Here is a 122004-nt window from a genome sequence, read left to right on the forward strand (position 1 = left end):
CGCTAACGCTTTCCGAAGTGGTAGTAATGTTAGCTGTATTAATAATAGCAATCAGATAATAGCAACCGATCAAGCCGAGGTTCGGCCTTCTCGGGCACTCTTGAATCGGAATGCTAAACGCGTAATGAGTGACAGCCCAAGCCGAGGTCCCCTCTCGGGGGCCTTTGCGCCCAGTCACTCCATGGAGCGTCCACCGAAGCGACCTAAGAGCTCGGTGGCCTCCCAATCCGGTAATGATAACGAAGTAACAGCCCGAGCCGAGGCTCCTGAGGGAGCCCTCGAGCCTAGTTACTCTTAAACGAGGTTTTGGCTAAGCGCCATCTGCGCCCGGCCACCTCAAGCCCGGTGAAACTGTAAATGCCTCCTCAAGGCAAACAGTGACTACTCAGTCACAAAAAAAATATTTGAAAGACAGTCTTGGCTCTGGCGTGGCTCGGTGCACTAGTTGTACTTCGCTTGCTTAACCTAGACGCTTTGGATAGTTAATTTGTGGAAACGAATTAATTATTATTCCGGTGCTATAATTTGGTCCCTAGACTTATTATACCCGGTTATTATTGAAGGCTAATTTATTGAACTGTTACTTAGGAACATAGTTTAGTTTAATGGTTAATTAACTGTCATTAGTCCTGTGATTTTGCTAAAAATTATTATACAGTTTAAAGTAGCTTCATTCTTTTTAACTATGGCCGATCGTCTTCCTACATGTATATGTATAAATTATGTAATTAATGTATGTTTGTGTTAATTATAAATTTTCGCGCGTATTGTTCTGTACTTAATTAAAAAGTAGTTTTATTGAACTTAGAATACATAGACAAAACTGAATTAGAAATCGATAGCTTCTATGTATATTGTCATACGACTGAAACGCAAATTTTTAAGAACAGAACTTTTTACTTTATTATGAATATTTCTATAATATTTTATATATATCCCACCTTTTAAAATTAAACGTATTGAACTAAATTTTGATTCGTTTGGTAGTTAATGAGTTTAGAAGGAGAAGAAAAAAAATAATATTCTTATTTTCGGGATACAAGAGGAAGAGAAATCTACTTTGGAATTATTGGAAGTAGTGCAAAATACGATTAAATCAGATTTAGATATTAATTTGGAATCAAATGATATATCAAAGGTTCATCGCATTGGTGCCGTCAAGGAAAATAAAATACGACCAGTTCTTATGACTTTTACGAACATCTGGAAAAGAAGTGAAATATTAAAGAAAAAAAGAAACTTAAAACAGAAATACATCACCGAAGATTTTCCGAAAGAAATATTAGAAAAGCGAAGAGAATTACAAATAAAGGTTAAAGAGGAGCGTGCAAAAGGAAATTTTGCTTATATAAAATACGATAAGATTATAGTTAAGGAAGGTAATGTAAACAATGAGAAAAGGAAGAGAGATCAGTCGTCATCACCCGAAAATCAAAATTACGCGAAGAAACTAGTAAGCAATAACTCGTCTATAAAAGAAAATAGAAAGAATGCGTTTGACATGATGAGACCAAGATCTAGCTCATTATCATTAACAAGATCTAACCAAAGTAAATAGCAACTACAAATCAGCAACCAGAAGCGGAACAACCCCAACCCGGCTGGTCACCGTGGGGTTGACAGACCACTACCCCCTAAAAATGTATACACAAATACTTCCCTAAAAAGACGCATAAAACGAAAAAAAATTGTATACCTTGCAACTTTAAATGTACGAACACTAATGGAAGAATATAGATTAGTAGAGTTAGAACACGCTATAAAAGACATAAAATGGGACATAATTGGACTTTCCGAGGTTAGAAGATCCGGAGAAGAAATAAGAGAATACGACGACTTTATATTCTATCATAAAGGCGAAAAGCAAGGAATGTACGGAGTAGGTTTCCTTGTAAAAAAATACCTAAAAGACAAAATAGTTAGTTTCGAAGGTATATCCGACAGAATTGCAGTTCTCAATATAAGACTAAGTGATTCAAAAACACCTTTAACAATTATTCAAGCCTACGCACCAAGTGAACTAGACACGAAAATAGAAAAGGACAAATTCTACAACAAATTGATTGAAATAGTGCAAAGAAAGAGCAAAAATATAGTTGTCGTTGGTGACTTCAATGCAAAGATAGGCGGCAAATCAAATGAAGACGAGTTCATATTGGGTGTACACAGTAGTGGTCAACGCAACGACAATGGACAACGGTTAGTAGACTTTTCCTTTGCACACAACTTAAAAATTATGAATAGCTTTTTCAAAAAAGGGAAGTCAAGGAAGTGGACATGGATATCCCCAAATGGCAGAGACAAAAACGAAATTGACTTCATCTTGGCAATAGAGAAAGGAATGTTTTGCGATGTTAACGTTATAAATAAACTAAATTTCAATACGGATCACAGGATGGTAAGAGGTGCTATGATCATCGACACGAAGAGTTCAAGAAAACATATTATACCTAACAAAACTGTCAAATCACAGCCTATACCACAAAATATTCTGAACGAATTAGAAAACTCCTTAAAGAACTTACAAGTACACCAAACGTTACAAAGTAAATATGACTTCCTTGAAAACTCTCTGAAAGCTGTAAATAAACTACGGACGAAAAAGGATAAAAAAGACAAATTAGGCAACGAAGCAATAAAATTAATGGAAGAGAGAAACAAAATGTTGGACAATCGAAAAGGAAACCGTAATGACATAGCAAGTATTAGTAAAAAAATCCAAACATCAATAAGAAGGCATAGAAAAGAAGACAGACTAAACATACTAAAAGAACAAATTGAAAAAACGGGAGGCACCAAAAAAGGTCTTAAGCAACTAAAGGAGTATACACTATGGATACCTAACATACAAACTCAAACTAAGAAGGGAAAAAGTAGGCTAACCGTAAGAAGGACATCAATAGCAAAAACAGCGACAGAGTTCTATAAACAATTATACACAGAAACGAATAAAACGCCTATTACGGAAGAAAAGGAGGATGTTAGTGAAGAAGAAATACCACGAATACTAGAAGCAGAAGTTATCAGAGCAATTCAAACTCAAAAAAGTGGCAAAGCACCAGGAGACGACAAAATTTCGAATGAATTACTGAAAGAAACAATAACTTCAATTACCAAACCCTTAACCAACTTATTCAACGAAATACTCTCTAGTGAACAAATCCCAACTCAGTGGACAAAGTCTACCATAACCCTCCTGTATAAAAAAGGTGACAAAAGAGATATTAACAACTACAGACCTATATCGCTTATGTCAAACATATATAAAATCTTCTCAAAAGTCTTATTAGGAAGAATAAGTAAAAAATTAGAAGCTAACCAACCAAGGGAACAGGCAGGTTTTCGCTCGGATTATTCGACCATCGATCACATTCAAGTAGTGAAACAAATTATAGAAAAGTGCAATGAGTATTCTCAGAATTACTACTTGGCGTTTGTAGATTATAGCAAGGCCTTTGACTCCCTGCGTCATAATTATATCTGGGAAACGTTAAAAATTCAAGGTATAGAGGCTAAATATATAGAACTTATAAAGAAAATATACAAAAGCTCTTCAGCAAAAATTCAGCTCGAAAAAGCGGGAGATGAGTTTACCATCGAAAAAGGAGTCAAACAAGGAGATCCACTGTCTCCTAAAATCTTTACAGCAGTGCTCGAAAATATATTCCGAAATATGGATTGGGAGAAATTCGGAATAAATATAAATGGAACGAACCTAAACCACCTGAGATTTGCGGATGATATCGTGTTATTTGCTAAGACACCGGAAACGCTCAAAACTATGTTACAGCAACTAGACCAAGAAAGTAAGAAAGCAGGCTTAGCGATGAACCCAACAAAAACCAAACTAATGACAAATGGAACAAAGGAAAACATAGAACTAAATCAGGAAGTCATAGAATACGTCGACGAATATGTATATCTGGGTCAAATAATATCTACAAAAGATCAGTATTCAAAAGAGGTTGACAGAAGAATAAGCAATGCTTGGAAACGCTACTGGTCCTTAAAAGAGATAGTAAAAAACGAAATTATCCCTATGTCGATCAAAACTAAACTATACAATACATGTATTCTACCTTGCCTTACTTACGGGTGCCAAACTTGGCCTGCTACGTACAAAAACAATCAAAAACTGATACATTGCCAACGTCACATGGAGAGAAGCATGCTAAACATAAAACTACGAGATCGATGGACTATTTCAAAAATCAGGAAGAAAACAAAAGTAAGCGACGTCTCTAAAAAAATCAAAAAACTGAAATGGAATTGGACAGGACACATAATGAGGACAAATAAAGATAAATGGACCAGAGAAGTAATGGAATGGTACCCCAGAAATGGGAAAAGACAAAGAGGACGTCAAGTAAAGAGATGGGAAGATGATCTACCGAAGGGGTGGAGAAGATTAGCCCGGGACAGGGAAGTGTGGAAGAATCTAGGGGAGGCCTATGTCGAAGGACAACCTGACAAGGAAACTGGATGCTGAAAATTTTGTTATGTACTTATAATTGTTTTGTTTTAGTTTTATATAAGATAATAATTTAAGTTCAAAAAAAAAAAAACTGGTCAGTGAATAAAGGCTTATCTATCTATCTATCTATCTAATTACTTTAGGAAGCGTTTATTAAGTTGTACTGATATCAAACTTTTAAATTGAGTTTCTTATTAAAGGATTAACCAGAAGGTAAGCAAAACTTTAATTGGAAAATATGTTAATTCCGTAAATACTATTTTGGTTTTTAGGATACCAGACACTTTCGTTTTTTCGTATTGCTTTTAACACTGTTCTAAATAATAAACATTGGTTTTAAATTATCTTTGTAGTCAAAGGATTCCTCGAAGCTGAAATTCATTTGATATCAATGTATTATATCACTTTATCACACAATTTCTATATAAATTACAACATTTCTGATGAAAAATTAACATAATGGAGTTTCCATTGGGCCGTTCGGCTTACCGATGAATCGGCTCAGTGGGAATGTTTTTCTGATTCTATGAACTCAATCGGTCCAAAGGTAAATAAAAATCCCATTGGACTGATGATTGGTAGGCTAGGAACATGCTTATGTTATCTTCGGTCTACATTTGATAAAGTGTTATGTGTAAAATTTGGTGAGTCGAAAATTTTGTTTAAAAAGCATAATAGACCACCAATTTATTACTATTCTTCATAAATAACGACGTCTGTGTGCCGCAAACCTTAAACAGCGATACTGGTATACATTACTATCATAAAATACAGCCATCTGAACGTCACGCCATGTTTTATAGCACAGTAAACTATCCACAATAGCCGCACACCCATACGCGTAATAAAGTGGGACAAACACAAAAAAGAATAACGGAAATTATCTTTTAGTAGGTTTTATCTTCACAATTTCCCGTAATTCAGGGTTGAACAAATTAAAACAGATTTTTTTCTGTAGTTTATTAAATATCTATAGTTATAATTTGATGTTATAAAAAGGAATGATTTGATTATTTGCACTGAATAGGCTCCGAAACTACTGAACCGATTTGAAAAATTATTTCACTGTTTGGAAGCTATACTACCCCCGGTTGACATAGGCTATATTTATTAATAGGTTTTTGTATAATTCCGTGCAGAAGAAGCAACTGTTAGTTTAAAGTGATAAACATTCAAACATTCATTGGGTAATATCGTTGCAGACACTACGACAAAGTAGTAAAAGGTTCTTTGTGTAAAAATCAAAGTGTAGACCATTAGATGAAATGTAGAGCAACCCTGATTTAGTCTTTAACATCGTTATTTAGTACTTCCTTGGAAGATTATTTTAATAGACTGATATAAATCTTTTAACAGCTATCTGCCATATATTTGGGTTATACCATTTTATGTCAAACATTTAACTAACAAGTGTCAGACAGACACAATAAATACAAACATATAGTTATATTCCTACAATTAAATTTATATATTTAATATATCTGTTGTCTTATATTTAAATTAAACTGAAGTTGAAGAAAACATATATGTATATGTCCGGACATCAGTATCCGGAGATATACGATCGAAAATGTGCTAGTTATTAATCGCAATACCCGGGCATTTTGATAAATGACGAATTTTATACTTTAACCGTTAAATATTCAAGATGCGTATTCCTTAAACCATACCTCGTTGCTCCATCTTGTAGGTACTGTTACAAGCTTAGTTCTCTGTAGAATTACTTTAACCCCATCTACTTAGCAATTTCTACAACTAATAGTAAAGTGCCATCTATATTGTAAATAAAAATGATATGAACACAGAGTGCCCCCATTTACACCTTTCTTTAGTCAACAATATATCATAAACTTATATTTTACCCCTATTTTAACTTTACTGTAAGCTTTAAAACAATGAATAAAATATACAAAAAGGTTTAATTTTAACTCTTAATAAAACCCAAAACTTCATCAACCCTTTGTTCGTAAGCAGTGTTGATACAATAAGTACTACTCTTCCATATATCTCTATCAACCATATCTGGATACACTGCTATCTTATGCATTACTTCTTTCACACAATTCTGCTTTCTGCCGTCTTCTACCTTTGTACCCATTGTTAGATCGAATAACAAAAACGCATTTAGACTTATACTTTTATTGATCACCATGCAGTATTTGATCATTTGATCATCAGTATGCAGTAATTAAAAAATTCACTGGCATTGGGTACTTGCTTATTGAGCCTACAAATCTCCCCGTCACAATGCTAATGTTAATATATTCCCACAGCTCTTCGAAGTTCTAGTTTTGTTATTCGATCCAACACCCATCCACATTCAATCTCATTACTTTCTTATTGATGTGATTATCATCTCTCCACATATGTCCATACAAAACATGTTCCAATAAAAGCCAACACTTATTATCAAAATATTTATTACTACATTAAAGTATCTTCAGAACGTATATATTCTCCTATGTCAGCTTGATGGAATGCTATATTAGCTAATGGATCCGCATGCCGGCACTCAGCTGTCGACCTGGATGTAATACCAAAACCGATCGGTATATCGGACATTGTGTATATGACTACACCTTGATGTTTCGGTGTGTTCTCTGTTATTCTACCTAGACCTGGAAATAAAATATTGTATGGTTATTATTTAAGACCCATTGTTAAATTTTTTTTTTTCAATAGAATAATGGGGCAAAGGAGCAGTGGATCATCTAACATTATTTGACCGACGCCCATGGACATCTGCAACATTAGAGGAACCATAGTATGTAATAAAGGAGATTTTCTTTAAGTTTAACACCATACATACATTATAAGGATACTCAAGAAATTTCATACATGGGACTCCATATGAGGAAATTAAAAATGTAATTTTGTAAGTTATTTAAAATGAAATGTCCAAAACTTTTTTCAAACTTACAGTTCAATTTGCAGTAAATTTACATATCAAATCATTTAAAAGCTCAAAATATATCACACATAAACACACATTTTTTAGCATTGAATACTATTATTAATTTTCTTTCAAGAAAAGGATAGATAGTGACTTTTTAAGTAGTATAGATGTTACCCGCGAATTCGTCTGAACGGATTTAAAGAAAACCTATTGAGTAGTCTATGTATTCTTCCAGACTATGTTCTACAATTAATCAAATTAATCAAGATCCATTGGCCGTTCCAGAGATACCTACAAAGATCCATCCATCTAAACTTTCGCATTTATAATATTAGTAAGATTACAAATACTTACCACTTTTTAAAACATGATGCCCATATAAGAATTGTTGTTCCGCAGATGGCTTAACCCAAATTTTGTAAGAAGCGTACGGTGCTATATAAGTCAATGCGGTTATATGTAATCTAAACTTGTTTGTTTTTGTGAATTTTCCGAAACATGTGCCTGCTGATACTAAATGGTCTGGGTTGACAGTCTGTGCAAGCTGCAATAGACGTTCCGATATGTAATACACACGATCTTTTTTCTCTCTAAAACAATAAGTCCCATCTGGCCTGTCTATTAACAATTTTACATTCACGCCGATACTGAAATCAAACGTAAAAACATGATTAAACTAATTTACGACAAAAAATTAATCTTACGTATTATGTTTCATATTATTTAAACAACTTACTATTTACTTAATTTTTCAAATAATATTCGAGTTCTATCTTCTGATAATACTTTCATTTTAAATGGTTATGATCCGTATAAATAAAAACACGTGCGAACACAATTTGTGTTGATCAAATTTGACGTTTAACGTTTTATATTCAGATGACACAAATTCTTCGTTCAAAAATATAACTTCCAATGAAAATGGAACCAATGGAAATCCATTTAAGCGGTCTCTAAGTTTTCACTGCCGTTGTCCAATTACATATTGTATTACGAACTTAATTATTGTTACTTGTTTCAAAGATTTTTCTTAATTTTTCAGAAATTTCTGAACGGTAACTGCAGCAGTACGTCAACAGGTGATTGAACTAATCTCTGCCAATTCACTCTCCGTTCATTCAACTCATTCATTTCATTAGTAATTCAACTTTGTGAGTGTGTACCATTGGTAAGTTTTATTCTTAAACTTTTCACCTGTATTTTCGTATTTACATAGTTTTGTGTATTATATCGAAGTTAGATATGATCGCATTGAAATTAATAAAGTTCAATACATAATATAGAGCAGAATATTAACTTTGATCGAGTGTTCTATAAAATCCAATTAGTTTTTCACATCTGTTTATTTCACGGCCCTGAAACACTGAGGGTGATCACGTGACAATAACAAAACACAATTTTCGTGCAAAATTCTATTAATTTATTTATTCAACATGATTATACAGATTTTATCACAATTATTTGTTTTTAAATTCGTATTAAAAATAGTCTTGTCTAATTTAGATATTAAATAAAATTTTAAGTTCCTCAATCATTTCCTTGAGGTTTTTACTTAAAAGAATTTGTTTATTGAGTCACAAGAGGAAGTTTTTTTTTTTGCTTTAACTGTGGCTAATTCATTCGAGTATTCTAAGAAATGTGTTCATTGAAGTACTTGTTTTCATTCTCATTATAGTATTTGTTTATTTAAATATTTATAGAGTTAAAAATGAAAAGAATCACAAAATTAAACCATAGAGTCTTCGTGAAATGTAAACATAATGGTTTTCTGAATCATCCAAACATGAATAAATTTCTTTGTTAGTATATTAATTCAGATGATATTGACATGATATACTAAAGATGCTAATAACGTTGTATTTTATAACACTTTTAGTTATATTTATGTAAAAAAAATACTTTTAAAGACTGGCCGTGATATAAGTAACTTCACTGTAAACACAGGTTACGATAATAAGTGCTTCGTATTTCTTGGCAACACATAGTTTTATTTTTAGTTTGTTTCCAAACAGTTTGTTATAATCTAAACTAGAAATTGATAGCTCACATATTTAAAGTTAGACTACTAAATTTTAGATTTCGTCTCAACATAATAAATCTTTGTCTAATATCAATAAACTAAGATTCATGAACTAAAAAGAAGAAATATGCTTGAATCATCATCATCAGCCCACTATACGTCCCCACTGAGGGGCTCGGAGCCTACCCCAAGTTAGGGGTGATTAGGCCATAGTCAACCACAGCCAAGTGCGAGTTGATTTCACAAATATCATTGAATTTCTTCTCAGATATGTGCAGCATCACGATGTTTTCCTTCACCGTAAGAACGTCGGATAAATCATCATCATCAGCTCACTATACGTCCCCACCGAGGGGCTCGGAGCCTACCCCAAGTTAGGGGTGATTAGGCCATAGTCAACCACAGCCAAGTGCGGGTTGACTTCACACATATCATTGAATTTCTTCTCAGATATGTGCAGGTTGCATCACGATGTTTTCCTTCACCGTAAGAACGTCGGATAAATGTACATATGTAAATCTAGAATCGAATAAAACATTGACACATGGTGGGATTCGAACCCAGGAACTGCAGATTGCGGGTCAAGTTCTTCACCCCTGAGCCACCAACGCTCTCATTTGAATTGCTTGAATAACAACAAACTATTTTTGTCGCAATTTGCACCTATTATTCAATTTCGATACTGAACTAAGAGCATCTAATTAATTAGCCAAAATTCACGTAGCGGCGCTCCCTGATCGCAACAGTATTGTTAATTAAAGGACGAAACGAGGTCAGAAAGTTAGAATTGTGTCATTGGAACATAGGTGTGGTTAGGGATGGCTATTTTTTATTCACAAAATCAGCAAACTTTGATCTTTACAATGTTTGCGATGGGCAATAAAATATTTTTTTATTTATTTAATTATAATTAGTTGTTAACCTTGGGATTACAACTAATTGCCCCAAAAATATTTAAAACAATTTAACTGCAGGATCAAAAATTATTTTTAATTTTAATATATGTTTGTTCGTCACTTCGTCTTGTGATTATACGAATTATTTCGAATACAAAATATACTTTTGTAATGAAACGTGGCAATTTAACAAGTCGCAAAACCTGTTCGCCGATTCTGCTATCACTGCGACAACTATCGTTCAATGGTCTCGAATTGATACTATATTTTGTATTCTTCAATAGATGTAAAACAGTCGAAAATTAATAATATAAAAATAAAATAGTATCTTCAATTCATACCTGCCCTGCACATAATTATACTTTCCTCTCATATACCGGATGACTGGTAGAGAATGCCTTTAGGCATTAAGTCCTCCTTGTACTTATAAAAGTGGTAAAGAATAAATAAATAAATAGATAAAATTAATTGTTTGCTTACAAGGCATGCCTTTTAAGTTCTGTCGTTTCAATATTTCCCGGCAATTTTGGATTTTGAACTGTTTTATATTCGAGTGTGTTTACATTTTGAATCTTAAAACAGTTGAAAGTATTAAGATTAATGATATTGTTTAGTCACAGCGTCGATTTGAATCTGCCAGGTAACGTACGAAAATGAATCTTTCTAAGGAAACTGTTCGTGCAATAATTTTCTACAACTTAAAAAGACGCCTGACACGGCTTCAGTGTTTTGAAGAGCTAACATCTGAGTTCAGTGATGAAGCCCCATGTCTGCGGACTGTCGAACGCTGGTATTTAGAATTCCAGCGTGGACATACTAGTCTTAGTGAAAAATCTCGCGAAGGACGTCCAAAATCCGCCTTCACCGAAGATAACATCATTGCTGTGAGACAACTAATTCTCGAATATCGTCATGTGACGTATCGAGAGATAGAGGTTCTATTAGGCATCTCAGGGACAACCATTCAGAAGATCTTGCATCAAGCGCTTGGTGTGAGAAAGCTAGTTTGCCGTTGGATACCGCATCTGCTTTCAGACGATCACAAGGCGGCCCGCGTCAGATGGTGTAAGAAAACTCTGCAAAGGTTGGACCGAAGAGAGTCAAACCACGTCTACGACATCATCAGTGGTGACGAATCTTGGATCTATGCCTACGATCCTGATTCCAAACAACAATCTACAATCTGGGTCTTTCAAGACAAGCCAAAGCCGACTAAAGTTGTTCGTTCGCGAAGCACTTTAAAGAAGATGGTGGCCACCTTCGTTGGAAAAAAAGGCCATGTTGCGACTATTGCACTTGATGATCGTAGAACGGTGAATGCAGAGTGGTATACCATAGTTTGTTTACCACCAGTCATCGCCGAAATGCGAAAATCTAACTCAAAGCGACGCATTATCCTGCACCACGACAACGCAAGCTTACACAGCGCTCGTCAAACGATTGAGTATTTGAAGCAGGAAAAAGTAGAAATTCTTGACCATCCTCCATACAGTCCTGACCTAAGCCCTAACGATTTCTTTACATTTCCTAAAATTAAGAAAAGTCTTCCTGGTCAAAGGTTCCAGCCCGGTGAAGAAGCAGTCGACGCTTTCAAGTGAGCCATTTTCAACACCCCTACTTTAGAGTGGAATAAATGTTATAATAACTGGTTTGAGCGAATGGAAAAGTGTATTTAGCTACGTGGTGAATACCTTTAAAAACAATAAAAAGTACTATAAGATTCTATTTGTGTTTTTTTCTTCAAACGACAAAACTTAAAAGGCATGCCTCGTATACTGGAATTTTTTGAAATTAGACAACCCTATTTGTATTCCCAAATTGAACAATTTATTCTGTATACGTGGTAGCCACTCCTTTGAAGAAATACCATTTCGAGGAAATTATTTTATAGCAATAACGTTAAAGTATCATATCAAAAACTAGGTATTTATTTAGTGACCGTGACCGATCCTTTTAAATAAATCATATAATTGTTTTGTTTTTTTTTAAATTAAATTGTTATAGATGGCGCTAGTTGTCATACAAATCATTAATAGAAAAATAAACCAAATGTAATCCAACATTTTTGTTACAGGTTTCGCGCATACAATTAACGCATTTTAACTATTTATTCGCAAAATGTCTTGGAACTACTACTATCCGAAGAATTTCAAAGCGAACGGTTGGGGCTGGCATAGGGGTGGGTCAGCTGCCACCGCTGTACGTGGTTTCTTGAAGAGGGAAAGAGATGGAGAAGGGAGTTCTGAGCCGTTGATCGACAACGGGGGACTTTACCCCAGTCTGCCGACGGAAGATGATACCATGTTTCGCACTGGAGGTAGATTATACCCGTCTTTACCTGCCGAGGAGTACGAGAGTGGTGCTGTTGAAGAGGTTGTGGAAGAAGCCTGTGCAGCTGTCAACGTCAATATGGTGGTGAGTCCTTACTCGTCAAAATTTCTTTAGGATACAACTACTTAATACTTTTCCTTACGACATGGGTGTCGGCAAGGGGGAGTGAAAGTGGGCATCTGCCCACCTCCCTCTAGAGAATCGAAAAATGTAAAATAAACATACTACTTTTTTAAAATAAAGTTCCTACAATCCTACATACAGGTAATTCAAAAACGGCTTGTCAATGTTTTTATTAAAAAGTATTCTTTTTGAAAAAAAAAATGAATTTTACAAGTAGCCTACCCTTGGATTATCGGCTGGCGACGCTCTTGACTTAGGATTTACATACAAAAAAATAATGTGTATTTGCGTAAGTAAGACCGTTACAAATATTAAAGACTTCAGAAACCGGTCATTAGCCAAGTGTCGTTATACTGCCAAACGACATTGTGTTTTTTTAAACATTTTCCACAAGTCATATACTCGTAATATTATTTTCCTTGACTTTTACCTTAAGGAAAAATGTACAAGATCTGAATGGAACAGGAATAATTGATGCCAAGAAATATTTCTTTGATGTTGCGCCAAGTTTACGTTTGTCGTATTGATCGCTTAGACTTGTATAGTCATAGATTGGTCCTAGATTCGATTTCGAGTCTAGAAACTATGTGTATAAAAATTACAGAAATTTATCTCTGGATTTTAAATTGGATAGGGATGTGTTTTTCTATATATTATTCGGCAATGATAATTCACAATTAGGATTTTCCTTCTTGAAATTCTTATAATATTGAAATTATTAAATTAAATTTTACAACAGTTAAATTTAAAAAATATAATTTTATATTAATTGTCTCACAAAAAAATAAACAATCACGCTCATCAAGTATTGAGATAAACAGAGACTATATGGATTTCAATTTCAAAGAAACCTGGCACGTCTTTCTTATTTTGCAAATTGTTTTTGTGTATACTATATGCCTTAAGTTACGAATAGATTACGAGAAAAATTACGACATTAATATATACACTATTTACAAGTATACGGATGTTTCAAGAGACACTTCGATGTTTGCACTGAGTGTACCGTGTATAGTGTTTTGGTCTAATTCTGCTATAACTTCCCTTTAGTTCGTGGAAAACGTCCATAACACTAAAGATACGAAATCAGTGGTAATATAAACAAACTTAAATTTTCACGACTTTCTTCCAATGTTGTGTTTTGTTTTTATAATGTTATAAAACATATCTGAAGTTATATTTCCGTTGAAAGTGATTTCGAAAAGCTTCATTTGCTAGACACATTTTATTACTCTTAAATGACGTCATCAATAAAATTTATCTGCAGTACAAACATGTTTTACCTTTTATACCAAAACAAGAGTCTACGTCACACTGAGTCAGGAAATAAGTAGTGTGTCGTTCCTGAGTCATAAGGAATTCTTGATATCACGAACTAATCATCGGTTGGGCTTAATTTTAATGATATGTAAAGCATACAGTCACTGCAAACTGTATAAATGCATAATTATACAAAATGTCTTACTCAGTGACGTATCTAAATATATAGTCATACAAGTTTATCTGGCGTGATGAAGGAGGCGCTGATATTGCAGTTAGTTCTAACAGAAAATATATTTAACCTACATGGCCTTAGAAAAAACAAACATTCGATTATCTCTAAAATTCTGTTTTATATCTTAAAAGGTTTCAAAGTGTGGGCATTGTTATGGTTTCCCACGTTCAATCGTATTTTGAATTTCAAGAACAAGGTCATACAAAACTGGTTATCAATGTATTATGTACTTGTTTCTTTTTATTTAACTCTTACGTTAGTAAATTAAAATTTATTATAAGTAAGCAACTTATGGTATCAATGGGCCTATCATGAATCATCATCAGCTTACTATACGTCCCCACTGAGGACCTCGGAGCCTACCCTAACTTAGGGGTGATGAGGCCATAGTCAACCACGCGGGTACAGTGCGGGTTGATTGACTTCATACATATCATTGAACTTCTTCTCAGATATGTGCAGGTTGCATCAAATCGAAGCATTAAATCGAAAACACATTGATACATAGCGGGATTCGAACCCAGGACCTGCAGATTGCTAGTCAAGTGCTTAACCTCTAAGCCACCGACTATCGTGAATATTTGTGTTAATCGCCATCGTGTCGTAATCGACAAAATTGATACAGCGTATTTGTATCGAGTGTAAAGTATTCCAAAAATGTCATACTAATTTTGACATTTTTGACTATGACAATACGAAGATGATTGTCAAATATTTGTGCTAGTCACACTAAAGAAGATACCTTTAAGAAGGGATGATTTTAAAAAGCATTCTTAAATTTCATCATATAGCTCTACTTCTCAATACAGTTTTAATTCATTTAATAAATCTGACAGACACATCGTTTCGAGTTGTGAACGTGATATAAAAGGGCGACGTAGTTTCAGATATTTTTAAACGGTTATTTATAAATTTACTCCACTCAACGATTCCGTGAAGAATCTGTGGTGAAACTCAGTTTTACGTTGTTAACACAGAGAATAATATGTTCGTTGATTGACGAGCAGAGAATACACGGAAAAAAAATCCTCTTTCTACCGCATTTTCATCGTTTTTTTCTCTTCCCTCTTACCTCTTTTATTATAAATATTATAATGCGGCAAACGAGTTAGCGGCCAACTGGTTTCGCTGAAATAAGGAAGCTACAGCTACCAATATAGGCACATCCGCAATTGCAGATGTGTTGCCCACCTTTAATCGGCGGATGAGGGGACGCACAGAAATAGGATATTTTCCCTTCCCATTCGTCCCCTCCTCCACCAATTCCTTTCTGTAATGCATCAAATAAGAAAACAGTGGGAAGGAAAGAGGCCTTTAATAAGGCCTCTGGCATTCACACTCGTCAGACGAAATGCGAAACTGTTTCCACTTCACGGCTGTCTTCTGTGTAGTTGGTACTTTAGTCATCAAATGTAGTCTTCCAAACAGGACTATTTGAGAGAGATATTGTAGCTCTAAACTTTATACTTTGTAGTTGGTTCTGAAGTTGTACTTGGTGACTATCTGGGCTATTTCACATTTATATTGTAAAACAAATCAGGAAGCCATTATGCACTTTAAAGTTAACTTTACCACTGTTAAAAAATGTATTTAAATATTCATAAACGATATTTATTACTATAATCTATAACATATTTTTCTTAACGCATGTCGTAATATAGCGACGGGCACCTATCTTGTACTCAACCTTCATAGTGATCCATTAATCTGTAATTATTTCGAATGATGTCACCATAGCCGCTAACCAAAATATCGCATTACCTTCACGCTTGCTATATTTGGCAATACTTTAACTCAATGTTGGGTATATGTTACTTAAAACAAGAAAAATGTCTGACGGTTATAATAATTATATGAACAATTTTAAAGGTTTCTTGAAAACCTCGTACAAGTTTTAATATTGTGTAAAGACACACATTTTATTAATCTTACTTCTTACTAATATTATAAATGAAAATGTTTGGATGGATGGATGGATGTTTGTTAGAAGGTATCCAGATACCAAATTTCATCGAGATGCATGCAGCCGTACAATGTAGAACACAGCCTGTAACAACACATAAGCTACCTATGTTCATGGAAATGTGTACGGTTCTGGAAGGATACTTTTTAGTTACATATTTACTCAACAATTCCGCAATGCTGTTAGGAAAAACATCTTATTGAAATTTGGCACATTTATAGAACATTATCTGGAGTGACACGTGATATACTTTTCCCCCTTTTTTAATTCTGTGTAAACGAAGTCGCGCGCAAAAATTAGTTGTTTTTTAAATTATGTTTTTTCCTAAATTTTTACCACATGAATGGTTACCGTATCAAGTTCAATGTGTTATCATCTTATTCTTATTAATATTTTAAATGCGAATGTTTCAATGGATGTTTGTTACGTATCTTTAGAACCGCTCAACGGATGTCGCTGTAATTTGATAATAGATATAGAACATGGTTTGGAAGAACACTGGCTATTAATTAGTTTTTTTTTTTTTAATTTCGAGCGGGAAGACTCTCTGGTCTAGTTCCTTCAGAAATATAATCTAAAGTAATAAAATAATCATTTTATTTTTTGTTTCAATTGCAGAAGCAAACTTAGTATACAAAATAACATGACTTATAGCACAAATAACTACTATAAATGTGCAGGATTAAATATATTAACATCAACTATATACGTGTAAAAAAGATTACAAACTTTATACCGTACAAATGCTACCGACATAATAGTGCATATAATAGACAAACATATCAGTAACAATTATTCAAGGTTAGGTTCAATATTGCTAAATAACTTAGAATCCATAATTTTCTTAATTACTACGTACTTATCTGGACAATGTTGCGTTTATATTTTTCAATTATGGAAGTATTAGTCACGCCTTATTTTAATACGGCAAAAATAAAATCATACATTTTAGTAAATTACGTCATGGTTTGCACTGGCAATGTTCTGTTATAATACAACCACATTGAATAGTCCTCCGCCGAGTTTCAAAGCGAACTGAATGTATGAGTCTTTAGTTTAGCCGCATAAAATTTAGAAATCTGTCAAAATTCGTGATACTTTTTTTGGGTACGGTGGTGTTTTGTGAAAATTTTGTTTTTAACTATCAATTATAGTGTCTCTTCATGATTTTCCATATTTATTTTCTTCTTGTGCTGTGTTTTACCTAATCATTGTGTGTATTCCTTAAATTCCATGTTCTTAGTATTGGTAAAATTATTTAGCACTTGTCGGATGAGATGACCTCATAGTTCAAATCTAATAATTATTTTGTCTGTTATTCTATATTACATTTGTTATACATTGAATCAATTCATCCATTTAAGCTTCCAGTCTAACATTGACCTACTTTCAAAGTGTTACACATAATACTGTCTTAAGTTTCCACTGTCCTACTCCACCTACTTTTACTTCTAACATCACACCCGGTTTTAAAATTAGTGTAAAGTATTTTACCAATAAATTACATTTTACTTATGTATTGCTGCAGAAAATAACATTTTTACCTTAGTTTCTTTATAATTTACTATAAAATTTACTTATATACTACTGAAAGTGGACTAAAGTTAAGCAATTTATGTCTTAGTGTAGTGCATGAATGCATTTTTCTTCAAAAAAATAAATAACCATTTGGCAAATTCTAATTAGAATACAGTGAGACCATTTATTTCACCATATTACAATTTAGAGCACATTTTATAAATATTTATTCTTCAAACAGCAAACTTCCATGATAAAATTCAATAACGTTTTTTTTAACAGCAGTTCATTGTAATGACCAAGGAGGTCAATTAGCACACCTACTTGGTGATGTCATAGTACAATAGTTATCTAACATACCTCTAATGTTCTCAGTCAGTGCTATGATCATATTCAGTGTTCACACAGCTTTATGTTTGAAAATACAGTGTGTTTATAATGTATTTTAATTAATCAAAGTATTATATTAATATTTTGTGTCTTAGATTCATCAGTTAATAAAATCAGTGTCAATTATATATCTAACTGTAAATTTGATGTTTGAAGTCAATAATTAAGTATAATTCCGCTAATTGTTCATATTCTGAAAATTAACAACATAAACTTGTTTCTAGATGACATAAGCATAATGTTATAGAGTGGTAAATCTTAATTATTTATTTGAAATTGACTATATTTTTAAATCCATTAAAAATTATTATTTACCTTCTTCGCTTTTCTCCTCCCTGTACAGATAAAAAATAAGTAATAGACAGACAGATTATAAACAAACAGCATAAAGTTGCCAATACATTTTTAACTAATTATTATGCCACAAACACAGCACAATAAGATGTTAATAAAAATAGATTAAAAATATATTTATTTCCCATAGAAATATGTGATAGTGAAATGAGAAAATAATTTAGTGTGACCTCGTAATGGCGGGGCAAAATGGTGGTAATTTTGGTGCATTAATACAAGGTGCGGGGAGACAGATATTTAACCAAGGAGGTCAAGTATTACTGCAATATGGGGCTCAAGCATTGGGGAATATCATTAATGAAGTCTTCCAGAAAAAGGAGGTGGAACAAAAGAGGTTCCTACCGAGCATTAAGAATTATAAAGTGGTGAGTTTTTATCAAACTTCATACTAATATTATAAATGTGAATGTTTAGATGGGTCAACGGATCTTGACGAAATTTGGCATAGATGTAGAACATAATCTGAAAGAACATATAGGCTACCTAATTAAGTTTTTTTTAATTCTCACGGACGCAGTCATATGTACATAATTAAAAAGTATAGGACACAGTTGTGATTAAGACAGATAAAAGTTATTTTCTGTAGTAAGAATTATCACATTTTGGTGGTTTTTTTTGTGAAAATATCAATTTGTCTCTAAACCTATGTATGTATTAATTAAATAAATAGGTTTATTCTGAAATAGGAATTCAACTAACTAATTAAATATTGTGTCACTAAAGTTAATTAACAGGACATGTCTATGCCACAGATAATAATATTTATTTTAATACAAAAACAAATGGTACAGTCACAAACAGTCAGATGCTGAATTAATAATGATTCATCAACAATTTGGCATGGATAAAAAAAACACCTACACTTTTACTTTTTTTACTATTCTTATAGAGATTTTTATTAAAATCATGTTAAAGATTTTCTTATTTTTTACCCTTCTGACGTAGGTTTCATATTCAGGTTACCATTATGTTGTATCAAGCACTAATAAAACGGGACGAAAGTCTTAAATGTAGTTTATATCAGTGTAATATAAAAATATCGACGCTGTTAGATGTTAATTAATTACACGCTTTTGAAATGTACGCGACTGTACCTAGCAATATATAAATAGTTTGTGCGTAACCCACACTGTTATATGAGACGTTAACGAATGAAATTCCTAGAGACGGTGTGTGTGTGTGTGTGTATTCATTTATCAAGGACAACGTTTATATAGATTGGTATGAACAGCATATGTACATGTTTAAAGCGCCATTAACCAATTGGTTAAGGGTACGGAAATCCGATCACATGGTTGAGGCTTCGAAACTCTAAACTCGTCGTAAACCATAGTTTAGAACAAATAGTTCCAAAGCATCATATGTTAGTTTCAAACGATTGTCTAATATTTTTAATACAAAAAAAAAAACAGAATGGTATATTATGGTCGAATCTGTTCTTTGCAGAGAATATTCCAGAATGTCAGTATTATTATATTTTAGTCTTGGACTCCGTGTTTTATTAGAAGTGGAATAAATATAACGAACTAGTTTCTTCGGTTGCAAACTAGTTGTGGAAAACAAATGAAGAATTTTAATGCACATAAATTGAAAGTGGTCTATTTTTATAGTCACTGTTTGTAACGTTCAGTTCCCCTGGCGTAATATCAAGAGAAAGAGGAAAAATGACTTAGAAATGACAATATGTATTGTACATAGACAGGCTATAAACCATGGTTTTTTGTGCCTATTTGAATTTCGCCATTGGCCCTGACGGTTGCGAATTGCGGATGCAAACTATTTGGGATTACCTGTCAGGAATTTCATCAGACGCGTTTAAATTCGAATAAAGCAAAAGCTGTCATTTTCAAGCAATGACCAATCCATTTATAGTAATCAGTGGTATTTTAAGATTGCTAACTTGTTTTATTTAATTTAAATGTCCAATAAATCAATATGGCGGACAAGGTTTGGCGCCGCTTTATCGATGTCTTTATGCTTAGAAAAATAATAAGTCGTCATGAAGTTGTATTTCCCTTTTCAACAATATTTTAAAAATGTTAATTGAACTCGCACTTTCATACTTCGTAGATTACTTTGTTCATTTAAAAAATGATAAATATTTTTTGGAACGAAGTTCCTTATCGCGCGTTGTGAAAGGGGGCAAAAAAATATTACGAAAAGTTGTCACGACACTTTTTGCTATAGTAAGCTATTGTAAGCTGTGCGGCGTCGCATGTTTCTATGTCTGTCTCTCTCTCTCTTATAGAAAGCAAGCCAGATATTTTCAATTCTATTTCGCATTGAACAGTGTGGTGTCGCGACGATTATTTTTGTTGAGTGTATACAGGTTTTTTGTAAATAATAAATAATAAAAAAAAATATTATAACTTAAAAAAAAAATTATTACAATTCCTTCACTAATTAATCGAAAGGAACTTCGTTCCATCCGGGTGTCCCTTGACACCTCTCAAGTTTTTTTTATATCATAAGGTGGCAAACGAGCAAGCGGTCACCTGAGTCCGCCTGAACAGCGAAGCGACCGCTGCCCATAGGCACCCGCAATTGCAGATGCGATACCTTTAATTGACAGAGGAGGACAGACTCACAGAAATAGGGTATATCCTCTTCCTATGCGTCACCTCCTCCGTCAAATACACTTACCCTTCCCATTAAAAAAAAGGGTGGGAAGGGAACGTAGACTAAAATTACAACCATCTGACGAAATGCGGAATTACTTACACTTCACGTCTGTCTTCTGTGTCACATTTGTGCACTCAACAAATATTGTTTTTGCGGGATCTACCACTGTATAATATTGCACTTTGCTCCTTCTTGCTTACATCACACAAATAATTTGAATAACTAATTATCAATCAATACATAGTATAAAACAAAGTCGCTTTCGCTGTATGTCCGTATGTATGCTTAGATCTTTAAAACTACGCAACGGATTTTGACGCGGTTTTTTTTAATAGATAGAGTGATTCTTAAGGAAGGTTTGTATGTATAATAAATGCATAATATAGTAGAGAAACACTGATAAATTTAAAGTTTTCTAATGTGATGTCGTAAATAAGCACGTTTTTTTGCGCTTATATTGCAAACGCTGGCTGAACCCTACGAGATAGACCAAAATAATGTACTACAGTATTGTTCACCTTAAAAAGTTCAACAAAAAAGTCCGCGATGGTATATGTCTATCTCTTAGGGATAACCCAGCATAACCATTTTTATTCTTTTACGAAGTGATTTTAAACAATACAGCATTAATCCTTATCCATTTAAGTACCTTAAATAAATTGTGCATTTATTCTGTAGTAGGTATATTTTGCATTGCACCCGTGCGAAGCCGGGGCGGGTCGCTAGTTGCTTATATTTTCAAAACTTAAATATTGAATACCTTTTAAAGTATGAGCTTGAAAAACTTACAATAAAAAATATAAGTATGCAAATTATGCACAAGACTTAAAGAGATTTGATACAATGGAATCAAACATCGCCCACGTAGTTTATTGACCGAGAAATTCCAAATTAAAGACTAATGTACCAATGCAAGGGTTTCCGAGAACGTATACATATTGTACACTGTCCTCTATATATGGACAGGCTGTAAACCAAGGTTTGTGCCTATTCGATTTTTGTCATTTTTGGCGCCGACGGTTGCAGTTGGTAGCGGTGATGAGGTTTAGAACTAATGATTTCAACAGGCGCTCGTCAGGTTTAAGTCGGAAGGAAGCAAAAGCTGTTATTTCCAGCTTCAGATTCATTATTTAATATAACGATATGAGGGTTTCCCAGAACTGATGAAAAATGCGGATTTTTTAAAGCATTCTTCATTGACAAGCTTAAAGTACCGTTTGCAAATAAACGGTCATGTGTTCAAATCTTCAATTCGATTGTTGCAAGGAACCAAAACTTTAATAAAAAACTTAATTAGTAGATTATGTGTTCTTCCAGACTATGTTCTACATGTGTCGAATTTCATCAAGATCAGTTGAGCCGTTTTAGAAATACCTTCTAGCAAACATCCATCCATCTAAACTTTCGCATCTGTCTATATATATAAAAGAAAGTCGTGTTAGTTACACTATTTATAACTCAAGATCGGTCGAACTGATTTAGCTGAAAATTGATGGGGAGGTAGCTTAGAACCAGGAAATGGACATAATATAATTTTTACCCAGTTTTCTATTTTATATTCCGCGCGGACGGAGTCGCGGGTAAAAGCTAGTTTACAATATTAGTAAGATTAACGTTTGTTAAAATCGAAGAATTTCTCATCGTAAGTGTATATATATTTTTAAAACGATTACAAGAAAATGTGCGACATATAATTGTTTTTAAATTCAAAACCGTTTAAATTACAAATAATTAAGTACAAAGTTTGAAAAATTGTACATCACTGACTACCACATTACAAATACAATGTTCGTATACTTTATTATTTCCTTTGCTTTACTGTTCACTGGCTCACTTCCAAAACATACGGGCGCGGTCTCTATTGATTGTAACATAATAACATCAATATACTTTAATTATTTATATACTAGTTCGTACTAAATCGACAGAGCATTTAATTTCATCACCACCTTGATGTATTTCACAATGACGAGGTTTTCGCGTAACAACCTCGTACAGCCGATTTGTGGAATACTCTGTCCACAGTAATCTCAAACAGTTATAATATAGGGTCCTTCAAGAAAGGAGTATACTCCCTTAAAGTCCTCTATAGTGCTTGTACTCTGGTGCTGCAGATGTTCGTTGAATATCCGTGGGATTACTTAACATTAAGTAACCCGCTTCTGGTTTTCCCCTTTTCCTATAAAAATAGTAATATACTGTTCTTATCCGGATTCGAATCCCGACGACATTAATGTGTGATTTCAAAAACACGACATTTGAACTCTTTTGACATCACCGACCTTCCTGCGTATCTGGAATCTTCAGATGAGCCAGTAGACACACAGGAAAAGATCATGGTGACGTTTTAGGAGAGATGCATTACTAAAATTAACAATACCTAGAATTCTGTGGCTTGCAATTTACATCTTACGATCTTACTAATATTATAAATGCGAATGTTTAGATGGGTGGATGTTTGTTTTAAAGTATCTCCGGCTCAAAAGATCTTGATGAAATTTGGCACATAGATAAAACATAGTCTGGAAGAAGACTTCGGCTTCTTATTAAGTTTTTTTTAAATGCCGCGCAGACAGAGTCTCGTGCGACAGCTAGTAGGTAATATAAGTAATAAACAAAGCAATAACATGTACACTTGTTTAGTTTTCCACTGAACTATGATTATGTAAACTAACGAATGTGTCATCGGGCAATTAAGGTTTCCTTACAATAATTACCATGCCTAATGAACGAATCATACATGCTTCATTTTGCACATACTACTGTCAGTTTTCACTACTCAAACAAATACACAAAAACATATAGTTATCTCCATTTTTTCTATAAGAATGAAAGAGATCACAAGTGTTTCTCTAGAACCACAAAGTTTTGTTTCCATCCATCCATTCAGCTTCGTTACGCCCACTGCTGTGCATAGGCCTCCCCCAAAGATCGCCACGATGATCAGTCCTGTGCAACCCGCATCCAGGATACTCCCGCAACCTTGACCAGATCATCGGTCCATCTTGCGGGAGGAGTACTTTGCGGCCAAGTATTGTTTACGCTTTGCATTCTTATGTTCACAGCTATAACACCTATATGAAAACATACTGCTATCCTTCTTATTCATACTAAACAAAAAGAGATCACAATATGTCTTTTGTACGTGTCTTGGGTAGTGGAAACTCACTATTGTGTTTACGCGTTACATTTTGTAATACTAGCCATTATCATTAGGCTAGTCTTTCAGTCTTGTCAATTGAACAATTGTCTTTTACAAGCCGAGGTCAATCCGGATTAAAGGAGGTTAAACTATTAGTTTGATAGTGTATCTTGTAAAATGTAGTTTGACGATATGTTTTTACAATTAACTGTTCATACGGAAAAAAAAGAGAGCGTCGCGTCGGTGGCTCAGGGGTTAAGCACTTGACTTGCAATCTGCAAGTCCTGGGTTCGAATCCCGCAATGTACCAATGTGTTTTTCGGATTTCGATTTCAATATGTACATTTATCCGACGTTCTTAAGGTGGAGGAAAACATCGTGATGCAACCTGCACATATCTGAGAAGAAATTCAAAAATATGTATGAAGTCAACCAACCCGCACTTGGCCAGCGTGTTTGACTACGGCCTAATCACCACTAAGTTTAGGGTAGGCTCCGAGCCCCTCGGTAGTAGTTAATAATAAAAATAATTACTTACAGAAGTTTTAAGATTATTAATATTTTTAATCGAAGATTCCAACTAAGAGGTACTGGATTTAGTAAAACCACGGAATAGCTTATATATATAGTCTTAGCTGGTACGGTTTATTGGTTTCAGTATAAACATCTGGTACATTTTGTGGTACAAATTCAGTACAGCTTCAGATTTGATCGTAAATAACAAATGGAATGGTTGTGAACAGATGTTCATTGCTTTTACACTATTTATATTTACATCCTACGATACTAAACGTGTGTTTCCACTGCTGAAATACACTTACAAAAACATATATTTATCCCGCTCATTCTCCTATATTAAATAAAGATAACATGTTTCGATAAAGCAGTAAAAATTCATAACAGTTTGGTTTAATTTCTTCTCTTTAAAGTGATAAAGTGAGGAATCGGATCGATAGCGTTTCAAATTGGACATCTTTAAAAGATTAGTTTTGTAAACTTAATTATTAAGTATTTCTCTAATTAAAATATAGATTAAAAATATTAATTTTACCTTTGAATTTATTTAAACTGGTGTATTTCTTTGTAAGTTCGTCGACCCGTTTAGACAAGACAGACGAAGGGCGTTGTGTCCGTCTAGACAAGGGTGAATTGAAAAGCTATTTAATGTCTATACACTTGCCGTGTACTTATCTGTAATTAATTATATCAAGGGCCTGTTTCTAAGTACTGAATAAAAAGTAGTCGTTGGCTTATCACAATCTCTAAATTAGCTGCGAAACGCAAACTATTTTGACAGAAAGTATCATATTTAATTTATTTATTATTTAGTTATTCAGCGGTTTACTTGAAATAGACCTTTATATTGTTAATTCTAGAAAGTTCTATTTGTATAAATGCAAAAAGTATGCTTACATCACTAATTTTCACTCAGAATCATTAATTGGTCATTAGGGCAATTCCATAGTGTGGTATTCTCATCTTCTATATATATAAAAGAAAGTGGTGTTAGTTACACTATTTATAACTCAAGAACGGCTGAATCGATTTGACTGAAAATTGGTGGGCAGGTAGCTTAGAACCAGGAAACGGACATAGGATAATTTTTACCCCGTTTTCTATTTTTTATACCGCGCGGGCGGAGTCGCGGGTAAAAGCTAGTAATTAATAAACTTCACTTCCTTAAATTCCTGGTAGTAAGTTAAGAATGTTGTAATTTTATTTTTCTTTTAAACACTATTTTTTCTGATGCCCTATAACGCCTTTGTTCTATGTAATCTCCATTGCTTATTGATTGAATACGGTTGCCGGCCATCACATGCTTGAAACTCTAAAAATAAACCACACTTGACATACGTGTTCTTTCTCTACATTTTTTTTGTTATTACATTAGTTTGTTTTACACTATTTTTTAACGAAATTTCGAAGATTGCATCAATCGAACGATTTGACAAATAATACCTTTTCCAAATTTTAGTTTGTTTTTCCAACTTCTCGAATTTAGTTTCGCAAATTTTTACCTGCTCTAAATGTTCGGGTATAATAAAGATACTCAGAACTGTTTTAACAACTTTAATTATTTTTAGCTTCTGCCTGCGACTTCATCCGCGCGAAATTAAAAAACTTGCATCTAAACAAATTTCATTCAAATCCATGCATTTGTTCTTCTAACAATATAATATGTTGTTATTTAGATCATCATCTGCCCTTTTCCCTAAGGAGAGTCTACATCAGGGATTCCCAAAGGGATCGATATCAAACTTAAAGCATTGTTAATTTTCACTATGTCTTCTATTGACCTAAGTCAGAATGAAAAATAATAATAATTGATCTTAAAAGTAGATCATTTGTCCATGGGAGGTCGGTGGTAACGGTTCATTTTGGAAAAGGGGGTCACTTGTCCAAAATAGTTTGGGGATCCCTGGTCTACATAGTACTACACTTCCATAAATATCTATCAGTTGTCATATCTGAATTCATTCCCTTCTTACGAATATCTTTAACACAATAACTTTTAACATAATACTTCCTTCGGTATTCCTCTACTTTTGTAGAGTACAGTCAGCTGCAAAAATATGTATGTATGTATTTGTCAATAGCATGTATCCTTGTTCGGTAACATATATGGATACATATTTTTGAAACCGTATACGAGTTTTTGAAGGTTTGTAAATGTATACATATTTTTGCTGTTGACTGTACAAAATCGATTCACAAAGCTTTGCATTTAATAGTTTTTTTTTTTCATATCTTATCGCGTTACATTTGTTTGAATAATAAAAGTCAACAAGGGGTAATCTAATCCAATGTCATTACGAATTGCATTTTAACCTTGGCTTACAGGAAAGCAGAAATAACACAGTTATCAACAACGGAACTTTTGATAAAAACTCTGTTTTATAATGTAACAAAAATTCAAAGTAATGATAAGTTATTTTAACTGATTTAGTTGAATGTTTATAAAATGCCACCTTAGACGAAAGATTTTAAATATTTTTTAGCTCTTAGTGAATGTTCAGTATGTTTTTTCACTCACCGTGATTTTTAAAATTTTGATTCGGTTGGTGTACGCACAAAATTTTGCGTACACAACATTTTATGTCAGAACTAAATAGAAACTCTTTGTGTCAAAACATTACCATAAAATTGCATTTTTCATTATAAAAGTCCCTTAAGACTTTAACAAATTAAACACAATATGAATTAATTCATTAACTAATAGCATTGTTACCTGATAATGCATATAATAGTGTCATTAAATTGATAGACATGCCACTCCTAAAATGACGAGTCCCTCAAGGTTCCACCTTAGGTCCACTCTGTTTCAGTATATGCAAGTTATCATATTTTATGCTTGAGTAACAGTTGTTTATAGATATATCCTGCTATAAACAGCTTAGTAGCTTCTAGAAAGCTTGACTTGAAAGTCATAGTTTAGTGAAATCTTTGTTTTTATGAGATATGTCTGATTCAAGAAGTACTTTGTCTCCATTTTTCTAAATTATAAAGGTAATTGATACGTATTCATTTCAATTGAGGTCGCATTTATGTCATGGATACTTCTTGTTCTGTTAAAATATTCATGCTTTCCTTTAATAAATAAAAAATCAAATACAATAATGCCTACCAAAGGACCTAATGAACAATAATCACTATAATAACGTAAAAAAAATATCAATTCTCATAGAAGTCATTAATAATAATAGCATTGTGTAGGACAAGCTTTATGTTAGTCTCTATGGGGTTTCGATGTGTTATCAACACATAAAACATATTAAATACTGGCCGTTATCAACCACCATGCCAGTGCCAGTCAATAATTCCATTTCATAGTGGAATGGTCACACAACGGACGTTCGTTACAGAATTATAAGTTTGAGTGATTGTGTGTGCCTTTCTTAATTAGGAAACATTCGTTTCAAATTACGGTTATTCGTATCGGTAAATTCCAATAAAAATCCGATTAATTTATTTATAACAAAGGAAACTACGGAACTAAGTACAGTCCTTGAGCTAAAATTTCAAGGGCGACCTAATTTAATAATTTATAATTATTAATGAATGTGAGACTATGCTCAGTAAATGTCTATCCGCGATAGAAGAATGATGGAAATAAAAGAGGATATAGTCAAGTTGAGAAAAGAAGAAGTTCGTAATTTGACTACTACATTCCATTCTTCTACAGTAACTAATGCTGCTGCAACATGGAAGGGGAAATCAGTGTCTATTGTATCTCCAAAAACTGGACACATCTCACGACAAAAGGAAATGAAAACCAATTCTTCTGGATTATTTTCTAAACTTATAAAAGATTTTAAGAAGACTAAAGTATCAGATTTCGAATATCAACAGCCTAAAATGAGACAGAATAGTTCTTATAAACCGTTCTGGGCCACAAAAGTTAAAGAACAAAGCATAGAAGATTTGGCAATAAAGAAGAAAGCAGATGTGGCAGAACGAAGTAATTCTGTTTACAACAAAGGTTTTGTGTTCCGAAAAGAAACTGACGGTTCTCCTACGGTTATTTTAGGGAACGATGTTAAAAATGTACAATCACCTAAGAGGCATTCTATTGTTGAATATAGTAAGGATTATAACTTTAAACCTTTGCCTAATGATAGAGGTAGTAAAATGTTTATGCCAACAGGAGAACGTTTATATTGGGTGCGTTCATTTTAATTGACATCTTTCAAATAAACTGTCATAATATCTATGAATTTTATCTTCGATTTGAGTTAATTTCAAATAAATGGTGTAATGCTGAAACTAGGTTCGAAACTCGCATCTAAAATTTTCTAAGCATTATAATTTTTTAGGGTAAAAGGTATTCCTTCTTTTTTTATAAAACGGCCAATGTGCGTAAAATTGTATGAATATATGTTAAAAAACATTGGAATTATTTGGTTTATATTTAACGTTATTTAAACACAGAATTTCTTTGAAAATTCTGTAGGTTTTATGTATTCCGGTTCCAAACACTAGTGCAAAAAGGTTTTAAAGTTAATATATCAATTCTTAATTATATTTTTGTCTCCAGCTCGGCGAAACCCGTCCATCATCATTCGGACCGGCCACCTACCAGGACTTCAAGGACATTCGCTCGCGCTGCCTAGCTGAAGGTAGACTATTTGAAGACCCAGAGTTTCCACCTATAGACCGCAGTCTGTACTACAAGGAGCGGCTCGACCGACCTATAACATGGCTCAGACCAAGCGTAAGTACAGCAAACTGTCACCATAAGAACGTCGTCTTTGCGAACACGAATATATTTAGCTAAATATTTTAATAAGGTTTTCCTCAACCAAATTAATCTTCCATTCATAATTTCAGATGTCCCTTCTTAATCTCAATTCATCCATCTCTTCTTATATATATTTTAATTTCCAGGAGATATGCGAAGACCCGCAACTCTTCGTCGAAGGGTACAGTCGTTTCGACGTGCGACAAGGAGAGTTGGGTGACTGCTGGCTGTTGGCCGCGGTGGCCAACCTCACGTTACATAGGAAGTAAGATTTATAAACATTTCTCATTTCTATTGAATTCGTCGATACATTATAAATGATATTTGTCGCCTTTTTATAGATAAAAATATGTACCACTGAAAATATTAAAGTACGTAAAGTAGAAAGTTTAATTTTTTTCAATAATTTGTGAATATTTCTAGTTGAAATAACAAATTATATCAAGGATAAAAAATATCTATGCACATTAATCTTAATCTTATATATAAAATTCTCGTGTCACGGAGTTCGAACTTGAACTCCTCCGAAACCGATTGAACCGGCTTGACCGATTCTCATGAAATTTTGTGAGCATATTCAGTAGGTCTGAGAATCAGCCAACATCTATTTTTCATACGCCTATTAAGTTTTTTTTAAATGCGCGCGGACGGAGTCGCGTGTGACAGCTAGTAATGTTATAAATGAACGTTTAAAGGTATTTCTGGAACGGTTGAACGGATATTGATGAAATTTGGCATATATCTATGCCAGAGAACATAATCAGGAAGAACACATAGGCTACTTATTACGTTTTTTTTATAAATACCACGCGTACGAAATCGCGGGTGACAGCTAGTTATTATATAAGGCAGGTATACAACGAATACTGATAACCCAAATTCTATTAATTACATATAATTGGTTGTCAATCAAACCTGAACATTGTAAACGCAAATTTTACTCTAATTTTCGATAGTCTTAAAATATTTACAGAAACCAACTTTTTTATCAGATTTTCAACAAAATAATAACACAACTGATGGAAATTAGTGATTAGTGTCTTCGCTTTCTGTTTAGAAGTTTTTTTGCAACGTTTAGGTCTCTATTTGAACTACATTTTAAATTTTTGTTTGCAGATTGTTCTTCCAAGTAGTGCCTGACGATCAGAGCTTCGATGAAGATTACGCGGGTGTTTTCCATTTCCGGTAAATATGTATAATATTATTTAATCCCATGATATATTAAAAAATAAAAAAAGATAAACAGTTGTACTTGGATAAGCGAGAGTTATTGGTCTGACGAACGACCTTTATAAGCGAGAAACAAGTTAGAGATAAAACTCTTTAAGTGAGAGTCATTGTCCGATCCCGATGAACAACCTTCATAAGCGAGAAACGAGAAAAACCTGCTATAGCGAGTTCTTGAATTTTTGCATAAACCAATATTTTTTTTTGCTGCTGTTGATATATGTTATATATTTGATAATAAGTAAATTTATTGAATCTGTATGTTATAATTACAGCGCCATCTATATCTATATATATAACATTATGAATGTGTTTCAGTTTCTGGCAGTACGGGAGGTGGGTGGATGTGGTGATCGATGATCGGCTTCCGACGTACCGAGGGAAGCTCGTCTTCCTTCACTCCTCTGAGAGGAACGAGTTCTGGAGCGCGCTGTTGGAAAAAGCATATGCTAAGTATGTTGAACACTAAGATCATCATCATTTTGTCCTTGTCCCACCTACGGAGGGTCGGTGCCATCATCTCCATTGTCACCCCCTTCTTGATCATGTCACCTTTCACGCAATCCATACATCTCTTCCTAGGCCTCCCTCTACAGGTGTAACTACACACTCATACTTAACGTTCTCTTTGCCACATGCGATTCTTCCCTCCTCATAACATGTCCATACCACGCTAACCTTTTACTTCTCAATTTTTCTTTTTTGATGTGAAACATCTATAGGATCACTTGTAAACCGAATTGTTGGCGTGGCGACGCTTGCTGTGGCGACGGATCGCCACGCTATACTAAAGTATATATATTTTATATGTAGTACGTTGAGGTATACATTATTATTATTATTTTTTTATATTCATTTATTCACTTATTATCTATATAATACATTTTATAAAAAAAATTAACAAAATATATTATATAAAAAATAGTATACCACCGGCTTATTATTATTATTTTATTTTTTATATTTTTATGAACACTTGGATGTCATTCGGAAATTGTATCAGACAAAGTTCAAGATTTTTTGTCTCACCTGTATAATCTATACTATGATAACATATTAAAAAAAATTGGAGTGTCTGTATGTAATTTCATGAGAGAAAAAAAAACATGTTTTTTACACGCGATGTAACGAAAAACTTTTTTTTTAATTAAATTCAAGTAAAAAAGAAATAATGTAAAATTTCTAATGTAATTTTCATCGTGGTTATTTTTTTGGACCATAAATTTAAAATTAAACATAGAAATTAAAGTAACTACATTATTCTATAGATTGCATGGGTCATATGAGGCGTTAAAGGGCGGTTCCACTTGCGAGGCGATGGAGGACTTCACCGGCGGAGTCACTGAAATGTACGACGTAGCGGAATTGCCCCCTAACTTCTACACAATACTCTTAAAAGCGTATGAAAGAAACTCTCTTATGGGATGCAGTATTGAGGTAACTATAATATTCATATTTTTCCAAAAAATCACAATAAAAGATAATGCGTATTTCCACTGACCTTCAACTTAATAGAACAAGAGTAGAGTGAAGTAAATTTAATGTCCCTTTCCACTAAGCGATTACCTGGAGTTGTTTTCGCGGATACAAGGAAAACTAGTGGAAATAACTAATCTATATATCTATATATATAAAAGAAAGTCGTGTTAGTTACACTATTTATAACTCAAGAACGGTTGAACTGATTTAGCTGAAAATTGATGGGGAGGTAGCTTAGTACTAGGAGACGGACATAGGAACTTTTTTATCTTGTGTGTATTTTTTTTATTCCACGCGGACGAAGTCGCGGGTAAAAGCTAGTTTATAATATATTCCAGCCGGACCCCAACATCTTAGAAGCGGAGACCCCTGCAGGTTTAATCAGAGGTCATGCGTACTCTGTAACGCGCGTCAAATATGTCGACATCGAGACTCCGGGACGCGCCGGTAAAATACCGTTACTGCGTCTGCGGAACCCTTGGGGTAATGAGGCAGAGTGGAATGGACCTTGGAGTGATAAGTTAGTACTGACGATTGATAATTTTTTACATAATGCCATCTAGTGATCAAATATAAAACTAAAATAGATTAAATTTTAATCTAAGTTGGACTAAGTTGCCGGCAATCAGTTTTTCCGTCCAAGTATGACGTGGGGGCCTTCTTGAAGAGATTTAATAAGCATTTAGAGACCTCATCACTTCATCATGTGGGATCGTGGTCAAACGCTAGCTTTTTTAATAAAAAAAAAAAAATGTGTAAATGCCTCGATTTATAGAATTTGACATGTCTGTTAACAAGATTTGTAGATTGACAATATTATCTGAATCTGTGGGTATAAGTGAAACTAAAATAATGACAGCGTACTAGCGCCACCCTGTCAATGTCAAAAAAGTGTAACAAAATCTTTGTTTTACTATAGCTGTCTTGTTTTTTTTTCTTTTGTCAATATTCATGTTGTATAGAGACTTATTACTTATATTATAAATGGATGGATGGATCTTTATTAGAAGGTAACTCTGGAATAGCTCAACGGATCTAAATGAAATTTAGCAAAGTTGTAAAACATAGTCTGGAAGAACACATAGGTTGTTAATTAAGTTTTTTTTTTAAATATCCCTCAGACAAAGTCACGAGCGACAGTTAGTATATGTTATATATATTTTCAGGTCACCCGAATGGCGTTTTATCCCCGAGTCAGAGAAGGAAGAACTTGGCCTGACATTTGACGATGATGGAGAATTCTGGATGTCATTCAAGGACTTTGTCAATCATTTCTCAAGGTATTAAAAGCACCTAAAATCTACGTGGATGTATGCTTAGATGTTTTTTTTTTATATATATTACAAGGTGGCAAACGAGCAAGCGGCTACATGGATTCGCCGAAATGGCGAAGAAACCGCTGCCCACAGACATTCACAATTACAGATGCGTTGCCTACACTCAATCGACGAAGGAGGAGACGCACAAAAAGAGAATATTTAACCTTCCTATGCTTCTCCTCCATCAAAACCACCTTCCCTTCCCATCATTTCCTTAAAAGAAAAGGGTGTGAACAGAAAGAGGACTAAAATGAGTCCTCCGGCACCACACTCATCAGATTGTACGAGGAATGACTTCCACTTGACTCCTGTCTTCTATGTGGTCGTGGTATTTCACTGAGCGAGGGCAATTCGTGCAACTGATGTTGTTGTTGCTGGTGTCTACCACTGTATGAATGTAGATGCAAGAGGGAGGTGGATCAGTACCTCGTTAAATGAAAGTCCGTGGTCTCTGCCTACCCCTATGGGTTACAGGCGTGAGTTATTTATCAAGGTATTTTCCACGACCATATATAAGAAAGGCGTGAAGTGGACGTAATTCCGTATACAGTCTTATGAGTGTCTTTAACTTTATCACCATTTTCTTATAAGGAAGGGATGGGAAGGGGATTATATGGAGGAGAGGACGCATAGGAAGGGGAAATATTCTCTCTTTGTGCATCTCCTCATCCATCGATTAAAGGTAGGCAACGCCTCGGCAGTTGAGGATGTTTATGGGCAGCGGTCGTTTCGCTATTTTGGCGAATTCAACGTAGCCAAATTTGGTCGTTTCGCCATTTTGGTGAATTCAACGTAGCCAAATTTGCTCGTTTGCCATCTTATAATATATATTATAAGATAATATTTTTTTGTTACTTTATGTGTTAAACGTCAGGAAGGAATTACAAAATGAATGAAATGAACGTAGGGAAGATATTACAAAATGGATGGATGTTTTTATACAAGTCTTTTTGGAATTATTAACTTTAATGTATTGTAACTTTTTTTAATTATTTTCATATTATAATTCCAGAGTGGAGATCTGCAACTTGAACCCTGACTCTTTGGACCCTGAGGAGTGTCCTGAAGGCTGCACCAAGAAATGGGAGATGTCCGTCTTCGAGGGTGAATGGGTTAGAGGTAAAGTCAGAAAATTTAATTTCCTTCCCATTTTTTATTACAAAGTGGATTTGATGCGGAAGGGACGCATAGGAAGAGAAGATATCTTTTTTTTACTCGTCCTTTTCTCTACTGATTAAATCAATGTAACTATATTTGCGGATATCAATGGGCAGTTGTCACTTCGCTATTTTGGCGAATTCATGTAGCCGCATCGTACTATTATAATAAAATAAAAATATATGTAATTTGTGTGAATTTCTTCGATTTATAATTTTAGTGAGCAAATTACAAACGAACTGTGTTCATGATTTTCTTGAAACATATAGAATTTAATTAACTTTTTATTTAATGGGTTTTATTTTAAAGATTTTTTTTTCGTTGTCAGGTGTCACTGCAGGTGGTTGCAGGAATTATTTGGAGAGTTTCTGGAAGAATCCACAATACACTGTCACATTGAAAGATGTAGATGAAGGTGATGATGAGAACAAATGTACTGTAAGTATTTAAAAATACTGTATCTAAAGTCTAAAATAAAAATATATTGACATATCTTTTGTATTCATTGAAATAAGTGAGACAGCAAATATAAGCGAGAGAATAGACTCTCACTTATCCAAGTTCGACTGTATTTGTACAAATAACGTCAGTCTTACTAATATTATAAACTAGCTTTTACCCGCGACTCCGTCCGCGCGGAATAAAAAATAGAAAACGGGGTAAAAATGATTCTATGTCCGTTTCCTGGTTCTAAGCTACCTGCCCACCAATTTTCAGTCAAATCGATTCAGCCGTTCTTGAGTTATAAATAGTGTAACTAACACCACTTTCTTTTATATATATAGATGTGAATGTTTGGATGGATGTTTGAAGGTATCTGCAGAACGGCTAAATCTAGATGAAATTTACCATTAATATAGAACATAGTCTGAAAGAACACAGACTACTTTTTTTTTTTTTTTTAATTTAATAATATTAATATTGTCCTGTCTATAATTTTGTTATATCTTTAATTCCACAGATAATAGTAGCGTTGATGCAGAAGAATCGACGTTCACAACGTCATCAGGGCTTGGAGTGTCTCACGATTGGGTTTGCAGTGTACCGGCTGCCGGACTACGGACATGTACCAAAACCTCTTGATGTCAACTTCTTCAAGTATAATGCATCTGTAGGAAGATCTCAGGCCTTTATTAATCTTAGAGAAGTTAGCGCTAGGTTAGTGAACCTATTTTTTATTTTTTGATGTGAAACATCTATAGGATCACTTGTAAACCGAATTGTTGGCGTGGCGACGGGTCGCCACGCTATACTGAGGTATACATTATTATTTTTTTGACAAAATTCATCATAGATTTTTAAAAAAATCAAATGATTCTTTTAGTTTTTATAACAAAACTGTACTTAAATATTTTTTAACACTAAATTTCAGTTAAAAAAAAAAGTCTTATTTTCTTGGTATTAAGGTTCAAATTTGAGCGTGGTTCTTACGTCATCGTGCCCTCAACCTTCGAGCCTGATGAAGAAGGAGAATTCCTGCTTCGTGTCTTCTCTGAAAAGGATAACAATATGACGTTAGTATACTTATTTAAACTAATACTAGCTGTCGCCCGCGACTCCGTCCGAGCGCAGTTAAAGAAAAAAACTTAATAGGGGTATGAAAAATAGATGTCCGATTCTCAGACCTACTGAATATGCTCACAAAATTTCATGAGAATCGGGAAAGCCGTTTCGGAGTAGTGGAAGTTTGGATGGATGGATGTATGGATCAAGATGAAATTTTTCACAGATGTATAGATCACAGTCTGGAAGAACTTTGGCTATGAGATTTTTTTTATTCCGTGCGGATGAATTTGCAGTCAAAAGTTATTAAAAAAAAACCACGATACATTTAATCCCAAAATTCACCTCAAAACCTCCCAAATATTGTATAATAGTATAAAAGTAGATAAAAAACTAAAAAAATTACGTAAATCTTAATTTTAGTTTATTGGTTTTAGACATATTATATGTTTTTTATTTTATGATTGTTATTTTATAATGAAATTAATTAGTAAACATGTTTTTGCAGTGAGAACGATGAAGATGTTGGTATGGGGGATGTTGATGACAGGGTATGTATTTTAAATGTATCTAATGAAACATCGTGCTGTATAATACTTTGGAACTGACAAAAGACACTAATGAGAAATAGACAAGACAAGATTACATGTTTAACACAAGATGGCGCTTTTTAATTATTTTTATATAAACTAATAGTATCATTTAGAAAAAAATGTACTTCCTGCAACAACATTATTTTTTGTATGAATCGGCTCGCTCAGTGAAATACCACGACCACACAAAGACAGGCTTCAAGTGGAAGTAATTCCAACTACAGTCTGATGAGTGTGGTGATGGAGGACTCATTTTAGTCCTCTTTCCCTTCCCATGGATGGAGGTGGATTTGATGGAGGAGGAGATGCATACGAAGGTTAAATATTCTCTTTTTGTTCGTCTTCTCCTTCGTCGATTGTGGGTAGGTAACTCATTTGCAATTGCAGATACGCATACAATTTCGCTAATTCGGCGAATTCAGGCAGCATACTTATGCCACTTTATAATATAAAAAAATCGCCATGTTGTGGAAAACCCAATAAACTAATTTCTTGTAATAATAACAATATGGCATTGACTTTTTAATTGTCTTCGAATTGTCAAAGTATTTGTGTTTTTAAGTTCGTGATAATTTGATGTGGAGAAAAATTTAGTTGCGGAGAAGAAAAATGTATAGACAATTGAAGTAAAATAAGTTTGAAATACAAGATTTATATTTTATTAAACATAATGACATAGTTGTAAAGTGTTGCCATATAAATGAAGATTGTGGCGCCCTCATTTGGTCAGGCATTATTAGTTATTATAAAAATATTCCAGGTGAAAGAAATAGCCCCGAATCCAGAACCCACAGACCCTGTGCGGGACTTCTTCAACCGGCTGGCAGGTGATGATGGAGAGGTTGACTGGCAGGAGCTGAAGGAAATATTGGATTATGCTATGAGAGAAGGTATTTACTATTTATAATTAATAAGTTTTAAGGTTCTTTGGTGTTCGGAACGTTTTTTTTTTTTTAATTATTAATAACTTATTCCCATACAAATAATATACACTAATATTATAAAAATAAAATAGTTTGGTATTTTCCTAACAAATAAACTTACTAGTAATAGAGTTTTAGAATTTTTACTATAATTAGTATGTTTTATATATATATATATATATATATATATATATATATATATATATATATATATATATAAATACTATATTTAGTATTTTACTATAATTTATATATATATATGTTTATGTATGAAAAAAAAAAATGAAAGAACGGAGTATTAGAATTCAAAGAGAAATCTCTCTCTCTCTTACTTTACCTACGTTATATCTTTTATCTCTTTCATGTAACGAAATTTATTATATATTTATCGATTCATATATTTATTGTTTAAATAATTTATTATTGTTTTTTTATTTGTAATATTATTCTGTAAACAATTAACAATGGTATTTGGGACACCAACATATTGTTTATAACATAATTAATATAAAATATACATAAAAATTAATAGACAATTTATGAACACATTTTATACATAGTATTTAAAATGTTTGGATGGATGGATGTTTGTTGAACGGCTACCTGGATTTTGCTGAAATTTAGTATAGATGTGGAACATAGTCTGGAAGAACACATAGAAAACTAAGTTTTTTTTTATTCCGCGCGGACAGCGTCGGGAACGAAAGCTAGTTATATCATTAAAAAACAGCCTTTTTGATAAATTTCATAAATATTTCTTACATGTTAACCGTTGGTTTCCATTGTCACTAAACTTTTAAATTTAACTGTAAAATAACATTTTTCATATATTAAAAATACAAGACCTTAAATTGTTTAAACTTTCGTGAGACATCATAATTAATTAATTAAGAAACGGCTTAACTCACGTTTTGATCGTCCGGTGGCGGCACCGACTAGTTTCGGACCCATCGGGGGTCCATCTTCATGGGTCATTCAACAGATGGACCCCCGATGGGTCCGAAACTAGTCGGTGCCGCCACCGGACGATCAAAACGTGAGTTAAGCCGTTTCTTAATTAATTAATACAAGACCTTAATTATTTTACGGAAAAAAAACTATTTTTAATATAAATAATTATGTGGAAAAATATTTTAACATTTTAATTAAATAATAATATTAACAAGTAAATAACTTTATTTTGTTTTAATGTTTTTTTTTACAAAATAATTTTTAAAATGCCCATTTTAAGCTTATCAATGTTACCGCTTGTGTATACAATGCTTGTCTTTGTGTTTGCAACACGCGAGTTTATATATGTAAGTATATTATGTAAATAGTTTTTTTATATGTTGTATATAATATGCTATTTGTATATTACTTTGAAACAACAATGTATGAGATTTGTTTTTATGAGTTTGCTTAATTAAGCTATTTAAAAATTTATGTTTAATTTTATGATTATTATACGAAATAACCGAATATTGTTTTAAAAATAATTATTCGGTTGAAAATTTGTTTTCAATATGTAAATTAAATTATATATTTTCAATTATGTTTTCAAACTAAATATTTTTTATAAACGAAAACTTTTTTTTGTTATGACATATTTTATGAAAATTAGTTTTGGAATTATAAGTTGTAATTATAATATTTTGTATTAGCACCATAATATTTGTTATATCATAATATGTTATGTTCCTTTCAGTAGTTTTCATAATTTTGAATTTTTAGTTAATATTTTGTGTTTATTTTTTTCTTTCAAATTTTAGTTTAGTTCTTTCTTTTTATTGGAGTTAGCTTTCAGTAGTATTGTATATATTTTATTTCGCTTTCACCAACCAACCCTTAAAGTAATCTTAGATAAATGTCTCTTTGGTTAATGGTCTCTAAATCTAAAAAAATAAACATATTAAGTGATACCTAATCGTTGGTAAAAACAAAATTCTTACTTTAAATGCTGCTTAATTTACCCTTAAAGTTAAGGGATGGTTGATGAAAATGACTCTTTTATTACTTTTCCCCTTCCGTTGTTATAAAAAAGTAACATAGTGAGTAAATCCCGGGGTACAGAGCTAACAATGCGTCATGGCGCATACGACGGGGGCGGAGTCCCGGGGCCGCCGGGGCAGAGTCCTAACGAGCAGGGTTGTCTCGAGCAGCTGCTGTGTGCTCTCTGCACTCCCATCTGCAAGGAGTTTGGTGTTGACCTGCAGCAGATACAGCAGCAGAGCCAAGAGCAAGTGCATTTGAATCAACCACAACCTCAACCAGGTAAGTGGATACAAAGTTTAATTATTTTCTAGGTATGTCTAAATAATTAAAATCTTTGATTTATTGAGCAAATAGTTTGTAATAAATACGTTTTAGTTTTTTATTTATTTAATATAGCTTTAGTTTAAAATGTTTATTTTTTTATTTTGTAACTTTAGAGTTATTCCTTTAGGGAAATTGAAGTTTTGACTTTTATGTTACAGCTCAGATTTTTTTATTTTATCTATCTATATATCTATATATATATCTATATATATAAAAGAAAGTCGTGTTAGTTACACTATTTATAACTCAAGAACGGCTGAATCGATTTGACTGAAAATTTGTGGGCAGGTAGCTTAGAACCAGGAAACGGACATAGGAACTTTTTTATCTTGTGTGCATTTTTTTTATTCCGCGCGGACGAAGTCGCGGGTAAAAGCTAGGTACAAATAAATATAGCATCCAGGTCTTCAAGTTTTTTCTACTTTTGATTTATCTTATATCTTACCTACAACGATGGTATTAATTTTTTTTTTGTTATATAAATTTTTTTTTTTTTTTTTTATAAAATGACTATTAATAATTTGACATTTTCCAGGACGACACAGCGAAGTTGCATCATCGGTTTCCGAACTATTTATTTTATAGAAATGGAGGGACGCGCCATTTTAAAATGTCTATTATCGCGCGCTATTCTGACAGCATTTTATTCTATATTTGTTTTATTTTTTATTCCAGAATCTACGATTTATGTGTTTTTTTTGTAAAATAATGCCTTATTTTTGTTTATTTTTAAGGCATTATTTTACAAATGCTTTTATGTTACGCAAACTAACACATAGAAATATAAACGACTACATAATTTGTATTCGTTTAAATTTCTGAACGCTTTACGTCGGCATGTATGTTATGGCACAAAAATGGGCATTTTAAAAAAACTAATTTTTATTATATCTATTTTTTTTCGTTTAAAACACCTCCATTTCCATAAATATTTAAGATTGTTTTATGAAAATGTACTTCTAAATAATATTTTTTACAAAAAGTATCAAAATCATTTGCAATTCTTATTATACTAGGTGTAAATAATTTTGATACTTTATAATAATAATTTTAATTGTAAACAGAAATTATTTAGTAATACATTTTCATTTACTTTTACAGGATTTCATCTGTAATTATATAAATATAAATGTTATAATTTTGTATTTAACAGAACTAAAAGGTCAAGGTTTCTCCAAAGAGGTGTGTCGCAGTATGATTGCGATGTTGGACAAAGACAACTCTGGCGGATTAGGATTTGACGAGTTCAAAACTTTATGGATCGATCTACGTAATTGGAGGGTAAGATTTTATAATTTTTTTACATCTTTTCATATTAACTTAACTGCTACTATCTACTTCAGTGTTTCCCAAAGTGGGCGATAACGCCTCCTTGGAGACGTTTGAAACCTAGGAGGGGGCGATAAGAGGCCCAAAAAATGGGGGGCATTGAAATTAATTAAAGTAATGAAATTGTGGTTTTTAAGTTTTAGGGCTGAATAAAAATTAGGGGGCTCTGAAATATAATTGATTTTCAAAGGGGGCGGTGAAAGAAATAAGTTTGACAATCACTGACCTACTTTATTGTATGTACGAATTTTATATTTATTCGGTCTTATGTTGAATGAAAATATCTTAATGTAACTTGCTTATATCTACAAAGTAATTTAAAGATATGTTTGAAGTCAACCTGCACTAAGCAAAGGTTGACAATGTTCTAGTCACCCCTAACTTAGGGTAAGGTTTGAACCCTGATATTGAGAACATAAGTTGACGGTATCATTATATTAATACGTGAAGATTTTATACCCCTTTTTAATATAAAAAAAACTTGTGAGCCGTCATGGGACGCCTGGCAGATGTGAAACATCGTGTGTGTACAAGTAATATGCATAAAAGATAATATTATTAAAATAAAAAATATATATATGTATACCTCAGTATAGCGTGACGACCCGTCGCCACGGCAAGCGTCGCCACGCCAACAATTCAGTTTACAAGTGATCCTATAGATGTTTCACATCAAAATTTCTTCATTATAAGTTATAATGGAATTTAGAGCAATTAGCGACTTAAATTTGAATATATTTTAGGCTGTGTTCCGTCTTTACGATACGGAAGGTCGGGGCGCGATTCCCGCACACAACTTGCGCGATGCTCTACACTCTGCCGGGTACACTGTCAATGCGCACGTCCTCAACGTGCTCGCACACAGGTAACATGCATACATACATACATACATCATCATCAACCTGCCCTTATCCCTGTGGAGGGTCGGCACAGTATGTACTACTCCTCCATACATCTCTATCAGACGTCATATCTGAATTTACCCCCTTCTTACGCATCCTCTTTCACACAATCCATCCATACTTTCTTTGGTCTTCCTCTACCTTTATAGCATACATTCAATCTCATTACATTTGTGTTTATATGATTATCATCCCTCCGCATAATACATACACACATACATACATTTTTCATACATCATAATTGAACCTGTAATCTTTCTCTTTCTCTGGCAAAAACTTAGTGTTTCTGTCTTTCTCTGGGTACTGACAATCAGGAAACATCAAGTGAGAGGGGCGGGGGAGGGGGAGGGGACCTAAATAAGATATTACGTGTATTTATTTTTTTAATCTCACTCATATATCACTTATAAAATGATTAATGGACTCCTTATTTTATATCTACAGTCAAAACCGTTTATAGCGACATCGTTTAGAACAACATACCGGTTAAATTGACCAAAATCAAAGGTCCTGGCTGAATGTTATTACATATCTTTCCTATTAATACCTGTCACCGGTTGTTACAACTATCGGTTTTTACGACTCAATATGAGTAGTCCCTTCGATGTCGTTATAACAGATTTTGACTGTAGTATAGAATTTCTGTTTTTTATTTTTTTTTCTATTTATATCCCATCATATAGAGACACAAACATAAAGACACTCCCACAAATACATATAAAATTATGAATGGTATTAAATTTTGTTGGTTTTTACATATAGATATGGATCCAGTGATGGTTACATTCAGTTTGATGACTTCATCATGTGCTCTGTACGACTCAAGACCATGATCGGTGAGTTATTACTTAGTGATCATTTAAACATACCCTTAGTGTAGATCTTATATATATAAAAGAAAGTCGTGTTAGTTACACTATTTATAACTCAAGAACGGTCGAACTGATTTAGCTGAAAATTGATGGGGAAGTAGCTTAGAACTAGGAGACGGACATAGGAACTTTTTTATCTTGTGTGCATTTTTTTTTATTCCGCGCGGACGAAGTCGCGGGTAAAAGCTAGTTTATTATAAATATCAAAGTTCCTAATTACATTTAGTCAGGCAGATAAACTATTAGAACTAAGTTAGAATTTACTTAAACTTATTTAGCTTAAAGTAAACTCTCTTTCCATCTTTGTATTGAAAGCTTAAAGTGAACGGAGATTTCAACTTTACATGACTGTCATATTTAAATTTTATATAATTATTTTAAATTGATATTGTTAAATAAGGATAGCTATTGTTATATAGTTGTTTGAGAAATATATAATACTAGCTGTTGCCCGCGACATCGTTCGCGCGGAATTAAAAAAAAAATAGTAAGTAGCCTATGTTCTTTCAGACTATGTTCTACATCTTTGCCAAATTTCATCTAGATACGTTGAACCGTTTTATAAATCCCTTGTAACAAACATTCATCCATCTAAACCAGTGTTTCCCAAAGTGGGCGATAACGCCACCTTGGGGGCGTTTGAAACCTAGGAGGGGGCGATAAGAGGCCCAAAAAATTGGGGGGCATTGAAATTAATTAAAGTAATAAAATTGTGGTTTTTAAGTTTTAGGACTGAATAAAAATTAGGGGGCTCTGAAATATAATTGATTTTCAAAGGGGGCGGTGAAAGAAATAAGTTTGACAATCACTGTTCTAAACTTTCGCATTTATAATATTAGTAAGATTAAGGAATTTACAAGTTGTCTATGGTTTAGGATTTTGACATTTGATATTTTTTTTTTATATAGCGTAATTATTATTTCTTTATAAGATATATATTAGTAATAAATAAATAATAAAACAGCAAACAATGAGCCGCTCGAGAATCTCGAACGGGAACTGCAGCTGAACTCGTGAAGAGGACATCGCGTCACAACTGAACAGTACAAATTGTACGGACTCCTCTGAATACTGCACACTGGAGATGTGTTGGAACTGTCTCCTCTTGTGTCCCCATTGTAGAAACATAAACACTAAATTAACATCTAAAAATATTTTTTTTTAGAATTTTTCTTAGCTCCTTTCAGATTTTACTGATTTAAAAAAAACAGTTCCAACTATTCTCTATTCATATCGTTTACTACAGAAATTAATGGTAGAATTTATTTAATTTTCATAATTAAAAAAAAATAAACCATAAACCTGTAAGTAGACGGTATTTCTCACTTTAAGAAAATCTACAACTACCTTCACAAAATTAAAGAAGTTTTTTTTTTAGTATTAAATAAAATAAGGTGTTGTAAATTTTCTATAACGCTAACTGTGCTACTAACTGTTTCAGTGTAAACCAATCCAAGAAATTAAAATATTTATATATATTTTCAGATACCTTTAAAGGGAGATCTTCAGGAGGAGAATACGCAACTTTCTCTCTGGAGGAATGGCTGAATCGCACAGTCTACTCATAGATAAATAGCTAAAATATATGCCTTATTATATAAATATGGTCCTAATTTAAGCGCACTATTCTATCCGGCCTAGATAAATTATATTAAAAAATAATATTTTTTTTTAATTATAGCAATGGTATTTATTGGACTTTGTTACTAATTATAATAGAAAAATTAAAAAAAAATCTCAACCCCCAAATAATGTAGTCACAAATTATTTATCTATACGGGTACAATTACTCTATTGAATTTATAATCTGTATTATTAATTATGAATTACTTGACAGTATTTTTTTCTATCCACCGACTTTTCATTCCAATAGCTTTCATTATTCACAAATAAATAAGGGACTTTAGCTGCCATGGACTTGACAACTAAAAACTAAAAAAAAAAAAAAAAACTATTGAGTTTGACAGTTATTGACGTTTCCTCCGCCATTTTGTTGACGTTAGTGTTCGTGTTGTTATGTTGGTAGTGCTGAAGTCTCATCATCTTTTAGTTACTGTGCGATTACAAACAGCATTTCGTTCATATTTATTCATTATTTTTGTATCGCGGGCTCTTTATAATATTTGTCAACAGACAATGCATTTTTATTCTGCAATTTTTTATTATATAAATATATATGACAATTTATATTTTGTATTCAAATATGAGATCTGAATTAAATGTTTATCGTATATTTTTTTTTTGTTTTATTTTTATAACAGACTAATCTTATCGAAGGAAAAACATCAATTTTATAAGTTGTCCGAGATTTATTTTGTATTAAATGCCATTATAAAACCACAAGCCAACGGTATCGGCACAAAATATCTTGTAACAAACACTTTTTACCTAGACATTGATTTTTCTAGAAAACAACTTGCTTTATGATAGTTGGACAGCAAAATTGCTAAAGTTAGAAAAAAAAACTAATAAATATTAATAACAATGTTTATTAAAAACAAATTACTTAATTTCCAGATCAGAAATAACGCAAATATGCCTTTTCGCATCTTTATTACTGAATTTTCAAACTTTTTTTTATCAAATTGTTGCAAATGAGCGACCGACTACCTAAATTCGCCGAAATTGCGATGTGATCGCTGTCCATAGATATCTACAATTTCAGATGCACTGTTTACTCTAATCAACGGAGTAGGGGGCTCACAGAAAGACAATATTTCCCCTCCTCCTTAAAATCCACTTCCCTGTACCATTCTTTCCTTATAAAAAAAGGGTAGGAAGGGAAGGAGGACTAAAATTAGGCCTCCAGCATGCACAATCATCTGACGAAACGCAGAATTACTTGCACTTAACGCCTGTGTGGTTGTGGTATTTAGCACTTGAAGCCTGTCTTCTGTATGGTTGTGGTAATTCACCGATCAACCCGGCCCATTTGTGCACACAACAATATTGTTGTGGAATCTACCACTGTTAAATACTGCTTATTGATACATCTTCAACTTTAATCTCTGCTTGTCCTAAAAACTTAACAAATACTGAGCCTAAAGAATATGCCAGTGTACTTTTTCTACTAATTAATATATTCCAATGATCTCTAGGTATTAAGACTTTCATAAAATAATTCTGTGGCTGAGGTTCACTTCCTACAAACTGCCAACTTTGCACATCAATCCAAAGATTTTGTCGACTCAATAACTGTAATATAAGACGTGGATTTTTCAATATGTCTGCTCTATCAGGTATTACAATGCCACATAGAAGTTTATCTTTAAAATCGACTTTATTTATAGTCAGGAGCATACCTCTCATTAATTCGGGATTCAGAACAACTGGTTCAAGCCAATTGAACGTATTTTGATCCTTGCAAAATAATATAACAGTCCCATCTATGTATTGTGGGTTTTTTGTGAACACTGGTATGTATATTGTTTCAATATTAGAATCTTCTATCAACTTAGTATGAATTGAATCCAGAACTAAGTCCACAGCATCTTGGCTGAGATGACCAGTAAGACCACTTGTTATCACCACACAAACACCCAACTCTTTATCTTTAGAGGCTGTCGCTTTAACATCTAAGTTTGACAGTTTCTGCCCTATCCTATCCATTACAAGTTCATCAGCTTTAGTCATCTCTTTTAATCTTTTACATGTCTCTTTAACAACAGGAAAACTCATTTTGATACTTGGGGTTGTTTCTTTTCGCTGATCAAAACTAGCTGGTTGGCTCATGGTTAGTGCAATCTGTGCAGAATATTGGCTAATCATGTCCGTAAAAAAGATTGGTGTTGCTATTTGAAAAGCATCATTCATTAGAGCTTGTTTTTTTGCTATCTTTAAACGCCGTTTCTTGCTTGCTCTTTTAGCCTTACTCTTCTTCTTTCTGAGTTTATTTTCAGTAGGTAACTCTTTTACTTTTAGAATAGGTTTGGTAGAACTGGTTACTTGATTATCAATATTTTCAGTACAAGGAATAGCAGTGTTCATTGTAACAACTCTACTTTTTTCAACAGTGTGTGTCTAAAAAGTAAGGAGATTTAAATTAATCAAGAATATTTTAACTTCAAATTGCTATGAGTAAATCATAGATCAACAATACAGTTAAACAATACATTGCAAACTTAGAAAATTACTTTTTAAGAGCTTCGATGACTCAGAGGTTAAAAACATGACTTGCAATCTGCAGGTCCTGGGTTTGAATCCCATTCTGTATGAATGTGGTTTGAGATTTCCAGTTTAAATATGTACAATTATCAGACATTCTTACGGTGAACGAAAACATCGTGATGCAACCTGCCCATATGTGAGAAGAAATACAAATACATGATGTGAAGTCAACCAACCCACACTAGGGTAGGCTCTAAGCCTCTCGGTGGGAATGTATTGTGGGCTGATGATAATTAAATACTATTAAAAGTTAATAAATTGCCTTTTCAGTTTAAATAATATTTTATTCTACTTACTTTTGAAGCTACTGGAGCCACAGAGAGAATACTTTTATCCAGTTTATATCCATCCAATCCTTTTTTTACCAAGTCACCCTCGTTTCCATCAGTTACACAGATCTTTATATTTTTCGTGCCATTCATGTCTTGTAAAAAGTCACCCAGCAAAAATTGACTAATATTACATTCCTCTTGGATTAACTTTTTTAAATCGTTGTAGGTAATCTAAAATAATCAGTTTTTCAATCAACCTCTAACTTTAAAATTTATTTCTAATGATAATAGAGAACTAATTATTATACATACCTTTTGTGGTATACCAAATATTGTTAACATCATTTTTGCTTTTAAAACTTGATAAATAACTTCGCTGCAAGTTTGGTTTGAGCGGTTTTCAAATTTCAAAAGTGAACAAGTAAATACAAAGAGTAAAGAGCATATTATACCTGACAAAGATTAAAAACAAGTCAATGTTGTTTTCTGCCAATTTAAAAAGCATTTTTTTAAAATCTTACCGAAATCACGGTCGTAAAGTTAAAAAAAAAACTGAAATATTAAAAGAAAACGGAGATAATACTATTTTCCAACCTTTATATTTCATTGTAATAATTTTTTGATAAACTTGTTTGCTCGTTTTGTCTGTATTTGGTTTACTTAATGTTAACTTTTAAAATATATCTAGGATGTAATATTAGTTAGTAATTTGCGGTAAATTGAAAGGCTGTAAAAAAAAAATTACCTCTCCTCGGAATTTTTCACTTACCGTGGACTTCTGAACTTTTTGTATGACGCGCTCTATCTACGGCTAGTGGTAAATCAATGTTCTGAGACCAAAACCTCCGTTTAAAACATAGTTTTCTCTTTCGTCGAGGATAATGACAAGGAAACAAGGATGACGATATAGGGATTAGAAACCCACGATTACACGGTCAAGTTTCTATTTGTGCCCTGTAATACTATTGTTGTAACTTGTAACACTTAAGTGATTTAGGAAACTTAAAATGCGTAAAATAAACAAAATTACAATTGTATACAAATATTTATTAACACAAATCATACACGTAAATTTCAATAAAATACTTTAATAAGTTTAATGCAGGAGCTAAAAATTTAAAAACTGGTTACATTCATGCACAGGTGGGCACAGTTAATCGAAAAGTTAACTTCGTTAATCGTTAATTCGTTAATTAAAAAATTAACTTCGTTAATCGTTAAAGCGTTAAAATCTCGAAAATTTAACGCAAGTTAAAGTTAATCGTTAACAGTTAACCATACCAAAATTTTACATACTAATTTCACACTTATGTGGCGACACTTGTTTAAAATAGTAATTTGACTATACATTTATAGAATGAATTTAATATTTGTTTTTTTTTAATTAGTATTAGAGACAAGTATGAATGCATTATAGTATATTTCATTACGAGTGCGGAAAGCCTGTCATTGCAGAGTTCCGACAAATGTCTATAAGTTGACATCTGGAACAAGTTGTAATGACAGTTTCGTGTACTAAACATCTATTTTTGATACAGTTGCGAAAAAATGAAGCAATTTAATAGAATAATAAAAACTCAATAAACTCAACTAACTAAAATGTTTGGAAAATGGCGCCAACCGTTAAAGAATACAAACAGAGATTTTTTTTGTTTTCTTCACCCATTCTGGGCAGGCAAAGGGAACTATGCCTAAACAACCAAGTCCTTAGTGGATTATTTTTATTGATATGAAATGAAAATGAAATTTAATGAGATGAAATAAAATGAAAACTAACCTAATTCATTAAATCAAATCATTAAATCTGATATTGTAACAAATTAGGAGCTTCTTTTTAGAAATATTTGCATGAATCATAAAAACTTCAATGATTTTTTTTTGTAAAAATTTCGTGGTTGGTTTTTCTTTTTAACAGACATTATTTTGACAGGGAAAGAGAACGCACGAGTTTGGAAAAGCTTAAGAAAAAGTAGGAGTAAAAAAGTGTTTTAATACAGTTGCTCAAAAAGTGGCGTATTACAGGGACGAAGAGCGTTCGGAATGTGGGCTATTACATACTCGTGCTTTTATATACTCGTAATGAAATATACTATTTCGAATCTTCTTTTGATTTTTTTCTGTTGTTCACGTCTTTCCCGGGTGCTCTGATGCATCACACTTGCACGCGAACGTCGAGTCGCCGGCAGACGCCCAACATAGCTGAACTTACGAGCGTAGCGTGGCACGTAATTTGAACAAAATGACAGCACGTCTCCAAGTTTCTAATTTAACGATTAACGGACTTTTATTAACGGAAGTTGAGTTTAACGGAAGTTAACAAAAGCGTTAACACTTTTTGAAGTTAACTTAAAAGTTAATCCGTTAAGTATAATGTTAACTTCGTTAATTAACGATTAACGGATTAACGAGTTAACGCCCAGCTCTGCATTCATGTATTACAACATTTACGTATGATAATAAGAAGTGATCAAAACGAATACAGTCATTATAATAGACCTAACCTTATTGACATTGTCTAAACGTGAAGTAATTGTTATTTGTATACTATATATAATATTATACTATTGTATACTATATATCTTAATATATATAAATCTCGTGTCACAATGTTTGTCCTCAATGGACTCCTAAACCACTTAACCGATTATAATAAAATTCGCACACCATGTGCAGTTCGATCCAACTTGAGAGATAGGATAGTTTAAATCTCAAATTATAGTCGCAATTTTAATTTATTGCTAATTATTTGACAGTCACAATTATCTGTTAACTCCAAATGATTCTAACAGATGTCGATACCTTTCGACTGGGTTGAGTAAGTAATCAATAGATGGCGCTGCTATGGTAAATCTACGAACGTGTCATATAAGCTTATTAACTGCGCGCGGATGGAGTCGCGAGCGACAGCTAGTATTTATATATAAAACAGTTAGTATTATATTAAAACTCAATACATTTATTAATACAACTAGCTGTCGCCCGCGACTCCGTCCGCGCGCAGATAAAAAAAAACTTAATTTTTTCTCGCCTTTAAAACCTTCCCTAGATCTCCACGAACATTTCAAGACTAAGATAAGATAAATCCGTTCAGCCGTTCTCGAGTTTTAGTGAGACTAACGAACAACAATTCATTTTTATATATATAGATTAAATACAACTTAAAACTACCAAGTTTCACACCATTCATTATCATATTCATCTTGTGTATCTGTATGACTGGTTGGCAATGGCGGCTGCTCCGGCATCACCGGCTTGAAGGACAACATCTCAGAGACCATGGCGTCCGGCACTTTGTAGTACTCCACATCTGACAGACGGATGTACATAATGGCCCCGCCTGTCACCGCACAAAGAACCACTTAACATTAAATATATCATCAAAATGGGTAGGAAATAAACGTCCTCGACTGTATCATAGCTGGGGAACAAGATTAAAATTTGTTTTCTATAGTCCAGTCGCGGAGCACGAAGAATTTCGTACAATGACCTCTTTACCTACTGACAGTGGTCATAAACATTTTTGTATTTAGTGCGGTTTACATGAATTATTTGAAGGAGAAAGAAAATTTACCAACTTATGAAATATAGTTATTATTATTATATAAATTATTTATTTAGATTTTATATTACAAGTAATAAAAATCTAAGGAAGAAAAAAAAAGATTCCTCTGTATCGGAGTAACTGCTTTCCGAAGACGTCTCGCCTGTCACATTTATTACAAAAGAACAAACCTTATAGTCTCCAGTAAAAGGTTTACAATCCCTGAGGACGGCGGCCATTTTATCTGTGCGAGCGAGACTCATTTACGCGGGAGTGACAGAGACAGGTAATGACAGTTCAATGTACGAAATTCTTCCTCCTCCGCGACTGGACTATAGTGTGCGAGCAAATATTTTCTACCACTACTATACCCAGTTTACATTATTCCAGTCCAGCGACCACATTACAGCTGGAAATAACACCACTGGAATGTACAATACATTGTATTACAGTGCGTTTACATTTTTACAATAATCTAGCACTGGATTAGATCACTGGACTGGGATAATGTAAAGTGGACATTAGAAAGTGACTATCTTACATATATTAGTGCCGTCGGCTTCAGCGAACTTTGGCAGTGTTGTGAGCGGCACCTTGCAGTACATGAGGTTGAAGGCGCGGTCGCTGCGGTACATCTTCACCGCGTGGTACTTCTTCAGGAACTTCAGCATCATGTCCTTGTTAGGTAGGAACGGCTCGCCGTAGATCTGAACATTATCCGTATACTTATACAATTTGATGTATACTTCGCCTCAAGTAGAAGTCTACATTTTAGTGAATAAAACTTAGTATAGTTCGACTAGCATCTTATGGCAGTCGTAAAATATGTGATTTAACAATGTCATATTTGATATATAGCTTCAAACTTTCGTGGTTTTTACTAATATAATGTTCGTAAGAAACGGGATTCTTACCACGATTAGGCTGTTTGAGCTCCCGATATTTCGGCACAGTTGCATGTGCCGTGTTCACGGGTTGACTGAGTCAGTTCAGTCAACCCGTGAACATGGCGCATGCAACTGTGCCGAAATATCGGGAGCTCAAACAGCCTAATCGTGGTAAGAATCCCGTTTCTTACGAACATTATATTAATGTCATATTTGACCAATAAGAAAGCTGCATAGTTTAATGTTGCCATTTTTATAATCTCGAATGATGAAACGTAGGTCAATTTACGAATGTGTTTGAATGTATCCATTTAAATAATATTTAAAGGAAGGATAAGAACAAAAAAAAACTTAATTGCAACATGAACTAATTTCAGAAGAAGTTAGGAAATTTTCGCTCACTGGCAACACTAAAAACTTGTAGGCGCCGTAAATGTCAAAAATATTTGATTGAAATGTTCACAATATTCATTAACTTTTCGAACCACGCATTATTCCATAATAAAAAAAATAACATATGTTAATACTCACTCTCACTCTATAGTACATACTCTTCTTCTGTAATATATTGTCCTTTACAACTATCTGTACCATCTGAAAAAGAGTAGTTTTAAGTTTTCCATCTCTTTCTACACAATTGGATTAGAATCTATTTTCTATACAACTTATAATGTGAAAACTTTAATAAAACAAATAAAAACACCTTAAAAGTAATAATTAAACGGGAACTAGCAAATTATCTACATAAGTTTTATATATAATACATAGTTACTTGGCACGTCTTGATGAAGATAACTGTTCAGTTCGACGTGCCAACTCAAATGCCTTAGTGTATATACAGTCGAACCAGGATAAACAACACACCTATATAAGCAAGTCATTGACCATTTCTGACGGACTATATCTATAAATGAGAAACTTATATACTAACCATAGGTATATAAGGGATGATTTTCTTCAACTCAAACCTGACCTTCTGCACAGCCAATTCTTCTTCCATCGGTTCTTCATTGGTGCTTGTCTTTAACTCACTTATGTGGTTTTGTAACTAAATCATATTAAATGAATAATTATTAAATTCATTCTAACTGTGGGTTTTTGAGATCAAAATATCTATTTAAAACTAGCTATTACCCGCGACTTTATCCTCGAGGAATAAAAAAATGCACACAAGATAAAAAAGTTCCTATGTCCGTCTCCTAGTTCTAAGCTACCTCCCCATCAATTTTCAGCTAAATCAGTTCGACCTATCTTGATTTATAAGTAGTGTAACTAACACGACTTTCTTTTATATATATATAGATAAAATATATGCTATGTTTCATACAAACATTTTGGTTTCAGAAACCCACGTTAAGTATTCAAAAATAAAGTTATGTAATAATATTTACCACAAAAATGTCAATCATTTTGGATAAGAGAAAATCAATGTAAAAAAAGTGTAGCCATTTCTTGCCGTCATAAAAAAACATCCTATTTCGGAAGTGGAAACACATATTTTAGAGACTGACATTTTATTCCATATTATGCCAATAGTGTGTTGCCATATTAAAATTTTAAATTAAAAAAATAAATACACGTCAAAAGTAAAGAATAAAATTTTGTATGTTATTAAATTCAATGGAAATTAAAAATTACAACAACACATAGGCTACTTATTAAGTATTTTTTGATTCCGCGCAGACGGAGTCGCTGGCAACAGCTAGTCAATCCCGAAATGCATTTACATAATCAGCCAGTGACATAATTTCTCATTTTCATTGAATTCTACTAAACAAACACTTTTGACCATAATAAATAACAGTTGTACCAAAAATGTTAAATACCTTCATGCTTATAGCCTTTGCATACTTTGTACAAATCACTTGCACCTTATCCAATGGCATGTTAGATAGAACTACAACAAAAAAAAACATATTTCTCTAACTGTCCTGTCTATTACACAACATTAATCTATTTATCTAGCGTTGGTTAATAATTTAAAATATAACTATTTTTAAGAAGACAGAAAGAAAGAAATTGTAATCTGAATGCTTTATTTCTTTATTAGTGGTCATTGCCATTGTTCAAATTGCGACCATTATTTATAATTAAAGCATTTTTATATAATTAAAAATAATACTATCAATTAAATAAACTTTTTCCAAATTAACTTTAACTGCATCAAATTATATGCATCCAATATTAATTTAACAGTGGTAGATCCCGCAACAACAATATTTGTTGGGTGAAGGAATTGGCCGGGTCGACCGGTGAAATACCAAGACCACACAGAAGACAGGCGTCAAGTGGAAGAAATTCCGCGTACAGTTTGATAAGTGTGGTGCCGGAGGCCTAGTTTTAGCCCTCTTTCCTTTCCCACCCTTTTCTTATTAGAAAGGATGGGAAGGGGAAGTGGATTTGGCAGAGGAGAGGGTGAAAAAGAAGGGGAAATATTCTCTTTCTGTGCGTCCCCTTCTCTGTTGATTAAAGGTAGGCAACACATCTGCATTTGCGGATGTCTATGGGCAAGTCGCCTCGCTATTTCGGCGAATTCAGGTGGCCGTTTGCTCGTTTGCCACCTTTTGGCATAAAAAAAAATCCATTTTTTTAAAATTTGATACAAAGTTTTTCCTATTAATTATTTTATCCATACTATCTATTATAATATTAAACTGACATACCATAAGGTCTGTCCGTAGGTGTGACAAGATCATCCTGGTTCAGTGCAGAAGGAGGTTTCCCCGCTGCCCTTTCTATATTATTAAAATTTGACAGAATCAAACTGAAATCACAATGATGTGGGTGCAACTTCCTGTACTGCTTGGTCAGTTTAAAACATGTATTAACATCCGTACCCTTTATCATTATCCAACGTAATTTATTCAGTAAGTCCTGAAAATTATCAGTGAAAAATTACATTTACTTCAGACTTAAAAAGATAAGTATAAATAATGGCATCGGAGATAAAAAGTAATTGAACTAATTACTAATATTATAAACTAGCTTTCACCCGCGATTCCGTCCGCGCGGAATAAAAAAATGCACACAAGATAAAAAAAAGTTCCTATGTCCGTCTCCTAGTTCTAAGCTACATCCCCATCAATTTTCAGCTAAATCAGTTCGACCAATCTTGAGTTATAAATAGTGTAACTAACACGACTTTCTTTTATATATATATAGATGTGGATATATTTGGATGTGTATTTGAAGGGCTATATCTCTTAGAAATTTGGCACAAATGTAGAACTTGTCTAGAAGAACATATTAGGTAATAATTTTTTTTTAATCCCACACGGATGGAGTCTCGGGCTACAGCTAGTATATGAAAGATTAAAAACGTTGAATAACTAGTACTAATGATGTTTTTGGCCAAATCACTTAACATCTAGGTAGGATTGTAATACATTACTTTATTACTAGCAGTACCCCGCAGCTTCCTCAGAGTGGAATTAAATAAAAGGTACTCTATAATAGACACGGATACATCAGCTATCTTCTCATCAAAGTCCTATTAAAATTGGTCCAGCCATGATATTATCCATGTAAAACTCGGCCTTGCCAACATAAAAAAAATATTTCAATATTACAGAAACTCCAATTGTATTAATTGTACATAGATAGATTGATGAAAATAGGTCCCTTATACCCATTTACTTCGGCAAAAAAACATTTACACCTGTAAATGTGTATATTTTAAAGTGCATGCTGTTAATTAAACTAAGAGGTAGCTTTTAACACAAAAAAAATAAAAATCAATGTTACTTAGGACCCATCAAGATAAAAGAAAATAATAGTAGATATGACACAAACCTCAGCAATTGTTTGCAGTAGTTTATGACCAGTTGTTTTACTGAGCTTAAATAAACCAGCATACTTTGATTGTAGTTCCTCCAAAATCTCAGAGTGAGCAGCATGGAGCACCTGAAAATTATTAATCAAATAAAAAAATAAGAAAACCTAGTAAACCATTATCTGTTTACTGCATGGACCATTGACCGATGAAATTATAATGTTCCATCTCTTCCCCTCTCAACTCATTCCTATAAGAAAAAGATGAGTAAAGAATAATAATCTCTAGGGAATTCAAACAATATCAATTATCAAGTAATTTGGAATGTAAAAACTTATTGTATTTGAATTTAAACATGTAATATATGTGTCGGAAGAGCACCGCCCGAAGTGTTTGAAAAACACACAACGTCAGTGGTGGTAGCACCACTAACATAATTTTTAGCATTGATCATCCTTAAATGAAACGCAGCCTTTGATGAAAATCCTTATATTTTGCAGCAGAGTTTTTGCCTCCTTGAAGAGCTCTGAACACTCCGGCGGTTGTACTGAGACTGGCTCTGTGCCGCCGGAACATTTTTATTTATACCCTCATGAGACTTACAATAAAGTGTTTGAATTAAGTAATCGTTTGTAAATTAATCTCAAAATTACAATAAATGAAGTTTTAATCAATTAATCGATTGTAAGAACGTATTTACAAGAGTTATTTAATTAATTTCAACAATGAGATAATTTAATAAGATGGTCACGCCGATATATGTCATGTGTTTCAATGTATATAAGAAATTATTTACCTGTCCCAATGAACCTTCGTTAGCTATACCGTAAGCTCTGCGAAGAGGATTTGGCAGTCCAAGAGGCTTCACTGCGCTGGGTAACTGAGAAATTAAGTCAAAATAAATTTTTAAACATTATTCATCAGCATCAGCTCTCTATACATCCTCACTGAGGGGCTCGGAACCTTTTTTTTTTTTTTTTTTGTTTTAAAGTCTGGAAATGCTTTTACGCACCCCTACGCCGGGCTGTGCAATGGCGTAGGGAATGTGGGACTCGCCGGCCGCAGAAGGCGACCGGAATACCCACTAAAACCAGACTGCCCTCTGACGCGTTACGGCGGGGCCACGGGAAACGCGTTAGCTTACTTCCGTGACCCCGCCTGCGTTTGGCCCTAAGGGGCCCTCAATTTTGAGGCGTGGGGAGAAGGGCAGCAGCAAATTGCCGCCTCCTTCTCCCCACTCTTCTGCGCCGGAGCGGGGGCGCTAGGGGATCCCCTTCGCGCTCCCGCTCCCTCTCCTCCTTCTGCGATATGACAGTTTCGCAGAAGGAGGAGACCGCGTTCCAAGACCTCTCACTTCCCAACATGGCGCGCACGACGCCGGGAAGTGAGAGGTCGCCGCCTATCGCCGCCACCAGGGTGCGGCGCTCTTCTGTCCAGGCGCAGCACACTTCAAGTGTGTGCTGCGCCGTATCCTCATCGGCGCCGCACCCGTGGCAGCGCATCGTCTCTTCCCTTCCGATCCGACACAGGTACCGTCCGAAACAGCCATGTCCAGACAGCACCTGTGTCAGTCGGAAGGTAAGGAAGCCGTGGCTCCTCCCACACCACTCCGGGAGCTGTGGGCGTAGAGGGGCTCGGAACCTACCCCAAGTTAGGGGTGACTAGGCCATAGTCAACCATGCTGGCCCAGTGCGGGTTGGTTGACTTCACACATATTTTTTTTTATTTTTCTCAGATATTATAAATTATAAAAATAAGGATAAATGTACATATAAAAATCGAGAACCAAAAAACACATTGGTATATGGCGGGATTCAAACCCAGGACCTGCAGATTGCAAGTCAAGTGCTTAACCACTAAGCCACCATCGCCCACTAAGCTACCGACGCACATTATTCACACAAGTATTAAAAAAAATTATATTTGTTTGTTTTAAACAGGCTCAGGAACTATGTGGAAGCTACACTATTTCCGGGTAAAACAGGTTATATTTTTTTTTCTAGATTTTTTTTTAATTCAGTGTGGAGTTGTTGGCAACTGTTATTTACAATAAGATAATAGCCAAAGTAGTTTTGAAATTGCCATGTTTTTGTTAAAGACACTGGTTGAAGATTTTTAACTACATCATAGAGTTTTTATTTACTAGATATGTCATATGTCACTATATTTTGTTAGTTATGTCAAGTGTCATTGTTTTTCTAACTTTTCTTATAATATTAATTTTGATTAAAATAAATCCTTAAATACGGACTTTAATAGTTTTTACTTTTCTTTATTATTTTCCCTCTATATATACATACTCTTTGTCCTACTGAAGAGAGTGAGATTTACCATTAATACCTTTGTTATGGTATTGGACGATAAAAAATAATACATTAGTTCAAATCAGTTTGATGGAATTTAACGAAGTGCTACATTTAGTGAGATATAACATGTGTTTTACTGCCTCAGTGAAATAATGTTTCTTTAAAACTTACTGCTGGTTCAACATCAGGTATTGTAGCATGTAGTTTGACTTTACCAAACATAGTATTGTTTATTTTATTCACGACTGTCTGTGGGTCAAGCATATCAGACAGACGTACATATCCACATCTGGTACTTTTGGTAGATTTTATAGTAAGTACTTCATACTTCCCTCTTATTGCTTGTATTAATTTTCTCACCAATAGTTTCATATCCCACTGCAAGAAAAAAACAAATTTATTTTAACATATTTAAAGTTTTTATATGTGAAAATGGTTATATTAAATCCATCCATCATTTTTAATTTAAAACGAGCAAACGTGACTTAATATCTCCTTAGACATAGATTAGAAATAATTAATATATATCGTTTGGCTTAGGAAAATTTGAAGAAAAATAGAAATAAACCATTTCATGCACAAATCAAATTACTTACCCACGGAGGCAATCCAGATACAATTATAAGTGTCATTTTGATACAACGTCTTTTTATAATAAGTTTTTTATTAATGATTTTTTTCAAATAGTTTTATTTTATTTTCATACGCAAACTAGCAATGAAGCAAGCAAAATAACAATGCAAGGATTGAAATAATCAATCAGACAATCTGACACTGGCAAAGATGAACACCAAAGAGTACAATAATTTATAAACAGAAACACATTTGAACACTAAACAGAAAGTCCGACAAAGAAAAGAGAAACTAATTCAAATTCAAATGAAGAAATACTCAAGTGCGTCAGAATTACGATTTATTTTTGAACAAATAAATTTTTATTCTTCTTATATTGGGAATTTAAAACTTCATTAATGTCCAGAATCAATTGTTTGACAAATGGCGTGGCGTAGCACGGCATCCTCTCTTATGTGAGGGACTGAGGGATCACAAAATTAACCTTTTTGACAATTGATAACATCCCATTCTGTTGTAAACTATCTAAACTGTAAATTGTAGGATGTGTTTTGATCAATCAACTTGAACAAATTTGAATTGAACTTTGTGTGTTTTGATTTTATTTTTTGAATAAGACAGTTTCAGCAATATGTTTTATATCAACGTCTACGGTTTTCGTAATAAAGTAATAGAAATCAATACCAAAGTATTTTTAATTTTAATAAACCATGCAAACCGGTAACAGTACTAATGACATAATTTCTTTTAATTTCAGATAAAAAAACAGAAGATTTTTCAAATATTGCACTCAGTTGTGTTCGGCAAAAAACTATTATCCCATTTTTGTATGCACGCCATCCACCCTGATGTTGATCCTAATTTAAATGTGGTTACAATAACATTTATAAAGAAGAAAGAAGCTGACAAAGCCATCAATCTTATAAATGGTTTTGTCTATTTCGATTTTCATTCTCAAAGTGATTTACATTTATCAGCAGTTGATGTAACGGAACAATATAGAGACGCATATGTTGATAGTGATGATCAAATTGCAAGAGATAAAGAAGTAAGGAGGACGAGCCGGTCGCAACGTCCACGTGAATCTCAAGGCAGAAGTCGTAGTCCTCATTTAGCTGCTGAAATTACGAAAATAGATGTAAGTTTCTAGTCATGAGAGCAATAACTATTTCTTCATACAAAATGATGACAGGTTGCATGAAAATGAAGGGGAATGGAGTTTTTTTCGTAATGTCGCAAGTTACAACTTTATCTGAACAAACTAAAGGAATTTAATGGCCCCAAAATCAAAATTCTTTTGTTATATTAACTTATTTACTTTGTTATTGAGCAATAAAAATATTTTTTTATACTCACTATTTGTTAACACTTTGTACATTTGTTGTAATATAATTTTTAATAATAACACCCTATTGTCAATACTAAGTTTTAATTTTAAATGTTGCAGATGGAGATTGAATTAATCCAGAAAGAACGCATCCTTATTGTGGAACAAAGGAAGTTACTTTTGGAGAAGAAGAGACTCGAATTACTGAAGGTAAAAATATTACAATTACCATGAATTTGATATGTAAAGGATGTTGTTTTTTATTTATTTTTTTAACAGATTGACAAACAATATTATACAGGTGTTACAGTAGAGACACAACATTAGATTGTGTATAATCTTTGTCTTATTTAAACATTCCTCATGTAAAATTAACTTACATTAATGACATGAGCTGCAAAGCTTTTCATTCCCTATATAACAGTGGTAGCCAGCAACATCTGTTGCATGAATGGCTCACAAGGCAGGCATCAAGTGAAAGCAATTCTGCGATTTGTCTGATGTGTGGTGCCAGAGGCCTAATTATAGTCCCCTTTCCTTCATCTAATTTAGATGGGAAGTATATTTGACAGAGGAAGGACATAGGTAGGGGAAATATTCTTTTACTGTGTGTTCCCTCCTCTCTAGGCAAGGCATCTCAAATTGCGGATGTCTATGTACAGCGGTTGATTCGTATTTTCAGCGAATTCAGATGGCTCGTTTGCGACCTTATGATAAAAAAAAAAATTCAGAATTCTGTTACAGAAATTTTCAATTCCACAGGAGTTTGAGCCGACCTCTATAAATGATTTAGAGAGATATGTCGCTGCTATAGAAAGGCAGGATGATAATGAACCACAAAATGTTCCACATAAGCCTGTAAAGGTTAAATGTACACCGGTACCTGTCTTAGCGAGTAGAGCTATTGTGAAGCAAATGAAAGATGTTTTAGCAAAACGTGAAAACATCCGAGGTATTATTACACAGCCTTTATGTTTCACGCTAAAGAAGCGTATCATTGAAATAATGAAAGGCAAAAGTAACTTGGATACAGATGATATTATTAAAATGTACAGAGAAGTGTATCCGATAGAATCTGATGAAGTTCTATTGGACCGTCTTGAAGCACAGATTAATATAACTCAAGCCTTTAAAAATGAAATGCAAAAAGATTTCCAAGTTGTGAAAAGCGACATATCAGGTACTTGTCCATCTTTTTCAAATGTATACACAATTTAATATAATTAATTAACGTAATTTAAACATGTGTATTCTTAAAGAAAGGACAAGTTAATATGCTGGTGTTTTCATAAATTAATAATTTCAAACCATACTCACAATTGAAGAACTAATAGCGTAATGGTTAAGGGTACGGACATCAGACGATGCGGTCGTGAGTTCGAATCCCACCTTTCGGCTATTATAAACTTAGTTGGTATGGTTATAAGCACTTGATATATATTTTTTTATATTTTATATGACCATAACTCGATATTATTTTAGACTCAAATGTGAATATACTTCTAAGTGTTAAATATAATAAAAGCAGAGAAACCTTCAAAGTTAATTAAAATAACCAACATGATTGATATAAGATTGAAATATCCAATTTGTCAAGTTAACAGTTTTATGATAAAAATATTTTATTCTCGTATTTTGACTTTTTTTATATACAACTGCAATGGGTGTATAAAAAATAGATATTTTCCTTTATAAACCAACCACTACTAATCTCATTGTCTTTACATCCTTTTTAGAAACTAGTTCTCGACCGCGACTCCGTCTGCGCGGAATGAAAAAAATCATTAAGACTAGGGCCTAGTCACCCCTAACTTGGGGTAGGCTCCGAGCCCCTCGGTGGGGACGTATAGTGAGCTGATGATGATTAAGTAGCCTATGTGTTTTTCCGGACTATGATCTACATCTATACCAAATTTCATCAACATCTGTAGAGCCATTCTGAAGATACCTTCAAACAAACATCCATTCATCAATCTAAACATTCGCATTTATAATATTAGTAAGAAGGATGGTAAGTGGAAGAGAACAAAAATTTGGCCTCCACTCAATTTGTGTTATATTTTTAATGTTCTAGGTCCATCAAATACTGATAAAGGCGAAGTAAATAATAAAACAGAAGAAACCAAGACAAAAGAATCAGAGAATAAAGAAATTACGTCTACAGAGATCTTGGATAATGAACTGGATGATTGGTTAGAAGATGATAAAGTGAATCAACAAGACGGGAACAATGTTGATGAGAAAGACACTGTCCAAAGTGTTGAAGTAAATGATAAAGAACTTGACAAATAGACCTCTAAGTTATTTTATAAGCTTATTGATGATCTTGAAAAGAACTAAGTCTAATATGGTATGTCTGTACGATTTTTATCCTTTTTGTTTCTATGTAAAACTGTTGTTTTAAAATTTTTTTTAGTCAAACAAATCTGAACCGGTGTGAGATGTGCTGATATCACGGTTGGTTGTCAGAATATATATAAAACCTATTTAGACGTAGACAATGACATAAAAATAAATAAATTGACAGTTACACTACAAAGAGGATTTTGTGACATTTTTTTAACTTGATAGGGGGGCGTTAATGAACTGTCATAATTTAGTTTGACTTATCTTCATTGGTTCAGATAGCCTTGTCGGGCTATAACTTAGTATTCTATGTATATTTTGTTATAACTATAGCAAAAATCAGATGAATTTATTGTAAACATAATTATTAAATTTTTTTTTACTTTCACAGGTAAACCGGTGGGTTTTAAATTTGCAAAATTGCAAACATATTTCAATAATCATTAAGGGAAATAAATAATTTAAGTTCTAAGGTTTTTTTTATTACACAACACCAACATTAACGTGCAGTTACGATACGTTTCCACTGTCGAGACAGTGATACAATAACATATTAGTTTATCCAAAAAATTTTTTATAATGAACGAATGAACGTCTAACTGTCATCCGTGATTACCTCCGCGTGACACTAAAAAAAAATAATTAGTAGTCTATATGTTCTTCCAGACTATGTTCTATGTAAAAAAATCAATGATACGAATGAATGAAGTATATATAATTAACAGGTTATATAAATCCTAATACTCGTATATAAATGATTATACATTATTTTAAATAAGATCGAATATTCTAGATAGAATTATTAATATTATAGCGTATTACGCTGTAATCAATCAAAAAATCTTAAAAATACGGTTATATCTTTACAATGAAATTCCAATACTGAAAAACTTTTTCCAAACATATTGTCAACCTTCACTTTCATACTTCACTTAATTAATCGAATAGTTTTTGTTAAAATTGTAAAATAAAAGTATGTAATCTTATTTAATTGTGTGAGAAATACTTTCACAAATTTTGTAGAATCGACGAATTTTAACGAAAATTTTATCTACGGTTAGCAAAATGTTTTCATACATATTTTTCGGTATTGGAAAGTCATAGTTACGTAATATTTACCCAATTCAGAGATTTAATTTCTACGGATAAACAGTATTGAGTATGTAATTACAAGTTTCAGTAATAATAGTATGTTAATATATATCGACGCTGGAAAGCATAAACGCTGTAACCCTTGAAATCGCGAATATGTTTTTCACACGTTAATAATTTCAACCATTATCAAACAATAATGATTTTATTATAGTTTAGCACAAACTACACAACATTGCTAAATACCGCATGCTTGTAGGCGTATCAGCTCACGAGTTATCATTTTTTGGCTCTCCTGTAAAGTTCATACTTTCGGGGTTACAGCGTTTACGCTTTACAGCGTCGATTTATTTAAAAATATTAATACAACTTAATTTATATGGAATACAAGCTTATGCTAGAAATAATTTTTCAAATCGGCTCAGTTGTTTTAGAGCTGACTGAATGCAAACAAACAAATCTTTCCTCTATATTAGTATAGATACCTTTTGTATGTTAATTCGCGCGGAATTAAAAAAAAAGATGCCTAGGCACTATTTCAGATAGCCTTTCTTTTGCATTCAACAAACATTCTAAACAATGTTACCTTCATAAGGCTGTAATAAGACTTATTAAAAACAGTAAGTCAAAATATGCTTTCTAATTTCCATTGAAATCGACAATATTTATATTGTTGTTCCGCTCATGCTATTTAAAAAGTAAACAGATAACAAAATTTATTTCTACAAGTGTTATACATACGTAGATATGGCAGAAATAATAAAAATCTAATGCCTGATTTACATTATGCCAGTACAGTAGCACTCAAAATCAGTACTGGCATAACTAGCGCCAGTGAACTCATACCTGAGATAAATCGCTAAAATTTGTCTTACGATAGTTTACGTAGGAGCCGTTGAAATGCTGTATAATTAAATCTTATGTCAATAATCTTCTAAATCATCTTGGCCAATGTTTGACACATCGATAGTTTCTGCGCTCTGAACAACTTCCACTTTGTCATCATTGAAAATGCTATTTTTTAATTCGTTTATATCTTTTACAAGAGTTTCAGTTTCAGAGTTTTCAATATGCTCGTTAGTATCAATTTCCAAAACCTTCTCGTCTGTTGGTTTATCTTTAAGTTTTACTTCAATACATTCATCATCTTTATTGCAATCGACAATTTCAATATCTTTTTCTTCTATTATGTCTTTATTAATTTTTTGTTCATTTTTTATGTCAATCTCTTGAACGTCCTTGTTTTCTTTTATATCATCACCCGCGCCTTCATCATCTTCGCCGGCCATTTCATCACCAAATTCCTCATCCTCATCTCCACTTGTATGTTCATTGTTGCCTAGTTTTTTACCATTTTTTTTCTTAGGCCTTTTCGTCGGACCGGCAAGGTGAAGCGGTTTAAAAGACATAATCAGACCCTCACCTGTGTTGCAAGAAAATTAATATTACTATACGTCTTTTCAAATATCTTGTTGGCTCAAGGTCATGGCCACTTATACAATGTACCAAGCCGACAATATGTTTGACAATTACTGTGTCACTCAGAGATGGGTGTTAGTCAACTATGATTGTGAACCAAGTTAAATACAGTTGCCAAACTAATTGATATGAAATAAAGTGTTTAACACGTGAAATGCCACTGGGATTTTTAATTACTGAATTCAAAACAGCTAAATTGAATGCAGAAAGGTACACCGGTAGAGGTAGGTCTAGGAAGAGTTTGATGTATTGCGTAAAAGGTGATATAAACAAGAAGGGAGTGACGACTGAGAAGATAGAAGATAGATTGATATGGAGGTCAAAAACATGATGCGAGGACCCTATGTGTGTGACATAAGGACAGGGAAGTGATGAGAACAGACATATGTAACCGGAGAAAATATTAACATGAAATTCAGTCTAGATTTGTGATAAGTTGCAAGATAAAGTGAAGACATGTAAAATAAAAATAATGTTAAATAATTTTGTGGAATTTTACCAGAAATATTTAAAAATTTTAGTGTAAAGGGTTTGCATTGGAAAAAATATTTGTCTGTCATCTAGGGAATAAAATCTTACCTAAATCTATCTCCCTCTTTGTACACAAATAGTCGTAGCTGGGGTAGTCCTGGCAGACAACGACGCACAGTTTGCTGCGAGGTGACTTCCTGCAGCTGATGATGCCGTAGGGCTTCAGCAGGGGACCGATCTCCTTCACATTGAATCTGTCATTGGCAAACATACGCAACGGCAGATTGCATGTCACGTTCAGCAGGCGCTTGGTTACATCGAGTTTTATCACCTGAAAATTATGTAAAAATACTTAATAAGTATCCTACGCGTTCTTTCAGACTATGTTCTACATCTGTGCCAAATTTCATCAAGACACGTTGAGTCATTCCAGATATATCTTCAAACAAACATCCATCTTCCGCATTTATATGATTAGTAAGATTGATATATAAATGGAAAAAGTTTCTAGAAACGTCGAATTATATGATATTTCAAATACCTTCATAACTTCATCGGTAGTTTTTTCGATACGTTGACAGATTTTTTCATCTTCTCCGCCTTTATTATTCCTGCATCCTTTTATAAACTAGAATAAAAACAATAAAAAATGTAGTACGCCTGTTGCATTAGAAGCTAACGCATATTGTTCTTTTCTATTTAAAACTAGCTTTTACCCGCGACTCCGTCCGCGCGGAATAAAAAATAGAAAACGGGGTAAAAATTATCCTATGTCCGTTTCCTGGTTCTAAGCTACCTGCCCACCAATTTTCAGTCAAATTGATTCAGCCGTTCTTGAGTTATAAATAGTGTAACTAACACGACTTTCTTTTATATATATAATGTCGATCTGAATTACGCTCTATGCCTATTTCCTATTGAACGTCAAATTTTATACATGGCAATCATTATTTCAGTTTCATTTTATGAAAATTGTCAGGTTAAGTGAAGTAATCTTGTAAAAAAAGAATAGTTTGTTACAGTCGAACCTGGATAAGTGAGAATTTAAAGGACAATATTCTTCTCGCTTTTAGAGGTTCTCGTTTCTGAAGGTCGTTTGTTGGGACCGGAAAATGACTCGCTTATTCAGGTTTAGTAGGTTTAGGTAGTTATGCGAAAAAAAGTAGAATATTTTGGTATTTTAGTGTAAAATTTGAAGTTTGTCTACGGTTATAATGTCTATGGATTGGAAATAGATGAAAAAAGCTATTTCACTGTCGGTACTACGAAATATAAAGAAAGCTATTAAATTAAATCATTTTACTTTTTATACTTACCAAGTCCCGAAGCACATTTATTTCGTTTTCAAGTGCTTCTTTCAATTTTGGCTCCAACGTATAGATTTCTTTTTCATGTTCCTCCTTAGCAAGTGTCTTTAATTCTGAAAATTACTTTTATTGACCTTTACAATTTTAAATAAAATCTACTTTTACATTTTAATATACAGGAAAACCTGGATAAGCGAAATATATGTCTCGCTTTTAGAGGTTTCTCGCTGACCCGAGTTTCTCGCCTAAGGAGGTCGCCCATCGAGACCAGTCTTTTGCTTATAGAGATTTCTTACTTATCCAGGTTCGAATGAAAATCTCAACCAATATAATCTAAGTGTGGTTCAAACAACTTTTACTAAAAATGGCTTTCTGAGACCAAAATATCATTTTAAAATAGGAATGACGATTTGTTTTATACAGAGATTTTAATCTCCGAAGACCACGGTCGACCATTTTATATTATGAAGTCAAAAAAAAACTAGAACTTACTTTTATATGCTTGTTTATCTGAAAAGCAAAGAGAACAGTTTTTATTATACATTCATAATTAATTATATATAGACAGTAAAACGAACTATATGTACATTTATTTATAAAAAAAATTTAAACTGAAAGATTGAGATGTTCGAATCGTTTCCTCCATAGTGAGAAAGTCAGTTGGCTATGGTTTTCTGTAGGGGTACAGTCAGTCGAGCCTTTTTTTGTTTGCTAACTTACCAGCATTAGGATACTTGGGCAGGGGTCCAGGTGTTGGTGGTCTGTACGGAGGAGGTCTCGGTATTTCCACTGGGGGTTTCTTCTTCGGTGCCGGAGCAGCCTGCGGTTGTTCCGTCGCCGGGCGTTTCTCCGGCCCTGCTTGATTCATTAGTGGCCTCCGTATAGGTGCAGCTAGTGAGTTAATTAAAATATTTAATAATAATCTAGTTAAATACAAGAAATAATTTATAAATATTTTCTAATCTAAACGATTTTTGACCATTGATAAAATCGTTTCCATTCAATTTTGTCTTGCACAGTTTTCAAGAACAAAGTATTATACTATTTTTATATGTGCCCCTTATATGTTTTTTTTTAAAAAGTGCGCAATATCTCCATCACGAATACTGTCATGATCTGATCATACTACCCATCTTCCCTTCCTGTAAGAAAGGGAACTTTGTCTCCCTTAGAAAATGAAACTTCTCTCGCGAGAAAGGGAACTTTTCTTCCCGTTCAATAGAGAACTTTTCCCGCGGGAAAGGGAACTTTTCTATCAGTACAAAAGAGAAATTCTCCCGCCAGAAAGTGAACTTTATCACCTGTGAGAAGGGGAACTTTTCCTCTCGTAGAAAAGACATCTTCCCCTGGCGGGAAAGAGAACTTTACTTCCCGCGAGAAAGGGAACTTTTCCTGCCGTAGAAAAGAGAACTTTACCCGCGGGAATGGTATACGAATAAACCCCATCAAAAATTTGCAATGTGTCAAAAATTACAACATAAAACACAACCGTGGGTTTCCATTATCGTAATACCCGTATAAAATGTTTATGTTTTTGTAAAGGTATTACTAATGGAAACTCACGGAAGTAAAATGCAAAATTGAAACATCTCACCTCCTGATGGAAAATCGGTAATTTTATTGAACTTGGCCTTCGATTCGAGGACAAAATTCTTTCGGACATGAGGAGGGTACTTTTTATTGTACTCCTCTAAGATGTTTTCCATTGGCACACCCACCCTGGGACCCAACATCTTGTTGATGCGAGTCCTAACAATACTTTTCATAAACTGCACGAAACCTGGTTTCTTCGCTTGAATCATCAAGCCACTTTCTTCCAGCGCAGTCTTTACTATTTTGGAGGTAGCCTGCGCACGCCAAGTTTCATTTTTGCGCTCAATGGCAGATCTTTTGAGATCTCTAGCTTTTTTAATTTTTTTATATTCAGCCTTACTAAGATAAATCGCTGGCTGAAATCCCGGGAATATTGAATCTTGAATATCGTCGAATTTGGTATGAGGATTAAAATCATTACTACTATAATTCCCCCCTTTACTAGTGCTTGGCTTACTATCATTGTAGCCCCCCATATTATCGTTTTGCGGTTTAGTCCATTTGAAACGTGTATTTTCAGTTATATTTACCGGTGCTCGATCACTTGATCTATTATAATTACCATCTTGATCTTTCTCAAAGCGACGATTGTAATCGTCACCGATTTTTCCCGTATTACTAGCATTACAACGTCCGTCGGAACTGCGCCTGAAACCAGATCCTTCCGGTTCTGATTTATAATTCCTGTTATATGACTGGTTGTATGAATCCCCCGATTGTTTAGGATTGCTATCAGACTTTCTGTTATCAGATCTTCGGAATCTATCGGGACTCCAGTCACCGTGTCGTCTTTCAACGGAGCGACTTCGTGGTTCATAGGTTTCGCGGTCGCCCCGTGAAGTCGACGGTCTCTCACTGCGGTCACGATATTTCTGATCGTTCTTTTCTTCAAAATATCGTGATCCGTTATCTATTTTATGATAATCATTTCGCGGTTTATCGTTTCCGCAAGGTATGAAATCGGGTTGATCCGACGTTACGGTCATCGGTTGATTGTTGCCATAATTCGACTCTCCGTAACCCACATTGGTGTTCTGTGGACAAAGCATGTTCACGGTATATTAACACCCGTAACAAAATTTAAGCAGACATAGACTATATTCGATATTTACAATACAAAAATTATTAAAGGTCCAAAAACTTAGTTTAAAATGTATTGTAAAATCAAAATTAACACCACTTAGAACATCATTAGTTTTTTTTTTTTTTTTGCTTTAAAACAATGTTCTAAGATAGAATATAGTCATATTGTTCATACTTAAATTGTTGCGGAAAAGATGTGTAAAAATTACACAGTTCTTTAAAAATTTCAAGAGTTTTAAACTATAGTATAAGTCCTGCGTGTATTTTTTTTATATTATTAGGTGGCAAACGAGCAAGCGGTCACATGGATTCGCCAAAGTAGCGAAGCGAGCGCTGCCCATAGACATCCGCAATTGCAGATGCGTTGCCTACCTTTAATCGACGGAGAGGGAATGTACAGAAAGAGAATATTTCCTCTTCCTATGCATCTCCTCTTCTGTCAAATACACTTTCCCATCCCATAATTTCCTTATAAGATAACGGTAAGAAGGGAAAGAAGACTAAAATGCATGTAATATATGCTATACATATAGTATGTACATTTAGATATGACCCGAATCCTACCCATTATGACTTAACACATTCAGTGCCACCGTCTCGCCCTGCGAGTTCACATTAATACGTGAAAACCAGAATAGCACTGAGTGTATTAAATATCTATTTCCCTCCATAGTAGCTTTTCGTCTCAACCATGGTAAAATACGATAACAATAGTGAGCAAAATTGCGACCTACATTGTTTACTTCGCTTGAGGCTAAAAATCACAATCTTTATTACTACATGGGACTATTGACAAAATAAACAGTGCCAACACCTAAATCTGGGCACTCTGAACACTTCACCCCTAAAAGCCCCAAAGATGTACGATATAGAACGACTACCTGGCATAGTTTTTCCACACACAGCATAAAAAAATCTATCACATCAAACTATGGAATATTCTGCATTAACATGTTCAATGTCACTACAATTAATTCGTAAGAAAGTGAACTCGCCAAGCAAGTCGATGTCACTAAACATGTAAACGTTAGACTCGTGTCTTTATCACAGTCTTTGTTAAGCGAGAGTCCAAGGGATTGTTTCTTTTTCTCGCTTATAAAGGTTTTTATCTAACACAAGTTTCTCGCTCATGGAGATAGTCCGTCGGGACCGGACAATGATTCTCGCTTATAAAGTTTTCTAGGTTATTCAAGTTCGACTGAACTTCAATTACCCAGGACAAAGCTTTTAAATCAGTATGTCCACTCTACTATTGTACGTGAAAAAATCAATAGTTCATATACCACTGAAGCATTGAAATAAGTTTAAGTAACAGTAATGTTTATGACCGTAAATCAGAATGCCTTTTATTCAGATTAAAAAAAATATATATTCTATTTATTTAACTTACTTGTGTCATTGGCATTCTGGGAGAGCCGTATGGAGGCTGCGTCATCACGTTGGGACTCTGTGGCATTCCCGTAGGGTATGAAGGAGAACCCTATACAAGATAACTTGGTAAGAAAAACTAAAACCTAATGTACATTTGAAACTACTAGCAGCAAAGATTTATCAGAATACTAGTTTTTACCTGCGACTTCATCCACACAAAGGTAAAAAAAAACTTATAAAGTAGCCCATGTGTTGTTTCGGATAGTCTTTTACATCTATACAAAATTTCATCCAGATCCTTACATCTATCTTTTAACAAATAACCATCCATCCAAACTTTCGCATCTATATATATAAAAGAAGGTTGTGTTAGTACACTATTTATAACTCGAGATCGGTTGAACTGATTTAGCTGAAAATTGATGGGGAGATAGCTTAGAACTAGGAGACGGACATAGGAACTTTTTTATCTTGTTTGCATTTTTTTTTATTCCCCACGGACAGAGTCGCGGGTAAAAGGTAGTTTATAATATTATGTAGTTAGAAAAAAGTTTTCCAAATTCAACATTCAGTATTAAAAAAACTGTATATGTATTATAGAGATGTAATGTAAGTTTCTAAACTAACAAAATCTTACCTGATCATACATAAAGTATGGAGTACTGTATGGATTATTCTGCATGTATTGTGGTACAGCAGACATTGGTTGCATGGGAGGCTGACCATGTCCATCAGTACCTGCTTTGGAACTCCCTGGATTCTGATCCTGAAATAATTCTGTATTTTATTCTAAAATGATGGCAATCAATTCCATGTCATGGTATGAAAGGAGCGTCGGGGGTTCTGGGTTTGAATCCCGCTATGTACCAATGTGTTTTCGATTTACATATCGAGGGGTGAAAGGCTATTTGTTTTAAGCGACCTTTTTTTGCGATATTGACTTATATATATATTCAGAATCAGAAATAAAAAATGTTGCTTAAAACATCCTTTCACCCCTCAATATGTACATTTATCTGACATTATTACGTTGAAGGAAAACATAGTGATGCTGCACATATCTGAGAAGAATAACAAAGATATGCGTGGAGTCAACACGCACTGGGCCAGCATGGTTGACTATGGTCTAGTCACCCTTAACTTAGGGTAGGCTCAAAGCCATTCAGTGGGGATGCAGCTGATGATGTAAGTATAAGACTAAAAAAAATACATTTTAGAGATATGAAATAACAAATATCCTTCCCTCCATACTTTCATAAATAATATTAGTATCGAATATTTTACCTGACCAGCCATATAGTATGTGGCAGAATATGAATCAGGTGTTGTATAAGATTTCATTGGATGCTGATCACTGATATTACTGCGACTCACATTTCCACCACTGTAACCTTGATCTGAATTTGACTTCTGAGTATAAGGTGGCTGAAAGAAAATGTCACAATATATTTCTTTTACTAAAGGTAAAAAGGTAGCAAAGGATCAAATTGCTACCTGATATTGTTAAAATATTTCATTATTTTACATTTGCCATACATCTACATCAATGTTTGAAAGTTGCAATGTGTTGTGAACTTTTAAAGGACAGAAAAAGATATTTTCCTTTTCTAAACATCACCTTCCATGCCAAAAATACTTCCAAACCTTGTTGGAAATAGGTAGGGAAGAGGACTAATGTTTGGCCACTGGCATACAGAACTGTAAGACAAAACACAGAATTACTTCCACGTAGTGTCTGTTTTCTGTTTGGTTGTGGCATTGCACCAGACATCAAGTGGCCATTCATGCAACTGATAATGCTGCTGCCGGCTCTACCAAAATCAATTCTTATAATTGTGTTTTGTTTCCTTGACATTTTGTTAATGATAAGATGTATTATATGAGGCAGACTCGTTTTGGTGTGCCTTGGCCTTAAATAATTGTTGGTTGCAAATAAATCTTTTAACTGTTTTAATTCTAATGTATATATAAATTTAAAAAAATACCTTATTTTTGCGCAGATCTTCTACATGTAACTTCTGTCCCATAAAAACCAGTCCATGCAGCTCTTTTGTAACGGCAATAGCATCACTTTCATCACTTAGTCCAATGGTAACTTTACGGCTTTGAGGACTTTCATATACGAGATTATCCACAATCAAGTCTTTCAAGTTGCATCGGTCCCTTATAAGCGTCTTCACCTCACTGTAACGTATCTAAAAAAAGGCGTTAATTATCATACACTACACGAGTAAAACGATTCCAAATGAACTTTTTCATACCTTCGTTGGCAAATTATGGATTATTAATAGCATGTTTGATTTTCATAAGAGAATGGTCGCTCATTAATACAGAAAGGAATATACTGTAGATTATTCAGGTTTTATTTCTACGTTGTAAACTTGTAATAAACTACAATTTGAATGAATTGATGAATTACAATTTACATTTACACTTGCCTACTACAATGAACGACAAAAAACAAAATGTACTTGATCGATAAACCAAAGACAAAGCTCGAAAAATTTTACTCTCTGCAGTAAACATGGCGTATTTATGGTTTATGTCATTATGTCTTTTATATGCAGTTTGTCATGTCATGTAGCGTGAAGCTATAAATAAGAAAAATAGTTTTGTGTTTGTGAATAAGATTAAGAAAAAATGTCACGCTAAATATAAAATTATTAGTCTTATCAAGATTTTAAAGAAGTTTTAGTGACTTTAATTGTAAAAAGTCGTCTTCAATAAACATTCTTCAAGATGATGTTAACAATGCATGGACTACCACCGAATGTATATATTTATTTCTTAAAAATGCTAATACCCTTTTTATTTTCTTTTTTATATTAATGTATTTTAATTTCAGGCTAAGTACAATGAGATTAAGACTCTAATAAAAGAAAAATGTAATCTAACCGATTTCATTCTTGGCACTTTGGGTGTTGATGGAGATAGAACGAAAAATGTAAGAGTAGGAGTAGCCTCTGATAGGGAAGGTGATATTATTATGAAGTATTTAGATGGGTATCGATATTCCGGACATGTATTGAGAATAGTTCCCATTGGAAAACCTGCTGTAAGTAAAACATGATTATGTACATCTATTGCACCTTTCATTATTGCCGGAGGACTATTTGGTAGAAATTAAACAAGTTGTATGAAATTTTATAACATATACAGTGGTAGATCCCGCAACAACAAAATTTGTTGGGTGCACAAATGGGCCGGGGCGATCAGTGCTATACCACGACCACATAGAAGATAGGTGTGACGCGGAAGTAATACCGCGTTTTGTCTGATCAGTGTAGTGCCGGAGGCCTAATTTTAGTCCTCTTTCCCTTCCCACCCTCTTCCTATTAGGATAGGATGGGAAGAGGAAGTGGATTTGGCGGAAGAGGGGACGCATAGGAAGGGGAAAAACATAACTAAGTCTAAGCAAAGGAGACTATGTATGATAAAATAGATTGTCTCAAGTTACTATAGAATTCCAGTGACACTTGTGTCAATGTATAATGTTGTTTCTTCTTTGTCAAAGGGAATAAAAAGATGAGGATAAAAGGTATTAATACAATTCACGTAATAGGAATTCTTTGGTTAGAATCTAATTATTGCAAGCTATTTTTTCAAACTACTTTGTTAGTTTTAAGTTAACATATAAATTCCAGAATGAAACACCTCAAGTGAATGTACCGGGTGACACTAGCTATCAGTGGCGTAACCAGCAGCCTGAGATGAATTATGGAAATCCAATGAATCCCGGCCAACAAGGTGCTTGGCCAGTACCGGCCAACCCACAATGGCAAAATACCCAACCAATACCACAGCAAGTGCCAATACAAAATAATTATGAATATGTTCAACCGATAGTTCCACAACAAAATTACTATCATGAGGTATGTGATGATTTAATATCTGGAAGGATTGAGGTCAAGAGATAGATTAAAAAAAAAAGAAGCAAAGCTGGTGGTCTAGTTATCATGTTCCCTTCCCACCCTTTCTTATAGGGAAACGATAGAGGATGCATAGGAAGGAAAAATAATCCACTTGTCTGTTGATTAAAGAATTCAGCTGGCCGCTTGCTTGTTTGCCACTTTATAGTTTTAAAAAAGCAAATATATTGTTAACTATTCTTCAATATTTAATTGTATTTTAGTTAGTACCCTTCATATATGAAATAGCTAGTAGCTTGACTAACAATGTCATTACAAAACTATTTTACTTCTAATATATAAAATTCTCGTGTTGCGGTGTTTGTGGTTAAACTCCTCCAAAACGGCTTTCCCGATTCTCATGAAATTTTGTGTGCATATTGGGTAGGCCTGAGAATCAGACATCTATTTTTCATACGGCTATTAAGTTATTTTTTTAACTGCGCGCGGACGGAGTCGCGGGCGACAGCTAGTAGTCTATAATTTCAGAACTAAACAACACTAAATTTGCTTTGCAATAATTTCATCAGCATTATATTATTTCTGAATGAACTAAACTTTTGTATATGTATAAAAAAAAACTAAATCTAAAACTAAAATATGTTTGTACTAACAGGAAAGATTTCCCCAAAATCGGGGATCGCAAGAAGTTTTTTCACATAATGTACCATCTAATTTGATTGAGGTTAGTATGAAGAACCATATTATTTTTTATCTTTATTTGTAACACTAGTCAAAAAGAAAAATTAGCCTGTTATAATTTTAAATACATTAAAAAAAACTAGATAGACATAGAGGATTTCTTAATTTATTTCTCCAGCCTCCAAGAGGTAATCAACCCAGGCCACATGCACCAGTTAACATAGTTATAACTGATCAACAACAAAACAGACAGCCAAACCAAGGAGGAAGATATCCAATCCAAGGTTACAATACTGACAAGCCGGTAAAATAATTTATACTAATATTTGAAATGAAATTTCAAGGCTCTTACAAACATATAAATAATGAGCGCCAAATAGAACCTTGGTAGTGCTTGATCTTAATAATTATATTTATAAAGTATATTGCTATATAAGCTTGTTTGATTGCAGCAGACTATGTCAAAACAAGGTTTCCAAGGGCCTTCGCACATGGACCCTCAGCCCACACAACCAGGAACAGGACATTTTCAAGGCCACCAATGGATTGCACATGTAAGTATTTTGTTCATTTTCTGCCTCCTACAAAGATCTTATTGTGAAAATTTGTATCTTTTTTTTAGTTTATATAAATTGATTGAAAATAATTTGATTTACATAGTTAGTGTTATATCAAGTTAAATTCTTTTAGGGACCACAAGATAATTCCAGATTCCAAAAACAGAATCCACCACATTTTGAGAAATCTTCTAACAAAATCTTGCAACCAGATAAAAGACAAAATGTACCTCACAACCAAGAAAGAAATATTGAACCTCAATATGAGAAAGGACAAAGGAGATTTTCGCCACCTCGAGATCAAAAGGATTCTAATCATGACCGCAGGGTGTCGCCACCTGGCCATAGAATTTCGCCAAATGGCCACAGAATTTCGCCAAATGGCCACAGAATTTTGCCATCTGGCCGAAGAATCTCACCGGCCCCAAGAAATTCTCAATTTAAGGATGGACGTCGATTTTCACCACAACGTCAAATCCATCCATCAGGACGCCAAATGTCGCCAACTGGACGTCAAAATATACAACCCGGAGGCCAAAACCAACCCGGACGTAGAATTTCACCACCAGGCCGTCGATTTTCACCACTAGGTCGTCATTTTACCCAATCCGATCACCAAAATTTGCAATCTGGACGTAGAAATTCTCCACCTGTTCGAAGAATTTCGCCACCGCCACGACAAATAGGACCTACTGGTCGTCCGATTTCGCTATCAGGTCGAAGAATGTCACCATCAGGACAAAGATTTTCGCCATCAGGTCGTCGAAATTCGCCATCGGGACGTCAATTTTCACCTTCAGGTCGAAGAATTTCACCTTCTGGTCGAAGAATTTCACCTCCTGGTCGAAGAATTTCACCTACTGGTCGAAGAATTTCACCTTCTGGACGAAGAATTTCACCTTTTGATCGAAGAATTTCACCACGAGGGCAAAGAATATCGCCTTCGGGACGGAGGATGTCGCCTATGGGACGTAAACATTCACCTTCTGAAAGGAGAATTTCACCAAGTGGACGAAGAATGTCTCCAGGTCATAGAACACCTCCAGAAAGAAGAGTTTCACCTGGACTTAGGATTGCTACAATGACTAAAGGTCCCCAAGGTAATTTTTTTTGCTGTCTCATTTATTTCTTCTCAATTATATTTTTTATATTTTCAATTAATCTACATTTAACTAAATAATATTTTGACCTGTCTTAGAAACCGGACGTAACATTTACGTATCTTTCAACTATCAAACCAGTTTTGATAATTATATTTTTATTAAGTTACATTGTTTTACCTTTATCAGGTGACAGACATATGACACAGAGAATGTCACCAGGCAAGCCCACAATGGGTAGGAAGATGTCACCTGGCAGACACATTTCTCCCAATCGTGGACCTCCGCCGAGGACATTTGATAGGTGAGTGTAGAATAGAAGTATTATTTCTAAGCAGTTGTGAAAGATACGTTGGATACATGTTGGTGGCAACTCAACTCGGAGATGAAGATTCAACTCGAGATGGATATAAGTTTTAATTGTATCTATTGGGGCAAATATAACTATATCTTACTAATATTATAAATGCGAATGTTTCGATGGCTGGATGGATGTTTGTTTGAAAGTATCTTTGGAACAGCTCAACACAGCTCAGCGGACGGAGTCGCAGGCAACAGTTAGTATTATATAATTATACAATAACTTTTGTTTAATATGACAAGGTACTCACCGTCACGCAAGCCAATGGACAATATACGTGGTGGTCCTAAAGATGTGAGACCCGCATTCGTCGCCATGACACAGGTTAGTGTACTATATAAGATTCTTTTTCTCAACTTCTTAGCTACATCACTTAATTTTATTTATAATATTTCCTTTTTCCTCTTATTGAATTTTCAGCAAAGTGTTAATTTCAGAATGACAATATATTTTACTATCTTTAATGTATTAATGTTGTATATATGTTAAATATTAGTAAGATTAATTTGTATGTAGATGATATGAAAATTATTTGAAATATTGAATGGAATCAATAGACGGATAATTCTCGATCTTACTGTACTAGTAAATGGGATGCAAAAGTAAAACCAGTGGTATGGGATACGTAAATATCGGCATTGAAATTTTAGGAATACGGAAAATAGCACCTAAAAAATAGGAGTCTATGTTATGTTACGGCTTTATACAAAGTTCCTTACAACTAATGAAATAACATCGTCACACGGAAGAGGATAACAATTCCAATATCGTAATAAATATCATTTAGAAAATCTGAGACAACTTCATGATTGTCTTTTCCATTTTCGTTATACCAACAGAGATACCTTATGGTTAGTAGAAGAATGAAAACGATACATCACGTCCAGCTATAAAATAGTAAGTCTATTGAAGAAAGTATCTTCTAGAACCGAAAACAAACTGTATAAAAAGTAAATTGGACATAAGAAGAATCATAAAAATAAGTTTTTATATAAAGAAACTGGAAATTTCTGAGATGAGACATAAAAAAATATATTGAAATTAAAAACCTTATATTCATTTCGAAAGCTTGCAAATCAATTCTACCAGAATAATTAACAAAAACAAAATAACTGTCTTAGATTCTATCATATACAATATTACGTACTAAGAAAAAGGAAAATCTAAAATATGTTAAAAAAACAAAACACATGAACTGTTAAAACCTTTGACTTTACACATTTTAGAAAATAATACATCGTTTCTTGCAAGGGTGTGCTCAAGGGATAAGACTTTCTTAGTACAAGTGCCGTTACCTTATTATGGTTCAAATAAAAGAAGAAAGATGTATCCATAAGACCTATTCCAAGTATACCGTATACGAAAATATGAAAATGCTGCGGGGGTAAATGAACGATCGTGATCTTTATTGGTCTAAACAAAATGATCCTTATATTGATTCGTATATAGGCAAGAAGGGATATCGTAATTATAAATATATAAGTGTTAGCAGTTACGAAAAATTTGATCCATTTTAAGAGACTGCTTCGACACATATTATTCTATCAAAACAAATGAGACATTAGCCATGAACTCGAATGTCAAATAATTCAATAATATTGAAGCTTGAAGAATTGGCTCAAGAATAAATGCAAATGCCTGTTCAGCAAATTGAATGGTACAAGTTCACAACAAACTACTCAACATTGGTTTGTGTTTTATGCCTAATAATTGAACCAAGATAACCATATTTCACATAATATTCTTGGATACACGAAAAACTTGCTATTCTTGAAAATTTCCTCAGGATTAATGAAGTCATGAAAGACATCTTACTAATATTATAATTCCTAATGTTTAGATGGATGTTTGTTTGAAGATATCTCCAGAACGGTTCAAAGGATCCCGATGAAATTTGGCATAGGTGTAGATCATAGTCTGGAAGAACACATAGGCACATATCTTTAAAGTGTTTTTATTTAATTCCGTGCGGACGGAGTCGCGTGCGACAGCTAGAATAATAAATGCTACAGCTTAACTCATAAATTGATAATTTAGTTTTAGAGAAATGTTGTGCCCTTTTGAAATAGCCAAAAAAAAAAACATTTTCGTTTAGAAAATTGATACACGGACAGTTGATTATCTGAAGGAACCAGGATTAAGATTCTTTTCTCATACTTGCGAAACTTCCAACTTGGGAGAACTACTAAAGATATAAAAACTATTGAAGATTTTAATACTCCAATATCGTACCTAAAGTGAAGTCGCATAAAGTAAAATCAGCATTAATTGTTTAAATTTTACTTGTTGAAATGTTTCATCATAGGGAATAGGGTCAGGGAGATCATGAAGTGACTGAAGGGAAGAAAAAACACCAGAACAATATTAATATAAACCCAAAGAAAAGCTTGTACAACCTATAAATACAGGATAAGTGAAATTTCTGGCAGATGGATAAAACTGTGTGATTATACATTTAGTGAAACTTTATAAGAATTCGAACAAAATCGTTCTTATGTTCCGAAGGTCTTTTGAATAATATAAAATGGTATATCTCTTTGACATCACTGCAAATACACACATAGATAATTAATATATCATAAATATCACATAGATAAATAATTTAAATAACCAGCATAATTGAGTTATAGTATGTTGAGTCGCTTAAGAATAGAAAAAATGACAAATATCCATTAAGAGGTCTTTCAGTGACATTCCCATTGATCTTGAAGGAAAGAAGCCATAGTTTCGTTAAAGAAACTAAAGCTATTTAAGAAAATTTATCCACAAATAAAGTTTAATGCAATTAATGTGACACTACAATAGGAATAAAAAATTTGTTAAATGAAAATGTGTTAAATGTTTACTATGTTCATTTAAATTTTTATTATTTTCTAGTTATGTATTTTTGTGTTTGCAAGTCTAATTTTAATTTACAGGCACAAAATCAACCTATGTACTCAGGTGGCTACCCTTCCAACAGCCGGGAAACTGAACAATATCCACCAGGTCCACGCAAAGGCGATCAACGGCCCAATTGGCAAGAAAGAGAAAAATCATATCAGCCTCCAGCGAAGCCAGTTGAAGACAGGCGAGATATACCTGGAGTGCAGAAGTATGAGTCGCGGAGGGGAGGGGATTATTCTAGGCCGGTTATAAATCAACCAGAAAACAAAGTTCTATCACCGGGTCGAATGTCACGTTCTCCGAATCGAAGAGACCGTTCTCCTGTTAGAGATCGGTACAGGAGAGATTCTCCATCACCAAGATCTCCACGTCGCTCCTGGGCATTGGAAAAACGGCGCAGTCCCAATAACATTGAACCACCTCCTCCACCGTCTTGGCCTGAACGTCAAGAAAACGTATACAAATCAAATCGTCAACACGATGAAGGGAATATCAAGAAACCTGTCTGGGAAAAACCTGAAGTCCGTCAAAAAGAAGAAGTTAATCCAACATTCTTCCGCAAAGATCATCGTAGTTACGATCGTGGAGATAAAAAATATTTTGAAATCCCATCACGAAGTCAGTGGGATTCACATCATCAACCTAATCAAACAAACAAGGATGAGCTTCGTGATCGATCACCACTTCGGTCGAGACCGTACTCACCAAATAAAAACGAATCGAAATTACCTCGCGAAGATTATGATATGAAACGCCGGAATGAATTTCAACAACAAGGTTCTCGATATCAAGAACCGCGAGTGGAGCGATACCAGAAAAGAGAAAATATCAAGGACGATTATGACGAATTCCACCATAAAAGCCGTCAAAGCTTCGAAAACAGAGAAGAAAATTTGTGCAAGGAACAGGAAAATATAGATAGAGAACTAGAAGATGTCTACGAAAGAGCCGCTGAATTAACAAGAAAAACTGATGAATATAAAAGAAAGATAAATTCAAATACAAGACTTACCTCTGTTGGTGATCAACGTCGCCCAGAAGATGATGATTTTAAAAATGTAAAAGTAGCGCCTGCCAAGCAAGATTTTTACCAAGCTTCTCACTCGAAGTTTGATAAAAATCCAAGACAAGTGGATGAAAAGTTTAGTGTTGATTTATCCCCGGCTGTTCAATATAAAAGAGATAAAGCAGTTGATGACCTAACAAGAAAAGTATTATTGAAATTTGCTCCACATTTCAAAGGAAAAATTAGAGATGATATTGAAGAACAACTCAAGATTATAATAGAAGACATGATTTTTGAAATGTTTGGCGACAAAGACGTGTCATTTATAGAAATCGTCATCAAGTTCGAGGAAAGACACGGCATCAAGGGTATGGAGAAGATATTCGACAAAGTTATATCGAAGTTTCCGATAGAAATCAGGGTGATGAAGCGGTCTGCACCAGGTAAGCTCATCTTCCATTGTGTTTTATAAAGAAGCCTGAATGGATTTTTGTGAACAACTATGTTTATGAATTTTTATCAACAGCATGGAAGTATATACAAGTAATATTCTAAAGGCATTGAAGAACGCGAAAACGGAAATGTTTTCATATTAATCTTTTCTCTAATTACAGTACTATGTAAATGTAAATACCCTCATATGTACTATGTAAATACCCTCATTTCTGATTATAAAGTTATACTCAGAACACTCGTCCGTTACCGTTTGTATGAATCCACTCATTACTTGATGAACATGATTGAAACCATACTCAATGGTGTTTTGAAATACGCCAATATTAACTATCATCTTGTCATAATGATAAAGACATGACCACTTTCCACTTGCGACAATAACGTCGTGTCAAATGTTTTTCTACGTGTGTTTCTACCTTTTGAATTCCTACTTCTTATTTAATTAACCAATGCTCTGTTGGGTTTATATAGTTAAATGGATTTGAAGTTGATACGTTTTTGAGGTTTTAAATTCTATTCGAGATAAATTTTATTTTGAGTTTTATAATTATTAAAACCGATACAAAGATTCATGAAAAAGTATAACTACTTTCTATTACAAAGTCATTGTGAGGAATTGTTGAGTTAACTTGGGTGTTTGTGAATATTATTTTAACTTAAAATATCAATATAAATGCGAATGTTTAGATGGATGGATGTATGTTTGCTACAAAATATCTCCAGAAAGGTTCAACGGATCTCGATGAAATTTGTCATGGATATAGAACATAGTCTGGAAGAACACATAGGCTACTAATTAAGGTTTTTTAATTCCGTGCGGTCGGAGTCGCCGGCGACAGCTAGTACTTAATATAATTAATATAAGCGTAGACACACACTTAATAAGCGTAGACACACACTTATTTATAACACAGGATCGTAGTAATCACGGCATATCTTACTAATATTATAAATGCGAATGTTTGGATGGATGGTTGGATGGATGCTTATTTGTTTGAAGGTATCTCCGGAACGGCTCAACGGATCTTGGTGGAATTTGGCATAGATGTTGAGCATAGTCTGGAAGAACACATAGGCTACTTATTTAATTTTTTTTAATTTCGCGTGGACGGAGTCGTGGGCGACAGCTAGTTTTTAATAATTCTTTTAGTAATAAAAGGCATTATACTTCCTACATTCTTTAGGCGATATAATATTAAAAGAGGTGAGTAAATTGAAAAAAGTTGTTATGCGAGAAAGGGACAAATTTGCAAGCCAATAGCAGCAAAGATGGAATGTTGGCATAACGGTAATTTAGAGCCAATGATGAAGGTCTTCGTTGTCGTTTGAGCATTTGAATTTTTGACATTTGTAACTGATAGTTTTACGCAACGTAAACAATAAAACGAAGAAATTTAATGCGGATGAAGCCGCAAGGGAACTGCTTGAACTGAGTATTAGATAATTCCCCTCCGCTGGACACGTTAAATATTACGTCTATACACCAGGGACCACTTTTAATACGCGGAATGTGCTGTTTCAGACATGTCGAAAAGTTCCGTCGAAATTGCAAGAAGTATTTCTCCAGTCAGTATGAGAGGTAATTCCTTTTTACACACAATCATCTATCGTTAATTACCTTATCGACTAATATTATTTTGTATGTATTTCATTTTCATTTTTACAGACAATGTATTACCCGAAGAAACGAAAAGTAAGTTATTCTTTAATACGACTAGTTGTTGCGCGCTAGGTTTTGGAATTGATTTTTTTTATTTGACCAGTTCCAGATTGGGATATTAGAGGTATGGCTACGGCGCAAGAGTTTGATCAGGCGTCTGTCATGGCGCCTGTTCTTCCGATGGTTCCCATGATGTTCCCTATGATAATGGCGCCTGTGGAACCAACCCCTAACATCCAAGAGGACTGGGTAGAAGAAGGGTATTGCTTGTATTTGTGTAAGGACAATTTTGAAACTTTCATCGACAAACAAGTGCAATATTTGAAAGAATTCATTGTGAAAAGTATAATAGACGCTACAGAAACCAGTAACGATGGTTGGACGCCAGATTTGACGTTGAGAGGAGTGCAGAACGAAATACAGTACGTGGTGTGGACTCGCGATGAATTGTCTAAGAATTGGTTGTTGAAGCTTGATTTTTCGAAATTCGGCTATTTTAATGTTATAATTTATACATCACAAGATTTCGCAAATGAGCGTGCCGCTATTTGGCTTCCGGGTCATCCGAAAAAAAGAAGTATACCACCCTTGAAAAAACTTATAATGCAGAATAAACATTTAGACAACGTTAATATCCAAACGTGGAAATTAGTTAGAGAGATCATCATCGAGAAAGGGACGAGGTTATACGTTGATATGCCTCCGTCTTCGTCTCGAGCTTTGGAAAAGTATAATATGTCTTTAAGTTACGAACTTCAGAAAGTTCAAGTGTTCCTGAGAGCGATCGCAATCGACAAGGATGCGTTTGACGCCGGTCTGAAAGAGATATCAGCAATAGGTTCTTCAAATCTGTACCAGAAGAATGCTCCGATGCCGGCCATCGATGCAGAAGCACCAAACGTTATTAAACTTTGTCTAGACAATACACCTGTTAGCGTGTCCACCGCTCGGAAAATTAAAGAAGAATTGATATTGCAAATATATAAACATATTAAGGACGGCGGCCAAAGTAAAATAGATTTCCTCAAATACGGATACTGTAAGCCGGGTTACTTTTGCGTTATTCCTGAAAATACGGAAACAGCGAAGTGGGTGAAGAGTATACGTATGCGTAAATTCAATAATCACACGATTACGGTTTGTGACGCCGAAAAGGTAAGCGTTAAATATATTACGATGACGTGTCTATTGCCGTACGAACAGTGCTTAACTCCGAAAAAGGTAATAGAAAAGTTTAAGATATGCAATGGTGGTGTAAGAGGGCTCAAGTTTAATCTATGGAAGAATGGTCTCGTTTTCTCAACGAAAAACAATACAAAAATGTGCTATCGCGCTGACGTCGATCTCGAGTCTGTTGAATCACTTATAAAATTAAATTTTTGTCTCGATTACTCGAAAGATCGTAGTAAAAATGAAACTGTTCATATGAAATGTCACTATAAAGTTAAAAATCTTAAAGACATGATAAAACAATTTAAAGAAGAAACGACGGATACTACGCACGTTATCAATATGGATATATCATCTGAAGAAGAAGATGTAATTTGTCTTGATTAAGTTAACATCGTGTGTGAATATTGTTAGTAGTACATATATTTTTTTTTTAAATGTCCATTAATAATTGTTTGTAAGCTAAGTAAATTAAAATTTTAATTACCAGAAGTAATAGCCTATTTTTTATCAACACAATACGTAAAACATGCACAAAATATTTAGAATCATTTATATCTTCCTTAAAAGGAATAATTTCATAAAATTGAGTAGGTATCATAATTATTATTAATTAGTTCAATTTGTTATTCTATGCGTAGCTTATATTAATTGAATGCAAATCGATTTTTCATTGCTCTGGTGTCAAATTCGGAAGATTCAATTAGTCTTCATTTATAAATTAGTTGACATTAGTAACCCATGTCTTCATTTTTCAATGGATAGTAATAGATAGTGTGTGACGTATTACCGATTACTATTTTTTTTTATTCCGTTAAGGGGAAAAGGCTTTCATTAAGCACATCGTAAATCAGCCATTAATATAAGTTGTTTCAATTATTTTTTTTTAAAGATGTCATCTTCGAATATGATTGAAAGAAAAAAAGGTAAGTTATAAGTCAGTAAATTTACTATCAATTATCAATTTCATTGATTTAAATACTTTTCGAGTAAAATAAATTACTCTGTATTATTTATAATTACTACTTATAAATTACTTCCGGTATCTTTGTGTCGCTTTCCTTACAATAGTTGGTTGCTGATTTTTTTTTACGTTTGCACTTTTTTAGTTAGGTCGAGAAGAATGTGGAGAGTTCTCAGGACGATCGTAATGGGATTCGAAGAAAGTATGGAATTTATATTTCAAAGGTATATTTATTTAATATTTCATCCATTTTGATAATTAAACGTTACTTTTACTTATTAGCAATTTTTTACAGATACCCACAAATTTTAGTTTCAGTCAAGAACATCGAATTTGTGGCATTCGTGTAATCGTGCATTTCCTGATCGACTTTGATTTATCTTGGTCCACCTATACACTATCTTCGGTAAGTATTTCTACAAGAAAATGTAAGTTTTTTAGTTAGTATTTTAAGTTAGCTGTTGGAATCTACGATGGACAGAATCACGTAATTAGGTCAGATTCCTTACGACCTTTTACAGATCGTAACGTATTCCTGATATTAATTGCAGCTAAAATTGTACACAAATATGTTGTATTTGTGATTTATAGGGGCCTATTTCACGGGTGGATATGAATTAAGAGGTAGGTGGTTCAACTTCGTTGTTAAAGTACTCTAAATTCAGTCTTTTTTAGGATTCAAGCAAATCTTGTGTTCTTTACGTGACATGTTGGGTGCCGTCGTATAAACCTAAAAAGTGGAATACTCCAAACGGAGTAGTGTTTATAGGTCGTATATGAGTTTTTTGGCAGATGAGAATGTAGCGGAGATTCCGGACGTTTTATTTATTGATCCTGGTTGCTGATTATCGTTGTTATAGCACTTACTTATACGCAGGTTGCTGCTCGTCATCATATATGTCGATTTGAAAACGATTTTAATACATTACATCAGGATCTCAATAAAGATGCTTTCGTAACGGAAGCCACGAAAATGTTTACTTTAATTATATTTAAATTTAGGTATTACTACTTGTTCTCAGAGAACTTCGTGCTGCTTTTCGGCGATGTATAATTCATGAAATGAATTTTTGTCTAAATTTTAGCTTACATGGGTGTTAATCGAATATATGAACTATTAGTGCCATGTATTTCAGAATTTAGTGACTGCTTGTGTACTTAAAGTTGGATAAAATGTTTTTTGGGCCTTTCATATACAAGGAAATGTAAATCTTCGAAACTAATAGTGTACACTTGCGTCCCGAGTATCGCGTAGCGCGCGCTACGTATACACGGGCTTCGACACGAGTTGTCTCTTCAGTCAATATTGACATCATGTCAACTGTATATGTTTGTTTCGCCATCTTGAAAAGCACAGCTACTTCTCTCGCGAGGATTTCAACAAACAGGTTGTGATAGACTAGTTTTGGCGACTAAAGAACAAAATGTCGAGAAGGCGTGCTTTTATACGAACATCTAGGACATTGTATTACGTAAGTCGCTTACCGACTGAAATCGGCGGGTTTCGAAGATTGACGTTGCCTTGAGTACGAAGAGTCTTATAGTAAAAACAAAAGTTAAAGATGCATAAATAACCTTTGCGTTTAAAAAAGAGGGAGAGGATCTAAGGGATGAAGTCTTGCGTTCTGTGTCACATTTTACTTACATGAACTATGATTTATTACAGGAGCAAAAGTTTTCTCTAAACCGAAGTTTATTCGAGAAGGACCGATGAGAAATTCTGTCGCTATGAAGAGAACTAAACCAATGGATATGCGGGAACCAGCTAAAAGACCAATGAGATACGACCCAACTCTAAACAAAGTACCAGCGAAAAGATTACTTCCAGTTAAGAAGGTCGCTACGAAACAAGTTATAAAAAAAGATGTGCTAACCAAAAACAGCGGAGCTGTCATTGTAGGCAAACCAGTATTAAATAAAGACCTAATTAGAAAAGCGCCAGAAACGAAGCCCACAGCAGGAGAAACATCTGTTAAAAAGACACCAGAGCAGTCCAAGAGTGAAGATTCAAAAAGTATTCCTGCCACATCGAAAACTAGTACATCTTCTTCAACAACTAAAGCAGGTAAAACTATCTATATTAAAAACTATTTTATTTTTTGTTATAAATGTAGATAAAAAATCTTTTAATTTTTTTGTACCTCTAGTAACAAAAGCAGTGGTTAAAGAAGAACGGAAAGACGATGCTAAAGACAAGGCTCGAGAGGAATATCAAGAGCTCAGTCCTCTGTTGTCTTGTGCGTTGGATTCTGAACTCGAAGATATTATGATTAAGGTCAGATTTTTTTTTCTCTTCACAAGTCAAAAGTAACTTAAAATATTTTTATCGTAAATATTATTTAGTTCATATATTGATACCAGAAAAAGAAATCAAATAATTATTGGAAAGAAAAGCAAATGCGTGTATTAAACATATTTTATATCTCTCTTTTGTGCCTCCCTGCTCTTGTAAATAAACACCTTGATTTCAAACTGTGTAGACTTTGTTCATAAAGTTTAGTTTTTAATTTGAAAAAAAAACGTATAGATTCATTTTCTATGAACATAGGTGTGGCAAGAACTCCCCGACGAACCCTCAAGCAAGGCAGAAGAGCATGTCGTTGAGAAGATTCGTAACGAAGCTGGTGATGATTTGAGAAACGTGAGTATAAAAACAATAGAAGCGAAAGAAAAGCCAAGAAGATTGTTAAAACAACAAGTAAAAGAGAAAGTAGACGTAAGAATGTCAAGTCAATGGTGACAAGAAGGAGTTCTAAAATGAATAATGATAAATTAGTTAAACAGATATTTCTTGTTCTCAAATGTTTAACAAAAATATCTTCCTTTTCAGGTAATAGGATTGAATATTACCAAGAGATTATTGAATATAACCAACAGTTTATATGCAAAGGTAATTTAATGTATATTCGGAGCCTATTCAATACTATACAAACAACAAAATCTTTCCTCTTTATATTACTAGCATTTACATTAACATTACTACCATGCAGTAAACAGATATTGGTTTACTAGGTTTTCTTATTTTTTTTTAATTTGACTAGCTTTTACCCGCGACTCCGTCCGCACAGAATAAAAAATAGAAAACAGGGTAAAAATTATCCTATGTCCGTTTCCTGGTTCTAAGCTACCTGCCCACCAATTTTCAGTCAAATCGATTCAGCCGTTCTTGAGTTATAAATAGTGTAACTAACACGACTTTCTTTTATATATATATAAGATTAAGATAGAATAGTTAAATATTTAAAAATTACTCCCAAGTAGGGCTAGCGACAGGCAGCCGGCAAGTCGTAAAAACTAAAGCAAAAACTTAAAGGTTTTATAACCTTATGTGCCGATCCCACGTGAGTGGAAAAGGCCAGGGAGATGATGATGATAAGTAAAATGTAATAGTTGTGGACGATGGTGCCTGCCGCGGCACGTGGTAGACGTTAGCTCCTAATAGCCATAGAGCAATGTTAGAGCGAGTTTCCCACTGTTTAGTTGTAGCCAATAGTAAAGCCAACTCGTAGTTACCGTCAAATATTAAAATGAATATATTTTACAGTTAATCTTTAATATGCGTCCCGAAAGAGGTGCCCTGATGGACTTTATTAAGAAATACAAATTGAAAACATTTAAACGTATAAGCGACGAGTCCCCAATCTTCGCAGCACAATTCAGCAATTACGAAGACTACGATCGCGTTTGTAAAGATAGAGTTGTTTATTGTGGTAAGTATTAAAAAGTGCCATTATCTTTGAAACAGAACAAGGAACATAAGAAATTAGATGTCCTTTATTTAAATAACTAATAAATTAAAATCGCTTTAAATTTTCAGTTTAAACATAAATACATATATTATATACATGTAAATTATGTTTCCACAGGTGAAGTTAGAGTAAATGTGAAAGCATGCTACAACTACAGAACGTGTCCGCTGAATTTGAGAACCGTTTTCAGCCAACACGATAAAAATACAACAAATAGTAATAATGACAAAGAAAGTGACGTAAAATTAACAAATGAAGCGTCTGAAGGGAAAATACCTGTCAAAAATAAAGAAAGCGATAAAATACAAGATGTTAAAAGTAATGAAACATCAACCAATGTTTCTGTCAAAACTGAAACTACTAATGAAACAAAGTCCGTCACAAACATTGGAACCAAAATTGACAGAATTATAATTAAAATAGAAAAAGAAGAGGATGGTGGAAATAACGATATAAAAGGTGACAAAATAAACAAGTCAGAAATAATGCAAATAGCACAAGTTAAAATTGAACCAACAGAACAAAAAGAAGGAAACAATAAGGTTGATGAAGTGAATAAATCACAAACAGGAAATACTGAAGTGCAAGTTACACAAACAAATATCAACATACCAAATGAAATCCAAGTTAAAACTGAACCATCACAAGACAAGGAAGAAAATGAAAAAGTTGACAAAGCAAATGAAGAACAAATTGATAACTTACAAACAATAACCCAAGAAGCAATAACACAAACAAATATCAAACAAGAAAAGGAAAGCAATGAAAAGTTTGAAATGAAAGATGACGAAAAAAAATTAAAAGAAACAATTAATGAAATCGAAGCAATTGAGGAACCAGATGTTCTTGCGTTGATTTCTGAGGGAATCGTTTTAGACGAGTGCAGTGGCTCCGATATAGAGTAATTTTATTATAAAAATATTGTAACATTCATGTTAATATAAGTTTACATAATAAAGTTGATTAACATTTTAAATACATTTTATTAGATGTAAATGTTTATAATTGTAATGTAAAAATTATTAGCTTAAAGTATTCATTGTAAAATGGACAATGTATAACTAATAGCTAAAACATTAGACGGCAGGAATTAAAAATTAAATAAAAATTAAGCATTTTTTATTATATCTCACAGTAATTTAGAAAACTTTAAGATTTTAGTGGTTCTGTTGAGTCACCAATATCATCATCGACCTGAAAAAAAAAGAAATTTTTTTTTCAAAAACATTTTTTTTTCCTTTCCTTTATACTAACTAATTTTATAATTACTCGATTTTTTGTTACATACATACATACATACATTACAATAAGAAAAACTAAAAGACACAACCATAAAGAACATATGAAAGCTAATAGTTTACATAAATTGATACAATTTCAGTATACTTTTACATTAGCTTTCTGTGTATTTGTCATTTTTGTGTTTCTCGCAATAGTTCCGAAGCTCGTTTTTTCTTAGGTGCAGCTGCTTCCAATCTTTTTCTCTCCTCTTCAAGCATGTCAGCTATTTCGTAAACAAGTTTTGGTGCAACCTGGGATATTTATGGTGAAATATGAATTGGGATAGACAGGAAAAGGATGTGTACATGACTTTTAACTTTTAAGGATAATATAAACGAGTCTAAACAAAGCACCCAAATAAAAGTTGCTTGATAAATATACAGGGTTCGTTGTTGTTGTCCCTTTGTATGGAAAAACCTTTGAGTATATATGTGTACAAGTACGAAGGCTGTTTGATAAGTCCATTTAAAAACAAACATTTTTTCTAGTAAATCGCATTAACACTGGCACAATCTTTCAGATGAAGACTCAAAAATTCAGCACAAAAAACAAGTTTTTGACAGTTTCACCATTGTTTAACAGTGATCACTCGTAAACTGCAGACTTTATAACTGGTGATCGCGCCCTAAAGAAGGCCAAGACTGTTTTGTCGGCTGGGAAGGTGATGGCGACAGTCTTGTAGGGTGGCGAAGGAATCATTATGATTCATAACTTGGAAAAGGAAAGACTATCAATAATCATAAGCTTACTATGCGTCTCCACTGAAGGGTTCGGAGCCTACCCTAAGTTAGGGATGACTAGGCCAATAGTCAACCTCGCTAGTCAAGTGCGGGTTGGTTGACTTAATACATATCTTTGAATTTCTTCGCAGATATGTGAAGATTTTTTTGTGACCCCCTGACATGTTTAATCAGACATTGTTTTCTTATTTTTTAATTTTTAAATTTGAAAAAATCTGAAAAGATGCCTTGGAGGGCAAATATTTTTGAAAAATAGGACTGCATCGCAGGTGTACATATACGGAGTTTTTAGGAGTTGTTAAAAAATTATAAACTCGCTGGAACAAGTGTTTGGCCCTCAAAGGGCAACATAGTCTATGTTGAGGAATAAATGAAAATTAAAACGACAACAAAAAAGCCCTCGTTTACTCAAAGGGACAAAGTTTGCATAGATAGTTGATAAAGTTATAAATTTTGAATTAAATAAATTTCTTGATTATTTTTACATTTGTACAAACATTTGGCAATATTCAAAAAAAAAATTATCTACGCGTTTTTCATAGACTAAAGTTATTGTCTTTGTTTAGCTCGCCATTTTGGTTCAAGGATTGCGGAGACGGTGACGGAGACGTTAAGGCAATTGAAAAGGTTGGTTTTCGTTTCGTGTCCTATTTTGTTCTTAATAATATTTAAATCAATGCAAGTGATAATTATATATTTTTACATTTTCTAGACTATTGTTCGCACATATAATTCAACGGCGTCTGGTTTATAACAAACATGAACCGTAATATGATGCGTGGACGCGGTCGCGGCGGAGCCTCCAATTCTTTCGTATCAAGTCATATGCGAGTAAGTATTGTTAATTTTGTTTAAAAGGATATTTGTTTGACTATTTTACTTCTTCCTTAGTTACGCTATGATTTTAAGCACAACTAAAACGTAAATTCATGGAAGATTATGTACTTGTATCAATTATAATATAAATATACAGGTCTAATAATTGTAACCATCGGTTATACATTGAATTCTTGGTTCTCGGTTAACTTTATTTTGGATTGCAAATGATGATGTGTAACAGTCAACAGACAATAATAACTTGTCGTCGTTGGAATAATCCTATAGAACAACAAACAAAACGATGTTTAACTATTTAAACATACAGTGTTTATAACAATATTACTATGTTTTTATGATGGATGAGCATTAACATAATTTTTATATTGTTGGTTTTAGAATTTGAACACTGAGATGGAGTTGTTACAGAGAAAACGAGAAGCTCTGCAATATGAACAGCAGAGGCTTGTTAATGATCGAGCCAACATGAGGAAGGTAATAAAAGACTTACTAAATATGTCACTATCTTTCATCAATTCGTTTTTTCTTTTGTAGTAAGTGAGGTATGTTCAAGATTCCATACTTTTAAAGTTATAATTTTCAAGATTGTATTCCAGTCTACTTCACAGTCTATAGCAACTCTCACTTTTTCTTTTATTAAGCCATATGTTTATAAGAAGATGAACATAAGTAAATTCTCTCAAGAATTTGCTATATGGTGTAAGTTTTTCTGAACCAGAATATTTAAACAAATTGTATTTACCTAAAAATACATCTACGTAATTAGAGTTTAAGTATCTAAAATGTTTGGTTGCATCATTATGAGATGTTTGTTAAATTTCTCATAATGTTCAAAGTTTGTGTTACTTGTTGTAGACCTAATTCTATTCTTTGGGGGATCAAAAACAGGTCGAAACAAATTGGTATAATTAATTACATTTGAGATTTACAATTTCTGTAAGTCACCTAAATTTTGATCAAAATTATACCAATTGTTAGGTAATTTGTCAATATTTCTTACAATTTTCAGAGGCCGTATGAAAGTGATGTGCCCTCCCGGAGTTTACCATATTACCAAACCCAAAGCAGCGTTCAAAATTTTTCTCATCTTTATGATGATGGTTCTGAACGTAGCTTTGGCGCTCCGCAACCGAAAAGACGTGCCCCAGTCAATGTTTGGGATGATAATAGGTTCAATGTCAACCAAAGTTCTGTTCCTCAGCGACCAGGATCATATGTCGCTCCGAATCCTCCAAACAGAGCACAACCGATGCCTCTTATGGGCGTCTTGTCAAAACCAGTAGGTCGCCGAGTGATAGATATGCCCCTCAAAAGGCTCAGATCTAAATTTATCACAGGGACACAATTTACCTCTGCCCCTGTGCAAGTGAAGACCAAACCCATGCAGTTGCCAGTTTTACGTGCAACTGAAGAACCTAATAACCAACTGCACGGTCGGTTAGGGTTAGCTTTGGGCATGATCATTAAGAAAATGAAGGAAGAATATTGTGTTAGTAAAGAATCTACTGAGTTTTTCAATACTAAACATATGCAACGCTACATGAGAAAAACTATTCGTGAACGGTTGACGATTATCATGCTCAACAAACCGGTGGGAAGGTCTGATGAAATAGTGGCTGAATATCGCAAGGTATTCCCACCTCATACTGACAAGCATATTTTGGATAATGCTAATGTCAATGCAGGTACAAGTGTTTTGTTTATTAACATCTTTTTAAGGATGAAGAAAAAAATTGATGATTTTTTTTCATTCTTTACTATATTTTATTTAATTCAATGTATATACACTGAATTATATATCACTAAACCATGTGCCTTATTAAAGAGGTGTATTATCAAACAATAGATTGTACAAAGATGATTTATGAATCAAATTTAAAACAAGACCTTATTATATATATTGAACCCAATTGAATTTTTCCTACCCCATTTTTATATTTTCTATGGCTACATGTTACATTTTTTGCCTATTTTGGACCTTTCTTACCAACACTGCCCGTCTGAAAAAATATTGCATATAATTGCCTGTTATTTACCCTTAACTGCCAGCCACAGACTTCATCAGTATGGAATTTAAAAAAAATCCCGAGTGCTCGATGAACTTTGCCAGACTTATCACTGTTCTAAATTTTATCTAGAACCATTCAGCCGTTCTGTTAAATGGTAACAAACCTACATCCATTCATCCAAATATAACATTACAAAGATTTATCTTTTCAACATGCCCAATACAACTGAACCAAGATCTTTGATCAATAATTGCAAAGTGCATTATAATTTTACATCAACACATGGTTTGGTAGAAATTATTTATGACACTTATTAAATAATTTCTTTGATTTAAAAAACCTATGTTAAGAAGGATAGATATAAATAGTAGATGATTTTACTCTAAGATTGTAAACAACCTTATGTTTACTACTATAATGTTGATCTTAATACTGGTATATTTGGTCTATTGAATGTGAATTGAAGATTGCAAGTTGATTACGTATTTTATTGGCCCATTTCTTCACTTATACTTTCTACACTATATGTATAATTCCCTTCTTTCATTTATGAAGTCTTTAGACTAGATATAATCCTTTGAGGGTAACCATCCATTTTGTGTCTCATAATGTGATGTCTATTGAGAAAATGTGAGTTGGAATAGTTTGTGTTTTGTCCCATGCAGAGATATTTGGCATTAACGAAACCTTGTCACACATTTTGTATGGAGATATTTCTCTATTGGATATAGTATTGGCTAATTGATAGTCTTGACATCAGATTTTTCGTTCAATTGATTGACTTTCTTTTTACCTTACATTGCCATTTGTGCTAAAGTATACTGCTGTCCTTGTAATGTTTTGTGGATATTATTTTTTACTATCTTCACTATCGGCCTTGTGCTGGGATCAAAATTTTGTAATGTCGCCTATTTAATTAAGCTTTTGTAAGCATTTCTCTGTTTACTTATAAACATTAAGTAAATTTGTAACATTTGAAAAATATACTTTTTCAAATAGTTGAAGGTAAGGATATGAATGTAAATTGAGATGTATGTCATTGAGACTGTTATCGAGAATATAAATATGTATTATTTTTATTGTAATTTTTACTAACAAATGTTACTATTTTTTTAGATTTCGACAAATACTTGAAATTCAATATCTCCAGAATCATGACAGATAAATTGGGTGAGCTATTAGAAAAGGTAAATAGAAGTTAATAATACTTAAGTTCCAATAGAAATCTTTTTTTGCAATTCATTTAATTGTATTTTTAATTTTTCTAGATGAAACAATTGTGTGAAGGCAAAGATGTTGAAGTTAGAAAATTAATAAAGCCGCTAGCCAGTGCATCATCTGGTGAAGAAAAAATTGAAACAAATAAAGATGTTAAATTAACTCAAGACTATATGAATGCATTGACTGTCGCATTGATTGAAGAAAATTTACCTCAACTTCTACCTAAATACACTCAGGTAATATACAATTTAAATAATGCCTAACTATAGAAATTGGTTTCTTCATTACATCACTTTGAAATGTACACAAAGTAATTAATTTCATATTTTTCCTCAATATGGCGATAGTTTTTAGATTACTGGTCAGAAGTATACATATCATTTGTTCCGGTCCAAAACCAAAAAAATTTAAGTAAATAGATAAATAATAGGGTATTTGACTATTTTGTTAATCATTGAAAATTATGAGAAAAAGACTAAGTTATATTGTAAAATAAGGGTACCAAATGCAGTTATGAGAAAAATGTCTCACATTAAATGTTTTGCAATGGTTAAAGGTTTACATTAAAATCAGGTATATTTGTGATACAGATAGTACCACCTTTTAGGTATATATCAACATATTTAACCTCCTTTTTTTCTTTACCTTGCAGAGAATTATAAAGATGTTGAATCTTGAAACCGAAGTCACAAACTTTTTAGATAGAAATATGAGAGGAAAGCATTTGACGAGGAATGAAAAGAAAAAACAAGCAGACCCTACTATTACTGAAAATCTAGATAATGATGAGGACATATCTGTAGTCAAAATTGAAAACAGAGAAACAAATGATGATCCTATAGAAATAAGTGAAGAAGATACACAAAATGAAATAGATAAAGATATAGAAAATGGAGATAATCTTGATAAAACGATTGAAGAGCCAAAATCAGTGGAATCTACAGAGAAAGCAGAGTCTGCTCAACTGGCAACACCGAAAACTCAACAATACTTTGTTAAGGTATATTATACATCCAGATATAGATTTAAATAGCTTCTTGACATGACCTTAAATATTTAGCAAAATCAAAATATTTAAGTTTTATCTCTCACCTAAAACATTGGTCGGAAGCTTATAGATTGTGCTAAACTTTGTTCATCCTACTATATGCAGAAAAAGTCTAAATCTAGTAGTATAATAATTAGCAGTGACTAACATTTAACTGAACATGGGTATTTTGATGTTGTTTTTTTTTTATTTATGTGGAATTGCTGGTTTTATCTAGTTATTTATGCAAAAAAAAAAAAAAATATATATATATATATATATATATATATATATATATATACATACTTATTACAGGTACTTGGTCAACCATCTCTGCCAAATAGAGCTGATGCATACAAATTTTTCTCGTCACTCAATGCAGTGACAATTAAGAAACATAAGGTGATTCAAAATCTGCTAGTTGTTGGATTTGATAATGAACAAGACTATGAGAAGGCGGTTGCGGCCAGTGACACTGTTGTTGGTATGTATTTCTGGACTAATATTTAAAAAAAAATATTTTAACATTATATAAATTTTTGTTTGTACAACGGGAAACGAAGAATTGAAAATTACAGTATGAAAGTTAAAACAAAAGCGTTCCTTTAGCTTGTTTCTTTTTTGTTTCAATGTTGATTGTTACATATTTCTCAAAATTCTTGGCCTTACGACATACGAACAGCTGTCAGTGTGTAATAATAAATAATAATAATAATATTTCGCTTCTGCAGTTACACATGTGGTTCTTGTTATATATTTGTCTTTGTTTTATTTAAAGAATATGTAAAAATTTCTTTTAAAATCACAATTTTTATATTTCGCAGGGAATTGCAAACTTATAATAAAAACAAATGATAAGCAAGCACTGAGCACTACAACAACTCCCAGTAAGGAAAAAACGGAATCTGATAAATCTGAAGCTATGCTGAGCCCAGATCTTGAAAATCAAATAACTGACCTTCTTTCTACAATTAAACGAGAACAGGCGGATGCAATTGAAAATACTGAATCATCCAATTCTGAACAGGCTAATACTGAACAATCTACTACTGTACAGTCTAATACTGAAAAAACTGACGCAACAGTAAAAGAGGAAAATACAACCACCGTTAATGAAGCAAATGGTGATAACACCGTTGAGGAGAATTCTCCAAATAAAGAGCTTGATGAGGCCAAAAACTTAGATACAATACAAGAAGTTGATGAAAGTAACACTGAACCAAAAACAAATATAGCCAACGTTAAAAATGACACTGGTAAAGGTACGCCAATGAAAACACGGCAAAGTGTTGCCACACCTAGAACGATTCGCACCAGGAGATCGAGCAAACTGGAGCAACAAAACAATTAAAATTATTGTTATCTAAATAATTAAATTAACTTTTAACTTTATCAACTAAATCCATTACTGCTCAATATCCAATAATATAATCCATAAATGCTGCTATAGAGCAGATCATTACAAATGTATGATTTTTTTCCTTTATTACAACTCTTATTATGACTGTAAAATTATACTATTTTAATGAACATCTTTGTTTTTTTTCTTGTAGCAACACAAACCAGTTAAGTCAAAAGCAGTTGATTTTTAATATTTTCCTATAGATAGTAAAATATATGCGATTTTAAGAAAAATCCTTAAAATATAGGTGTAAAATAAGTTATTCTTACATACCATAAGTTGGTTGATATAATATTCATATGTGATGTTGCTCGTTACGGGATCCAATGCTGTTTGCATCATTTCGTCGAACTCTTCCTGAAATGTATTAATCGCACCATCTCTCAAATATCAAGCATCCAAAGAAATACGATAGTTCAGTTGATGTTCAAATAAATAATACCTGTGAAAATGGTTCTCCTTCTTCTAACATCAACTGAGTAAATCTTTCTTTTGTTAGATAACCACGACCGTCTTTATCGAAGTATCGAAAGGCGGCAAGTAAAATCTCCGCACTTGCGGGATAAAATCTAAAAATGTACAGAAATATGTTTTGAGGACGTAGGGAAAAATAACAATGGAAAAATATTAGGTCCTTACATATGAAATTGGCGTTTTTCGTACTGGCCACTTTAATCACGAATTTCTCCTCTTTGGTAAGGAATTCCAAATTAAAATTTGTACAGCTATAGACTCATGTATTTGTGGTTTGATGACCGTCATTCATTTGTTTTTTTTCTTCTGTTTTTTTCTGTTTGCGTCACTCATTTTACAAAGTGGAAAACTTAAAATATCGCATTATTTACGAGTACGAGTTCCGCCGTGGCACTAGTGCTGCGGAAATGACTCGAAGGGTGAATGATGTGTATGGCGGTCGTGTTGCAAAAGAAAACACAGTTCGTTTTTGGTTCCAACGTTTTCGTTCTGGAAATTTCGATCTGCAGAACAAGCCCCGTGGGCGGCCTGAGACTCAAGTTGATAATGAAGAGTTGAAGGCTATTGTGGAAGCGGATCCATCGCAAACCACGTCCGAGTTAGCTGCAGGCTGCGATGTTAGTGATAAAACTGTTTTAATTCACTTGAAGCAAATTGGGAAGATTAAAAAGCTTGAAAGGTACCTCACGAATTGACTGAAGCAAACCGGCAAACGCGCGTCGACTGTTGCGTTACATTACTAAACCGGCACAATAATGAAGGTATTTTAAACCGAATCATTACCTGTGATGAAAAATGGGTTCTTTACGATAATCGGAAGCGCTCAGCGCAATGGTTGGATCCTGGCCAGCCAGCCAAATCCTGCCCCAAGCGAAAATTAACCCCAAAAAAGTTACTTGTAAGCGTTTGGTGGACTAGTGCCGGTATTGTTCATTACAGTTTTCTCAAATCTGGCCAGACTATTACGGCTGATGTCTATTATCAGCAATTGCAAACCATGATGGAAAAGCTAGCGGCTAAACAACCTAGGCTGGTCAATCGCTCCACGCCACTGCTGCTTCACGACAACGCTAGACCACACACTGCGCAACAGACGGCTACTAAATTAGAAGAGCTTCAATTGGAAAGTCTCAGACATCCTCCGTACTCCCCGGACCTTGCTCCAACAGATTACCATTTTTTTCGAAATTTGGATAACTTCTTGCAAGGGAAAAAATTCAACTCCGATGGGGCAGTCCAAATCGCCTCCAAAGATTTTATTGATTCCCGTCCGACTGGTTTTTTTAGTAAAGGGATCAATGAACTACCTATGAGATGGCAAAAGTGCACAGAAAATAATGGTTCATACTTTAATTAATTAAATATATTATATTAAAAAATATTCGACTTTTTGTTCCTCCCATACAGAACGCCAATTTCATATATAAGGACCTAATATTTGCTTTTGCCTAATAAATGTTAATTGTGTGAAAATAAATACATTGTTTACTCTATGTTATTTTGAACACTTTTATTATCTAATCTGTGAAAAATAACGAATGACCGCCAATTTTGCTACCATACGAAATTACGAAAGTAGTAGGTACATATTATTTGTCGCTTTTCAATTTCGTTTATCGGGTGTATATCTCCATATCAATATACGTAAAACCGTTTTAGTTACGGCGAAGACGTGTACGAATTTAATTAGCGTATATTTGAACGTATTCTGACTTCGTAATAAACTTCTCACTGGGTAAGTCATTGAATTTGATTGTAAATATATATCATTTAAATGCATTTTTAAATAATTGTACATATTTAATATGTACTACAGCAAAGAAAATAAAAACAATGGTGACTAACTTCTGGGTATATTACGAGTTCTATGTATTAAAAAAGTTGTGAATAAAGTATATAATACAATGAACACCAATAATTTAAGAAATATACTCACCTATGTTCTATCATTGCTTTGCACATGTAAGGCAAAAAGTTTATAAGCGGTACGTTGCCTGTCGCTTCTTTGTTTTCAGTAGCCAATATAACTTCTTGCACTTCGGCCTCCGTTGGACAGCAACCTTAAAAATATTTCTGTAGTTTTCACCATACAATTGTGTTACAACGTTAGATATATTCAAAGTGTAGTCCCGGTGCGTTCCTCTGGAGATCTCGGGATTCTTACCAGTTGCACTTGAGGATGGCTACCGAGGGTGTTTTAGTGAGTCAAGTTTCACATAACCCTGTCTTTCCCTCAGAAGGCATGATATATTTTGAAGATTCCTTCCGCCCCACCCGGAAAAAAAAAGATATCGGAAAAGTGTAGGTAATATTAAAAATTTTAGTTTACCTAAGGAGCGCAGAATTGTCCCGATTTCTCTTACGTCCACAACTTGTTTTCCTGAATGATCAAATACTTCGAATGCTTCAATAATTTTCTTTTCCAATTCATTGTTGGGTTGTACTGAAAATAGAAAAAATAAATAAGTTTGGTCAAAGTAATTGAAGTCCAACTATTTAAATCGTACTTTTTGGTTCCTCTTTTCGCGCCATTTTGTACACAGTCTATAAAAAAATTAAATAAAATTGGTGATTAAAAACTTTCCTTGAATTTAATTCTCATAATACATTGTTTTATTTGTTGCTTAGTAACCTGAAAATTAACATATTTTTCACTTCTTAATGACAAAATATAAATATAGCATTTCGGATATGATGAAGATTAATTAAATACTAAAATAAATAAAATTTCATTTCTGTATTTTTACTCCATTTTCATACCTTGGCAACAAAATATTTGCCGCCACTTTTACTCGCCGTTGATTGGATAACGTGTTACTTTAACCGATACTTACAAACCGATACATTGTTTTTCAAAATAACTTTTATATTCAATCACACAATACACATTTACGATATTTGTAATAGCAGTAAATAAATCCTAATAAAATGCAGACATTTGACTGATGACTTCCTTATACAATTTAAAAAGTAAAATCATTTCGCGAATTTGTATTAAGGTAAAACGGAACGCAAATTTCCGCTTAACCTCGCATCATCGTGACGCCATATTAGTTTGTTCTGGCGCTTATGTGTAATATTTTTGTGAGTAATGTAATGGCTGTTAAAAAGTGATACTTAGTGTAATAAACAATTTGACTGTGAGTTGTGGACTATAAATAAGAATAAAAATGGATCCATCTAAGATGAAAGTCGTGGATCTTAGATCCGAACTCGGAGCTCTTGGTTTGGACACCAAGGGTAATAAAGCGGCATTGGTAGAACGATTGAAGAAGGCTCTTGAAACTAAAACTGGAAAAGGTAATTTAGAGAAACCAATATTTTTTGCGTGCTACAAAATTATAACCCCATAATTTGACGCATTTTCTAATTATGCGCAGTTATAGCACGTGCATCTAAATCCCGCCATGTTTCATTTTGGTAAAATATATGCGAAATTGTTGAGTAACGCATATTTTTTTCCTCTTCAATGTGTTACGTTTTCAGAAATTATTGATTTATTATCATAATGCAGAGAACCCAAAGAAAATTAAATTGTAAATTGATCAACAAATGCAATGCAAATAATAATACAAACAGAAACCGTTAAATTAGAAAAACTATACGGTATACGATTAACTTAGAAATTTTAATGCTACATTATGTTAAGGATGTGTTTAAGTATACACTGGCTTGAAGCCATGAATTTTTCGTGGTTTTTCACTGTCATCATTCATACGAAAAAAAAGTTCTAAATTTTTTCAAAAAAAGAGATAAAAATATGTATCAAAAATGTTTTAGAAGTAGTATCTGCGGTAACAGCATTATATATGTATTTTAGAAAATGGGGCCATAATTTTTGGATCCAATGAAAATAAAATTGTTTTGTACAGTGTTTGCTGAGACATCTATCCTGGATACCTCTACAGAGGATATAGATGAACCAGCAACACCAAGGAAAGTCAATCCAGCTGCTAGAGTTACTCGGAGATCTTCATCATCACGATTAGCAACACCAGCAAAGGTTAGTTGAAATTAAATGTTTAAAAATTGTCATAATAGCATAATAAAAAGTCCTTTAAATATGTCACATTGTTAAAAATAATAAGTGTTATTCAAATGTGTCTATTTAAGGATGATTAGTTTGAAAATTCACTAGAGATGTGTTGCTTAAATTACAATATAGCTAAGATTGTTTCTTTTTATTCCTACTTTATTCTTTAAAACTACATAAAGAAATAAAATATAAATCCTAAAAGTCAGGTTTTGACAAAAAAGGAAAGGATTTTATGTTTTTTTTAATTGTTAGTTAATCATGCGATATGTAGCCAAATAACTAATAAATTAAAAAAATATATATACCTAAATAGCACTTGTTTAATTTATTTTATTACCAGACCAATGCTCGATAGTTCATAGTTGTTCATTATGCATGTACAGTTCGACACTATGATAACCAACCATAAAGTATAACATTAATTCCACACTAAATTAATTTGATACTTTATATGCATCACTTGCCAAAGTAACCATCCTATATATAGGCCTATTCCTAAGAAAAGGTTATTCAATTTTTAATTTTTTTTAAGCTTTTAAAATTACTAGATACTAAAAGAGATTCTTTTTACCCTTCTACCTAAAGACCAACAGTGTACCACTCATGCCACTGAAACCCAATGACCAAACTTTTTTTACACCCTTATACAAATCCAACTTAGGCCTAAACTCACCCATTCCCCGGATATATAGGACATCCAAAGAATTACAGAGAGGAAAATACAACATTGATATTATTTGCACCTCCATACATACATCTGCTTTGTGAATTTATATAAGTAAATACATAAAGACAAAAACACTATCTTTGAAAAAAATAAATAATTGAACATTAATAAATATTGACTTTATTTGTTAAAAACATATCCTTGTTTTATATATATTTTTACATTTCCAATTGACATATTTCAGCAACCAATAAGAGAAGATCCACCGGAACCAATTGAGGAAGAAGTCAAGATGGTATCGGAAGAACCTAAAGAACCAGAGCCAGAGGTTGTCAAGGAGGAATCACCAAAAAAAATTGAGCCTCCTCCGAAAGAGGAATCACCAAAGGAACCTGATGTTGAGGATCCTAAAGAAGTTCAACATGAACAAGAGTAAGTAGATGTTGTGTTATTATGAATAATGTAGATGATATGTAGTAGTTGGCACCAGCAACGTCATCTGTTGCACTAATTGGCATAAAAAAAAAAGGCTCACCCAGTGCCACACAGAAAACAGCGAAGTGGAAGAAATTCTACGATCCGTCTGATGAGTGTGGTGACGGAGGCCTAATTTTAGTCCTCTTTTCTTCCCACCCATTACATATAAAGAAATAATGGGAAATATTCTCATTTTTGTGCATCCCTTCCTCTGTCAAATAGAGGTAACTAAAGCATCTGCAATTGCGTTTGTCTATGGGCGGCGGTCGTTTTGCTATTTCAAAGAATTCAGGTGGCCATTTGTTTGTTTTTACCACCTTATGATATAAATAAAAAATGTAGGAGTACATTGTTATTATCTTTTTGAAAGGTTTGATGTTGTGATATAGGTAGACTCTAGTCTGGAGAAAAAGAAATCAAGCAATTTAGTCGCTTTAAATTAATAATGCCTTTGCCTTTATATCAAAGTCAATGCATCAAGCTAAATGGGCTTAATTTATGAATTAAAAATATGAAAATAAAAACAATGAAACTTTCAATAAATTTTTGTTAAAAACATTCAAAATCAACAACCATGTAACTTAATTTCTTCTACATTCATCTTAGAAAATGTATATCAATTCAGTTTTATTTATTTTTTAATTACAGAAGCGAGTGTGTAGCAATGGATCAAGATAAACCAGATGAACAAGGTAAGGATTTTACATAAATGTTATATGCAATTGTATGAAATAGGTTTTAAATCATATTATATCATAAATATTACGTAGCAAATATATTCAGTGTCTATGATTCATATGTAAAAATTTTGTGGATACTAATATTTGAAACGGATTGAATCAGTTTAAGGTAATTGAATAATATTAGTAAATTTATTTTATTTCCAATATATTGTGATATGATAAGATGAACAATATAAAAGCGAAATAGTTAAAAACACATTTAAATAATTAAATATTCTTCTAAAATATATTTTTTAAATGGAGTTAAGTAATGATTTTATTCATTTTTACAGTTAGTGCACCCGATCTATATGAACCTGAAAGTCCGAATGAAGACACCAATGATGTAGCTGAAGGGAGTCAGGAAGAGAAAAGTGAAGCACAAGAGAAAGAAGAAGAACAGAAGATGGAGCATGATGGAGAGGATGATAGTGGAAGTAGAGATAGGAAAGACTCTGAAGAGGTATGTATTGGGTATCAATGTATTAACTGTAACTGACACAGTGATCTCCTGAAGTGCTTTCCTTCAAAGTTACTACATTAAATAATTTCAAAGTAATCCATAGTCAAATTCATCTATATATATAAAAGAAAGTGGTGTTAGTTACACTATTTATAACTTAAGATCGGTCGAACTGATTTAGCTGAAAATTGATGGGGAGGTAGCTTAGAACCAGGAAACGGACATAGGATAATTTTAATCCCGTTATCTATTTTTTATTCCGCGCGGACGGAGTCGCAGGTAAAAGCTAGTTAGAAATGAAAATCATATTTCCACATGTCATTGGCTGACAATTTTATTTAATGTCTACAGATTTATTTTTGAAAGTTTGTGTGTTTAAGTTGATGATAAATCATGTTTGTTTTTAATAAGTCAATTACATCTTTATAAAGGAGAAAATATTCAGATAGCTCTCTTATAATTTTACAATTTCCTCTTTGTAATATTAGTGTTGATTAAATTGTATGCATTATGTCCACTGATCTGTATCCTTGGACAGGTGTAAAATATCATGGCCATAGGCTGTTTGATTGTTTGCAATTTTTGCGCTAATGGCAGTGGTTGCAGTTAAAATGCGTTGCATTTAATACTACTATTTATATAGAAATAACTATTATTAACATTAGTAGGCGCTTTTGAGTCGAAATGAAGCAAAAACTGTCATCAGGAATCTGTCAATATTTCGATGTATAAGGGCCAAAGTTATAAATTGATGATTTTTACTTTTATGTTTAAAGCTACACCTTTGTCTAGTTAACAACATGCACTAAACACAAATATACATTTACAGATGTAAATGTGGTTTTTTCTTAAGTAAAAGGAAGTATGTAGCATCTTTTCCTATGTGGTTGAAATTTTGAGAGCCTCTCCAGAAAAGTTGTCAGTTTGCGCATTGACCCTTATTTGTATGAGCCATGTATTAATAGAGGTTATTGACTGTGAGACAAACACATTTTGTTATCTATTCTACACTTTAAAATTTTTTATATTTCTTTAACCAAGCATAGATGTGATAAAATATTTTCCTGTTTCTTAATTCTGTTGTAAATTTCAGGGTAGAGATGGAGACAGGGATCGTGACCTGACAGAAGAAGAAGAGTGGGCATTACTGAATGAAAGACTCTTGATAAAAGAACAAGAGAGACTTGAGAGAGAAAAAATACAGGCGGAAGAAGATGCTAGGAAATTTGAAGAGATGAGCAAGGTATATTTTTATTGCATTTGTATTCGATTAATTAACGTAGAAAATAACAGTTGTCTTTTAAAATCTATATATATAAAAGAAAGTCGTGTTAGTTAAACTATTTATAACTCAAGAACGGCTGAACCGATTTAGCTGAAAATTGATGGGGAGGTAGCTTAGAACTAGGAGACGGACATAGGAACTTTTTTTTTTATCTTGAGTGCATTTTTTTTTATTCCACGCGGACGGAGTCGCGGGTAAAAGCTAGTAGTGTAATATACAAAAGAAAATATATTTTCGGTCTTATGAAGACATACAAGTAAGTTACAGAGGCTTGTATTTTAAACGCATTCTATTTATTAGGATCCTATAAAGCTACAGCGTTTGAAGCGCAAGCAAGAGAAGAAAGCACGTTGGAGCAACTTCTACAAGACTGTGGCCGTTACTAATGAAGTCCTCACACCACCGATTGAGGTACAATCATTCAAAATTCAAAGTTTATGTCTAAATGGCACGCTTTTGTTACCAAACCAAGTGTCAGATGTAGTGAGAGGATGTAAGCGTTGATATTTTTGTAGGTCTAGTATTGTGCAGATACACCGGCACAGTGTCTGTTTTCTCTCTAACAGTAATTTTATTTTAAATAAAAAAGGTAAAATGCTGTATTTATATGATTCTAGGAGCTAGATTAAAATTCAACATTTTGTGATTTTTTTACGAGTTTGATGTTTTTATGTAATATTTTTTTATAGGAAGAGGAGAAACTTTTGAAAAAAGCTGAGACGGCGATTAAAGTACCGGAGCCCGAAGTGAATGATGATAAAGTCACTCTCTCTTGGTGTAAGTATCCAACATCTCTATTTACTTATCCCACTAATGTAAGCTCCACGCATATAGAATAACACATTATCTTTTTAAGTCTCGTTGCTCTAATTCTATCTTTATATTTTTCAGATGATAGTGACTTGAACCAATTCTTGGAGTTGCCGGACCTAAACTCAGTGGTGCCAATGAATGAAGGCGCGCTCGCCCACGCGTGGGCCGGAAGCCGCGCCACCCATGGTGTTACCACCGGACGAGTGTGCTTTGAGGTCAGTATCAATATACTATAGTTTACTAGCTTCATGGGCAAAAAAAAAACCAAATTAGTTAGCCTCAGTGCTATTCCAATACTGTCATTTATTTCAATATCTAGATCTGTTCAGTCGTATAGTTCCAAGGTAACAAATATATGTCCAAACTTTGGCATATAAATCTTACTTAATATTATAAATGCGAAAGTTTAGATGGATGGATGAATATTTGTTTGAAGGTATTTCTGGAATAACTCAATGGATCTTGATGAAACTTGGCACAGATGTAGAACATAGTCTGGAAGAACACATAGGCTACTTAATAGTTTTTTTTTTAATTCTATGTGAATGGAATCTTGGGCGACAGCTAGTACTAGATATTTCCTGTAAACAGCTAATATGAGCTTGTCATACATTTTGTATGACATGTTGGCTAAACAGGTAGATAAATATTTTGTATTTACTTCCATATATCTTGTGATATATGGAATCGCAAGCAAAATTACAAAAAAAAAACGTTCTAAATAAATTGAAATAAATAATTAACTTTAACTGTTATCAAAAGCATAGAATGGTTATAAATTTTTACCAGCATTGAATAGTATATTGTTTTAAGTTACAAATACTTTTAATATGTGAGCTAAAATAAGCTCTTTAGTAATGTCTATTAGTTGTTGTTGATTTTTTATTTTTTAATAAATAGGTGCGAGTTGGTGCAGTTGTAACAACAACGGAGACTACTGAAAAGGAAGTTATCAGCAACGGACTGAGAGTTGGCTGGTCCACTGATGATTCCAGTTTACATCTAGGTAAGATTACAATATATACGGTTATTTTGGAATTACCAGAAAGACAATGTTTCATAGATAACGCTTTGTAATAATAGTTGTTTAAGGGATTAAATAAAAATTCACTTTTTTGAAAAATGTGAAAGCATTGCAAAGTCGAAGAAAAAACATGTTTGACATTGTTATTTACAAAATTATAATTTATTTCTTTTTCTAAGTGACATCTAACTAAAAAGTATTGAAACTCCTTAGAGCCTTAGACAATAGTTTCTGCACATTGTATTCATAAAAACTCAAAATCTACTAATCTCCTAGTTAATTCAAAAAATTATCATCTGCAAGCACTACCTTTCGATTGAAATATTTTTTATCAAAATCGGAGCACCAGAGGCGGAGCATCGCGGTAACACACATAAAAAATACAGTCGAATTAGTCGGCTAAAAAGTCTTAATGACATTTATCTATTCCCCTTCATTATAAAATGTATATATGGATGTTTATCTGGAACAAGGTATTAGTCATTGTTAATTACTAAATTTTTTAACGGAATTGAGAAGGATAACAATATTTACAATGTTTCGGCAGTGAAAATCCAAGGTACAGCAATTTGATACAATGTAGTTTTCAAATATCTTGTCACTGTATTAAGAATGCAAAGTAGTTTTGTAGTTTACTAATATGTTTATTGTTCCTGTTGGAAGTAACCTTGTTATGAAATATTTATGATGAGGATATACCAACAGGTACATCAATATTTTGTATTACTCCCGTATATTCTATAATATATGGGATCGCAACCAAAATAACATTAAAACCAATTACTTTTGTGTTGAAAAACTTGTGTAAAAATACTTAAAAATACTGTTATTTCTTTCTGAAGTTATTGTGTATAAAATTTATTTGATTGTTTAGGCGATGGTGAACTCAGCTGGGGCTATGAGAGTACAGGACGCGCAGTCAACAATGGAGAGTTCAAGGACTACGGCAAACTGTACACTGAGAAAGACGTCATTGGAGCTTATCTTGTTAGTTGAATAACTTAAATATGTTCATGTAAAGGCCCAAATTCTCATAAATTATAAGATTTACCAATAAAACCTAGGATTTATCAGTTATGTCTGAAATGTTATGTGATCTTAAACATGGTAAAATTCAAGATTTAAATACTTCAAATACGTGATAAATGACGATAAATTGCTGAAAAAAATTATAAAAAAAATAATAGGTTGTTTTTCAATGAATTCAAATTTTCAGTGTTGCTAATTTTTTTTTTATAAACAGGATATGGAATCAACTCCTTGCACTATATCTTACACGTTGAACGGCGAGGAGCTCGGTGTTGCGTATGAGTTTGACAAGGCCCTGCTCGGAGATAGACCTATATACCCTCACATCTTGACTAAGAATATCTGCTATAAAGTTAATCTAGGATATGAAAGGTAAGAATTACCTTTTTATACGTCATTAGTTTTAGATATAAGTCCTTTTTTGAAACAAGAGATTTTAATTTTTGTATATGAATTGATTGTAAACAAGCAAGAGACCACTTGACTCCGCTAAAAAAGTAAAATTACTGTAGTTCAGCAAATGCAAATATGTTGCTTTCCTATAATCAAAAAAGAAAATGTACAATAAAAGGATATTTCCCCTTGTTTCGTCCCTCCTCTGCCAAATACACCTCGAAGATAAGTAAAATTAGGCCTCCTCCAACCACTCATCAGACTGTATGCGGATTGTCTTTCATTTCCACTTGTACTGCACTGAGCGATTCAAAACATTCGTGCAACGGATGTTTTTGTGAGCTCTACTACTGTCAACTATGACTAAGGTTAGAAATAATAAGGAAAAGGGCTGGATATTATATTAGAAGTGAGAGGAGTAAGAGACAACTGATTGCTGCAGTTAGAAACACAGTTGACTCAAATCAATATATCGTAAAGTCAGTCTAAAAAAATAATTAAATCATGACCTTAGTTACAAATTGAATACATTTTAAGTTATTTATGTATGATTATATAAATTGATTTTGCTTATTTTCAGATACAACTTACTAACTCGTACTAAAGTAGTGCGTCAACGTGTTGAAGTGCCGATCGAGCAAGTGATAGAAGAGAAGAAAGCACGACAGGCGGAAATAGAACGTCTTAAAGAAGAGGCCAATCGTCGCAACAAAGAGCGCAAGGAGAAGGATCGTAAGGAAAGAGAGGAGAGGCAGAAGAAGAGAGAGGTGAGATTTCACATCTGCTTTCATACATACAGATAGGTTCTTCATGTAATATGTTGTTTGGCAATTAATGGATATTATTTAATACTAGGCACTAATTATTTCTTACTAATATTATAAATGCGAAAGTTTAGATGTATGGATGGATGTTTGTTTGAAGGTATCTGGAACGGTTCAACGAATCTTTATGAAATTCGGCTCGGGTGTATACTATAATAGTCTTGAAGAACACATAGGCTACTTATTAAGTTTTTTTTAATTCCGCGCGGACGGTGTCGCAGGCGACAGCTAGTAAAGCTACAATAATACAATTTAGCAATACATAGTTACTCTAACATATTTATTGCAGTGCCTACCTTTAATGGATTGAGGAAAAGATGGAAAATTGAATTAAGCTAGTCGTATAATTATACAATTACATAATCCTTGCAGGAGCGTGAAAGATCATCGCGCGAAAGGAAAGAGAAAGAAGCGGAGGAGAGGAGAGAGAGGGGAGAAGAGCCCGAGGGGGAGGGGAAAGAGATGCAAGAGGAACAGGACGCAGGAGAAAGACAGGAGAAGGCTGATGTTGAGGAGTCTGCTGAACAGGCCAAGGTATAAAGTTGAAAACACAATTATGCTAAACTCACAGTGTTTTAATGTTTAATTAAAACAGTATAGTGTTGTTCTTTTAGTGCCCATTTAAGGGCTACGAGTGACATTGAACTTAATATGTTTTTTTTTTTATAGCTACTTGATTGTGTTGTTTTGATTGACCTCTAGTACAGTATTAAATACTTTTTATTAGGAAAATGGCGACTCTGAAGTGAACAATGAGCCGATGGAGACAGACCAGCCGGAGTCACAAGAGTCTCAAGCAAAGGAGGAAGAGAAGGAGGCCACCTCGGATAAGGAGGAGGAGAAACAGACCACCCCGAATAAGGAGGAGGAAAAGCAGGTCACCTCTAATAAGGAGGAGGAGAAACAGGCCACACCGAATAAGGAGGAGGAAAAGCAGGCCACCTCTAATAAGGAGGAGGAGAAGAAACAAGAGGAAGCCAAAGAAGAACCCTCTGCTGGTTAGTTTTTTTTTTTTACTTATATATGGAAAGCAAATTGATTTATTTCCTAATTTATCTCAAATTTGAAACTTGTCAAATAAGATTAGGTTAATTAGTATTTTTCTTATTGCAGAGGCTGAAAAAGAGGTGACGGAAGACGATTTTCTCAAAGGAATTCTATTAGACAAGCGAATGAAAAGTGTCATCAGGTTTGTTATATTTACTTAGTAGTTATATTTATATAAAAAATACTAGCTTTTACCCGCGACTCCGTCCGCGCGGAATAAAAAATAGAAAACGGGGTAAAAATTATCATATGTCCGTTTCCTGGTTCTAAGCTACCTGCCCACCAATTTACAGTCAAATCGATTCAGCCATTCTTGAGTTATAAATAGTGTAACTAACACGACTTTCTTTTATATATAGATATAGATTTTAACCTGTAATGACTTTACCTGGGTTAAAACTCCGAGTTAGTAGCTCTCAAGTAATCAACGCTTTAAAATCACTCTTGTTTTCTTCGGCCAATGCTCAAAATGCAACACTCTGTAATAAAAAAGCGTCTCATTTTGAAAGCATTGTCTTATGAACAGATACATAGAATTACATTTGTTCTATTTGAACACGGCGTAAAAAAATACGGGCTTATTCTTGTAAGAGAAAGTGTTGACCGATATACAAGTGTTTAGATCAGGGATTCCGAAAGGGGTATTCCCAATATCGAACTTAAAGCATTGCTAATTCTCACTCTGTCTTCTCAATAGAAGGAAAGAATTAATTCTGACTTAGGTCAATACCTAAGTCAGAATTAATAATAATAATAATTGATCTTAAAATTAGGTAATTTGGCCATCGGGTTCAGTGGTAACAGTTCATTTTTGAAAAGGGGTCACTTGTACAAAATATTTTGGGAACCCCTGGTTTAGATAGAGTGTAAACTCAGACACATTTCAGATATGTGGTGGAGGAGGAGCTGGACGGTGAGGAAGCGAGCATGTTGCCCGGCTACGTACTGATGGCGCACGCGCAGACCCTGCCTGGACCACGGCCACCGCCAACTACAGCAGACTGTGAGGTCAGTACTGCGATTACAATGTCTTGATACTATGGATGGAACGTTTTTGTATTTATACAAATGTATGATCTCGACGTCTTCATACAAATGTTTGTAGATATCTTGGCGGCTCTTAACTTCGCATGAATCGCAGTTAGGTGTAGTGTGTGCGGGGGGGGGGAGGGTATGGCACTGTTGAGCCGTCAAGATATTTGAAAAGTGTTATAACGCGACGAATTAATGCCCGGTATGCAAAAGTGCTTTTTAAATTCGATAGCACAATACATTTGTCATAAGAAAGCAAGCAAAGCAAGATTATTTTCTACGTAATAGTGTCAATGCATGACAAAAGGTCACCAAATTATTTTTATTGTAGTAGGTACGGCAAATGATTCGTTTTAGCACTGAAATGGCTATAAAAAGGATAAGAAAAGGTATTTCAGGTAGGTACTACAAAAGTCTACATCTTAAAGATCAAATGAGTATGTGGAAATGAACTTGTTTTTTGGGGGAAATAAGTTTGTTTCTCACAAAAAATTGTTCGATACTTGACAAAAATAAACTAAAATATCTCAGAACAAGGAAAACATATACGAAAAAAATACGTTTCGATAAATTAGTAGGAAAAATAAGTGTGTGAAAACCAAACTAAAATAGACAACGTATGAACTTATCATCGTATGGATGCGGGGAAATGACATTCAAAAGCAGTTGTTGAAAGATTACATAAATAGCTACAATGACAAGGTCATGTTTCAAGACTCATGTGGAAAATCAATGGAAGTAAAAGGCTGATTTGGCAATATCAAAAGTAACTAATATTTTGTTTACTAAATTTATACATGACTTCACTTTGATATTTACATTTATCTTGGTGAAATTGTGTTTTTGTTTCATACATAGTCCGCCTGGCCACTGCAGCGTCGGCCCGATGTACAAAATATGGCTATAACGTGCGCCCGTCGCTCTGGAGGTAGGGGCTACCTGCCGATATTATGTCGGCTTCACCTACTATTGGGGGTGATATTTACATAAAAACACAATAAATAAATACTACACCAGATGTGGGTTTATACAGAAGGCGGGACTGCGTTTGTTTCGTGAAGAAATTGCTGAGGAAATAAAGTTGTTTCTTGGGGGAAATGAATTTGTTTCTCGTTGAAATGGATTTGTTTCTTGGGGAAATGGATATGTTTCTAGGGGAAATTTAGAAATGGCGTTTGTGGTGAAAACTTACTAAAAATGGCGGTAGCGGTAGTCAATATATTTAAGCAAGAAACAATTATTGCAAGAATTTATTTTGTAGGAAGATATGCCTTGACTATGTTGAACGTTTGAATATGGAGTATGGGCAAGAGACTACGAAAATTTTCTGCAACGTAAAAAAAATAATTATATTTATTGTAATGTGTCTAAAAAATAGAATAATATAGTAGGTGTTGGGTTCAAATCCCAGATGGAACAAATATATGAATCGTTCATATATTTGTTCATGAAATATTTTGTTTTAAATATATTTAAAAACAAATTTTCAATCTTCAGTTTTTAAAACGGCGGCTAAACGAAATAAAAAGCGAAGGAAACGAGCTAAAAACGAGATTCAATATTTAAATAGGTTTCGTTCTGCGATGGACCAAGAAATGTTTCTAAGTATTTAAATTTTTTATACTAATAAAATGTAATAATATTATTTCTGTATAGGTGATCCTAATGGTAGGCATGCCGGGTAGTGGCAAGACATATTGGGCGAAGAATCACATCGCTGCACATCCCGAAAAGAGATACAACATATTATCAACTGGAGCGCTGTTTGATAAGATGAAGGTATGTTATATGTTATAATTATATATGCACATTACACAAATATACACATATAAATAGTAAAAATATATTATTTTCTAATTATGTTTTTGTAGTACGTTTAATATTACGTAAAAATGAATGATTTACACATTTAAAGATTGCAATAGCAGCGTTAAATTTTTATTTTCTATGAATATATTTGTTGAAAGTATTTGAAATATTATATTTTGATTGTTTTGAATGAATATAGCTTTGGTAATTTTTTTTTAGTAATCGTAGTTTTTCTTAGTTTTAAATAAAGATATTTGTAATCCATAAATTAGTATGTTAAATCAGGTTTCTAACAAATTATTTTTTTTTTATATCAATTATGTAGTATTTCAAATATAAAGTAATAATTAAATGAAGCTGTTATTGAAATTTTGAACAAAAATGTCACACAACACTACACAATACCAAGATATTAATCTGATTTTCTTTCAGCATGAATAAGTAAGAACGCAAAATAAAAAGAGAACATAAAATACATAGCTGCAAACTAATGTTAGTCTGTATTTTCAACAGGGTGCAAATTACAGCAACATTAATTGCAAAATATTTATTTAAAAAAATGCAAAAAATAATACACTTTGACCTGTAGCGGTCGAACACCACGTGTTATATGATACCAGTGGATCACCCGCCGAAGAGGAAACCTATGTCGTGTCAGCGCAGAGAGTCCCTGGTATCAAAATATAACATTATTTCTCATAGATATAAGATAGCTGTAAGTCTGCTAAGCGTAACACTGCCGTGTCTATCAATATTCAGTCGTGTGACTCTGTGGCCTCGATCTCAGGTGGACTGTAAACCATTCCGGAGCAGCTACGAGGGCCGCTGGGACGCCATGGTGACCAAGTGCGCCAAATGCGTGCTCAAGTTGTTGGAAATGGCGCGGGGACGCAGGAGGAACTATATACTGGACCAGGTGAGACTCCCAACACGATAGAGTACCTACCTACTCTGGCAGTCACTTAATCAGGAACAATCGAGATCGGAACGAACCGAGTTTGGCCAAGTGTTTAACTGTCATTGTTATAACGTAGCGTTTTTAGATGCAGCACAGGTGAGTAGCCTAGATTGTAAGCGATTAAAACTTAGCCAAACGAATGCCAAAGTGCGAAACTAAAGCGTCTGGGATCTCTATTGAGCTTGTTCTAGGTGTCGCTCTGCCATAAGCACCCGGACGTTTCTATAATATGATTCGTTTTGCTCCACATTAACGACGCCGGCGACCACCGTATGTATGTCGCCGTAACGTAAAAACAGACGAACGTATACCCGTCGGCCCAGAGGCGCAAGTTGAGGGAATTCGACGGTTACCGGCGCGTCGCCGTTGTCATTGTCACTGATGAGGACACGTACAAGGAGCGCCACAAGCGAAGAGAAGAGGCCGACGGCAAGGAAGTGCCCGACGGGGCTATCGTGGACATGAAAGGTTGGTAGCCAGCCGATTCGCGCCGATACGACCCTCTCAGTCTCACTCGCACTTTGTCCTGTCTCCCGCCGTCGCGATGCACCGACACGCGAATCCCTTCAGTCTGTTCGTACTTATAAATCGATTTATAATTACGAATAACGATGAATCGATTCGTCTTGTCGTGCAATCGAGCGAAACGGTCGCGATCGACCAATACCAGTCGCTGACTATAATGTATGTTTTCTAGCAAACTTCACGCTGCCGGAGAAGGGGACCTGGCTCGACGAGGTGATTTACCCCGAGCTGGAGGAGGAGGAGGCGAGGAAGATACTGGAGGGATTCCACAAGGAGGCGCGTGCGGCCGGCGTGGTGAGGGAGCGCGAGAAGCGAGAGCGCAGCGCCAGTCGCGACGGACATCCGCCGCACAAGCGCGCGCGCGACGAGCGCAGGCACAGCAGAGATGACCGACGTCCTAGGGACTTCCCACGGGACAGAGGTACGCTAACCTACTGTGGCTTTTTAACGTCGAAACACGTATATATGTCGCAGTCATATTGTATAATTTTACGGCCGTATTACATTACGGCTAGTTGTTATCAAAAACAGGGCTGTTTTGAAATGCGGCGGTTCAACGAGTAGCCGGATTGACATTACGATACGTTCTTCAATAAAGCGGCCCACGTTTAGCCGCATCGTACTAAAATCTGTAGGGTTACCATACTTACAAAATGAAACAATGTTTAAAATGAAAATCTATTTTATAAATCGGAAAATAAGGTTTTCGTTTAGTTTTCCCAAATTTTTTTTGCTTCTTTCTATAAAACATTCAATATCAAATTTTGGACTCCGAAAAAACGCTTAATGCCAGCAAGTTAGTTAATTTAGTAGTGTGTGCAGAGGACAGATGGGGCGGCGGCGGTGGCGGTGGCGGTGGCGGCGGCGGCGGCGGCGGGCGGGGCGGCGGTCAAGGCCGCTGGGGCCCGGCGGCGCGCGGCGCGGGGCAGACTCGCTGGGGCGCCGGCAACGGGCGCGACCGCGGCGGTCATGTGCCGCCCGGACGCTTCGACCGGCAGTGGGGCGGACCACAGCACAACAGGTATCTACTGACATCTACACACAACCCTCACTGTCATAACACAATCATATCTTTAGAGGGATGCCACACGCTTGTTCTTTATACAAAATCGGAATGAAACGTCATATCGTGCGTCGCTAAGCACATGTAGGGAAGTCTTAATTTTGACTTACACCGTAAGCTTCCTTGCTAAATCTAAATCTCTACATGAAATCATTGCAATTGATGTATTAAACTTTTAATGTAATGTTTTTTTTTCTAATGTAGAAACAATGAGTTTGGTCGCAACGATCGTGACAACTTCCGTGGAGGTCGCGGTGGTCCCGGCATGCGCGGTGAGCGGGGCCGCGGTCCTCCGCCAGGTGACGCCTCGCGCTTTGGTAGAGATCGCGCCAACAACAGAGGTCCACAGCAAGACAAACGACCTGGACCAGGTTAATGTTATATTAAAATCGTCTACTTCCACCAAAAACTCAATCACTCTCGTACTTTAAGTCTAATAACATGTTTTATTATCATTAAAAGTTGGGAAATCGATGTATCGATGGCTCCTACGAATAAGGACCAATGTGCAAATTGACAATTTTTCAGGAGAGGATCTCAAAATGAGAGAGGATCTCCATATATAAAAATAGGCCGCATAGACTATTTCTCCTTCCTATGCCTCCCCTCTTCCGCCAAATCCAATTCCCCTTCCCATCCTTTCCTATTAAGAAAAGGATGGGAAGGGAAAGAGGACTAAAATTATGCGGAATTGCTTCCACTTGACGCCTGTCTTCTATGTGGTCGTGATATTGCAACGGTCGATCCGGCCAATTCGTGCACCCACCAAATATTGTTGTTGCGGGATCTACCACTGTTAAATTACTAATTAATTACCTATTTGTTATTATATCAACGTTTGAAACGTAATGTGTGGTGCAGGTAACATGGGTGCGGGCATGGGGTCGTGGCAGCGCGGCGGAGCACCCCCGCAGGGCGCAGGGCGGGGCCGCGGAGCGCAGGGCCCTGCCGGCGTACAAGGCAGCCTCGCCAGGACACAGGGCAAGGTAAAAACATCTTATATAGGCTCTCAAACATTTTGTTGGCTTAGAACATTGTAAAGTGGCACGTCAATCTGTTGGCGCAGAATTTAAAAAAAAACTTAGTAGTCTTTGTTCTTTCAGAAAATTTCAGCGAGATTTGATTAACATCCATTCATCCATGTAAACTTTCGCTTTAAAAATTCCAAACCGCTACGACTTAGGGGCCTTCAAGAAGCGAGCGTATCACCATCTCAAAGGCCAGCAACGCATCTGCGATTCCTCTGATATTGCAGATGTCCATGGGCGTCGATGAACACCTTGGTGTTATCGCTGCTCGTTTGCCCCTATCTCTTATATGTAAAAAAAAAAATATTTGGAAAGATTATAACTGATAAAGTTTGGATGGATTATGGATGTTGATGTACTAAGTAACAATAGAACGAATGGTTGGATCTGAATGAAATTTGTAACAGAGATAGATTACTCTCTGGAATAACATGTAGGCATATCTCATTTTTTTTTAATTCTACGTGAATAAAGTCGCTCGCGAATATTAATTACTAATACTACTATAATTAATACGTTCAACACAACCCGTATGAAACTCGTCATTCGTGTCGGCGGCAATGAATATGTTAACAAACTCTAATTACCATTTTCAAAAATAAAATAACGAGTTATTAGCTATTTCACGCAAAACCGCGAATTCTTCAATGCATTTGAATTTAATTTAATTATATTGAGTATAAATTTTTGGAAAAATTAGTTTTGTCTATTCTTTGAACTGATTAGATAATATTCTATTAATAATAAATTGAATATTGTTAGGACGGGTCAAACCAAAATCAGAACCAGGGCATGAACACGCAGAACCAAGCGAACTGGAACCAGTGGGCCAACAACTGGGGCGGCTGGGGCAACTGGAACCAGAACCAAGGTATTATTACACTGCTTTTTTTATTGATTCAATTTCTTATATTTAATTTCCATACTTACTAAATCTTCACTAAGGTACTCTTATACATCTCTATAAGAACCTGACGTGTGATACTATTGTCTTTTTATATTATAAGATGGCAAACGACCTAGCGACAAAATGAATTCGCCAAAATAGCGAAGTGACCGCCGAAAATGAAAACTCGCTTCCCACAGTTAGTCGACGGAGGAGGAGACGCAAAGAAATTATTTCCCATTCCTTTGCGTCCTTTCCTGCATCAAAGCAACTTTACCTTCCCATCATTTTCTTGTTAGAAAAGTGCAGAAAACGGAAGAGGAAGAATGCACACTCTTCAACGCAGAATGACTTTCAAATCTATCTTCTGTGTGGTTGTGGTATTGCATCAGCTGACTCGGCCTATTCGTGCAATTGATGTTGGTCTACCATTGTTAAAAGTATCCTATAATAAGTATTGTGTTTTCTTTAGGGTGGGGTAACTGGGGCAACTGGGGCTGGGGCGGCGCTGGTGGCGCGGGCGGGCAGGCGGGCGCGGGCGGGGCGGGCAAGGGGCAGCAGGTTGGTGCGGGCGGGCAGGGCCAGTGGGGCGGCTACACGGCTCAGCAGTGGTACCAGTGGCAGCAATGGCAGCAGCAGCACGGCTGGCCGGGGGTGAGGCACACATACACACACACACACATATTTATAAAAAACTAGCTTATTGCCCGCAACTCCGTGCACGCGGAATTAAAAAAAAACACAGTCAAGTAGTTCTACACCTATGCCAAGTTTAAGCGTGATTTGTTAATCTGTTCTGGATATATGTGATAACAATCATACATCCATCTATCCAAATATTCGCATCTTATCTATATATATAAAAGAAAGTCGTGTTAGTTACACTATTTATAACACAAGAACGGCTGAATCGATTTGACTGAAAATTGGTGGGCAGGTAGCTTAGAACCAGGAATAGGACATAGGATAATTTTAACCCCATTTTCTATTTTTTATTCCGCGCGGACGGAGTCGCGGGTAAAAGCTAGTTTATAATATTAGTAAGATATCTTTACTATGACTTGTACTTGTTGAGAAATTTATATGACCAGGCGGGCATAAGTGAAAATAAATTATGTCACTAGCACCACCTCTTTTTACCCCCCTCCCCACCCCTACACGTGATGTTTTGTGATTTTTATTAAGCAATAGAACTAATGTTATATTATTTTCCATTGCTGCATTTGTATAACGGGTATGTAATCCGTTGCACATTCACCACCAACCTTTATAGATAACCGTTAGACAGGTCATCATCAGCCTTTGTCTGTCCACTGCTGGACATAAGCCTGCTGCTTGAAAATTATAGCTTTTGCTTCGTTTCGAATTAAAAGCTCCAGTTAAAGTTACTGTTAGAAAACATTATAAGTAGTTGGTGTTTCTAACACATCTGCTGAGAATTGTAATTTATAAAACGGGATCCCGCAATCCAGCGAATTGAAGTCAATCCAACAAAAATCCTACGAAAATGTAATCCCTAACCGCTACCATCTTCAACAATGGCGGAAATCAAATAGACACGGAATACCACGGTTTATAACATGTCTAGTGGAATATAAAGGTCCGTAGCAAATATTAAGCAACATAATGACGTCATATAACAAAATCTTTATGTTTCCAGTACCAGCAGTCGCAGGGAGGCCAACAGACTGGCAACATGGACGCCCAGGCCTGGGCGCAGTACTACCAGGTCAGTGTACTATGAAACAGTTATGCATTCCCACTGAAGAAAATAAAAAGAATAGTAATGCTTGCTGCGACAATGAAAATCAGACACATGAATATTAGGATGACTGGTTTCTTAGTGGAAAGAGGAACTAAACGTCTCACATATGTTAAGGCGTTTTTGTCGTTGTATTAATATATTATTATTTAACAGTGGTAGACGTCAGCAACAACAACATCAGTTGCACGAATTTGCCTCGTTCAGTGAAATACCACGAACTTACAGAAGACAGACGTCAAGTGGAAGTAATTCCAAGTACAGTCTGATGAGTGTAGTGATGGAGGACTCATTCCCCTTTCCCTTCCCATGGATGGAGAGTAGATGCATAGGAAGGTTAAATATTCTCTTTTTGTGCGTCTCGTCTTTTGTCGATTGAGGGTAGGCAACGCATCTGCAATTGCGAATGTCTTTAGGCAGCGATCGCTTCGCCATTTCGGTGAATTCATGTGGCCGCTTGCTCGTTTACCACCTTGTAATATATATATATTTTTTTAATTTACAGAATTACAGCGGTGCCGGTAATAACAACAGTGCGACTGCTGCAGTGACAGGAGTGCCGCCGCCCGCCACAGACAAGAAATAACCACTTTCACCATAGCAAGCGAGGTGTTAACTGATTTTGATAATGTGACACTGAAATATATTTGACAAACACTAAACAAAATGGACATTTAACTTAAAGGCAGTTTAAATTCATGTAAACACGTTCGATGCCACCAACTCACCGAGATGGATTACATACAATGGTGGTATAGAAAGTGTTAGACCTTGTAAAAATGTCGAAATCTATTTTTAAAATTAACTTCTCTTTTGAAAATTTTTTTCTTGAATTAAATTTAATGTTTCAAATAGAGTTAAAATTGCTTTATATTCAATAAAAATGCAAAGAAAAAAATCAATTTGCTGCCTTTATTTTGGAATTGAATAATTTTGTTTGCACGTTCACTGCAATTTTGAAGTTGTTTATAAAAATATTACATTTAATGTAACGACTATTTTAAGATAAAAATAATTTTAAATTAATATATGTAACAAACTGATTACCACTCTTAATAGACACGTGTCGTAAAATCTGAAGTTTTTTTAATTTACCTTCATAATATAAGTAAAATTTAACTTTTAGATATATAAATATCTTTAGCGTACAAAAAGTAAATTAACCTTGCGTTTTTACTGTACAAATATTGGTAATGGGGAAATATTTTGTAACAGTGGAAATCCACGTCAAATCAATATTAGAATAAGTGAGATTCTTTAAAAATCTGATTATAAACATTATGGATATTTATGTATTTGAAATATTTTCGGTTTATTTAAGCTAAGAGCAATATTTGTTTTGCTTTTTTCAGATTTGAAATATTTTTTTCATAAGCACGTTTTTTGTTCACAATTAATGTGAAATGGAGGCACAGATTCTTGTGGGTTTTCTTTTTAAATGTATAATATTTTGTAAGTTTATGACAGCGTTAAGTTGACGGTAGTTTTAGATGTAATTTGGTCCGCAACTTGTGGTTTTGTGAGAGAATGAATGTATGGATCGTTGTAATACAATGAATTGAATATCAAATATATTGTATTAAGGATTATTTTGCAGTTTTATTTCAAACTAGCTTTTATCCGCAACTTCGTCCACGCGGAATAAAAAAAATGCACCCAAGATAAAAAAGTTTCTATGTCCATCTCCTAGTTCTAGGCTACCTCCACATCAATTTTCAGCTAAATCAGTTCGACCGATCTTGAGTTATAAATAGTGTAACTAACACTACTTTCTTTTATATATATAGATTTTTAGACATATTCATTTTGGGATTATATACTTTTGAGTAAGTCAGAATGGAGATTGAATATTTTAAGTGATAACTAAATATAAACCTTATACTGTTTAGTTAAGGCTGAAAATAGTGGAAAAAAAATTTAGTGTTGCCATACAATTATCAACTTTATCCGAATGGTATAAGGTTGATTTTTGATTATCACTTTAAAGTTGGTCGAAAAATTTTCCTACAAAAAAATAAAATAAAACAATGAAAACTTTACACATTTTATTCGTTCCAA

General features: G+C 34.0%; 11 protein-coding genes across 17 annotated transcripts; 6 read left to right on the forward strand and 5 right to left on the reverse strand.

Annotated features, from left to right (window-relative positions):
- Positions 1 to 6898: 6898 nt before the first annotated feature.
- On the reverse strand, positions 6899 to 8210 carry LOC106707440 (60S ribosome subunit biogenesis protein NIP7 homolog). The gene is made up of 3 exons (XM_045684792.1): positions 8107 to 8210; positions 7725 to 8017; positions 6899 to 7092 (listed from the first exon to the last, which is right to left on the reverse strand). Exons 1-3 carry the CDS (start codon positions 8160 to 8162, stop codon positions 6899 to 6901), a joined length of 543 nt encoding a protein of 180 aa, XP_045540748.1. The 5' UTR covers positions 8163 to 8210.
- Positions 8211 to 12365: 4155 nt separating this feature from the next.
- On the forward strand, positions 12366 to 44722 carry LOC106707980 (calpain-A). Of its 6 annotated transcripts, XM_045684732.1 has the most exons (20): positions 17217 to 17305; positions 18591 to 18825; positions 29260 to 29436; positions 29610 to 29728; positions 30580 to 30648; positions 31009 to 31143; positions 31959 to 32127; positions 32508 to 32689; positions 33336 to 33449; positions 34501 to 34607; positions 34975 to 35084; positions 35608 to 35804; positions 36053 to 36160; positions 36658 to 36700; positions 37503 to 37632; positions 39718 to 39918; positions 41117 to 41244; positions 42036 to 42157; positions 42957 to 43030; positions 44552 to 44721. In XM_045684732.1, exons 2-20 carry the CDS (start codon positions 18637 to 18639, stop codon positions 44632 to 44634), a joined length of 2457 nt encoding a protein of 818 aa, XP_045540688.1. In that variant the 5' UTR covers positions 17217 to 17305; positions 18591 to 18636; the 3' UTR covers positions 44635 to 44721. The 6 variants fall into 6 exon arrangements, with proteins under 6 accessions (XP_045540687.1, XP_045540688.1, XP_045540689.1 ...); XM_045684731.1 differs by lacking the exons at positions 17217 to 17305; positions 18591 to 18825 and adding an exon at positions 12366 to 12701; XM_045684733.1 differs by lacking the exon at positions 39718 to 39918.
- Positions 44723 to 45958: 1236 nt separating this feature from the next.
- LOC106708014 lies at positions 45959 to 47900 on the reverse strand. Its single transcript, XM_014499465.2, has 3 exons — positions 47818 to 47900; positions 47530 to 47736; positions 45959 to 47086 (listed from the first exon to the last, which is right to left on the reverse strand). The coding sequence occupies exons 1-3, from the start codon at positions 47848 to 47850 to the stop codon at positions 46037 to 46039; spliced, it is 1290 nt and encodes a 429-aa protein (XP_014354951.2). The 5' UTR covers positions 47851 to 47900; the 3' UTR covers positions 45959 to 46036.
- Positions 47901 to 50596: 2696 nt separating this feature from the next.
- LOC106708047 lies at positions 50597 to 58801 on the reverse strand. The gene is made up of 10 exons (XM_014499519.2): positions 58608 to 58801; positions 58183 to 58389; positions 56502 to 56585; positions 55726 to 55836; positions 54597 to 54807; positions 53760 to 53830; positions 52865 to 52981; positions 52465 to 52527; positions 51588 to 51753; positions 50597 to 50842 (listed from the first exon to the last, which is right to left on the reverse strand). Exons 1-10 carry the CDS (start codon positions 58641 to 58643, stop codon positions 50670 to 50672), a joined length of 1239 nt encoding a protein of 412 aa, XP_014355005.2. The 5' UTR covers positions 58644 to 58801; the 3' UTR covers positions 50597 to 50669.
- A 361-nt stretch (positions 58802 to 59162) lies between these two features.
- On the forward strand, positions 59163 to 62322 carry LOC106708048. Its single transcript, XM_014499520.2, has 5 exons — positions 59163 to 59251; positions 59342 to 59722; positions 60032 to 60121; positions 60674 to 61091; positions 61986 to 62322. The coding sequence occupies exons 1-5, from the start codon at positions 59216 to 59218 to the stop codon at positions 62201 to 62203; spliced, it is 1143 nt and encodes a 380-aa protein (XP_014355006.2). The 5' UTR covers positions 59163 to 59215; the 3' UTR covers positions 62204 to 62322.
- A 1330-nt stretch (positions 62323 to 63652) lies between these two features.
- On the reverse strand, positions 63653 to 72070 carry LOC106708042. Its single transcript, XM_045684720.1, has 10 exons — positions 71938 to 72070; positions 71291 to 71419; positions 70673 to 70762; positions 68201 to 69233; positions 67327 to 67497; positions 67099 to 67116; positions 66616 to 66719; positions 65841 to 65927; positions 65408 to 65630; positions 63653 to 64772 (listed from the first exon to the last, which is right to left on the reverse strand). Exons 1-10 carry the CDS (start codon positions 71992 to 71994, stop codon positions 64273 to 64275), a joined length of 2412 nt encoding a protein of 803 aa, XP_045540676.1. The 5' UTR covers positions 71995 to 72070; the 3' UTR covers positions 63653 to 64272.
- Positions 72071 to 73222: 1152 nt separating this feature from the next.
- On the forward strand, positions 73223 to 90017 carry LOC106708023. The gene is made up of 16 exons (XM_045684673.1): positions 73223 to 73425; positions 73499 to 73708; positions 74298 to 74525; positions 75178 to 75246; positions 75382 to 75507; positions 75656 to 75757; positions 75894 to 76860; positions 77050 to 77164; positions 77464 to 77545; positions 80140 to 81556; positions 87030 to 87428; positions 87511 to 87638; positions 87912 to 88004; positions 88194 to 88253; positions 88908 to 89073; positions 89230 to 90017. Exons 1-16 carry the CDS (start codon positions 73393 to 73395, stop codon positions 90015 to 90017), a joined length of 4983 nt encoding a protein of 1660 aa, XP_045540629.1. The 5' UTR covers positions 73223 to 73392.
- LOC123722568 lies at positions 83155 to 84811 on the forward strand. Its single transcript, XM_045684817.1, has 2 exons — positions 83155 to 83262; positions 83333 to 84811. The coding sequence occupies exons 1-2, from the start codon at positions 83211 to 83213 to the stop codon at positions 84784 to 84786; spliced, it is 1506 nt and encodes a 501-aa protein (XP_045540773.1). The 5' UTR covers positions 83155 to 83210; the 3' UTR covers positions 84787 to 84811.
- Positions 90018 to 90222: 205 nt separating the features above from the next.
- Positions 90223 to 100635, reverse strand: LOC106708039 (dynein regulatory complex protein 8). Of its 2 annotated transcripts, none has more exons than XM_014499508.2 (7): positions 100611 to 100635; positions 100433 to 100546; positions 100040 to 100163; positions 98072 to 98198; positions 97903 to 97986; positions 90505 to 90644; positions 90223 to 90306 (listed from the first exon to the last, which is right to left on the reverse strand). In XM_014499508.2, exons 1-6 carry the CDS (start codon positions 100633 to 100635, stop codon positions 90525 to 90527), a joined length of 594 nt encoding a protein of 197 aa, XP_014354994.1. In that variant the 3' UTR covers positions 90223 to 90306; positions 90505 to 90524. The 2 variants fall into 2 exon arrangements, with proteins under 2 accessions (XP_014354994.1, XP_045540587.1); XM_045684631.1 differs by having other exon boundaries at positions 90499 to 90644.
- Positions 91844 to 97653, forward strand: LOC106708038. Its single transcript, XM_014499507.2, has 8 exons — positions 91844 to 91964; positions 92349 to 92444; positions 92980 to 93655; positions 95096 to 95166; positions 95248 to 95436; positions 95853 to 96200; positions 96543 to 96711; positions 97052 to 97653. Exons 1-8 carry the CDS (start codon positions 91893 to 91895, stop codon positions 97576 to 97578), a joined length of 2148 nt encoding a protein of 715 aa, XP_014354993.2. The 5' UTR covers positions 91844 to 91892; the 3' UTR covers positions 97579 to 97653.
- Positions 100636 to 101107: 472 nt separating the features above from the next.
- Positions 101108 to 120765, forward strand: LOC106708034 (heterogeneous nuclear ribonucleoprotein U-like protein 1). The gene is made up of 29 exons (XM_045684674.1): positions 101108 to 101403; positions 101976 to 102106; positions 103051 to 103238; positions 103932 to 103975; positions 104299 to 104468; positions 105562 to 105711; positions 106054 to 106164; positions 106443 to 106530; positions 106645 to 106781; positions 107467 to 107572; positions 108465 to 108577; positions 108834 to 108991; positions 109593 to 109779; positions 110209 to 110370; positions 110564 to 110834; positions 110950 to 111025; positions 111771 to 111891; positions 113572 to 113694; positions 114512 to 114640; positions 114982 to 115150; positions 115380 to 115628; positions 116030 to 116056; positions 116102 to 116228; positions 116475 to 116641; positions 117132 to 117256; positions 118061 to 118169; positions 118657 to 118838; positions 119845 to 119913; positions 120452 to 120765. Exons 1-29 carry the CDS (start codon positions 101274 to 101276, stop codon positions 120530 to 120532), a joined length of 3900 nt encoding a protein of 1299 aa, XP_045540630.1. The 5' UTR covers positions 101108 to 101273; the 3' UTR covers positions 120533 to 120765.
- The last annotated feature ends 1239 nt before the right edge of the window (positions 120766 to 122004 follow it).

The sequence above is a fragment of the Papilio machaon genome, chromosome 27 (assembly GCF_912999745.1).
Source record: "Papilio machaon chromosome 27, ilPapMach1.1, whole genome shotgun sequence".
NCBI classification, from domain to species: domain Eukaryota; kingdom Metazoa; phylum Arthropoda; class Insecta; order Lepidoptera; family Papilionidae; genus Papilio; species Papilio machaon.

Coding starts and splice junctions, on each gene's coding strand:
- LOC106707440 (XM_045684792.1), bottom strand. CDS start 8,162: ATGAAAGTATTATCAGAAGATAGAACTCGAATATTATTTGAAAAATTA. Junction 8,018..8,106: donor TTTGAAAAATTAAGTAAATA/GTAAGTTGTTTA, acceptor GTTTGATTTCAG/TATCGGCGTGAATGTAAAAT. Junction 7,093..7,724: donor GCATCATGTTTTAAAAAGTG/GTAAGTATTTGT, acceptor TTTTATTTCCAG/GTCTAGGTAGAATAACAGAG.
- LOC106707980 (XM_045684728.1), top strand. CDS start 28,305: ATGTCTATCCGCGATAGAAGAATGATGGAAATAAAAGAGGATATAGTC. Junction 28,887..29,259: donor CAGGAGAACGTTTATATTGG/GTGCGTTCATTT, acceptor TTTTGTCTCCAG/CTCGGCGAAACCCGTCCATC. Junction 32,690..33,335: donor AATGGACCTTGGAGTGATAA/GTTAGTACTGAC, acceptor ATATATTTTCAG/GTCACCCGAATGGCGTTTTA.
- LOC106708014 (XM_014499465.2), bottom strand. CDS start 47,850: ATGATGTTAACAATATTTGGTATACCACAAAAG. Junction 47,737..47,817: donor TATTTGGTATACCACAAAAG/GTATGTATAATA, acceptor TGATTATTTTAG/ATTACCTACAACGATTTAAA. Junction 47,087..47,529: donor TGGCTCCAGTAGCTTCAAAA/GTAAGTAGAATA, acceptor CTTACTTTTTAG/ACACACACTGTTGAAAAAAG.
- LOC106708047 (XM_014499519.2), bottom strand. CDS start 58,643: ATGACACTTATAATTGTATCTGGATTGCCTCCGTGG. Junction 56,586..58,182: donor TACCTGATGTTGAACCAGCA/GTAAGTTTTAAA, acceptor TTAATTTCTCAG/TTACCCAGCGCAGTGAAGCC. Junction 50,843..51,587: donor AGCCGACGGCACTAATATAT/GTAAGATAGTCA, acceptor GTGCGGTGACAG/GCGGGGCCATTATGTACATC.
- LOC106708048 (XM_014499520.2), top strand. CDS start 59,216: ATGTTTTATATCAACGTCTACGGTTTTCGTAATAAA. Junction 59,252..59,341: donor TCTACGGTTTTCGTAATAAA/GTAATAGAAATC, acceptor TTTTAATTTCAG/ATAAAAAAACAGAAGATTTT. Junction 60,122..60,673: donor AGAGACTCGAATTACTGAAG/GTAAAAATATTA, acceptor TCAATTCCACAG/GAGTTTGAGCCGACCTCTAT.
- LOC106708042 (XM_045684720.1), bottom strand. CDS start 71,994: ATGAAATCTTATACAACACCTGATTCATATTCTGCCACATACTATATG. Junction 71,420..71,937: donor CATACTATATGGCTGGTCAG/GTAAAATATTCG, acceptor GAATTATTTCAG/GATCAGAATCCAGGGAGTTC. Junction 65,631..65,840: donor CTACCGATGAAGTTATGAAG/GTATTTGAAATA, acceptor CATAATTTTCAG/GTGATAAAACTCGATGTAAC.
- LOC106708023 (XM_045684673.1), top strand. CDS start 73,393: ATGATGTTAACAATGCATGGACTACCACCGAAT. Junction 75,758..75,893: donor GCCACCAATGGATTGCACAT/GTAAGTATTTTG, acceptor AAATTCTTTTAG/GGACCACAAGATAATTCCAG. Junction 76,861..77,049: donor AATGACTAAAGGTCCCCAAG/GTAATTTTTTTT, acceptor TACCTTTATCAG/GTGACAGACATATGACACAG.
- LOC123722568 (XM_045684817.1), top strand. CDS start 83,211: ATGTATTTCATTTTCATTTTTACAGACAATGTATTACCCGAAGAAACG. Junction 83,263..83,332: donor ATTACCCGAAGAAACGAAAA/GTAAGTTATTCT, acceptor TTATTTGACCAG/TTCCAGATTGGGATATTAGA.
- LOC106708038 (XM_014499507.2), top strand. CDS start 91,893: ATGAACCGTAATATGATGCGTGGACGCGGTCGCGGCGGAGCCTCCAAT. Junction 95,167..95,247: donor TGGGTGAGCTATTAGAAAAG/GTAAATAGAAGT, acceptor TAATTTTTCTAG/ATGAAACAATTGTGTGAAGG. Junction 96,712..97,051: donor GGCCAGTGACACTGTTGTTG/GTATGTATTTCT, acceptor TATATTTCGCAG/GGAATTGCAAACTTATAATA.
- LOC106708039 (XM_014499508.2), bottom strand. CDS start 100,635: ATGGCGCGAAAAGAGGAACCAAAAA. Junction 100,547..100,610: donor GCGAAAAGAGGAACCAAAAA/GTACGATTTAAA, acceptor TTCTATTTTCAG/TACAACCCAACAATGAATTG. Junction 90,645..97,902: donor ATTATATCAACCAACTTATG/GTATGTAAGAAT, acceptor TAAATATCCCAG/GTTGCACCAAAACTTGTTTA.
- LOC106708034 (XM_045684674.1), top strand. CDS start 101,274: ATGGATCCATCTAAGATGAAAGTCGTGGATCTTAGATCCGAACTCGGA. Junction 111,892..113,571: donor CAACTACAGCAGACTGTGAG/GTCAGTACTGCG, acceptor ATTTCTGTATAG/GTGATCCTAATGGTAGGCAT. Junction 117,257..118,060: donor TCGCCAGGACACAGGGCAAG/GTAAAAACATCT, acceptor GAATATTGTTAG/GACGGGTCAAACCAAAATCA.